The sequence below is a fragment of the Trachinotus anak genome, unplaced genomic scaffold (genome assembly GCF_046630095.1).
Source record: "Trachinotus anak isolate AG129_WGS33_773 ecotype Australia unplaced genomic scaffold, CSIRO_AGI_Tana_v1 ptg000004l, whole genome shotgun sequence".
NCBI classification, from domain to species: Eukaryota; Metazoa; Chordata; class Actinopteri; order Carangiformes; family Carangidae; genus Trachinotus; species Trachinotus anak.
Window position 1 is genome coordinate 17,532,568 of NW_027273855.1, and position 143,039 is coordinate 17,675,606.

Here is a 143,039-nt window from a genome sequence, read left to right on the forward strand (position 1 = left end):
GACTCAGAGACAGAAACACATCCAGAGACCATATGTAGTTAATATGCATGACAGGGCTACATGTGACAGACATGAAATAAATCGTCTTTTGAATCAAAGGGAAAGAATTTACCTGTCTTGAAAAAATAGCAATTAAACATCACTGATGTTACATTCTGAAATATATTTCTGTGCTTTTACTGTAATGACAGTGTTTAGGAAACAGAAAGAAAATGCGATACAGCGACTAAAACAGTGTTAATTGGACTGAAGTATATGATGCTTTCATAATATTATGTACTGTTTCTCTTTTATTGAAAATGTTCTATCCCTTTTTCAAAAAGACAAGAATTGATTGCAACTTGTTTTTTATCTCAGTTATAAAATTTAAATCAATTACAATGACCAAGGCTAAAAATGGCCTTTCAGGTGATCAGCGCTGCCACACGCGTCCTTTAAGCTAATGTCACATTGCCTGTATTAAAACAAACACGGTTTACTGTAGGCCGTCACTGTGATCAGTCGCTGTACAAGAGATGGTGACTTTACTTTATGTAGAGAATGATAAATGCACTTTTTGACATAATGTGTCTTCATGGTGTTGGACATTGTTGGCCATTGTTAAGCTTTGTGTATTTCCACTTTGTCCGTTACACTATCATATTTCTTATTTTTGGATTGTTTTTATGTGTGTGTTGAATTGCTTGTGTTTTTGTGTGTGCAAACCTGCTTACCACGCCTGAGTATTTTGATAGATAGAATAAACTCAACATAATAATATATATCTATATGTATATAACACAAAAAGAAGAATAGAAAAGGAAAAAAGAGAAAAAAGAAAAATGAAGCACTCTTTGAAATCCTCACACTTTTTCTCGCAATATTTTATTTTTATTGAACTCAACATTTGCCAAAGTTCAAATCTGACCAAACTACCAAACTGTATTATCCAAAATAATGTTTTATCTTCTTGCATCTTTGGTGTGATTTTCTGCTACCTCAGCAGATTGCTGTGCACCTTATTTAAATCTAAAGTGAAAAACAGACAAACTAAAATGTCTCATTGCAGCCCATAAATAATGAGCTAACTGAACTAGTTAGCATAATAATATTGCCTTCACTTGCATATCTATGTAATTTGATGGTATTGATTTTCTGCTGCTTTGATGGATGAGTGTGACGTTTTTCCTGCTTCTTGCCTGAATGTGCACGCGTGGCGTCGAGGGGAAGGTTTGTGTTTGGGTCGGGACTGAGGGGCTGGAAGGTCAGAGTTTTGCGCTGGCTTCAAGCTCTGCTGTGTTTTCTGTCTTTGTTGCGTAAATCAGTTGCCTTCTGCCAGGGTCAAGGTTTGGTTAAGGTCAGAGGTTGCCAACAACAGTGGGTGTCTTATGAGGCAAGGTGCTGCGTCTGTTACGTCTGCTGTGTCACACAGACACAAAGACGAATGCATTCGCGCAGACACACACAAAGCTTTGTGGGCCTTATCTGGCGGGTGCAAGCCAACATAACAGCCGGACGTCTCCCCCTGATGTAATGCTCATGTTTAAACTGCTGCTTATTCTGTCTGATCTCCATATCTAATTGACACCCCCCAGCACACACGCTCTGACCTCTACCCCCACTACACACGGGCACATATTACGCTCCTATTATCAGACTTTCTTCCCTACCTTTCCTCATCCTTCCCAAATTTGATCTTATCCTCCATATTTTTTGTTACAGTTGTCTTCTCCTGCTCCGTTTAAAAAAAAAAAAAAGGAAGCGATGAGAAAAAAAAAAAGGCAGCTTACTAAATTGTCTTCTCAGCACCTGCCCCCCCACCCCCACCCCCATCCATCCATCCATCCATCCATCCATCCATCCATTGCTCCATCTCTCTGTTCCCCCCTCCTCCCCCCTCAGCCACCAGCTGAGCCTGCTGACGGCGGCGGCTGTGTGGGGGTTGAGGTCTGTTTGTGGGTGAGGGGAAGGAGCAGGGGGATTTTGGGGTTGCTGGGGATGAATGAGGTCGTCTGAATGTGCGACACGTGCCGGGGCGGCTGCTGCTGCTGCTGCTGATTCACACAAACCCCCACCCCTTTTAAAAAAAACACAAGCTGGCACATGCACACTCTTGCACATATGCACAAATGTACACACAATCACAGCATTCACAGCATTCCCCTTTTTATCTGGCTTAATCCATCTATTAGTGCATATACGCTTGAGACAAACAGTCTTGACAAACATGGCGTCCTGCATGTAAAGACACACAACTATGCACAGCATATACACACATACGTGCACGGCTCATCCCTGATTGGCTGAGCGTTGCACAAGCAGACAGGGGGGAATTAAGGTCACATGGTGTGTGCTGCTGTAATCCTTTACTGCACCCAAGGACAGGTTGGCCTCCACCAGCAGAAGCAGTAGTAGCAGCATTAACCCCCCCTGACAGGAAAGAAAAAGGGGAAGGGTGGTGTGTCTGGGCGGCAGTTCATGATCATGTTTTAATAAGAAGATCACACATGTTTTACACACAAATGTCTAGTGTCGTAGCCCTGTCTGCCCCGAGCTACAGTACATGAGACAACATGGAGGATGGTGCATGTGTGGGCTTGTGTGTGTGTGTGTGTGTGTGTGTGTGTGTGTGTGTGTGTGGAGAGAGATAAATTGGTGTATTCCTGTAAATTGTAGTGATAGTTGCACAGAGAGAAAGAGAGAGGAGAGAGTACAGTAGTACAGTATTATGTGTTGTTTCTCTGGGGAGGCTGAGGTGACAGACCGGTACGCCTCTCACTCCAGTGATTTCGCCTGCCGCCTGCTGCCTCATATACCCACAGCTCTACGGTCAGTTGCCATGGAAACAAGAGGATAGGGTGTATATTTTTTGGTGAAATGTACATTGGCATGTTGAGGAGGATGGGCCTGGCGGGGGCGGGGTGGAGTGGCACTCATTTGTCTCATTTGACTTATTCATTTGTTTGTGTGTACATCCACGCAAATAAATATATACTCTGTGTGTGTGTGTGTGTTTGTGTGATGTCAGGCTTCCACTTGATGTCAAGTACTCCTTTTCCGTCTGTTCACCTGAGGGATGGAGGATTAGGTGATTAGTGTGAGATTATCGGGAGGTGAATCCCCTGGTTCTGTTAACGACTCAACAGAGGTTCACACTCACACACACACACACACACACACACCAACACACCAAAGGATCCTGCTCTCATTTCCCAGCTCCATCAACACCCCTTGTTCCATCCCACTCTTGAGTGAACTGAGGCCTGGTTGAGCTTCCCTTTAAAATGTCCCACAGTTGCCTGCTGTTGCAAAAGTGTGCGTGAGAAAATGTGTGCGTCTACTGTATCAGAGGCATGTTCACATTTGTACTGATGTGTACATGTACATCGTGCATGTGTGTTGCGTAGCTGAATTCCTGCATACACTGTTGGTGTGTCATTTCCCCTGAATCAGCAGAGTCTGGGTAAACAGAAGCACGACTAGTTTTAATTACAATGTTAATTGATAGGAAACAAAAGGGGCTTAATTAGGTGCAATGAGGCAATGGGCACAGTGGCACTGTGGACTTAATGATTCAATGCACTCAGCCTGCCGATACAGACACTCATCTGTACAAGCATACACACACACACACACACACACACACACACACACACGCACACCCATGCACAGAAAATAGAGGGCATACTGAGTGAGACAGAAAATGCAACGGGGGAAACCCTGAGCAGCGAGAGAACAAGGCAGCGAGGCAGAAATTTGAAGTTGTCGTCGTCAGTTATTCACTGTGCCTGTTCTTGTTAACAATTTACTGATGTGCCGTTGTTCCACATACTAATGTTGTGGAATCGCCAGAGAGCAGAGGAGGAGCGAAGAGAGAGAACAGAAAAAGAAATCAGTAGGGCTGCAGTGGAACATGTTGCACAATCCAATCAATATTTTCTAGTCACAGCCGGCATCAGTCTCAGAAATAAACCGAGCTTGATAAACCACATGGAAAATCACAGGCAAACTCTGACAGATAGCTCTGAAAATTCCTTCCAGTGAGCTGGGAAGTTTGTGTGGCATCAAGGTAATAGGGTGTCACTCTATTTGCTTATGTGAGCATGCATGTTTGATGACTTTGATAATTGAGCTTTTGTTTGGGACCTCCCTCCTCCTTCCTGCTGCCTCCTGCTCCTCCCCCACCTCCCCTTCCTTCCCTCCTCTCCTCCCTGATGCTGTTATTGCTGTGATATTTTTCTCTCCACCATCCCAGAAGTAATTTGGCTTGTGAAATTGCACCTTTTTCCTCGACCCCCCCCCCCCCCCCACTCACCCCCTGCCCCGCCTCACCCCCCCACACACACACGTACACCCACCCCTACACCCCTTGGAGTGCTCCTCTTCGATTTCCTGTCTGGGTGGCTGCAATCACTCTTGCCTTGTCCTTGGTCCACAACCTTGGCGGCCAACACCCCCTCCGATCCATCGTCATGGAGATGACCCCACATCTATCACCATGGAGACAACCTCTGCACGGTGGTGTGCCACACCCACCCTAAGGACTCTGCAGAGTAACCGGTGCCTCTAAACACATATTAAAACACACCAAGCTGCGCACGTGCATTGCAAACGTTTGGGAAGATATGGTGGCTTGTTTTCATTGTTTGGTATTCTTGTGAGCCGCTGTTCTCACTGTGAGAAGTCTGAAAGTCAGGCTGGAGCAAATTCATGGAATTCAAATAGAACTTTCTCACAAAGTGAACAGCACGCAAACAGATCTCTTAGATGTATCAGTCACATTGATATGCTATGATTAAAGAAGGGCGAGATAAGGCGAATGAAAGCGATGGAGATTGGAGAAATGTGGAGGGAGATAGGCACATAAAAGGACAGAGCAGTGGCCCTTCGGGCTGCTTGATTAACTTCTCTGAATGCAGCACTACTCGATCTATTTTCAGATATTAACATCAACAAAAAAGCCAAAACAGAAATAAGCATGATCATGACTATCCTCCTCTTCCTCACCTTCATCAGCAGCGCTGCCCTTGTTAAATGTATCATCGCCCTCATCGACACAATAGTTGTCATCGCCCTTCTTCAAATGTCACTTTATTAAACATCCTCCTCCTTTTCCTCATCACAGCCATCATCTTTAGCAAGGCCATTATTCTGAAATGATCCAGTGATTGCTGCTGGAATACTTTCAAAATAATCATACCAGTGATGTATGTAATTAAAAACAATTATTTCCTCCTACTCATGCATACACAGTGCTTCTACAGCTGCCTATGTGGCCATTCAGTATCAGTTCAACTACACAGGGAGGTGTATTTCACTTGTAACTGGCCTGACTCTTAGATGCCACCATTGTCTTGTATGTGTTTAATAGCTCTGCCAAATAGACTTCCTCCATCTCTATTGCTGAAAGCCCAGTCAGCCTCATGGCATGTGTGCATCTTTCATTACTTCCAATTCAACACTAAACCCCAGAGAAAAGAGGAGTTGGCAGTCAGAGAAGAGAACAGGAGAGAGGGAGAACAGGATGAAAGGAAGGAGAAAAGCGGGAGAACCAAAAATAACCCCCCCCACCCCCACCCCCCCTCCGCCCTCCCTCCCCATTTTAACCACTACCCTCAACCCCACCCTCTGTCAGAAAGGGAGGGAAAAATCTGCGGACCCCTGTTGGAATTGCCAGTACCACTCAAGCGTACTCTTATGCAAATTTTGCTGTGTCCGTGTCAACGGTTGCCGTGTTAACAGGGGGAGCTGTGGTACGCAGGCCCTCCTCACTGCCACATCATTTGTTTAAGTCATCCAAACAAAAGCCAGGGGAGAGAGCCACATGATTGGTGAAATATGCTTGTGTGGGACCACTGCAGTGGAATAATGATTGCGGCATTACTCCTGCGTGTGCCAGGGGCTGTGTGGCCATTTCATGCCAGCACTGAGTGAATGTAAGGGATGTTTATTCATGAGGGAGAGACAGAGAGAGAAAGAGAGAGTAAGAAAAAGAGGGGTAATAAAGGATGGCGGTGAGGTGGGAGACACTGATATTACTACTGTTTGAGCTGCTTGTGTTTGCATGTGGCGAGGAAGTGGGCCAGCAGCAGAGGGAAGTGCAGGATGAAGCACAGAAGAAGTCTGCAGGTGCATCTCTTTTTGTGTGTGTGGCACTCAAATGGAAAAACTTGTTTTCACATGGAGGTCAAGAGAATTATGGGTTAGTGAAAACATAAAATGTCTGCACTGAGTGCTCCTTTTTATTCAGAGCCTTCAGAGGCCTTGGGACTTCTTTTTAACCTGTGATCTTTATTTTGATATAGATAAACACCCAGACAAAACCTCTTTTAAACACCTTTAACTTGAAATCAACGTTTTCAACAACAGTTTCTTCATCCAAAGCAGTTCAGTGCTCGTCTGTTGCACAGCGAGTCAACACAGTGGTGGTTCTGTGATGTGCTTCACTTATTTTATAAACTTGAAGACATGAATCCACACAAAAATGGTTACTATAGTTACTTAGACTGAATTTTGCAGTCCGTTAACAGTCATGGGTCCTTTCTTTCCTCCTCTGGCTGGTTTGATTTTTTATGTTTCCACTTGAGATGAAAAACGGTACCAACATGTAAGATTTATTTTTCCAGAGGGTTACAAGGATATGCAACAAAAGCCTGAGAAGACAGAACATATCACCATGTCTCTTTGTTGTTGCAATGTAAGCCTTGATAGATGGTTAGTCCTGCAGACTGGTAATGATAGTTTAGGGTGATAGTCACATTCACAGTGTGAACTGATCATCTTATGGGTTTGCTGCTTGATCTCTGTTGTCTCTTGCATTTAACACCAAGCTAATTAGAACGTGGTGAGAACAGTCTCACTCAGATGATCAAAGACACAGAGTTCTCTCTCTCTCTCTCTCTCTCTCTCTCTCTCTCTCTCTGTGTGTATGTGTGTGTGTTAGATGTTTCAGCAGGGGAATGTAACACACACACACACACACACACACTATGAGCACATATGATTGGCAGCAGTGCTCAATTAGAAGCCTGCCTCGCACACGCGCATCAAGAGAAGCTTTCACAGAAAGCTATCAGTCATCCACATGATGACATGCATATTTTAGGCTTTCTGTCCTGCACTCCACCTCTCCTCACTTTTCTATTCCTCCTCTCCTCCTCTTCCATGTTTTCTTCCCTCACGTTTCCCCCACATTATCAGCGTGAGAAATGATCTGCCTGTTTGGTAAATAATCCTCAAGCCCGAACTCATTTGCAAAGCGGGTCACTGCCACCCGTGTTGAAGTGTCCTTTGAAATATAGATAGTACAACGCACAGGGGCAAAAATCTCCCATGCTCGACGCAAATATGCAATTACTGATGTGTGCGGCTGCATGCACGGGGACGTAAAACATTTTAAAGGCTCCCCCGTTTTGCTCCCTGCTGTCATTGCATCTAGCTGCAGTATATGTAGGGACTGTTGGCCCAATCACAACAGAAAGCAACGTAGCATCAAAGAGATATGACAGCAAGATAAACAAACCATTGTGACTGTGTGACAGGGAGACATTGCAGAAATTAGTCGCGACAGGGGGTAACATTTGTGTTGCCTGCTTTTACCACATGGTTTCCATAAAAGGAGAAAGGTATTTATTTATAGAAATGAGCTGGACTATTGGCTACTTATTTTCAAGATACAATTTGTCTTACACCGCATGGTACTATATTTTGCAACACGAGGACTTAGTCTGAAATGAACTTGAAAAAGCAAAGGTCAGCCTGGTAAGTGCATCCGTGTGTTTGAGTGTGCAAGCACCTGCGCTGCCTCATTGCTGTTCACCCCTCAGCAGACACCTCCAGGCCCAGTAGCACATTTAACCAGCCAGGTGTGAAACATGCAGAAGGCCAGATGAGGAGAGAGCTACATTCAAGTGGAGCAGAAATAACGCTGCGTTGCTTATTTGCATGGTTCTTCTGTGCAGCAACCCGGCAGCATCCCTCAGAACCACAGTTAGTGTTTTGCAGTTTGCTGTTTCTGTTGTTCTGTGTCTTTGATGTCGAAAAGGCTTTGTGTGGCTCTTCCCCACATGGAGAACAAAAGCCAATGCTGACGACGCAAAGCTTGAATGCATATTCAAGTTGCCGCTGCAGAGTAATCCGGTGCTCGCTATCTGTTCAACACAAGAGTTTGCAGGATGAGTGTGTGTGTGTGCCTGTGTGAATAATTGCACATAAGGGTGTGTCTTTAAATGTGTGTGCATGTATGTATTTTTATTGTGTGTGTGTTTGGACTTGAATGCATGCCTGTGCCTGCATGTGTGTGTCTATGTGTGTTGGTGTGAATATGTGTCAAGGCCTACACGGCATGCTAATTCAGATGAGAGGCCACACTAGTTATCGGTATTGAACACGCGCCACTGTCAGTGCGCGAGCCTTTGTTTGGGGGCTGTGCTGTTCAGTAATGAGAGGGACTCTGTCGCCTCCGTGTGAGCTGTGGAGGGAGAGGAGAAAGACGCAGGAGCAACACACACACACACACACGGACACACACACACACACCAACCCCCATCTCTTTCCAATCATGGACTCTGCTTCCTTAACCAACCTCAACAGTACATAAATTGTCAGGGACAGTTGTAGAGCAGCGCTCTTTTCAAGAGCTAACATCAATACATCTTCTCCTTCATACAGTTTTTTCTGTGTTTTTCCCTGTGTCATTTTACAGTGAAATAACAATCTTATTTTAAAGAAAGTGTATTATTTTTGTTTAACACTTTATGCCCTGTTTATTATTTATAAGCAGTACACAAAGATGTACTAATAAATAGTTTAAAACACACTACATAGTTGTATGCAGCTATATGGACATTTTGTATTACAAGATACAATATGTGTCAACAATTATAGCTTCCTCTGGATATATTCTATTTTATTATGACTGTGTTTTACTTATGATGGTCCACATGGAGGAGTTATAGTTGCTGACAAATACATTAATAAACACTTAAATCTGCTTACACATGCATTACAGTTATTGTTATCAAATGTATCAAATGTTTATGCGCTGCTTTTAAATGCTAAACAGGGAGACTTAAAGTAAAATGTTACCCATTTTTGATAATGTGAGAAATAGAAGGAGCCATTACAGCTCTGCTTGCAGATTAAACATTTGCCTTAAATTTTCTTCTGCTTGTAGAACATATTTCTACAGACGATGTGAAACTGTAACACTCCTCCCCTGCTCCCCTCAGAGTTCAGTTTTTAATTCTCTACTATGGGCAGTCTCTAAGTGGACAGGTTTATTGTCTTTCAGTATATCGAAGTTTACAGACACCATTATATACGCATGTCCCAGTGACGAATAGATTTGTGAAAATCACATTGGCGACAACACTGATACCTTGGGCTGTAGGGTTAGGGGGAGAGGAGAGGACTGGAGAGGAGAGGAGAGGGGGAGGTGGTGAGACCTGTTGTGACCAAGGGGGTAGGGGGTGGATGGAAATGGAGGGAAGGGACCGAGGGAAGAGCGAGCAGCACCCAACTTTGAGCCATGTATACTAGCCATTCAGAGCCGACCTTGTAATCAAAGAGAGTTGAAAAGCAATTAACTGGGACAATTATAGCAGCCAGAGGAGGCTGAATGGTTGGCTAAGTAAAGCAGTGTGTCATTGAATGGAGATTAATTGATGAGGGGAATATTTCAAGGTCTCTATTTGGCCTCTAGAAGTTTAAGTCGAACATGTTTTGTCACTGTCAAAGTACAGAAGCCCATTCAGGGATTTCCCCATCCTCATTATCTGGTTGAGGTATCAAAACATTGGAGGTCAAAAAATATTCTCATCCTTCTACTATGGTACCATACAGTAAAAATTCCATCATACAGTATGATTTTTTTTAATTATTAGCAATAATAGGGGACTTAAAAGCATGTCTAATATGCCACAATAAAGATCACCTATTATAATATAATTTGTACAACAAGGCTTTAGCTACATTCAGATTTTTAAAGAGGTGTTGCAGTTCGGTTATAAAGAAGACAGACCCCGCTGCTTCTGGTCACCCTGAGCCAGAGAGGGCAAATATCTTGACAAACAGAAAGCGCAGATGTCAGCCACTGTTGGAAAAAAGCCAATCTGATATATATATCTAAAAAAAAAGCTTTTCACTAAGAACAGATAATTCAGAATGCAGGGAAAAAATGAAGAGATGATTACAGTATATTTAGAGGGTTTATACGGGAGGTGGGGGCAAATACTGTGTGAAACTGGTTGAGCAAAGATGAAAAGGGTCAGAAAGGCAATGTGTAATGGTTAGTAAGGGATGAGCATTTACACAGTGATTGAATAATGACTGTCCTGTGACTAACTACCTCATCTACATCAGTTATTTTTCCTTTCTCTTTCTCTTTTCTTTTCTCTTCTTCTTTTTTTTTTGTTGGAGCATTGTGTACTTGGACAACAAGATACCAGCTGGCTTGTCTGGCACATACAGGTTCTCTACAGTCACCATGGAGAAACTCAGTACTCCTCCTCACTCTGTTACAAGAATCCACGCAGCATGCATCACACATGAATAATCAAATTTTATCACTACTTTCAAACACACTCCAGCCCAGTGCTCCTTCCCCATTTCATTTTCTAGCGCAGTTTGCGACGTCTATCAATAATTCAACAAGCGACAAGATGGAGGAGAATGATTGAGCTTGTTTTCTCTTTATGGTTGGACGACAGTCAGTCCAATTAAAAGTGGAGACAGTGGGGTTTTTTTCGATTTCCCTTCCATTTTTGGATTAATTAACGTGCGTGTGTGTGTGTGTGTGTGTGTGTGTGTGTGTGTGTGTGTGTGTGTGTGTGTGTGCATGCGTGCATGTGTGTTTTGAATAGAGGCACAGCGCACAGGACTCTGCCTGTGCCTAGTTATCAGTGAGGGCCAGCCATGCTGCCGTCTCACTCGGCCTCACACTCAGTCAACAGTGAACAAAATAGCGGGGAGAGCTCTGTCACTCACACACACACGCACATGTATGCACATACAGTGTGCACCAAAGCACATGTACACACAAATATACCTTAATAGGAACGGACATAAGAGGGATATGACTTCATAAATATCAAGGACGGCACAGTCACACTTTTGATTCCATTTACACAAAGTTAAAGTGACACTGCCTTAAAGGATAATTCCCATTTATTACTTCTTGGGTTCTGGTCATTACGTCTATGACAACATAGTAATTACTGCAATAATTGCTGAGCTCTGGGAGCATGACTGCATTGTACGACAAGGTCAGATGGTCTGATGATTAGCCAGATTATCTCAAACTGAAAATTATCATTGAAATTGAAACATAACACCTCATTGCAAACTCAAACACTGCTCTCCAATCTGGGCTCTTGTTTAAAGATGCATGCATAGGTTGTTTTTGGCCACTTTGGGGGCAACAGCACAGGCTTAAAATGCAACAATTACATAATATATGAGTTGTTGCTGTGAACAGGTCCGTAACTGCTTAATAGCACATTCAGCAGAACGAGCAACATGTATTTGTTTGCTCTATTGTTGATATAACAAGTTTAAATGTTAATGTCAGGATGCTAACATGCACATAATGGCAACATTAACGTGCTGATCTAGTTTAGTGCGTTAGCATGCTAATATTGGCTAATTAGCAGCAAACCTTAAGTACAGCTGTGGCTGATGGGACTGTGATAATCAAAAGTATTGGACAAAGTAAAGTTCTGACCTTATGATGGCGCTAAATGAGAAGTTAAGGGATCATCAAAGTTGTTACAATTCGTCCTGAAGGCACGATATTCCATTCAGTAGTTGTTGAGACACTTGACTCGAAATAAAAATGTTAAACGTGAAACGACAGGGAATTGCAGTCAGTAGGATTTGTTCTCTGGACACCATGAATTTCGGTATGAAAGTCTGTACCAAATGTCATGGCAATCCATCCAACAGTGGTTGAGATATTTCAGCCTGGACCAAAGTGACAGACAATGAAATCAACAATTGGTAAGTGCAGCTCTAAAACCTGTGTCATTGTCTAACTTGTATTTTTGCCCAGCTGGACTTTTGTTTGGTGACATTGTTGAATGCTCTGTTCTTAGCAAATACTGTGGTGAGTCGTAGAAGTTATTGTTACTGAAATAACAATTACAAAATAGTGACAGCAATGAAATTAAGAGCCATGCTGTAATAAAGCGCAATCATGCTTTGAGCTGTGGGATTTGACTTGAAGCTGTATTTCTTAGTTTACCTCTCCAGGAACACTTAAAGCAAAAAGGTTGAGTGAGTGAATCTGACATCTGTGTCACAGCCATGGGAGCTACATCTCCTTCATTCTTTTTCATTGCACAATATTTGCATGGAAAATGCCTCAGAAACCCACATATGCCTTGACATTGAGTCGTCGCCCCAATGATCTCTATTAGGCTAATTAAGCCAATTAACCTACTGAAACAATTCAGCAAGGCCGCTGCACCACCTCGCCAACACTGAACGAAACCCTGAAGGTACATCGCACAGAGGCGTGTGTGTGACTGATCCCTTCCCAGATACACCAAAAGGACAAGCACTGTTTCATATCATTAGCATAAACAAATTAGGGCATCGCTCCCTCGTTAGGCCAAATATGTCTCATTAGTGCCACAGCTGAACAAACCTCCTGATTAGGCCTCACTGTCTCCCTTTGAAGCCCGCAAAAGGAGAGTCTATTTTTTAATTAAGCTCATTTGCATTTACAAATGAGAAGCTAATTAATGAGACTCGTTTTCTGGGGCTTTTCTGGTTTAGCAGAAAGCATGTGGAACAGTTTCTACCTGCATGTAGAGAAGCACAGTGTCATAAGAGAGCAGGAACTGCGGCTGAGCGTAACACAGAGCTGTGGATACGTTCCTACTCCTCAAACTATGCATCAAATTGGTGTTGTTACATAATTTCAAATGACTTAATGCAGAGAGCAGGGAAAACATATAATTGAGCTGTTTTTCTTCCTTTGTGTGTGTTGTTGCTACATGAATTTACAACCAGCTCATTTCTTAATCATAATCTTAGCTAAGGCATCTATGTAACATTGTGAAGTCGCTCTGGTGGGAGAGACTGATTCAAGTTTGTTTTTGTGGGTTCACTCACACTACGGGCCTCGCAAATCCCCGGGGAGCCTAAGGTGGGCAGAACAGAGCAGGGAGAAACGTGGGCGGCGTGTCATTCAAGGATAAGAAGGTGACAGGGCAAATACGGTGTGCACGAGTCTTAGTGTCTGTGTGTGTGTGTTTGTGAACATGCATGTGTGTGTTGGAGGAAGAAAAGAGGGAGAACAAGAGGGAGAGAAAGAGGGAAAGAGAGGTGTGATATCATCAATTAAATAACCCTCCCACACAGCATCTGGTGCTCTCTCTCAGGCCGTCTGTCTCTTTCCCGACCGTCGCGCGCTGATTATCGGCTCCTCCGTTTCTTTTTTCCTCTTTCTGTCGTTTGGTGGCATCAGTCCCTTTTGTTTCTCAGCCTGAACATGCTAGTTAGCCCGGGTCACGGAGTGCATCTCCATCCCATCTGCCTCTCTGAGCGAAGCGTCTTGCATCCACCTCAGAAATATTCTCAGGTTAGCTGGAATGCAGCAGCTGATAAGGGCTGAGGGGAAACAGGAGGGAAAAGAGAAGAGGGTGGGAAAACGACTGACCCCACATGAACAAGGCAGATGTGCACACTTCCGTTGTGCTCCTAACCCGTGTTAACTGCTTTACCTTGGTTTGGCCTTACTCCATGATCCAGTAAGACACTTTTCCACGCTAATGAGGCGACTGTCCTCTCCGTCCTCCTCTGCCTCTCTGTCTCTTTTCCTCTGTACGTCTTATCGTAGAATGAGGCCGGTTCATGTGTGTCGCGGAAAGACTATAATATGAGATCGAATGATGAGGATGAAGAAAGCTTTTATATTAATAGGCCAGAATCCAATTATAAGTTTGTGTGAACTGAGCTAGCTGGAAAAATGAATTTGCATTTTAACATTTCAGTTTGATGTGAGATTCCAGGATGAGAGAGGAGGAGGGGAAGTTCTGAAATGAGAAAAAAAAAGGGGAGAATTACAGATATGCGATTTGGTGTGAATGGATCAAATCAAGGTAAGAAGTGATGAATGGAAAGGAGAGATCTTCTAACGCAGAGGTTAATGCATTTTTCTTTGGTCCGTGGAGTTTGTGCGCTGACATGGGGCAGCATCTCTCATTTTGTGTGCCTGATTTTGGAATCTAGGTCAGCGTGGTGAATTAGAAACAGTCTGCATCCCTCCACACGGCTTCAGTGAATCCTTCCAATGAAGACTCGTGCATTTTCACATGCGCCCAACACCCACACGCGCAAGCGTACACTCACACATGCACATCAGTCAAGCCCCTAACAAATATAATCCAATTTTAGATATGAGCATTAGACCTTCAAAATTCTAAAAGATTTGAAAGAGGAAAATATTAAAGGAATTTCTATTAGGCCTGCTGACAAAAAAAATGATATGTGCCTTTGACAAATGAGGGCATTTTTTTTCACACAGCAGTTCAGTGCAGGAGAATGATGAGTGTGACACCAGTGTGTGGGAATGAGTGGGATTTGATGGAGTCTGCGCTTTGTTGTAGAAACACTCTTGGTTAATGATATGCCTCTCTCATCCAGCCTGAGTCTCAGCTCCCCTCCCATTCTGCGAGCGAGGAGTGATAACGAGGGAGCAGACAAAACTTCACACAAAGAGGAGAGGAATCAGCGCAACGCACCATCTCAGCCTTCACTCGGAGAAACTTTCTCCTCTTCTCCATCTCCTTTCTCCTCCCTCGGTTTCCCGACAGTCCTAAGATTCTTGTTCAAACTTGTTCAAATACACCTACCGATCAAGTAAGGGACAGCTTGCACTTGTGTAACTCAGACGTTGAGGGGTTCACTGGAAGCAAGTCCAGTTTGAATGTGGAATCTAAACAAAACTGAATTTGAGCACAGCTCAAGGCGGGAACAGCAGTGGGGTGACGGAGACACTTGGGGTCCGTGACTCATAAATTTGAGGAGTGTTGGTTTGAGAATGTGTCTGCTGCTATACTGTGCATGTTCCTGCTTGTGCACTTGCCTTGCACATTTGTGTATGTGGGTGTGCGTGAGTTTGCGTGTGCTTACATGTATTCATGCATGTATGTGCGACTCAGTGGGACAGAGGCTCGTCCCTCTCTGGAGCACCATGCTCTGATGGATGTTAATGTGGACTGACGCAGGGGTGTCCCCCGAGGGAGGAAGCACAGCCAGCAAAGGGGAGCGGGAGGAAGGGTGTGTATGTGTGTGTGTGTGTGTGTGTGTGTGTGCTGGGGAGGGGGATTCATTCCTCTAATCCTCTTCCTTCTTCACAGAGCCGGAGCGGGGAAGAGGCACTGAACCGCCCAATGAATAAATAAAAGCCTCAGCCCCCGCCTCCTCACCTCCCCTCCAGCCTGAAGCCCTGCACAGGAGCACTTAAAAGCATTTTAACAAGAGAGTCACTTCATTAAATATGGACTTCCTGTCCGCAAAAACCCTAGAAGGAAAACTCTGTGTGACTTTTCACATTGCGAAATATGGGGAAGAATATGGGGGTGGAGGAGGGCATGTACGGGAGTTGGAGGCAGAAAAAAAAAAAAGATTGCATAGAGAGACAAAGAAGAGAAATATAGCAGAGTTGGGGGAAAAAAGGATAAGCAAAGCCAGATAACAGAAGCAGTGAGGTGGAAACTGGAGAGGATCTGTCAGATCTCTAAATTTGCAGAACACACATAGGGTCAGTTTTGCATTTATAGTGTGTCTTTGCTTGTTGTTATCTATATTCACAGCCAAGAAAGAAAACAAATGTCATAAAATCATTACAGAGCCGAAAAAACAAGATTGAAGAAGAAGAAGAAATAGAAGATAAAGATGCAGTGGGAAGAAGCAATGGGAAGAGAATGTGTTTTGCTTTGAGATCAGCTCAATAACATTCCAAATTCAAAGGCTTGAAATGTGTCTGGCTCCAAACAGTTTCTCAAAAATATGAAGTTATGTAAAACGTTCAAATCTCGCAGCTTCCTTTTTTATTTTTTGTAGCCTTTGCAAAAATCGCTCTGAGTGCCTAAGTTCACTGCGCACTGTTGCATTATGAATATCCCATTTGTTATGAGCAGTTGTGTATGTGTTCCAACAGAGCGGTGTTAAAAGAGAATATATCACCTCTGAGCTCCTTTCACCAAAAGATACTTCAATTGAAACAAAATACATTAAGTTTAAGGCTGGTGTCAAGACTTTTAGTCAGAGTCCATGTCATGTCTGAAGTCTCCGTATTGCTCAATCACTCATAACGATGTGTGTATTTCTTGAAATTTCACAGCCTATTAATTATACCCTGTTATAGAAGCCACATATGGCCTTAGAGCACAGAAGCAGATTAAGCAATAAAATCCCTTTAAAGAGGCTCTGTGTAAATTTTCTCTTCCACTTCACGTGGTTTCTTGTCCGGAGAACGTGGCGGCGGCGGTCACTTGCCAACAGCTTCAGCCATTGTTACGTTAACAAGACCAGCGGTTGTAATACACCACCTGGACAGTGCTACTTCTTCAGAACAGACTGGGTGCTACAGTGACTTGCTATCGGAAAGTGAAAGCATGCTAACTTCAACAGAGGAAAAGAAGTGATAGAAATAGACGCAAAACTAGAGTTATAATCTACGCTGCTTTCCACCACTGAAGCTCTTGGTGAGTAAAGAAATTAAGTATGATGCTGAACTTGCAACGTTTCTTCTAGGCTGGTAAGTAAACAGCTGTTAATGCTAAAGTTGACTATTTAGCAATAGCAAAACTTACATACAGCTCCTTTAATGTTATGTTAAAACTGTATTTTTCACAAATGTCTTTCTTTGTTTGTTTGTTTAATTATTTGAACCTGGAGATAAATAATAAATAAATATTAAAAATAATAATTTAAAAAAAAACACATTCAGATCCAAGTGAAGGTAAGGACAGAAAAATATTAAATGTAGTAATGATTCGAAGTAGAGAACTGAAACGTTTGAGAGGAATATTTTAACATTTGGGAAATACGCTTAATCACAGTTTTTTTTTTTTTTGCCTGGAGTTACAGTAGATGAGAATATTGATACCACTCTCATATCTGTGCATTAACTGTGTAGCTGTAACTGTTTCACCAAGAAACAGTTACAGCATGTGATTGTCATAACACCAGAACTGGGTGTTTTTACAGTTTGGTTTGTGTGCAGATTAAACTGGCACACAACATGTTAAATACTGAGCAGCAAAGGAGCTGGTACATGTACTTTGAACAATCTAGCTGTTTCCCCATTTCAAAGTCTTAAAAGTATTTATCAAATTCTTAGCAAAAAACCTAAACAAGTATCTCCTCTGTAGCTGAAAAAGAGTTCACACAATTATCAGTCCCAGAGGGACAAATGGACAATTGCTGAAGTCAGTTTCAGCAATGCTATCTTACAACTTGGCAAACTCTTCAGAGTCTTTAAGATGGAGATCTTTTAGATGGGCATATGTAGTCGTAATAGGCCTAATAGTAAAATCAAACATACACTATCAAATATATATGCAACAAATCTGACATTAACCTGTGATGGCATTATCTTATCAGCTAACACTGGATTTTCAACCCTGTCTTGTGCATTGATTACATTCCCTATGAAATGTATTTGCTGTTGTTTAGCTGTATATAAATGTCATTTCTTGGAGACAGGGTTTGATACGATTTTTTTTAAAAGCCTCACAAAGATGGATGTTGACGCAATGTCTTCTGTTTCGTCCACATTCTCTACACAACTCAATTATTTTCAGCTCAAAATCTTTGATGGTTTTGAATCCAAATCAACTTTATGGTACAGGTCTGTCACACTGCAGCTAGAACAGCTTGCAAGTGTGTTGTTTCAACAATGCGCTCATTCACTGTCACAGGATGGTTGTAAAAAAATAATCAAAGCAGCTTTGTGTCTATGGAAAATTTCATGGTGCCATAGCAATGCCTGAAAGACCTATTTCTCAAACGTCATTATCATACAACAGTTAGAGCAAATCTTTTTGCAGTTTGAGTGCAAGTCACCAACTTTTTCCAGTCAGGCAGCATATTTCTCTATTTTTCATTTTCTGTGAATATAAATGCTTTCACTCATGTTCCTTTGTGTTTGTACATGTTTGTATCTCTGTGGTCGGCAACAAATTCACACAACTATTCTAGAGTTCTTCAGTCCTCCAGAGACGAGTGTGGATAAAAGAGCCTCTCATCAGTTTTGGCTTGGTTGTGGACTGGGAGCCGACTTTCATGGTATTAAGGAAACTGCAACAGTGCAATGAGAATTAAATAAAAATAAACAACAAAGTTCTGCACAATCCTAACATTAAAGTGAATTTTATTTACTGGTTTAGTCAATAAATACATCTGTAGCTTTGCTATTCTTGTGGGCTTTTGTCTCCATCAAATCCATCTAAAATTATACTCGCTGCGCATCTCATGGACTATTCTTCCTTGATAATTCGATATGTATGGGTTTCTGCATGTTTGCTGTTAACATGTATAAAGCAGTATCATAACCAATGTCAGAAAGTCTCAAACAGAGAAACAGCCACATAAACACTGGCTACCTTCAAGATAAATCCATATGTCTGCACTTGCAAGAATCAGTGCAATTACTGCTATTTAGTGCATCTTAAGGCTATTGGGACTTCTTAGCAAATTCCTTTCACCTGCTGTCAATTTTACTGCTTTTAACTCAGTGAGCACTTTCAATTCTTTCCACTGTGATGAACATTACGAATCACTTTGCTGCTTCAAATCCTTTAACTCAGTTTACATTCATTCATCATCGATTTTCTAGTTTGTTCATTATTCTTTCTGAAGCAGTCAGTTGCAGTTTCTCCATTACATCACTGCTCATGACCGCTTTCATTTCAGTTTGTTACTTGTTCTAATTGTATTGTTCAATATACAAAACTAGACCTAAAGCACAGATTACCAGGATAATGGCTGAGTACCTGTCCACAACAGTTGCCACATCAGGACTGGCTGTGTGGCTTTTGCTCTTTTTGTAAGCTTTACACAGGAAGTAACTTGCTATATTACAGCTGAGCTGATGCCTTCAGTTTAGAGGTGGACACTGCAAATTACTTTGCTGACTCAAATTGTTCAAAGATATTATGTTATGTTCAAAGATTTGTGGTCACTGATGGTCTGTTAGAGACCCCCTGTGATCATCAAGTTTTTAATCTTGTTTACATGTCCATATTGTCTAAGTATTAAGTGCTGTGCATCTCTCAGACATAAGGGTGATTAAAAGGCATGCTGGCACTGAGTGGAAGTAAAGAAATTTAGAATTTATTTTTCTTCCAGAATATTAACTTATAGGCTACATAAAACTGAAATCAAGAAGAGTGGAGACAATAAACCGGAGACAATAAAGAATTTAAAACAACATGTCATTGTAATTATCAATTAACACTGGCAGGCACTTAAAGTAGTTTAACAATCAAACAAACTGCAGCAGTGAACTAACAAATCTGCACTTATATGTAATTTTGCCAGGAAATAGCTGCACACACAGTCTGATACTGACAGAAGCTCTCACCCTCTCCTGCCTACTTGGCTTTTTTATGTTACCAAACTAACTTACAGCCATATAAATGAAAGCATTACAACCTTAAGTACTGTTAAAAAAAACTCAGTCAGTACTGTGTGACAAAGTTTAATTTGCTTTAAGCAGTGTGGTAGGTAACAAAGTGATACGCGTTTTTCCCCCTGGGCTTACCATAGCTGCATTCACCCACTGCTGATACCATTCAGTACCACAAACTCATATCCTTGACTCAGCCTGACTTCACTTGGCTGCTGCTGATACCAGCTCTCCTACATTCTCTCATACATACACTTAATACTTCCCTATGGCAGCCTGTGTGAAGAGACCGCTTGGGGAGCGTCGGGGCTTTCATGATGTGTTCATGTTTTACAGTCAGACAGTAAATTTAGTGCCTGTTAGCCTGTGGATGCTGTTCCTGGCTGCCTGGCTTGCTCCTGCTGTTTTGTTGGTAGTTAAACAACTGTTATTGCCTAGTGTTAATAATTTTATTGCATATTGATTCAAACACTTTCATGGTCTCCAATTCATGTCTTATCTCTGCTACTGCCATGACACAACACACATGGATTTTTGTTTAGTCACTGCAAAAAAAACAATACGCACATACGCAGCATCAGCACAGTTGTCACGGTAAGTAAATCACTTCAGGATTTCATCATCCTCACGTAGCCAAGACAACATTACACTCAGCCCAAATACAGTATAGTCAGTTGAACTTGAGGAGTCAGTGTTAAAGAGTCTACCACTGTTTTTCAGAAATATTTTCACCGAGTCCAAAGTGTCTTTCAATAAAGCTGGTGCACTATAACAATATAGGTAAGTACACCCTGCTTACTCAGTCATAATAGTTAGGTTATGGAGCAGTTGTTCATTTGACAGCCGAGACCACACAACTCACCTGCGAACCGGTTTGTGCATCTGTGGCACCCGTTTAAACATCCTATTGACTTAAAACAGCGGCACCTTTAAGGGGGACGAAAGGGACTCCAAAGTGGGTCAGAGTAAAAATATCTTCAACAATTATTCATGGGACCCCGCCTATCTCTACCATACCTCCACCCTGTGAAAAATCTGCATTGCACTGCAGTGAGGGGAGACAAAATGGCGAGGAAGAGATAAGGAGTAAGGAGAGACTTGGAGGAGAAAGGTTTAGGGTGAAAAGAGCGAAGACAGAGCGAAGAGCGGGTACTTTGTTTACTTGTTTTGGCTTGGCTTGTGATGAAACGTGGGTGCAATGTGCAATGCACAAAGAACAATGTGCAATGTGTGCTGTGCAAACACTTCCTTTGATGCTTGATGCTAAACTTTTCTAACATTTGATCCGTCATCGTCAGCAAACCTCCCACCAAACACCAACACTGTACCCACCATAGCAAATGACTGCCAAGACTGCCTGAATTAAACATTTACCACACCGATCCACAGCTATCTCATGTACCTTTCTCTCTCTTCTGAGATGAAGCAAAGGGTTTAGATTGGGGTGGAAAGGCTTTGCAAAGCAGAGACTTTGTGAAATCTCTCTGATTGGGCAGGTACAGAGTATGGTGTTCTGTGATTTGTGACAGCGGTGGGATTTTGGAGACTTCGGTTGGGCGCTTAAGGTTGAATGTTGTTGTTGTTGTTTCGTTCTTTGAGAGTGCCTGTACCAAAAAAAAAAAAAAGCATCATGATTGGAGCAATTATTCAAATCAAGGATTGTGATTGGTTGCGAGGAAAACTAGATTCCAGTGCAGCAGAAGGGTGTCATGGCTGCCAGGTCCCTGTAGGTCTGCACTGTAAATCCACACATTAATCAGAGTCGGCAGGGAGAGATCAAAGGAGCCTGTTCCATCTTTACTCAGAGCAGCACTTTGATGTTTGTGTGTGTGTGTGTGTGTGTGTGTGTGTGTGTGTGTGTGTGTGTGAGAGAGAAAGGAGGAGAGAATCAGACAGAGAGAGTGGGGCTCAAAATTAGGATATGAGAGACAGCCTGGAGAGAGAACCCTCATGTGTGGAGCCTGCTGGGTCTTGACACACAACATATTAGCAATAATCAAGATCTGGTATAACTTTGAATATCAACACCCAGTGAATCCTGCGCACACTGTTCCTACAAAATGATATCATTCCACTGCATCCGCGGGAGTATACAGCAAAATTAGCACATATGAGGATGACAGCGTGAGGTTGATACAACACATGTACAGTGCGGATGCTTGCGACCACATGTCTGAATGCATGCATGTACCTTATACACACATTTGTGTATGTGTGCACATCCATTGTTCCTGTCAAATATGACAGTGCCACCAAATTCACACCAATAGAAGATACTTTCCTGCCCCATGGTGGTCCTCTACTGTCACTGCACCGTTAAGACTTCCTGTCGGCGCACACTCAGTCACAGCCAAGTGTGGTGTGCCACCATTGTATGGCAGCTAGGCCTGCAGTTGCCATGGCGACATAGAGCCGCAGCACAGGCTTTAAAAGCATCTTGTATTAGTAGTTGGTGTGTTGACACTTTTACATTTCTTCTATTCTCTGTGAATCAGAAGCTTTTAGTGCTCACTCGCCCCGGGGGAAGGTGACGACTGTGTGTAGTGCTGTCAGTCAAACACTAGGGGATATGGTCACAATTGACTGTGAAGTAAAATTGTGCCATTATTGCCTGCACTGGATACTTTTGTCACTCTAGATGGGTAGTGAAAAGTTAATATTTCAGCTTTATTTCATTTTCTCACAGTTTAGACATCAAAGCTTTTCTTTTGTCTGCATCTTATTTACAAAAAGTTTTTTTATTTATTCTTTAGATCATTATCCATTGGACATAATTAACAGAAATAAATCACTGAAATGAAACGAGGAAATACTAAATTGTTTTTGTTGACTGATGCACAAATACTGTGTTGTCCATTATATGGTTAAGGTATTTTGTCAACTCATGGGCTTTCCTGCCATCTGCTGGCCCGAGTATTCTACATTCATCCTTGGGTCTGAGAGAGAAAATCATCACATGATCCAGAGAACTGTTTTTTATGGTTTGAAACTTGTTGAAAGATGTTGTGTTTGTGGCCATACTCACATGCATGACACTGATGACATGGCCTGTGTTTTTCATCACCTGTCAACATTAAAACATCTGTTCTGTCAGATGCTGAAGATTTGACCCCATCGTAGCAGCAGTTTGTGATTCAGTGTTTCAGATGTAAAATTCTTCCCCCTCTCTTCAGATGTCTTGAGTTAAGATGATCTCACATATAAAAATGATCAGAATGGCACATGATCAATGAGTAAAATTTTGTCTGATGTCACATTTTGATGTCAAAAGCCAGAGGCTGTGTGTTGTAAAAAGCTTTATGTAGCATCCGTCTCCTGCTGTGAAAAAGGTTCATTGACGTTTTTATGGAGTGAAGTTTGTTCTTGTAATTACTTAAAGACCAAATTACATGTCAGTTTCAATATTAAATACATTTCACAGGTTTTTGTTGTATGTATTTTTAGAGCTTCTTTTTCAAACTGTGTTTAGTTACATTGTTGAAGGTGATTGTTCAGTATTTATTGATCACTGTTGGATAATTGTGTTTATCTTGTGTAGCTTTGTCTTGGATATTCACTCCCACAGTTTTATGTTATTGCTTTGTGTTTCTCTGCCATCTACTTCACTGCTAGACTGTATTCAGCGCTGGTGAACACACAAACAGATGTATCATGTTAAGTGCATCAAATGCATCACAATTAATCACCAGTGGAAAGGTTTGACCCCCATTACTGTTTAAATCTGAATTACAACCCAGTGCACTTTTCAGGTCAGGATGTCATGCGATGTGCAACTGGATGCAACTGTATTCACTGTATTACAGTGAAGATTTAGTAGTGCCTGTGACTGTTGAACAATTCAGGCAATAACTACTTTAAATCTCAATCACTGACAGCTAAACAATGACAGTAAGTCAGTCCAAGCTAATCTATTACCAATAAACAGCAGATGTCAGTTATCATTAAAATTTGGTGATTGTCATTTCATTAGTGGGGTTTCAAGGCAAAATGAGGAAACATGTTCAGATGCATGTAATGTGAAAAAGTCTTTAGAAAAGTCTAAAAAGTCAACCATTTATCGAATACATGATAATAATTAAATTATCAAATTAGTAGTCACAAATAAACCCTGACGAACACAGACTGAAAGACACTTATTGACATGTTAACTTAAAGATCCTCATTTGACATATGTTAAGACATCTAAAAAATACTCTGCTTTAAATAATAATTTGTGTCTGATATAGCTTTGACATGAAAAAGTTCAATTAACTAGTAAATAAGTCATGTATCCACATGTTCTGTAAGCTGCACATTAGATTGGCTTCCAGATTAGTTGTAATCTCACAAGATCCTGGTTGTAGGTTCACACACAGAGAAACTTCCCCCTTCAGCAGATGAATGTGAAACTACACTTAAATGTCAAACTCAAAGTATATAAATCATTCTGCAGATTAAAGGTCAAACATCCAAATGAATTTACCAGCACAAAAACATATTTAGTCAAGAATAACCACCAAATGAGATCTAAACCGCTAAAAAAAAAAACAAAAAAACAACTCACCAAGTTTGTACCTTTGTCCTCCACAAGGTGGCACCATCACCTCAACAACTTCTCCAAGAATATAAAGAACAAATCTAAAGGGGGGTCACAGGGAGTCATGTGGAAACCTCAGTTGAAGATTGTTGTAGTTTATCGCACATGAAACTTCATCACAGTGTAATGCTCCATACCAGACACAGAGTGGCAGCCTTACCTTCACTATGAAGTTTCAGTCTTGCTGTTAGCGGTTCTGACACCTGTTCCTTTGCCTCAGGAAACCTTTTACTCGCTCTTTGTCTTAAGTCTAATTGGAAATCTTATGCAAACATTTACTAATTCACTACACCCAGCCGTTTGTCGCAGCCACAGGGGTTTATTCAGCAGATAATTCACAGTGACGTCTCACTTTCACTTTCTATCATCTGTGCAATCACTATAATTTTCTTCTCTGAAGTTTTTGGAATTTCTGGAAAGTCTAAGCCTATATGCACTATAGGCACATAATAATAAATTACATTATATTCATGCTAGCCTACAGTTTTCATGAGAGTTAAACCGATTAAGCATTGAATAAACCAACTACATTGAGGCTATCTGTCTGGCTGTCAGCGTAAGATGCTACATCGCCTGCAAAGGTGACTGAGTGTGACCTGTCCTTGTGCATTTGGTGCCAATGCTGACTCTGAGTGTGAAAGGTGAATGGTGGTCAGGAGACACTTCCTCTATAAACTTGGCCTATTGTTTCTGGGATGTTGGACAGATGGAACAGAACAGGTGGCATGTTCAAATCTCCCAACATCCTTACATCCTGTCAGTGACTTTCTGCACCTGTTTTTTGGGGGTTTTTTTTCGATGCAGACAGAAAGTCTTCTTTTGACAGGTGAGTAGTCTACTTCTTATCCACCTTCCTGTCTGATGCTGCTGCACTAAGGTTTTTGCACTGAGCTCACGTTGCCTATAGGCCTCTGCTTGTGTGACCTGTAATATATTTGACCTATGCTATTTAAATGCTCTTTGTACAAACAGGTTCAAAGAGGAACGGGCACGGCTGGGGCTGTGTGTGTGTGTGTGTGTGTGTGTGGTGACAGTGTGCGTCGCAATTATCACTATTATGGTCGAGACTGGGCGCACCGAGTTAATGAACACGCCCTCTGATTGGACGGCCGGATCGTCCCCCGGCGGGCCTCGTGCTCCTACTAACTCGCGAGCAGGGCAGCGCGCGAGAGAGAGAAACTGTAGCCCACGAGACGTGGGAGGGGGGGGGGGGGAGACACACGAGCGCTCCGGTGTCACCGAGCACGGTTGAACTGAAGTGTTTTTGCGGGGACTTGGGCTCTGCGCGCAACAAGGGGGAGCGCAGTGTACAGAGGAGGTGAACGCGTGTAGAGGGGCTCGGCTTCAGATCCGCTGCCTCCTTCCGTGAAGAGCCACTGAGCTGACAGAGGAGAGGAGAGAGGGAGGACAGAGGGGAAAACTCCTAGAAAACAGCAACTCTCGGAGAGAACTGTAGGGAGCGAGTGAGGGAACAAAGCGATAGGACAGCGGGAGAAACGGAAGAGTAGAGACTTTTCCTGGTCAGAATCTGCTGTTGGGTGAGGAAAAATGAACGCCAGCGATGAGAACCTGCTCAAGTCCATCAGCAACGACGCGCTCCTCGACCTGACTCAGCGCTACGGCCAGTCAGCCTTCGGCTTCGGCGCTGGCCATGGTGCTGGAAGTCCCGGCCGGTTCCCGCTCACACCGGCCGCCGACTTCCTCTCCGGGCAGACCGCGAAGTCCAACGAGAGCGGCGGGGAGCACACCAGCGACGACGAGGACGGCTTCGACTCCCTGGAGTCCCGGAAGAGGGGCTCGTCTTTTGGGGACGACAAGCCCGGGGGGCCCCTCGCCAAGAAGTCCAAGGAGCAGCGGTCCCTGCGGCTCAGCATCAACGCCCGGGAGAGGAGGAGGATGCACGACCTGAACGACGCACTGGACGGCCTGCGCGCCGTTATCCCCTACGCCCACAGCCCCTCGGTGAGAAAACTCTCCAAAATAGCCACTCTCCTCCTGGCCAAGAACTATATCCTCATGCAGGCTCAGGCTCTGGAGGAGATGAGGCGGCTGGTGGCGTATCTGAACCAGGGACAGACCATAACTTCACCAATCCCCACCGCTCTGGCTCCCTTTGGACAGGCTGCCGTCTACCCTTTCTCGGGCTCCGCTATCGCCACCTGTGCCGAAAAGTGCACTACTTACTCCGGGACACCGTCGAGTCTCTTCAAACACTGTAACGACAAGCCTTGATTTGGTTTTATTTCTCTTTCTTGAACTTTTACCTGTTCTGCACCCATGTCGGTCTCTCTCCCACTCTAGTTATTTTAAAATCATTCTGTGGAAAAATAAAACGATTTTAGTCGAATGCATATACTAATCTTAAGATATGGTTAAGTAATTATGCTGCAATGTTTCATCCATATTTAACAAACGCTACGTGGAGAACGATCTGTTTAGGCCTTCGTATAGGATGAAGTCAAAAACCTTGTCACTTGTACCTTCCAGAGACTACAGGCCATGTCCAAATTATAAGTTTGGGTACATTTTTTTTTTTTTTGGAAATGTTTTGTCATCAGCTCTTATTTGTAATCTATGCAACATTTAATAACAACAATAAGAAAAGTAGAAACGCTAGGAAATGCGCCCTAATCTCGACATTTAGACTGAATAGGTACAGCGATTATGAGAGGATTTCCCTCGACTGACTCTCCTGATGCTGTGTAGGAGGGGGGGACAAAAAACAAATGTGATGTTGGCTGATACATTTTCTGAAAAGATGTGTTCACAAGTTTTTTTTTTTTATTTATTAATTCATTTTTTTTAAGTTATTGCACATCTCACATGATTGTATTGTACAACTGTGGAAAAATCACTTGCTCCAAGCCCGGCTATACTAATGGTTATATACAGCCTTCACACGGAAGAAGCGTCTTGGTTGTGTTGCAACATGGATTTCATATATTGTTTATATGTCTTTATAATTAAAACACATATCTATGCCTGGGCCCGGTTTGCTTCATTTCAACAACCATTTTACAGCTTTTAAAACTCACATTAATAACATCAGCTGCACACACTGTAATTTGACAAACACCAGCCACAATTGCACACGGCATATATAATTTACTTTTTTTTTTTTTTGATTGTTTCTTTTTAGACTATAATTAGGATGTGGACATTTAAGGTGACAGTTTAAAACCAGTTAATCTACCAACTAATCTACTTTTAACGCAGGGGGTTAAAAACAGGCAAGATCACTGTAAAATCACAAACAAATAATAAACAAAAATAAAAACCAAACTGTCGCCTCTCACGCTGCTAAAATGATTTCCAGCTCTCAACCTCTGAGTTGCCCTCCTAAAATGACTTGGCAACTTTCTTTTCTCGCATGAGAAGCCTCTGACATGAAGAGATAAGTCTAAACGAGCTCAATGGGGCTGGTGAGGCCCGTTTGGCACGCAGTGGGGTCGGTGGCGCTGAGGGGAAGGGCGCAAGAGCCGCCCGGGGCACCCAGGACCTGTCTCTGGGTATTTGGGTGATTGCAGGCTTCCTTGCCGGGCTCTTATAGGCTATCCTGGATGGCTATTAACATGATTTCAGCTCCTGTCTCCCTGCTCGACTTAATTCTGTGAACGTTACAGCGCCAGTTTTCCTTTGCAGGTTGAGGATGCATTTAGAAAAAAAAAAAAGTATCTTGAAATTGAAGTTTGACGTGGTCATAGTGAGGTGATATTTATATTCCTGAAAACATGTATGTACATGTGTGTTTTCTTTGTCTTTGATTGTCTGACTGCAGTCACATTTGCCTAGAAAAATGATGCTATATTAAGATACCTTTGTCCATACCCAGGTGCTATATAATGGCTCTTTTTGAGTTAATCATATTTCTATTTAGATTTGTTGGCATTTAAAAAAAAAACACCTGACTTGACAATAATGATAGACAAATGTAAGTGTTACCAAACATGCCAGTGAATATTCTTTTTGTCCAGTTGAATGATTTTGTGTTTAACAGCATCCACCTTTCATAACCAAAAGAAAACTTTACTTTTAATCCCACAGGTGTTCTTCCTTTACTAACATGTCTACATTCATTTGGTATATTTGTTTGCTCCACACAAACTAAGACACTGTTCAGGACACATTAGATCAGACATTTAGATCAGGTCAGTCTATTTATGCTAGTCAGAGAGTGACTAAGTGATCCACCCCAGTCTCTCTCTTACAATTTAGTTGCATGTCACAACAACAGGCCACCCATGGCATCTTAAATTGGCCTTCTGATGACAAGTCTTTTCTGAGGCCCCACGAGACAGTCAGGGCAGCGGGGATGAAATGTGACAAACGCTGTCGATGATGTGAGGACTCAGGCCCCGCACTCCCTCGGTCTCCGTACAGCCTAATTGCCACAAATGAGATGGTTGCCTTTTTTTGCACGGACGGTTGGGCAGTCACTTTCGCTCCCTATAGGCCTCCAATGTCAATCTGCTGAGATGTTTGCTTTATTGTGTCACTTTATTATCTTAATGGCCGTCAGTGTGCATGGTGGCAGGGTGTCATTTGGTATGTAGGCTGTATCTATACATCAAGACAGAGTTGAGATTTTGCTGGTAATGTTTTCTGGCCCTTTTGCCTATGAGCAATGGATGGTGTGTACATACAATTATCTTCATCTTTCCCGGTGCTGAGGACCATTGTGTGGTTTAGGGATGTGTAAGCTACATTTTGTTTGTGTGTTTTGCCTTTTCTTTGATGAATGCGGGAGGTGTATTAAAACAATATAATTTAAAAAAGTGGTAAAGCATGTATTTGCCTAGTATATGTGCCTGGTGTACAAAGTGTATGTTAGTGTGTGTGTTGAGTGCTCATTTGATAGAGACACATAGTTGGGAAATGATAATGTCATTTTAATTAATATACACCTGATTTAATTTAGATTTTAATGAACACACAGTGGATGCCGCTCACAGCATTTGCATTCTAGTGCAAAAGCATAGTGTTATAACTCAGTGTTGTGATAAAAGAAACAGATATAACATACAAAAAATATATAACACACAGTAAAATGTCGTCTCAAACAAAAACATTATAATAATTATATAGAGCATAGTTTTTAGCAATGCAACTACAATTTCACAAACGTACATTTTGTGTCATTTCTGGATGCAACACAGCAAACATCAATGCCTGAATATGCCCTGGGCATGCCCCTGCAGAAAGTTTACCATGTGAGTCAAGATGTAAAACCCTAAAACATAAAAAAAAAAAAAAAAAACACTTGACAAGGCTGCAATAACAGAAAAAATTCTTGGAAGTTGTCTTTAAAAACTACAAATGCAGAACAATTTACAGAGAAAGACAATTATTCCTGCTTAAAATATCCCAAAAAATCTCTCACTTGCATCTAATTGTTCTGTTGTAGCGTCACACAGCACACAGAACATAAAAATGAAAACGCATTTTAACCTGCATCTCCTCAGAAAAATAGATTTACAACTGGTTGGAGTAATGCAGACGAACATAATTTCTTCTATAATTATATTGTCAAGTTATAATCACATTGTTGCCGCCATTTATTGTGTTTTTAAAAAACACTGTCTAATCCACGTAGTTTAAACTGGTGCAAGATAATATTAATCTGAGACTCAAATAAGATGAATGAGATCGGATAAAATAAATCAAATATCAAAACAGCACAAAGAGCTGCTACAGACTGACAACTTACCACCTATTCTTACCTATTGTCTATTGTTGACGGTGCCTTTTTGCAGACAAACCTACAGCACTACAGTCAGTGCACTACCACTCTCAAGACAGCCCAGTGTGGTGCAGGGTGTGGACAGACTGTGTGATGTCTGTAAACATTTGTGTTTGCTCTCAGTGGGATAGAAAGGGAGTGATTTCATTAGCATGGCTCGGAGCTTTGAGGTATGTTTGTGTGCTTTTCTCCAACCCGATGGTATAGTACTAAAACCATATGCCCTTAAGTGCGTACCTCTGCCTAATGCATCTGACAGCGCTGTTTTCTCTAATTAAGTTCTTTCTATGTGCGAGCTCATGTGTCTGATGCACACTGTAGCGCTCCATCTCTCACACACACACAGCCCTGTACACAGACTGTATTTACAACTGGGGCCTTGAAGGAAAATGAACATACTTCAGCTCCGATTATGTTTCTAGTGGGGGGACCGTAAAACATTAGATGTTTTTCTTTGTGTTAAATTTTGCTCACAGAAGCATAGTTGCGGCTTTAGATGCCAAGTGACAAAGAAGGTTTGGTTGTTTTGGGCAGGTTCATGAGGGGGAGAAGGGGTGAGGAGGTGAGATAAACAACAGAGCTAGACTAGTGGGTGCGTGCATGTGTATGTATGTGTGTGTGGTGGTTCGTCAGTGTGCGTGGTGGTAGAAGGAGAACACAGGACATGGAGTAAGAGGTGCTGGTGCCTCAGTGTTTTTGTGCCAACGGTGGCACTGTAAGGATGGCCCCCACTCACCCACCCATCACCCACGGACCCCTAAACTTCTCTGCTTCCACTGTGACATCACACTCTGTCGTCCCTCCCAGCCCCGCCTTGTCGGAAGCGATGAGTGGGTGAGTCAGTTGGTTCCGAGGAGCCATGTGATTCGGGGCGACATTGCTGCAAGTGCAGCGGGATGGGCCGGGGCCCTTCATTCGTTAATCAGACGTCTAAAGGGGGGTGGAGAGGGGATGTCTGTTTGTATGTGTCTGTGTGTGTTTGTGCATTGTGTGTGTGTGTGTGTGTGTGTGTGTGTGTGTGTGTGTGTGCCTGTGTTTTGTGCTCATATGGCCGCAAACCCTCGAAACATGGCAGTCAGGCAAAGCGTTTTGCCTATCGCCACAAGGCACCTGACACCACGCATGGTAGACCCAGACAGTGTGGCAGGGGCCAAATTGGGCCTGGTGGGAGGGAGCGGAGAGGAGGCCGGATAGTGAGCAGCGGATGACAACAGTCTGAGCTACGGTCAAAAAATGACGTCCTATTCAGGACTGCAGTTATATCTCCTAGGTGCCCTTTGAAATAGATCTCGTGGGTCATGTCTCCTCTCTCAAGAGCACAGATATGTTGCTTCCTCTCCACTTTGTCGAAGCCTCTCTTTTCTCCTCCTCTTTTCCTTCGCTAACATGCCTCCATCTTTCTCCTCCACCCACAGTCCCTTCCCCCTTTTCTATCACTGTGCTCGTCACTCTCACCCTTTTTAGCTTGTTGTCTTGACAGAGGATCCAAGCTGACAAACGGGGGCATCCGTTACTGTTGCACTGCCTAATCTCTGTAATGGCCCCACAGATACAGGACTGGTGGTGCGCAAACACTCACACACACACACAAACACACACAGACAATCACACACACCTCAACTCGCTGGACAAATGTACATGCAAAGCCCTGGGGTCAATAATCATCACTGCATTCACCCTTTTGTACACACTATATCCTCCTTCACTCACATACACCACTCTGTATCTGTTCCTCTCTCGCTGTTTCTCCCTCTCACAGACACACACATACACACACACTCACACACACATGGCCCCTCTTCTTGTTCAGTACCAGCTGAGGAGCACCATGGTTTTGTGGGGAGCAGGGGGAGCTCGTTATCCTCATTAATTAATGACAAAAGCGATGTAATTGGCCATCCATAATCCTCCATGCGGAGACGGTGTGACAGGCAGGGCCAGGACCATCGTCTACGGCGAGTGCAACTCATAAACACACACACAGAAAATGAAGACACTTTTCATCCTGCTTGTGTGTGTGTGTGTGTGGCTAATGATGTACTTGAACAGCAAAACTGACTCATAATTACAAAGTGAAGCTAAAATTTGTAACACACGGGATGTGGAACACCATATATTTCTATTGCTGCCACACAAATGAAGAGCAATTCAAAGTATGTCACTTGATTTTCTAATTCTCATCCTGTTGTGGCATTTGAGGCTCCACTGGGTCCAGGCTGGAGCACCAGGCTGCAACATGCTGAACCCCCCCTCCCACCCACACCCCACCCCCCAAATGAAAAGACAAGATTAATGGCACTTCCTGTCGGCGACGATCTTGCGCTAGCCTAATTAAAACCATTGGAACATGCGCGTGGCCAAGGATCAGTGGCTTTTAATGAGGAGCTTGTAGGCTGATTTGGGCCTCATTTTCTGCTTAATAAGGCCGGTTTAAAAAGTAATTTTGGAGGGATGTGACTCCTTTAAACCTGCTCATTATCAATGATAGCGCTTCACTTAAGTACTTCAGGAAACGCTGTGTTTAATTAATATTGTGTCGCGCACGTGGATTAGCTGACAGGCTGGAATAGTGGAGTGCGAGCAAGTGAGCAAGGGAGCTAAAATTGATGAAGAACTTTCAAGGGCACTGATTTCATTAAGCAGCTTCATTACAGCCCAAATAACTCTTCATGTCATTTCAATGCTTCACTCTCACCACACACACACACACACACACACACACACACACACACACGCACACAAAAATATATTTTGAGTGAAAATAAGACAATGACATTTTTGCTTCAGGCGATCTTGATAACACCTATTCTCCACCTGACAACATTTTTTGTATTCTGTCCCTTTGTGTGATGTTGCCATACAGTATTAGCAGGATTGTGTTTTGCCATTTAATGTATTGTGTTGTGTTTTTTTCACATTGTTGTTTTTTTTTTTTTCATTCACTTCCCATTTCACAGCTTTTTCTTTGAGAGCTCGTAAACAGGGCTTTAAAGCTCAAGCAGTTTAAGGGCTTGCGAGTGCTGTAGTAACTTTCCCTATGCACTTCTAACCCTCCCACAACTGTGAGGCTACAAAGGCTCTTATGGACCCTTCATCCCATTGTGATAATCTTCTTAGGCCCCTGACTCCACTGTTCAATATGTATAGAACAGAAAGGAGCTGGACTTGAGGGGCTTTGAGTGTCCTGCAGCTCAGTCTCTGTCTTGGACCAATTACTGCACACAGACAGTGACATGAAGCTCCTTTGTTACACTGTGATGTCATTCAGTGTAAATTAGTCAATCAAGTTTACACTGGTATGTACTGAAATAGCTTATATTATTTACCCACACTCTAAATTCTAATATTGTCAAAAGCTTTCATCTTCAGCTTTTATAAGTTACCAAGCTAACTATTAGCCAATACGTAAGCAAAAGCATCATAGTCCTGAATAGTGTTAAAAACTCATAATGTGTGACAAAGTTTCTCTTGCTTAAAGTGTGGTATGTGACTGTCTGAGACTCACTGGGGACTAGGGACTTACTGTATACTAAACACACTCAGTATTACAAACCTCTCCAAGCCCATATACCAACGCTAATACCAGCTCCCATACACACTCGCTGCCCTCAGCACTTCCTGTAGATGCTGAACTGCAGCCCGTATGCTGAAGAATGTTGAAGAGACGACTTGGGAGCTTACCAGAGTCGTTCATGTACCAGTCACACAGTAGACTGCCTGTTAGCCTGTTAGCCCATTAACCTATAAATATTCCTGCTGCCTGCAGTCTTAGGTTACATAACTTTTAGTGCCTGTTAGTGTTAATAGGTTGAGTTAGATTCTTATTTAAATAGTTTACTCATTTCCACTTTATTTCTTATATCTGCAACGGCTACACATGTAGCATCGACTCAATTATCTTAAATAAAAACACTTATTGATTTCATTGTTGCATTCTTGGCCTGGAAGATGCGTAACATCAAACTCTAGAAACTTCAAAATATTCATAATACTCTTTTAGTATTTATAGTACTTTTAGTATTAATACTACATTTAGTGGTTAGCACCATTTATATGCCAAGAGAGAACCCCCAAAATTAAAATTTCATAAAAAAAAAAAAAAAAGAAACAATATGACATTGTCTGATGTGTGAAAAGTTGGGAAAATCCCAATGTACGATGTCATTGGTACAATGTTCCCTCTGAGAAGCTCCCTCAAATTATTCTGTTAATCTCTCTCTTTTTACTTCACTCTCTTCATTTACCACTGTCCTAAACATTTTATAACATAATATTTGTTGTATTAGCTTTGGGAGGTAAAAGAGGTAAAAGAAACAAATAGCTTCCAGTTGGTTGATAGTTCACTCTGGAAGGAGGAGAGGAAGAGTGGGTGAAATCCAGAGAAAACAAGGCGTTATATTTCAGGGGACAGATAAATTGAGAGAGAGACATACTAACTCTAATCTCTACAATGGGGACCTGCTTATCTTATTTCCGGCATGTCTTGTTGCTAGTATTCACACTGTAAAACATTCTATCAGGTAATGTTACAGTCTTTGAAGGATTAGCGGGAATAAGAGGGTTTTATTCTATTTTTTTGGAAGGGATAATTCTTCTGAAATATTCTAACATTTGCGTACTAATATGGAAATGGATTTTTTTTTTTTTTTTTTTATCCTGAGGTTTCTTCAGGACACAGCGATAGGCAAGTGGATGGTGTAAGTGATTGACAGAGAGAAACAGAAACAAGTGGGCTTTGCATTATGGTGAGAGGTGGGGTTTCACTGAAAATTTTATACAATAAATAAAAAGATTTCTCTCTTGTTCTTGTTCGGTAAGTCTCAGTGACTTAAAGGGTTTTTGATTTTTGTCACCCTCTCTCTATTTGACATTATGGGCTACATGAAGGAGTTAACCCAAGCTGCTAATGCTAATGCCACAGTGGTTAATACAGGAGCTCTAGATAAGCCACAGCTCTGCTACCTTGTTATTCCCTTTTCATAGAAAGCAAATAAGAGGATAATAATGTCAGATATGATCCCTGGAGACAGTTACTGTTCTGCAATTGTTTTTGGTTCTGTGTCAAACAACAGAAAAACACCTCTTGTTTGTTTTCCACGCCATCCCCTGCTGTTTTTGTTTCGCTAATATGAATATCTGGAAAGCGATGAAATCATATGTGAGACATACCAAACAGCGCAATGAGAACAGCACTTTGTTAAAAGACAATATTGCCCTCAATTAATGAATCAATTAACTTATCTAACTGCCAGACTACTGTATATTCATCATTCATTATCAATGCTCTGCTAACCTTCCAGTGTTATCGCAGTGGTCTAATAGTCGTCCCCCAGGCCTCCTGTCTCAAGGTTGATCTGCACAGAGGATGGACAAGAGACAGCTGCCCATCAGTCTACTGCTACAGCAGGCCATTAGAGCATGGCCTGTGTTTGTGTCTATGTGTTTGTCATTTACAGGTTTAATTAGACACCGCTGTTAATGGAGGAGATGACTTTGGGGCTGGGGATGAATGACACTCCATCATCTCAGGCAGCAGGGCGACAATATGTTTCACTAAGAGCTGAGGAGGGGACGGACGGAAAGAGAAACACGGCAGAGGAGCGAGGATAAAGCGGAGGGAAAGAGTGAAGGGTGAAAGGAGGGTCATATTGATATTATTTATGAATGGATGGCTCTGTGTGTGTGAGTAGGTGTATGCACAATATGTACATGTGTGTGTGTGTGTATATGTGTGTTTGTATTTGTGTTTGTGTTTGTGTTTGTGTTTGTGGGAGAGGGTGTGTGCTTGTTAATGGAGCCCCATACTGTATCTCCGCTGGTCCAGGTCACCTGCCGTTCCCTCTGTTGTGTTAAGGATTATCCCAGGAAGTGAATTGGAGCAACAGTAATGTGAAGCTTGCCTCTTACTGTAAGCCCGCCCAGGAGCCTCTAACACACACACACACACACACACACACACACACACACACACACACACGCACACACACACACACATATACACACACACACACACACTTTTCTGGAGAGGACAGACCCCCCACACTCATACACAAACTGATATAAACAAAACATATGCATAATTCATCAAAGGACCATGATGGTGACTTTGCATTTCATGAAACCACATGAGTTGTTAACAACCTGCAGCAGAAAAATCTATTTGCAGACACCTGAAACTTGTTTAAGATTGATATATTTTTAAAAATATGTATCACAATTAAACTTTTGTAGTGATTCATATTTTTTTTGAAGTTATTGTTATTCTCTGGGTGGTGGCCAAAAATAAAGTTGACAAAATGTGATAGCTTGTTTAAGCTTCAAGTGTCTGCAAGTTGCTTTCATAATGTGAAATGCTGCAACAATTATTTGATTAATCTATCGGTCAGTCGACAGAAAATGAATTGGTAATTACTTTGAAATCAAATAATTGTCTCTCTTTTGAAGCAAAAATGTGAAGCTTCTCAAATGTGAAGATGACAGTCAACTGAATGTGACTGTTTAAAAGACATTGTCTTGGGTTGTAACAGGTATTTTTCAGCATTTTGTGACTTTTTTTGACAAACTAATTGATCAAGAAAATAATTGGTAAATTTATCAATAATGAAATAATCAGTAGTTGCAGCCCTATTAAAAACTGTTATGATACGGAACTGAAATGTAAATGTAAGTGTACCTGGTTTTACAGCCTGATTTGATTTGATTTGATTTCAGAACAACCAGAATCAAAAATCCAGCAGAACCTCTGTGATGTTGTTTTGACATATACATGTTCATACAGGTGCTGCCGTGCCACACAATAAAAACATGTTTTCCTCAAAACACACTGCTCATAAACAAATTAATTTATTACTTTTTGAGAGTGGAAAGGCAAAATATTATTAATCCCATCCAAAGAATCGTAATCTTTCTTCTATTAATATTGCAAACAATAAAAACAGTGTTTTGTGATCCAAGCCAGGGAATTACACAGGGCACATTTATTTTATCCCCCATTTATGTACACACACACACACACACACACACACACACACACACAGTTTTCTGATCTTCCTTATAAGGTGAACATGGGATTTCTGATAATGTCCCGGCTCCATTTTCATTTTAATCACGCAATGGGATCAGACAAGCTGGTGGGCGGGTTTGGCTTGGCTCGGTTGATTGTTCTGATTGAGTTTTCTTTGTTTAGCAGATATGTAATACAGCCAGCTTAAGAGGATTTGATAAGGGGAGGGAGGTTATTGTTTGATTTAATCATGTTCACTGAGGTGAACTTGCACTTCACTTTGTCCATCCACTGTCCGACAGGCAGACAGAAAGCTTACTGCCTCGGCACAGAGGGGGATCAAACCCGTACTGCTGGTATGTCACAAAGTGGTGTGCATAGTTTATGATTGGACACGTTTGTGGCATTTTTCATATCATTCTTGAGTAATGGGTGATGTTTTTTTTTTTTATTTTAGGAAATGTTAATCAAACAGGAGTAAACTGTGTATTTGTGGGGGGCTATTTTCAGCAGATTTGGTGTGCTTGTGAGTATTTACGGCAGCAGACTGAAAATAAACTACACTGCCCATGTTCAGCGAAGTGTGGGAACATGTCACCTAGTGCAGTGATGTGACTCATTGGTATGTAGAGAAGCAATGGTTGTCATTCAGTCTTGGCTTTTGTATAAGATTTGTTGACATTTCCAAGAAAGGTTGAAGAGAAAGTGTAAGAGTATGTATTAGGGTGGGGGGTGGGGGTGGGGGCATTCTAACATTTAACATTTTCATGTGAAACTCGATGTAGATGGATTAGTTAGAGGACCATCCCTAGACAGATAATAGAGAGATTATGGATAAGCAAATGTCAGGAGGATAAAGTATGTCATGAACAATGCGCTAAAGGTGAAATCAACTCAGACAGTTGCTGACATAAACAAATGTAAGGGTTTTTTTTTAAGTGTATGTCTACAGAACATTTAACTGTACATTTATGTATACATAAAGTATAAGTTATTTCCATTTTAAAACTGGCATGAGAACGACCTATATTGCATACCAGCATAACATACAATATAAAAAACACTGACTCTGCTTTAGTTGCTCATCCTGTCTACCATATTCACATAAATGTCATATATATTGGCCATCAAGGTGTTCCTGTTAAAGCAGCACTCCACATATGTCCATAAGGGTCTCCTGATATCTAACTGGTCTTGCCGTCTGCCACTGGGAGGATTAAGCCGGCTGAGGTGGTGGGGTGACCCCCTTCCCCTGATGTTCACTCTCCCTCTTACATCCTCACTCTCTGCTCCTCATTAACATCAGTGACGAAGAATCATCTGAAGAATTAATCACCGCAAGAGATGGATTCACCAACAGTATTAGAGAAATGAAGCAAAGCAAAAATGATATAAAGCAGTGTGTGTGTGTGTGCTGCGACTGTGTGTGTGTGTGCATGTGTCTGAGAGAGCAAGAGAGAGAGAGAGAGAGAGAGAGAGAGAGAGAGAGAGATAAGCTCAGCATTAGCTTTGCTCAGTTTGTGGGTTTTCCTCCATCAGCAGCAGTATTATTTACACAAGTCCCAGAAGGGTGCCTGTTCCTGGTCCAACACTTCAGCTGGTTACTCGATGGTATTTTGACATGACAGTTTAATCTAGACAGAGAGAAATGAGACACCAACACGCAAATTCCTTCTTCTGCCAGTAAAATATATGGGAAATAACATAAGTGTATCTATTTTTACCATCTGACACGAACAGTTGCATGATTTTGAGGGAGATGGTACAGTGGGTTTGGATTTCCTGGATCTAAGCATTACCGTATTAATATACATTTTTTAACGGTGTACCCTTAATTACTTAATCCTCTTATGGCCCCTCCCATGCTCTAAAAAATAGGGTCATGTGTGGTCTTGTGTATGCTTGCAGGTGCTGAGTATCGTGACAATATACTGTATGTGTGTGTGTGTGTGTGTGTGTGACAAATGTTACCCCTCAGCCCCTCCCCTCCCTCCACCCCCTCCAGCCACTGCACAAACACTCAGCAAGGCCCAACCCATCATGACCAGATCAAGATTTATATCTATGCACATGTACATTATTTATTTTAGCAGCCACAACTTAAACTTCAATATTGTTTTTCATTTATTCACTTTAATCTCCTTTTTCTGCAAAGTTGTCATCATTGTAGCGTTTTTCTGTTTTGTTTTTCCTTTATTTGCTGTCATCTTATCTTAGTTGTTTCTACAGAAAATACACATAATTTATTGCTGTAGTGTGTAACTGCTGCATATCTGCAAAATTATTTGACAAAGATGCCTCTAAAATGTCTCAAACTTCTCCTATCTCGTGGTATTTTGGGCCTGCTGGCTGCACAGAGGCTTTGTTGCTGACTTGCTGGCTGGTTGACTGTGACTGGTTGGCTTAGTGTCAGCTGTTGGCCCAGCCAAGCTCAGCTCAGATTGCGCCAGATTAGGAGATGGGGCACTCTGAGAGCAACTATGATCCATATTAAAGCTGCATAAAATGAAAATTGCAAAGATTTAGAGACGGATCATAGGCCACAGAGAATTTAATCACAACCTGGCAGTGTGTGTGTGTTTGTGTGTGTGTTTGTGTGTGTGTATGCAACTCTGCATAATACATAGTGCACAGTGACATGAGGATTATCAATGTAGGCTGTATTTACTTATCAACCCAGTGTTCAGAGATGTATCACAAATGTTTTATCAGTGCTGCGGCTCCTCTCAGTCATGGCTACCCAAGAGCATGATGATGCATGAAAAGTGCGGGGTTTCTGTCTTTTGAACTTTGGAGACAAAATGTGATGTGTTCACAGACAAAAAAAAACCAAAAAACATAACAAACATGCATTTGTTCTGTGTTGGTGTGTGAGTGGGCGAGAGAGTGTGTATGTGTGTTTATGTGTGAGCACAGCCGGGGATGATACTGTTCCGGTGTCCTCAACACTTGTAATCCCCCTAAAGCTTTAAATACTGTTACTGTTTATTCAAATGGTAGTTTAGTAACAGATAGCTGTACAGAGGTCTTGAATTTGGAGTCACAATGTCTAAACTACATTTCCTGTTATGTCTTAAAAATTTGCCTGCCCATCACTTCAAGACTATTAATTGGATCTTACATAACTTTCTTTAATTTCACACAGAACTCTTTGCAATGACACAATTTATGTGAGACTACACTTAAGGCTTTGGAATATCTAAACTGATTTTAAATGGAAAAGAGTATTTCCATTATATGCTGCTTTATACTTCCGTTTCTCTACAGGTTAGAATTAAATAATGACATAACACAAATACACAACATTACAGTTCAGTAAATATGATAAATTGTTGTGGATGAAACTACCCAACAGTATAAAAAGTTGAACTGGCTCCCACATCTAAATATTAAAATGCTTCATAGATGTTAATGCATGAATAATGTGTCTCCTTTCTTTCACTTAAGTAAGTAAGATCTTTAGGGCTGCAACTAAAAATTATTTCCATTGTCAATTAATCTGTGGATGATTTTCTTGATTAACTGATTCATTGTTTCATCAATAAAACATCAGAAAACCGTAAAAAAAAACCAAAAAAAACATTCCCCTCACAACATTGAGCACAAGATGATGTAATCAAATGTCTTGTTTTCTTCGGACCAACAGTCCAAAAATCCTCAAATATTCAATTTACCAAAATTTAAGCAGCATTTGTTTAAAGAAATGACTTAATACATTTATGATGAAAGTAGTTGCTAATTCCTAATTGACTAATGGTTGGTGCTCCAAAATAATGTATTGCACTTTTACCTGTGTTACATTGTGGTGTTGCCATTTTACTCAAGCAGAGGATTTGAATATATTTTAGCATTAACATGTTCTTTAAGAGGTATCCATATTGTAGGAGGAGCTTTAGTTTTACCTTTACTATTACTTACTATTGTTTATCGGGATGATTTGCTCCATTTAATTAATTCTAACTACGTACTGTTGAACTGCGTGCATTTCATGTTCTGTTTCAAATTTTTATGGGAACTACAAAACACTGCACCCTCTGCTTAGTATTAGTAATAGTGCTCTGTGTTCTGTTGTCCTGCAGTGGAAGTGGTCATCAAACGTGGACTAAGCTGCACAGAAGAAGCTTCATGTCCCCATGCCTTTACTTTAGCCGCACCCTGATGAAACAGGTGTGTTGCAGATTCACCTCCTCTGCTCCAAAAAGTCTTTCAAATAATCAGCTTTGCAGTAGTTTGGTTGTCAATTTCTTCTTCAGTCCTGGTAATAAAAACGTTCTATTTCTTTACAGTTGCTCTTTACAGTGTTGATCTGTTGCTCATAATGCTTTTGGTGTAAACTATGCATGTGTGTTTGCAGCCATAGGCTACATGTGTATGCGAGACCTGACAGCATTCAAGACTTGTGGCCTATTTGTGCTCACCTGTATCTGCGTCTCTGCTACGTCTGAACACATATGATGTTGCCTCTATAAATATAATTTCCGTCACTGTCATTGTCTATCTCTGCAGCTTAGTGCAGGTTTTTGTTGCACGTCTCTCTTCTGTTAGCTGCTTTCTCCTCTCTTTCTTCCTCCCTCCCTTCTCTTCCATTCCATATTTCCAAATCCCTCTCCAAGAGCACATTGTGTGTGTGTGTGTGTGTGTGTGTGTGTGTGTGTGTGTGTGTGTGTGTGTGTGTGTGTCTGCATGGTTCTCATACACACAAACGTGTGCACAGAACACAGACTTAGATCGAGCAGATGGTGACCGTATTCATTTTTTCCCCGACTAACATTAACCATTCATTATAGACAGCAGACTAAGCCAATCCCACATCCGCCCCCATGCAACACATACACACACATGCACACTCGCGCACACATAATGTCCAATAATTTTGCCATTAGCCCAGTGACGGTCCCAAAATCTTGCGTGCCCCTCAGTCAGTGTTGATACTCTCTCCTTCCAGACGGTCCCAGCTCTGCTCTGACTCAATCTGTTGACATTTCTGATTCCGTCCCCATGACTCAAATTTCTCCTCCTTCACTTCAACAGCCCACAACAGGAATGAGGAGCATCTGACGATTCCCTCTGCCTCCCCTTCCATCCAATCATGCCTTTTTTTTTTTTTCTTTTTCTTTTTTCTTTGTTCCTTCCACTTTCACTGTCTGGCTTCTTCTGGCAACTTCCCCATAAGTAAGAGAAACAATCACTCCGCTTTCTTCCTTTGTTTCTCTTTCTGTCTCATTTACTTCCTCTCCTCATTTCTGTCTCTCTGTAATCAAATAGAAAAAAAAAAACCGAAAAACCTGTTAGGCAGTAAATCAGGTTTAATCTCTGGCTTGAAGAAAAGATGAACATTAATCCACATCTGTCCATACAAATGTTTACCGCTCATATTTCAGACCTCATTAGGCCCTGCTGTTAAGCTGCGTGCTCATGGTTATGTACATGAATGCTGCAAGAAAAAGAAAGGAAAAAAGAGGCAGAGAGACTAATGCGTGTGTGTGTACAATTGTAGTTCTGTGTAAGTGTGTGTGTGTGCGTGCTCGCAGATATGAACGTTTGCCTCCTTGCATGCCTCCCCTGTAGTGAGAGCCATCTGAGAGGGTTTTGGCCCTTTGCCGCTCTGTGAGGTCTGAAAGGTGCGGAAGCAGAGAACTCTCACACACTTAAACTAATGAGAGTTTTAGCTGCAGTCAGAGAGCAGTGTGAGTTAGTGTTCCTCAGCCACCCAGTGGACATCAATCGCCCCGTGGCCTGAAGGCTTTACTCAGCACCCTTTGCTAAACTGCACCCATCGCTACCCTTTACACACACACGCACACTTGCACAGATCCACATGCACAGACAAGGTCTAAACTGACTGTGGTCTATACCAGAGAGGAGTGTATCTCTGTTGTGCTGTATGCTGCAAGCTTTTCTAGAGAGTAGACTCCCTTACATCACAATATTGTGAGGTCACAGCGTACATTGAGTGGACGCAACAACCAGCTTAAGTAGGTCCTAAAACAATAGTCTGGTGCCAATATGAACATTGAAACAGCTCTTGCTCCATACTGGCCATTGAAGGAATTTCCTGGTGGAGAAGATAAAGGGACAAAATCTTTTTGTTTGTAAGTTCAGCCAAAGCTAATATGAGGATACAAAAGTCTTATTTAGAAACATCATCTGAGTATCTTTACAGTTTTGGCCTTTTCAATGCTAAATCCCTGTTTGCATTTACCTGTTACCTGTACCATGTTTCACTGAGCTGCAGTGTGTAGAGCTTATCACAGAGGGGGACTTTGGTACTAAAATGAATGTAACTTTGGTAGATATCCACCGCACTCTGGATTTTGTCCTCCATCACTTACATTGGAAGCCTGTAAGGACAGAGTCTCTTTATGGGTATCAAGAACAGCAACAATGATAAGCAGAAACAGTTTCAATGCCAATTTAGTCTACAACTATTCTTTGAAGACAGGCTTGAAAAAAATGTCAGCCTTTACTTTTTGACTACAAAGAGTGCCATGGAGCGATGTTATCACGAGTGGATTCCGTTCTGTTTGTATCTTGCACATGAGCGCGCAAGCTTTCGGGCGGGCAACGCAGTACACATTCTTGTCACCAGTTTCTGCCATTCTGCTGATTGACAGTTGGTGCCGGTAACACGCAAAGAAGCAAAGCAAAGGCAGTGAAGAAGAAGACTAGTAAACCAGCAATCAGTTAGAAAGGTTCAGCAGAACATGTTTGTTAGGCCTCAGGAATACACACAACACACTTCAGAGGGAAACATGGAAACTCCTCATGGCACCTTTAAGTTTTTTTTTTTTTTACCACTTAATTCACTGCGATACAGAGCTCATATTGGTATGTTATGTTGAGTCAGTGAGGTGCTGAGTGAGTTTTAAAGTCCATAGTGTGCAGTATTGAGTAGCATTATATTGTAAGGTGTTTGTAAAGTCTCTCATTTTGGACATAATGACAGACACACCATATCATTACCATCACAAACAGTAAAAAAAATAACATTGAGCTGATTTGACATCTCACCAGCAGTCTCAACAAAAGCATTTTCAGCTTCACAAAGGTGATATTTATTGTATTGTGCTGTGTTATATTATATTAAATTGCACATGATGTGGTCACGAAAACATGGATATATAATGTTTTTGTGTCTGTTTGTGTTCTTGGTGAGGTCATAATGTAAGATTTATTGCACATTCTTTTGACATTATCCACACAAAGTCCATTAACCTTTATTTTATGTGTTGCCTGATGACTGAAGTTCCTTTTCATTCATTTATTCATTAGCTGAAAGGTTTTGGTTCTCGGTGACATAACCTCAAAAAAAAGGAAGTTCACAGACTGCCACAAAAGAGAGATCAGATTCCCCGGGTTTGCCTGTGCTGCATATGTCTCAACGTGCATTTGACTGCGTCTGAATCTGTTCATCTCTTTCCTGGTGTGTCCACATTTTTTTTTTTTGTTTTTGTACAAGCGCAACCCCACCCCCAAAATACTGTAAAGACAAAACACATTAACACCATTCCTATACCTACTTTTGTCTCCTCTCCATCTAGCTCCTCTTCTGTCAGCCACCCCTGTGCCCTAAAACTGTCCTAAATGACTTAATCTACAGGGCGACAGAGCTCCAGAGAGGCTGGTGAGTGAGGACGGTCTCTGTGTGCTGTAAGGGGATTGCTGTAATTACTGGGATCTGTGCACCGTATTTATCTTTTCAAGGGAAGGGTGATCCAGCCATAAAAAGCCCAACATTTGGCAGTTAACTAATGCACACCATTAGATTGATTGTGCTGGATTTGTGTTTGTGTGTGTGTGTGTGTGTGTGTGTGCGGCTGTCATGCTCTGTGTGTGTGTTAAATAATGCTTGGTTGTTCTCTGTAATCCTGATTAAATGGGGGTTAATGTGTGTCTGTTATACTTTTTCACAGACTCTCCATCCGTGACCTTCTATGACTTAAGAGTTTGCATAAATGAACTGGCTTATGTGACATGATTAGACAGAGGGAGAAGCGGCGAGACAACACAGAGGTATGAGGTTAAGGTAACACTGGCGGGTTTGTCTGTATTGCTGTCTTGATGTTTTACTATGCAGCAACAAGAGACATCGTGAGTGACATTTTGTCCCAAAATAAATAAAAAAACATTGCCTGATATGCTCTTTTTCTTGAACATAAACCTCAGCAGCTTTCAAAATCTGACATCAGGAGTAAAATAAAAGGGAGAAAATAATGAAAGAAAATGAAATTATCACTCTTCTTGGATGTGGCAGAGAAACAAACAGATTGACCACGCTCTTCTTTCCAAAATCCTCCCCCGTGCAGGCAACATGTTCCTCACGTCCATCTTGGCTGTTTTTTCAGATATTTGGTGTCAGTGTGTGTGTCTGTGTGTGTGTGTGTGTGTGTGTGTGTGTGTGTGTGTGTGTGTGTGTGTGTGTGTGTGTGTACACGTGTAAATGTGCACATGGGTTTGTGTATGTGTGTGTGCTGGTTGTGAAGACGGAGGCTGCACCAGGCTGTCCAGCCTACACACAAACCGTCCCGTCGTTAAATCACCTTACTGTTCCATCCACCATCCACTGCCCTGAGCATGTTTTTCATTTGATGTGTGTTTTGGTTGAAATGGACGACACACGGGAAGAGGAGAGTGAAAATAAAAATGCAGGGGTATTGAAAGAGGATGCGTAAACATTGGATGTCAAAGTAACTTCAGACTGTGTTCTCTTTGCTTTAATAAAACTAACTTTTGCCATCTTTGTCCCTTCAGACTCTCTTGTGCACGCACACACACACACACACACACACACACACACACACACACACACACACACACACACACACACACACACACATGCACTGTCTTATTTAATCTCTCTTCTCCGTCCCTTTTCTCCCACTTGTTCCTTATTAATTTTTATGTTTCTGACCTCGGACACGGGCATGAGTACACAGATATATTACAGTAATTATCTAATTTTACAGTGCCATTAAATGTCACAGAAATCCAGAGTTATGGCATTAATACAATAAAGAGGTTTTGGGCCAGAGGGATGATAACTTAATACTGGTCCAGTCTGTTAAAAAACTGTCTACTATGGATTTTTGCCAGTTTTATTCTACCAACATCATCAGTGTCTTTTATAGCTAACTTAACACTGCATGCATTATACAGAGAATCTATTCATATCAGGTAAAAATGTCCAGTGTTGAGATAAATGCATTCCATGATACGGACCACGATGTGTTTTGAAAGTCAAATATAAAGTCGTTTGTTTAATTGCATCCGTTGCTCTTCAAACCTCTTTTATATTTAGCTGAATATTCTGAGCACATGATGGACAAAACATACATTTCACATCTTCATTTCTGTATTCAGACGGCTATGTTTTCTACCAAGATTCAGATTTACGACATATTATATTTAGAGTCTCCTCATTCTCCCGGATCCTGGCCGGCAATAGTGTTATTTACTGTGGCTCTGACTGAGGCACATTTGGGAGGAGTTCAAATTCAAAGCTGTGCCAATCTACTAGTTCCTTTTTTTTCTGTGTGTGTTTTTTCACCCCCACTCCATCTCCCTCTATTTCTCTCACTCACTCGCCACTTATTTCTACGTACCTCTGTCCCACTAGATGGAGATGTGAAATATTTAAACGCACTTTGTTGTTTGGGGACAATGCACTTCAGCAGATGGGCCATCGCCGCACAGACCCCAATGTATGCAAATCTCCATACAAAGCAGCCCAGGATGTTTTCAATATAACACAAGTGCCTCAGGCCCTGTTTTAATCCCTCTTTACCCGCAGCCAATGCACTGTTTCATCCAGTCAAACGCCTTAAGCGCTATGTCAACTTGGACATCTGGCCACATAACTGAACCAAAAAAAAAAAAAAAAGTGTGCATGTGTGTTAGGAAGGGAGCATCTTTATGGAGGGTTAGACGGAGAGATAAAGGTGTGCATGCTGTTGAGCTGAAATATCTAGAGTTAAAATAATCAGTGTCATCATTAGAGGCAGAGCACATCAAAGACCCAGGCGTCGTCGTCTCTGAGGTGGATTCTTCACCCTCCACACCGGGGGAAACAGGTGCCAGTGTGGCTTTCTTCATTGTCTCTTAACTTGTTTTGCTGTGTTCTCGCTTGTTTTTCTCACCCCCACCCTCTAGGAATAAGCAACCACAGGCACACATAGAAGTACACACATGCATACATGTGCACAGATGCACCAACACACGCACACTCAAGTACACAAACGTGGCAGGGTAGCACACGCGTGCTTGCCTGCAGACTTTCTGGTCAGAACACTGATTTCTGTCATTGTGACATCTGAAGGGTGCTACAGCACAGCCAGACACCTGGATACACATGGCATCTTTCACTACTGTGTGTGTGTTTGTTGTGGGTTTGTGTGTACACAAGGTGTGCGTTAGGTGTGGGGGAAGGTGCCATTGAAGGCAGCATCTCCTGAGGGTAACTCATCAGCTTTTCCTGGATGGACCACAAGTTCAGATGCTTGTGGCAATGTTGCATGTCCTCATTGACCTACATGATACAGGCTACATGTGTTCATGTATGTGCTACATACCTTCATGCAAACTACTGCAAGATTCATGGAGTCACATAGGAGAATGAAGTCATATTTGATGATGCAAATATGTCAATGTTAATCAGAATTTTTATTAGGTTAAATTTTTAATTAAAAGTTACCTGGATTCTTTAGTTTATAATGTAGTGGGATTACCAAGGTTACTTAAACTATGTCAAAATAAATATGGTGCAAGGTGTTTTTTCATTCAGTGGTCATTGTCTTTGTTTGATAAAATATGTTAGAGACAGACTTTTATGAACAGATGTTGGGCTGTATTTTCACCTATATGATCTTAAACTACTTTGATTATATTTAATTTCTTGAGTAAGAAGCAACTGAATTCTTATTTGTCTTCTAACTGATTTTGAAAGACATTAAATACCTGCAATTTGTTATTTATAACTTATCGAAACAACATACAAGAAAATTCAGCTTAGTCCAGTTCTTAAAATGTGAGGTATCTTGATGGAAAATAGTGTTTTTAAGCATATTTGTCTTGTTTTTCTTCAATATATCCGCTGATTTAAAAATGTGTTCAGGTTATGAGTAGCCTCTATATCAGAGTTCTGTAAGCATATTCCTTTTGCACAGTGTTTGTAGCTGGCATGAGAGAGACTGCCTGCAGCTTGTGTGATGGTCTGTGGATATGTGTGGAAGTGGTGGTGTTGGTGGTGGTGGTGAGGTGGGGGGGCTCGTATGTGCATGTGTACTTAAACCTCAGGCCATGAAAGTGTGAGGGTCTGTATGTGTGCTTCATTATGTGTATGTGTTTGCATGTGTATGTATCAGTGCGTGTGTGTGCGTGTGTGTGTGTGTGTGTGTGTGTGTGTGCGTGTGTGTGTGCAGAGGAAGAAAGAGTGTAGGTGAGTGCAGAAGACAAATCTGTCAGTTTCACAGCTGGTTCCTCTGGCTGCAGGGCTCAGGCCGGAGCAGGGTGACACTCAGCATCACAGCACCACAGCACAGGGCCTGGGGTAAACACACCATCGTATACTGTAGGGAGCCACACACACACACACACACACACACACACACAAACCTTGGTTCACTGCCCTCACCCGTAAGACCAAGAGACCAGTGAGACCGTAAGACCAGTGAAACACACCACCTGGGCAAGTCATCATATCTTGTCAAAGATTTTTTTTTTTCTTTTTGGCTCGATCGAGGTGTGAACAACATCACAGACCAGATTGCCTGGCAATGGACTGACCATCGTGTTGTAAGGAGGGGTGGGGGTGGGGGGGGTGGGGGGGTGGGGGGTGGGATTGGGGGGTTGAGAAGAACACAGAGTGAGAGAAATAACAAGAGAAAAGTATAATGTAAGATGAGAGTGGCTGTCTTTTTATTAGCTCTGCTGGAGGACGGAGTTGGCTTGTCTCCCTGCATCATGAGCCACAGTTGCTCGATTGCGACTATCATGGTCACTCTTGACGCATCATTGATGATAGAAGTTGACGTGGACGATTAACTGGATGGTCCTTTCCTTAGTCAAGAAGAGATGGTTGTTCCCATCCCTTTGGTCTCATTTCGGGATTCACTTCATAGTGAGCTCCCGAGCAGAGTGGACTCTGTGGGGAAAAGGGCCTCAGGCAACCAAAGCACCCCCCTACAACCTCCACCACCCCCACACATTTCCATCTCTGCGAAGATGGAAGTGATGGCAATTTCTGCAGGGTATTGGGAGGATCTTGGCCTTCTTAGGTGCTCTCATAACAAGCACAGTTTAAAAGCAAAAAGCACATCAAGGTAAAACAAAAAAAAAAAGGTTAGGAGACATCACAATGTGCAGTCTTAAAGTGGTAATTATGTTTCTGTAGAGAGCTGATGAGCAGCAGAACACAGGTATAGTCAGAAAAATAAACAGCCACACTGTGAATTCTGTTGACATTTGGGGAAGAAAGACCCAAAGTGGGCTCAATTATAAAAATAAAGTAAACATGTTGACAGGAGAAATGAAACAGTGTTTTGACTGCTGCTGTCAAGGGAGGTTCCCCTGTCTAAAGTTTACACAGTAAATGATTATGCCTCAGTAATTCTGCCCTGGATATGTGTGCGTGTGTGTGTGCGTGTCTCTGCATGTTTGAATGTGTGCACTCAGCGATCAACTTCTGCTAAATACTAATTACTGAATACTTAGTACGGATGCCCTTTCTATTGGGTCCCTTTAGTATAAACATTCATTATGGCTCTTTTTCTCCTTTGTAGCTCCATCATCATTATTCCACCGCATCCCCCGAGGAGCGAGACAGAGCCGAGGCCGGGGCCGGGGCCGGACCAGGCTGGGGGAGAAAACACTGTAGAACCACAGCGCCAGGACCTGGGAATGCACACAAGTGATATTTGTGCGCGGAGATCAAAAAGCGTTTACCTTTAGATGTTTCCCTGATATGAATATTCAACATCCTTATTGAAATCTAATTTGGGTCCCCTTGTCTCAGGGGTCTTTTCATCAGTGCCTGTTGCCTGAGGCCAGTACTGATTGACAGCCAAACTTTAGAAAAGAGCAAGCAGGAAAAAAGGGGAGATCTGGTGGTGTTGGAGATGTGAGCAGTGTGAAGCTGGGGAGAGCTGGAACAGATGAGTGGAGGGGTACTGAGGGGGGGGGGGGCTTGAACAGAATGCATGCACAAACACAATGCTGCAGATTATTAGGAACTATTTAACAACATTTCATCATTTCCTGTCGAAAACACCTCCATCTCCCTTTAACCATGAAGTGAACATACACTTATACACTTATTTTTTTGTTTGCAAAGGAGGATCAGTTAGTTAAATAATCAATTAACAGTTTAATAATTTTTCGTGCAGAAAGCTCTGATTTAAGCTTCACCAATCTGAGGATTTGCTGCTTTTCTCTTTTTTTACTTATTTATTTCTAATTTGAAGATGCTGCCTTGGACTCCAGGAAACTTCGGTGGACATTTTTGGACAGATTTCTGATATTTTGGAGACAATGAATCAATTAATTGAAAACAATCAACAGATTATAATGAAAATATTTATTAATTGCAACACTAGATATAGCAATGGAACTTGTTTGCTTTTAGGAACAAACAACTTAACTATTGATTCCTAAACTGTTCTCTTACCTGATTTGTCCTCATCACAAGTTCACACTTTATGCACAACTGAATGTCATTTTTAAAAAAGCAAGGGATGGGCTGTAAGTGTTGAATTCAGTTTTGCATATATCTGTGTGTCACATGATCTACTACGAATCTGAGCTGAGATTTTCAGTCCATTAATCAATTAGTTGATCAACAGAAAATGAATCTGCAACTGTTTTGATAATCGATAAAGCAAAGATGCTGAACATTTTGTGGCTCCAGCTGCTCAGTTTGGAGGACGTGCTGCTTTTCTTCATCTTATGTGAAGCTACAGAAGTAAACTGACTATCTTTGGGTTGTGTTGGACAAAGCGTTGCTACTTTCTGACATTTTAAAAACCAATCTATTAATCGAGCAAATGATGTGCTGATTGATCCATAACAATTTTCAGTTACAATCCCAGTAAAAATATTTCAGTGGAATAAAATAAATCTTAGAATGATATGTTACCAAGACTAAAGATAAAATAGAGCAGTTCACATACAACAAAAATACTTTCCAGTGTTACGGCTGAATTGGAATGATTTGTCACATTTGCACACTTAAGAGAGTACTTCATTTGTTCTCTTCTTATCTTAAAACAAAGCATCTGACGCACCCTGCCAAAGGCACAGCACCATATTGTTTTCTAAAATTATATTTCTAAACATTTGTTCAGTTATTTGTCTCCGTTTCTGACTAAGGACCTGTGAACTCCATAAACATCCATTTGGCAAAATAAGAAAGAAAAAAAAAAGAAATAATTGTACTCTCCCTCTGACTGCAGGGGAGAGTTGGTCTGCAGTGATGAAGTGCGTTTGTTTTTTTTTGTTGCCGGCTTATATAATAACCTCTGTTAGAGGCTAAAAACAGTATGAGCTGCCCGTCTCTTGGTGTGGCTCTGAAAACAGAAAACGTACACTGTAAGGAAGGATTCAGACCAAACACACCTATATGTTCAGCTAGCTGCAATGTTAGCTTCACTAAAAAACTGCCACTGTTGGATATGACTTTGTTCTGTAAAGACTTCCTTTTGCTGCTGGGGCTGAAATAAAATTAAAAAGAACAAATGGCATGTGTATGTACCCCCCCACCCCACACAAACACACACACACAATCACAGCACACACGAACCAACACAGTCCTCATCTGGCCAGTGGGTTGAGCATGGTTGAATGTTATTATTGCGCAGGTGTGGGTCTTGTCCCTCAGGGTTCCATTAAAATGATGCCCCTCTCAATGGCGGCTCCATTTGCTCTTTAGATTTAACACAGGCCATATGTCTAGCAGGAGGCAAACAGCTGATGGGGTTTAATTGACAGAAATCAACATATTTGGTTGTGTGTGTATGTGTGTGTTGGTGTGCTAATGGTGGATGTGCTTTAGCATCAGGGGATCCCTTTAAAGGGTCAATTATGTATCAGAACAGAGTTTGGAATGAAAGGAAAAGAAAAAAGAAGGAGGGCAGCAGAGAAGAGACACAGACAGGCAGAGAGTGGTGTTCATAACAAGAAAAGAAGAGGAAATAATAATGGAAGCACAGAAAACTGTGGCAGACTCAAAGCGTAGTTTAGCTTTGCAGGACATAGCCCCACACATCAATGTGTGAATACATTTCCTGTATTTTGGGGCTGACATTCTTGTCCATTCCAGGAAGACCGCTGTGTACAGAGTGTTAGCTTCATGTTTCATCTAGCTTCACAGAGATGCTGCGTCTGACTACAGTCAGATCATGTGAAATTACCTCTGTCACCAAGCTGATTTAGGCTCAGGAGGGGACCCAAAACATATGAGACTGCATCCACTGCCGGGCCCTCAAACTCAATCAAACCAGGCAAGGTGCTGAAATAATCAGACTTCACATAACAAACCATTCTATGCTCATCTCACAGAAAATGTTTCCGGAAACATTTGGAAAACTAGGAGAATGGTTAAAAGTGGTTCTAAGTCATAAGGGATAGCCCAACATTAGGCTAACAGGCGCAACGCAATTAGCACATAAAACCTGTCAATGGCCCTCAATATCGCAGCCCTCTAAGGAGTGGCAGACTTATAAAGCCTCCTGATCTATTACTACAAAGTGATTAATCCTCCCCACACAATGACCAGTCTTAAACTGGGCCTCTATATTATTAGGTAGCCCTATATGGCACTTTAGCTTTGTACTAATTAGCATTCAGATCAGGGACCGGAGAGACAGCCCCTCCACCACAGAGGAAGGACACAGGATGAGATGGCGACACAGTGAAATGTCATTAACTTGATGTTAATTACTAATTAATGGGGCTATTTCATTTACATGTATCTCTGGCTCTCTGATGGGGCCTGCCTTTACTAGGTTACTCTTACCAGCCGACAAGCTGGGGGAGGGTTTATCTCCCCTCTCCCTTACAGTGTTTCATCTCTGCTAATTAAATAGTGGGCCACTCATCATGATTATGTCTGCTTTTACAACACCGTTTCTTGTCAGTGAGAGCGCTCCAGTAAGCGACTGACCACTTCTTTAGGACCGTGGCTGTTTTTTGTATGAACTGTGCATTAAAAGCCAAACTCCCTGCCAACTCGCTCCACTCCACTCCACTGACTTCTATCTGACTTGTTACTTTCACTCACTTGTGACCCCTCCCTTTCTTTTCATTGCCACGCGGCAGCCACAAGCCACCCGTCTCCATGGCAACCTGAGCCGTTCAGTCCCATGAGGAGGAGTGGGTTGGGTTGACTAGCGTCTGGCCATTCACACGTGGGCAGTGCCAGCTAGCCAACATGGCACGCAGCATCCTGCCATATGGTGCCATCACATACGTCCTGCTGGCCCGGACTCGGGATCTGGGCCCGTAGTGAGCCGATAGTGTGAACAGGACAGACCTGCACTAGAACCTGTTCAGCAGCTGATCCACATACTGAACTGACTAAACTGATAAATGGTTCTGTTTCATGGTGGGGAAACCTCTTTTCATTCTTGACCAGTATGTAGTGCATGTAGGTGTATAAAAAAAAAAAATGCTTGTGGAATTATGGGTAATTTTTGCTGTAAGTTGGAAGTCCTCTCAATAAAAACTTGAAATGAGATCATAAGAAACAGACAGACAGAAAATGTTTGTGAAGTGTTTGGAGGCTCGATGGCACGATGTGCTCTCCTCATCACTGATACTGTGCTGCCTCTCTGTGGCACTACAGAGAAAATACATGCGGATGGCACAACAAACTGAAAGCACTCACACAATGCTGACAAAATATATTTTTATTCAAAGTTAATATATGCTTTCAAATACAACTTATCTTAAAAGCATTAGAATGCTGCAATTTCTTGCAATAATGTGTTTGTTTTTTTTATCATACATATCTTACACATTATTAAAAACTATTTGTCAGAAGGCTTTCAGGAACCTACAGTGAGATATGTTGGTGAGCAGAACTCCAGCGATTTCTCATGTAAATGTTTTCATTTTACATGACATCAGCACAGTAACACACACAAAAAAAGGATGACTGTAAATAACCCATATCTGCTAAGGCTAGTTAAACATCTCAGGAATGTGTGGCAATGGTTTCCCCCCCCAAAAAAATAAAAAATGTTGAGGGCTAATTATTTTGTACAGCAAACTTATGTAAACAGACTTAAGTGTGTATCTGAAAGCTCTAGGCATGTGCAATCACTATAAAACATAGTGTATGTACAAATTCAAAGCGACATGAACATAAAATATAAATTATGCTATATGGTATAGTTAATTTCTTATTCCCAATATTTGTAACCACTGTGTGTAACAATGTAAGAAACATAACAGACAGTTCAGAAATTAGATCTGTAAAGACAGAATGTCCAACCAAAAGACACACTTCCAAGTGCCTGTACAAACATCCAAGAAAACATGAGCCTATGTGCCTTTGTATGTAAATAACAATGACAAATAACACAAAAGCGACTCCTACACACAAGGCAAACATTAGCAATGCAATCACCAATGACACCGCATGACCACAATGAACGTATCTTGCAGTTCTCATTGCTTAAATTAGGCACAAAAATAATAAATGCATAGATTTAAGGTACACACGTCCAGTAAGCATCTCGATTGGATTTTGAACTCTTCTACATGTAAAACAGAAATTGCAAAACTGCTACAATCGTTTCAACATTCAGCCAGAACTATGCAGCTAACTTTATGTTGCTACAGACTTTGCACATTACACCAAACATTCTCCAGTTCCTCAACTGAACTGAACCCAAGATATTATTTTTAATCTTCTCACCTGTCCTGCAACAATCAGCATGTCAGTGTGTAACGTGGACTGGAACATGCAACATGATATTTAAAATTGCCTTAATAAGACAGAGTGTGAAGACACTTTGTCTGACATCGCCATGACAAGTGAATGGGATCCTTCCTCTGCTAACAAGCTCCTTCCCAAATACTGACATCACTTCCTGTCTAGAGGCTTAGTAACAATGATGTTAAGTGTGATAATAAGGGTGGGGGTGATTATCTGGACAAGTTTCTTTCCACAAGTGCTGTCTCCTTAGACAGGAAAGTGCAAGTCAGAAAAGAAGAAAAGGTGAGGAGTACTACTGGGAGTTTCCATACTGCATCAGACTTTTGATAACTTACTATCATTTTCCACCATCTTACCTGATATATTTCTTTTTCTATTATCTAACTCAATATATTTTTTCTTCTTTCAAAACATTTTGGAATGGACAAAGGAAATCAATAAGCCATATAAATATATAAGTACACAAAATAATTAAGTGAGGTATGTCTATTACATGCAATCACATAGAAATGAAATTAAAATAATTAATAACCTTTGGTCATCTGACTCCAAACATATTCTTCAGGACAACAATCAGGGAGAATGTGCTCATTGAAAGCCTTGTAGCAATAAAGCTTTTCATGACCCCGTCTGAACTGTAACGATAAGATGAGCTTGTAACCATGGAGATGGGGACCGGAGAAGGTAAATTGTACAGGACATTAGCGCGCCTGCCAAGTAATTAGTGGCTGGGTAATGAGGTGTCACTCAGACAGTTCTCTAAGAGATGGGTGAGTGGGGCATAGTAATAAAAGACTCTAAAGGACTCTCCCTGCGTCAAAAACACCGCCTCCCCCATTCCCGCAGGGTAGGAACACACCACCTTGGTCTGTCACAGCTGTCAGAGAGCTCCTGAGACTAACACATCCATCACTCTCACAGCTCCTTCGATACGCACACAAAAAAAAGTGAGCTACTGCTTTTTAGGATGACAGTCCCTGTGACTTCAGTAACACATTCTGTAACAAGCGTAAACAGTAGCCCAGCAACTGTGTGACCACCATCTGCTGGACGAGCTTGGACCTGGAGGTACTGCAGTCTTCCTCCCTGAACTCACACAGCATCCACTGACACAGCTGTGTTTTTGAAGGATTCAACTCTCTAAGATTTTTCAGTGACATTGGGCAGTCTCTGCTGTGTGCTTATCAGTAACTGTTACAGTACTTCCTCCACCCGACACGGAGTCAATCAAAGTTCCCTGGATGTTATATGCAGGCTTTATCCATGCACCGCTTGCTGTCCCTTGCCCAGTTCTCCAATGTGGATAATGTCCCAGCTGCTGGTTGCCCGAGGTCACCTCTTCCTTGGGAATAGCATTCTGGTGCGTCTGATGATTAATGATTTAGATGTGGATGTTGTGGTGGCGCACCTTACTGGAGTCAATGTCGACCCGTCGGGCTTCAGCGAAAGCCAGGAAGGTGCAGAGGCCCAGCAGGTTGACCGTGGTGATGAGGGCAAACACAGATGCCCACGAGCCTGTGGCCTCGATGAGATACCCCGAGAAATACACCATTAGGACCCCTGTACAGGAACACACACACACACACACACACACACACAGTCACCATTAAAAGCATATTATCACAAAGACAGCACACACTAGCTTGCATGTGGAAGTTCAGTTCAGTTTTCCACAGAGGAGGTGTCACAGTCCACGCCACGTCCCTCACAGGACCGCTAGCTGTCATCCTCTGTTCCCTGTATTATTCATCTGACACAAACTCAATCATTCTCCCTTGATGAAATATGCATCGCATACAGGAGCCATCATGACTGACAGCTGGAACGTCAGCTTTAAGTTTTAATTTTAGAGGGAGGTCAATGAATTATTTCACTTAATAGACTGTTAAAGGCAAAAACAATAATTTAGCAGTTGCTAGTGAAAGATTCATCACAGGTGTTTGTTCTCAATGTCTCACCTGAGAAAGCACCGCATGTATTCATAACACCTGTAAAAGAAATGCAGATATACACATGTAAAATTGAAAACTTCATTAAAATTTTAACTGTGGTTTAAAAAAAGATCTGTTAGGTCAGTGCTGAATGGTTTTATAATAATGAAAATTTAATAAAAAGTTTTCACAGATTTTGGAAACCTTTCTTTTTAAACTTACCAAATAATGCTCCAGCACAGGAAGGTGCAAGATCTTGAACATTTACAGACACCCCACTGTGGAAGACATGTCATAAACTGTTTCATCTTATAAGGTGATAAATTGACTATGTGCATCCTAAGTTGTCTCAAAGTAAAACCAGTAATCAGCCAGAAAAAAAAACACAGCCATAAAAAGATTAGAACCACAGCAGAGAAAATAAAGGTCTGTGGCCAGGGCAACGTATCATGAGAAAATTATATTCTGTCCAGCCTGCAATCATCGACTGTACCTACATTGTTCCTTGAATAAATTCTACATGTCTGGAACCTGAATTAAAAAATGATTTTCTTTCTGAGGAAGTAAGATCATCATTCTAACCAACAGTTGGATACATATTGAAAATACTGGAGGAACAGTACTATATCTTTAACATAAAATGTGTTTTTACACCACTTAACCAACTGACTAATAAATATTAATTACATAAAACTTTAAATAATATCATAACACTACAATTATATTGTAAAATGACATAAAAGCAGTGACCAAGAGACCAGCTACTGTTTATAAATAAATATTAAAAATGTGACATGTACTGCATTTCAATACAGAATTAAAAATCCATCCAAGGAAGAAAATTCAAATATAAAATTATAGATGATATTTAGAAGGAAAAAGCACCAGATAAGAGAAAACACAATAAACTGTAAGGTCATACAGTGTCAGCGCTCGTCACTTCTTCATATTTGTGGGCATGGTTTCACATTCTTTGGTTCTATCTAAGTTGCACCACACCCAAGTGTTTACCCACCCTTTGTTAGTATGCAATCGTGCTCTTATTTTGGAATAAAGTGAAGGACATACACTCACACTAGAAAGGATAGGTCTGGTGAGTGTTTTTGGAAATTGTTTAGTCATATTGAGATTTAAGTACACATTTATAACCCATTTTTAGTAGGCAAGATCCTTCCCAGGATAAATAAAGAATAATAAGGTCCTGCTTTTTGCAATTTCCTCTAAGTGGTTGAAACAAGGCGGCACAACACTAATAAATTTGATGAGGCTGCTATGTGGTGCTGTCCGCATAGAGATGGAAATTAATTGAATGGTTTCACGTGGCATCACCAAGGGGGAACATACAAAACAGCAATACAAAACAGAAAACTGACAAACTTACACTTGGGGAACACAACATTTAAATCTAAAAGAAAGGTGTTTTGTTTGAGGGCCAGAGATAGAGTGTGAGGACGTTGTGGGTGCCAGTACCTGTGACTGAAGGTGGTGAGGCCCATGGTGGCAGACACAAATGCTACAGCCCAGGGGAAGGTGGTGTTGCCACACAGAAGAAGGGTAAACACACTGGACACACCCATGGAGAAAAACTAACAGAGGGATGAACGCACACAAAAACACATAAATCAAAACCTTACAGAATGCATTATGTACAAGAGTCAAGAGGAAAGAGGACGTTCATACACTTTGTGCGAGTGGAAGGAAATCCACATAAAGAAACTAAACAGGTAACATATATACAGGATAGCATAGCAACTGTCAAATACTGTACCTGCATCAACTTCCTCACTGAGGCTGTATCAAAGCCTGAGGAGATCAAGACAGAAATTAGGACAGGCAGCTAGACAGTTATCAATATTAAACTACATTTACTAATCATCCTGATATCAGGCCCTCGGGTGCTGTACCTTGACTGATGAGGTGGTCAGACAGGCAGCCACTGAGGAGGGATGAGGGTATGGCCACAAACCAGGGAATGACATTGAACACCCAACCCTGGAGGGACGATACATTTTTTGTGTGTGAATGAGCTTGACCAGAAACAGCAGGGAACATCAAGCACTCTGTCATTTGGTGAGGTCGTTTTCATCATCACCTTTTATCTAGTGCCACCAGCAGGCCAAAGTTTTAAGATCAGCTTGGCACAATATTATCTACAGACATTCATGGTTAACAGAAGGTGTATCATAACGGCTTTTCTCCTAGCACCACCATTAAATCATGAATGTGTTTGTGTTTACCACTAATCAGCAAATGCTAGCATGCTAAACAAAGATGGTGAACCTGGTAAATGTTACAGCCGCTTAACATTGGCAAGTTAGCCTTCCGGCGCTAGCAGTCAGCTCAGAGCACCGTTATGACTGTGTGCAGCCTCGCAGAGAAACAGGAAATGCTGTAGACTTTCTATAGTTTAATAATAAAGGTGCAGTCTTTCTTTAGTTTAACCCTCATGGCCCCGGTAATCTTGATGTCAAATATGTGATCAAAAGGAGGATGAAAAGGTGTTTACCTTCGCATCAGGGAAGGTGTCTTTAAAGAACGTTGGCAGCCACGACAGAAGAGTGAAGAAGGTGCTCGCTGTGCAAAGGTGTGTAACAATCACAGCACTGGTCAGGAAATGACGAGAGACAAACAGTCAAAATAAGTGCACTGCAACCAAAATGTACACATACCAAAGGCTGTTTATTTACGAAGACAATGCCCTACTTGTTTGAGCACTGTCCCACTGTTTTGACAGACACTTGGCCCTGTGCAGCTTGTTTGACGCCTATTGTTTTCCTTTCTAAATCATATCTGCGTTAAGGCAAGTAGCATGTGGTTGAAAGCAAGAAGAGATTGGGAATATGTTAATCCCAAAGCCATCAAACTACCGTCTGATCTGTTACTCTCAAGGCGGATAAGACACATCAAATAAAACCACAGAGGTTCTTCCTGTCACTGAAAATTGAGCATATCCGTTGCATTACAGTATATAAATATCTAGGCCATAGGGAGAGACTGGAAGGACATGGAAGAGCTCAATAGCAGAGACATTAACAGACAGCTGAGGCAACCAGAGATCTGCTGCTTTCAAATCTGGTACATATAAAAGTTGGATCTGACTCCACAGAAACAGCTGTATTACAGAAACGCCCTTACTAAATTATGATCTGTCAAGACTCAGATATGCTTTTATACATTTCTACATTCTTCCTCCGAAATTATTCTTCTGAAAAACATGTGCATCAAACTGGAATTTCAGATTTATAGAGTAGCTCTAATATAGCCACAGGATTATAGTAGTACTGCCAGACTCAAGCTCTGTATATGAGAACAAACAAACAGCTGTGCATATGGACGAAGGAGCTACACAGAATACAAAATGCGCACATACACACAGGGGCTTGCACATGCACTCACACCCACACTCATGCACACATCCTTTCATGTTATCTCACCAGACGGCAGGTTGTTTGAAGAGCCGTAACCAATGTCTCTTGGACAGTTTGGACTGGGGCCCACCACTTCCCAGGGACTCGAGGGTGATGATAGGCCCTGCAAAAACAGATGAACGCAGGCACGTGGGCATACAAGAGGACACTGACTCCAATTATACAAATAAGCAGCTACAAGATAGGAGCATGCTGTGACACAGCGGATACTGTCAACACGGCTAAAGCCTCCCTTGCCTTCTCCTTTGAGTAGGTATTTCCACATGCAGTAGGCCCACAGGACCGAGAGGAGACCAGAGATATAGAAAACGCTCTCCCAGCCATACAGGTCCAACATAAGGGAGCCAGCCCCTCCAATCACCAGCGTGCTGGAAGAAAAAAGGTCACAACAAACACACAACCACACCCTTTCAACTAGATGTTTCAGTGCTTGATGAGTCACATACATGGCATGACATGAGCCTAAAAGATAAATAAGCCTGAGTGTAGTAAAACATCTTTACATCTGGATACAGATATGAAATGAATATGTCTAAACAGTAAAAAAGGTATTAGAAGTGACTATGGGGTCACAACAGTGATTTTCTAGAGAGAAACACTTGTCCCATTCCCACAATTCCCTATTTATTACATCATGCTTGACTCACCCCAGGTAGGAGCCACTACCCACGGTGCTCATGAGGAAGCCTCTCTCACTTTCCACCACCTTTTGAGAGCAGAGGCTCGCGAGAGAAGGGTAATGAACTCCTAAGATCAAGAGCGAAAACATAATCAGCCGCTGTCACAAAAAGAATTAAAGGGGCAGTAAGAGTGGGAGTTTTAACCACCCCATCTAAATCTGAGGGGAAAAGGCAGTACGAATAACATGGCAAATTATTAAGCAGGAGCTGAATTATTTGTAATCCCGAAATAGCAGCACCTGTGTTTTTGTAACAAGAGCTTGCTTCCAAAAATAAGGACAACAAAGACACCCCTAGATCACCCCGTCTTTGAAAAATACTCATCTGTGATCTCAAGCGAGACAAACAAGTGACGAAGTAAAAATGGCGAATGGTGACAATGCCGTTATTTATGCTGTCACCAACAGGTCTATAAATGTCATATGATTAGTCAATAAATGCAATGGTCATCAGTTTCCTCTTTAGATAAAATGCTGATTTAAAATGTTTTTCATTTTACAGTGCAAACAGTCTTAAGAAAAAAAAAAAAAAAAAAAAAGGCCAGTGGCAGTGCATAAAAACTAGGCTACAGATCAAAGTGAGCAGAATCTGGAATTCCCAGCTGAGATCAAACTTTAATTATGAAAACGTTTTCAATTTTAATTTGTTGTCTTTCCAGTGAATACATGCAAGTCATGTCAGTTTTAGTTCTCAAATGGCTTTAAAGAAAACGTTTCATGAGAGAATGCAGAACAAAGTATCAAATAAGAGACATTTGATCGTGAAAGATCAAGAAATACACTTAACTAATTGGGATTTTAACATGCGTCCGTGTGCTTTCATGTTGTCTGCCTGTAATCTAATTACCTGCCACAGATAGTAAGTTAAGACCAACCATTTTTTAAATCAAATCTTACATTCTTTGGGAGTGGGAAACTAAGAACTACTGAAACAGCAGACTTTTGAAGAAGCTGTGTCCTTCCAGACCTTGGAAAAAAAAGGCGTAGACCAATCTCCGGAAAGAGCAATCGTGTTTCATCAATGACCTAATCTCAAGTTGTGATTGAACTGGCACACCACCCATCTCACCTTGCAACAGGCCCATGAGGAAGCGGGCCAGTGTCATGGAAAAGATTGGCTGAGAGCAGAAGTGGGCCAGGATCGGGGTGAAGGCGGTCATCGACCCCCAGGCTGCTGCAGACAGCAGGAGGACCTTCTCGCCCCCCACCCTGCGGACACACAATACAGACGGTCTGCATTACATTCAGCTCCCGACTGTTCTGAGCGGAGACTCAATTTGGATACTGTGGATGACTTGTACATAAGCAGCCTCTCTCTTTATGGCACTGTGCACCTACAAGAGTTAACGCAGAGAAGACATTTATTCACTACATTATCTGTCCAGAGTGCACAAAAACGACTGGGCCATTTGCGTCACTGCCAGTAATGTTCCCATGCAAATGACACTTGATGAGCTGGGAGCTGAAACAGGTGTCACTGTCAACATTCGTGATCACGGGAGACATCTGTGCAGACAAAAGACTGAATTCAGTGCCCTCAAACCACAAATACCTCACAACCTGACAAACATTACGCACCGGTCGCTGACGTAGCCTCCGAACACCTGGGTGAAGCAGTAGCCCCAGAAGAAGCTGCCCAGCACCATGCCGGACTCACTCTTGGTCCAGCTGAACTGCTCTGCCATGCTGACGGCGCAGATGGGCATCGCCACACGGGCGCAGTAGAGGAGGCATGTCCCGAGCAGCAGCACCACCGTCCATACCCTCGCCACTGGCCTGCACAGGAGGAGAATGGATTGAAATGGTTTGAGTTTAGTTGAACAAAGTGGGGACAAACTTTGGACCTAAAAAGTTGATAGGGGATTGCTTATGTAACTGGGGGAGGGAATTACTTTGCCCAATTTGGTTGCCCACCACTTATCTCTAGCCAAAATGGCTTCTAATACACACAGTATGTAACAGTTGAATGTCCCCAAAAACTGACAGTATAATAACATTTTATGCTTAATCATTTTTCATAAAGGAAGTGTGACTTCCTTCCTTCCTTATAGAGCATGTAGCCAGTGTAGCATTTCAACTACACCTAAAGGGCACTGGAGCACGAAGCCATAGATGATACGTGTCATTTCACCGGCAGAAAAGCTACAGAGGCGCATCAGCCACAAACTGCCTGTGTGTGTCTCTCTCTTCCTGATGCAGGACCTCAAGGGCTATAGGGCGAAGAGTTACTTCAAAGTACCAATATTGATTTAGCTTCATGTTTGAAGCCTCCTGGCGAGATTTGTTTGACTGTAGAGTTGCTAAGACGCGTGTAAACACGACAAACTGTCCGCACTGTTGAATCTATGTCTCTCTCAGGAGTTAAAAAAAGAAAAAGAAAAAGAAGACATTACCTTGACCAGTTGGTGTTGTGTTCAGGCCACTTCTTGTGACATCCAGCGGCTCCGATCTTGTCAGACGGATGGTTTTCCTTGTGACAGACCAAATCTGGACCATAGCTCTTGCCATATTTTTGAATAACTGCCATTCAACGCGAGGTAACGGCAGACTCCTTCCAACCGCTTCTGCTATTTACTTCCAATCTCTCTCTCTCTCTCTCTCTCTCTCTCTCTCTCTCTCTCTCTCCCCCACACCTCCTCCTCCTCCTCCTCCCCCCCCCAGGTCGACCAGTCAGTGAGGAAGAAAGTGAGCGTACAGAAAAAGACGAGCCTTCTCATAAAGTATTTGCGCAATCACATCTGGGATTTTCTGGGTCATTTCAATCCATGTAACCCGAAGGGCCGGACCGACGGGAACAGCGGGCGACGGCAGGCGGAACTGAGCTACAGGGAGGGGAGACTGTTTTTCCTGATGCCCTAGGAGGAGTAATCCACGTGTCAGTTTTTTTTTTTTTTTTTTTTTCTCCCCAGCCTCCTCCAGCCGGCCACGCAGTTCTCCTCTCGATCGGTAGGGTTCACCAGGAAGTGATTTAGTCTTTTCTAAACCTGCCTTTCAGCCGCTACTGTATCACCCGACGCGCCGGAGAGACGCCTCTGGCTGCGGCGCGGCCCCCGCTCAGCAGCCATGACTGTGCAGTACGGAAGATGTGACCGTGACTCGGCTGCGGGAGCATCGTTGCAGCGGCAGGGTGCACTGTCCTCGCTGACCTGTCCTTGCCGGATGAAGACGTGACGGCGGCCGTGCTGAGATGTGCGCAGCGCCTGCAAGGGCTGCTTTCAGTGGTCCGTCTGCCCCTGGCTGTTTTGAGTTAGCAGGCAATCGTTATATAATGCGCTGCATTCAACACAACTTTTTAGCAGCCCCCTTACAGTGTGGTGGTGGTGGTGGTGGTGGTGGTGGAAGAGGTACCTACGTCCTTAAGTTAAAGTAACACCACACTGTTAAATAGGTAGCCTACTGCATTATACAGTGTCATGGCAAAGTAAGTGGAATTATATCCATTTTATTTGTCCTTGGTCAAATTTGCATCCAATTATGAACAAACACAATCCATTTCAAATAATAACACACAAATCATTGTACTGTTCTTATCCAAGCTGGAGTCAGGAGGAATCAAACCTGGAGTTCAATCAGTGAAACCAGGTTGGAGGTGTGGGTTAGAGCAACTTTGACTTGGAGAAAAAACATTTTCAGTTTGCTATTCGCAAGAAACAGCTGCTGAGGTGAACCATTCCTCCAAAAACAAGACTTCCCCAAAGACTTAGGATCAAGAATTGTTGATTTGCATGACGCTGAAAGGGTTCAGAGTCATCTCAGAGAGTTTAGATATCCATCAGTCCACAGTCAGACAAACTGTCTACAAATGGAGAGGGTTTAGTTCTGCAGCTCATCTCCCTAGAAGTGGGCATCCAGCTGAGATTACTCCAAAGGCACAACACAGAATGATTAGTGATGTGACAAAGAAGCTCAAAGCTAAAGGCTTTAAGGAAACAATGGAGGTGGTTAACATATCTGTTCATCAGTCTACCATATGCAAATCGCGGTGCATGGTTGCATGGAGCATGGTGTCCATAGTAGGACATTAAGGAGGATGCTGCTGCTCTCCAAAAGGCTTTGCTGCCTCTGAACCTCGACAGTTCGACATGATCCAGGGGAAAATGAATTGCCAAGTTGTAATTTTTTTCACTGACAAAAGTCCTAGAAAGAATTCTGTTGTGTAGAATCAATGAATTTAACTCCACTAGTAACCAGTTTACTTTTAAAGCTAAACATGGCATTGACTTGTGTATGTGTGGCTTAAATGAAAATTAAAAAAAAAAACAACTCCTCAGTTTTCATTTGTTTACATGTGTGCGATAATGTCTCAACCCTGTTTGGGGTTAGCAATGTTGTTTTGTCCCCAGTTCCTTTTATTTTTTATATTGATGACCTGTCCAAGCAATTGAAAGCCTGTAATACTGTGTGCATGATTAGTAATACTCTGGTAAACCATACTATGTGTACAGCTGATGTTAAGGTCCTTAGTCCATGTTGTGCTTACTATGTGTTCTGGGTATGGGGTGGAACATAATATCATATACAATACCAGTAAGAGTGTTGTCATTATCTGTAGAACCAAAGAGGACAAATGTCTGAAATGTATGCACAAGCAAACTTTCTCTTACACTAGTTTAGTGTGTTTACAGATGGAGTGAAGAAGTCCCTGTTTCAAGCATACTGTACACTTCTCTATACCGCACACTTGTGGTCAGACCACAGAAAAACAAGCTTCAAGCAGCTTGTGATGAGCCCATGAGAATATTATGGTGTAGTTGCAAGTGTAATGTTTGTGGCTACAGGAGTCAATACTTTACAAACCATTCTAAGAAATTTTATTTATTTTCCATCTTGATGACTCCAAAAATGAAATCACTCTGGGTTTATCATAAGGTTTAGCGCTACATACAACCAACCCCAGCTGTGGAGACACTAGGACAGTTGTCTCTTTGAAGGACATTGCTCTATGCTCTTTTTAAACCATGTTCTTTTATTGTAAGTAATGTATTCTATGTAATGCCTTTTATCTGGAATCCCGGGTCTGTAATGAAGTGTGAGTGATTGATTTAGTCACTAGCTTTTCAAGATTTTACATGAAAAACAATTGATAACCTGACAATCTTCTCAGTGACGTTGACCTTTGACCACCAAAATCTAATCAGCTCATCCTTGAGTCCAAGAGAATGTTTGTGCCACATTTGAAGGAATTCCCTCATGGTGTAACTGAGAATTAATGTTCACAAGAATGGGACTGAGGGACGTACAGAAGGATGGACAGATAGACAAGCTGAAAACATAATGACTCTTAGCTTGGCTGTCGCTAGGGGCGGAAGTATAACAATGCATCACATGATATATACTGATCACATTCTTTCTGTAAAATCTTAATCTGCAGTGACTTGTAACTGTATCTGTCAGACAAATGTAGTGGTCTTAAAAGTACAATATTTCTCACTTAAACATAGTGAAGCAGAAATAAATAGTACAGAAGGGTTACTTTCCACCTTTGCTGCTGCACACTTTGACATTTGGAGAATTAAAAACACACCACAAGTCCTTTGTGACTTGCCCAGTTTAAAAATTCACTTTTATTGCAAAATAATATACCAGCAAAAAAAAAAAGCACATCAAATTTTGCAAAAGAGCTACTTATTCCATACATGTAAATAATCCATCTGTAAAAGTATCTCCATGTCTGTGGACATAGATTTATCCATTCATATCTTTTAATATCATCTGTGATATCTTATAAGAATATGAAACTGTGGCTGCCTTTAAGCTTGCACAGTCACCGAACGCTGCAAAGTTTATAGCACTCCAGGGATCTTACTTTGTCCTACCTGTTCATTGCTACTGTGATGTATAGTTGAAAGTTTAGTCTCTTCTTTCTTATTGTTGAATCTTTTTGTAATGTTTTATGTAATAACGCGACATGATTCCAAAGTTAAATTTAACTTTCAAGGTCACAGTATTTTGAATTATCCCAAGTATATTGTTTTGGCTATTGCCGTTTCAAAGAGTACAAGCTAAGAGGCTACTAGCTGAAATGTGTATGTTTTGTAAGGAAAAAGTATGTTCATTTGAGGCAGTGCACACTCAGCCAACCATTCTCCCTGAACATCAAACCCCTTCAAAGTGGTCACACAGAAAGTGACAGCCTAATTTAGGCTTTATTCACATCCTCCTATGCCAACAACTTTCCCTGCCAACAGACAGAAAAACTAGTGTAACTGAAAATACTAATTTTACATAAACAAATATGTAAATAATAATACCAAGTAAAATAATGGTATGCATGTTATTTTAGTGTGAGGTCATTTTAAGATGCCATCAATCCAGTTTGCACATTCTACTTTACTGAAGTATCAAAAAGCAACCCTTACAAAAAGAAAAGGTTGTACTCTACATGAGTCAGTTTGTTGGGGTATAAATAGATAAAGGAAATGTGTCCATTTTATAATGCTGTGTTATGTTTTCACTGTGGGTCCTTATTTTGGGTCTTCGATGGTTCCTTTGCTGAGGTCTGTCATTTTGGGATACTTCACTTTCTTTTGGTCAAGTTCATTTTGAGCCCACAGCAGTAGTTTCAGGAGCTTGGCCAGCTTGGGTGTTGACTCTCTGTTTTCATAGTCTAGCACACACTGATTCACCTCACTCCACACCTGAAAGACAGGCACATGCATGTCATTGCTTTGAATACTTTCACTATTGAACAGTGGATCAGAGTTAATATGTTCACTTTCATTAGGTTGGGGGACTCACAAGAGATAGTTGGTTTTATGCAGGAATCACTGCCTTGCAGTTATATGCCTTCACAAGAACATGAGGTCACTGTGACCACGACCTTTGACCATCAAAATCTTATCATTTACACACATGAAATTAATCTTAAAATGTGGTTGTAAGACCATATTAAAAATTGCAGCACCGACAGCACCACTTTTAACTAATCTGTTCCATGTGACATATATGTGCAGCATATTAGTGAAAAAAGGGCCAAGTTCAAGATAAATGTAGTAGAAATTTTAATAAAATGCTTTGACTTTACCTTTTGTCTCTGCATCATATTTAGCAGGTCTCCAAAAGGTGACTCTTCAGGGTTGTCGAATGCCAGCAGGGCCAGAGTCCTCTCCATCTCGGTCAGACATTCACGGCTCTCCTCCCCCTGCTCTGCTAACTGAGACTGGGCAAATTCCAGGGCAGCTTCAGTCTCCCTCAAACGGATCAGCTCGATCAGATGCTGCTGCTGCAAACACACATGTACACACATACACACAAAAAAACCAAAATAAGTAGTAAAACATGCAGTACAAATAACATTTCCAAAAGTACAGAGGTGAGGTGTCTGCACTGTGTTTTACCTTACCTGTAGGTGAAAGTAGAGGTAACGGTTGGTGTCCAGCAGTTCTGGGTGCAGACTATTGATCAGTGCAATGGCATCCTGGATCTGTCCCTTAAGGATCATCTCTCTGATCTTAATTCTTTCATCTAGGGAATCCAAATCCACACTGGGCTCTATTCCAGACTCCATCCTGAACTTCTCAGCTGCCTCCTTGAAGCCCTCTAATGAAGAGAAACCTTGATTAAACCCTGCACATTCCACCTTCAAAACACCACGCACAACTGATCTTTATAAACAAAAAAATGGTCCTTCACCTGTCACCAAGTAGTTCATAATGAGCCTGTTCATATCAGCTCTCTGAATGTGGACATTGTTGAGTTTATCCATCCACTCTTCCCTTGTTATATCCTCCGGCTTCTCTGCATAACTCATTATGATAATATCCTAAAGGTGTAGAGAATGGTTATCTTGTCAGTTAACAGAAACACATTCTTAACTCATGGCAAGAACAATTGTATGTCGTTATAACTGTTTTGGTCATTTGTTATTCAGTTTGACAGCAACACGGCACCGGAAATCCTAAGTCACAACATTTGGGGCCTTCGATGACAAACACAACATTGAAGCCTGAATTTCGTCAACACGAATGAAAACAAAGACAACTTCCGCCTTTCTGTGCATTTACGTCGAATACACACATTCGGAATGAGCGCTGTTCTATTTTATTATCTTTTGTTGATATGCATCTACGACCCTATGCAAATATAACGGTTACTTTATTCACAATACCTGAAAATTGTGTCGCTACTTCCCAGCAGTAGCTAGCTAGCGGAGGGGAGCCTCTTTTGCTTCTTCTTCTCTTTCTTCCTCTGCTCATTTCCGGGACCGTGAACCACACGCTTCCCGCACACTGCTGCCCCCTACAGTAAATTAAAAGAATTGTGTGACCAGTTGAGATCTGACCTCTGTACAGTATATACCTTTTATATTATTTGTTATTTCACATTTCAACCCTGTTTGTTTTGTTTTTTTTCATTTTTAACAATAACTATTTTGTTATTACTTCCTATAAGTGATTGATCTTTAGTTGTACCCTGTGGATGAATTGAAAACATCCTTGGAGGTGTGCTTCTGTTTTGGACAGGAAACCTTACTTATATGTGTTTTAAATAAAGTTGCTTTGAAAATATACAATATTAATAATATCGTATTACAAAATATATAAAGTACAATCTTTTTATATACAGTCTATGAATACAATACAGACAATAAGCTCGCCGCGACAGTATTAACACGACAAGCCCCGCCTCCCTCCTATGGCTACCCTGTTTACTGTTTCTATGGTAACGATGTTAACTTCAGTCTCAGGAGTCATTTCAGAGGCGAAACCGAATAAACTGACAGACAATGTTAACTAACTTACCCAACCGAGCGGATATTGAATGAACGAACAGGTAAAACAATAGCTAGTCTGTTGTTATTCACTATTATTAACTTTTGAGATTATTACTGCGACATTATTTAGCTTGTTAGGGTCAAATGTTACCAACTGGAAATTAGCCTAGCGTTAACTTTGTTAACTTACAACAGATGTTATTTAGTGTCTGACCTTTTTTTTTTTTGCTTCTGGTTCTTTTCAGCGGCCTTTTGCCAGAGATGGCTACCTCCCATGGATTTTTCAAAACTATGTCACAGTTTCCAGTCCTCCCCCCCATTGAAGGCACTCAGCAGCAGCGGGGTGAGGTGGAGCAGATCACAGCAGCGAAGGAGGAGATAGCGGGGAGGCTACTGGCTCACAAAAAGCTGCTGGGACACAGAAGGAGTAAAGTGCAACAAGAGAAACTCCATATGATATTGTATGTTTTTTTTTTTGTCAGTATCTCACTGATAGCTAGAGTTATAGCAGGTTGACCCCACTAGTAAATTTAGACTCATTATGCTCATTATGTTGGCTATTGGATTTCCTGCAGTGTAACACTTGGTTGACTGAATTATTACAGGAGGTCTAGAGCAATGGAAACTTACAGACAGAGCAAAGAGAGGAGAGCACAGCGCAGCCAGTCACCAGAGCCAGAGCTCCCAGCCTGTGTATGACAGTTATCCAATTTCCTATGCACATATTTTAAATATCAATTTATATCCAAAAATATTGCACAGTATAATGTGGTATATCTCAATACTTGCTTTACAGATGCTAAGTGAGGAGCGGAAGCGTAGGGTGAGTTTTCTTTTTAGTTTAAAATTTGTCAAGAGACAAAATCATATTTATATGCATGTCACTTCTCTCTTACTTTATTTTGGCTCCATTTGCAGATGAACTATGTGTTCCTGAGGCAGTGTGTGGAGAGCCGCCCTTTCACTCCAATCCAGCAGCAGTGGTTGGACTCTATCGTTTCCAGAGTCCCAGTGAAACTTAAAGAGAGCCCTGAGACAAATAAACTGCTACAGGAGCTCTGCATGGAAGTCAGCAATGACTTCCGCAATGTTATTGTCAAGCACACAGGTACTGCCAATTATTTGTGTATGTATATGCCTGTTCATCTGGAGTACATGTAGACTACAGGTGAAGCATGTCTCATTATGTCATATTTACTCCCTTTAGTGGACACAATACTAAGGGATCCACAGATAGAGGGACCTATCTCAGAAAAACAGACAGCTAACCAAACAAAGTGAGTGTCTAAAGTACAGAAATGCTTAATCTATTTTTAATGCCCTTTTGTAAAATACATTTCCAATCTTTTGCAGAATTCTTGATTTCTCCCAGCCTTGGCATGATAGCTTTATCAGAAGCTGCAAGATGGTAAAAACTAATTTGCACATTCTTCATCCGGTGATGAAAACTGTCCTGGATATTAGCTACATGACATTTTCTGCACTGGTCCTGGTTGATCTTTCAGGATGCAGGTAAGAAAAGACAACATGAACGCAAAATGGTAAAATCTGAAATAAGTACACAACTAAGACATTTAATGTGAAGATTTTCTCAATTTTCTTTTTGATTTCATTTTGGCTTTTGTTGGCTCAGGGCTTCAGGACCTGTGGATTGTAAGAGCCTACAGAATAAAATGGCTGTGGAGTGTAAGAGGACAGAGGATCGTATCATGAATACCTGGTTTCCCAAAGTCATCCACTTACTAACTAGTAAAGAAACTCTGAATGGAGTTAAAGAGGAGAAATTGGTTTCCTTCTACGACTGTGCCTCCACACTCATCTCCAATCAGGTGAGCTGCTTATTTTAGACTTGAGAAGAGTCAGTTTTAAAATGATTCAAGGTAAAGTCACGTCAGTCATTACTGACAGCAAAAATAGTGCTTAGATAGAGTAATTATGTGATACTGATCTACACTGCATTTTTCACAAACCAGCTGTCATACATTTAAAGACAGCTAAAGACACATTGAATTGAAACATGCCAAGGTTTGTTTTTACTTCTGCCTATTGCAAATTGAATTGGTCAAGAAACCATTGCTTAATGCAAATACTGTAAATACATAGTCTGCTGTATTGAGGTCTGATGTAGAACCAGTGCTAACATCAGTACAAACTCTATGTCAACAACTAGCCATTATTATGATTTTCTGTATGTTTCTTTTTATTTTATCTATATGTACTGTAGCGCTCCTTATATGTATGTTCCTTGATTATATATGATGCTTCACAGACATTTTTCTTTTGTAAAATCCTAGTTGAAATCCCTGCTTCAGACAAGTGTTGAGGAGTTTGTCAGTTTGTTTGATCCAAGCAATCACCACCGCTTGCCCCTCTTCCGTATGGCCCTGACATTTGATGATGAAAAGATGGAAATTTACCCCACCTTACAAGATCTGGAAGCTGCTGTTTTTGAGATTCTTAATGCCATCACAAATACACTGCAGGTGAAGTTATGTGTATTCACCATTTGACCATTTTATGGCAATTGTTACATTTTTCATGTAAAATTGCATTTTTAGCTAGTATTGATATCCATGAAATTGCTCCACAGAAAGTACAGACGGTCCAGTCATGGTTGACACAAACCACATCTTCATTTGTGGATGCTAAGGTGGCTGATCACATCCTCACGTGGGCACAGGCCACTTTAAAGACCGCTGTGCGCAGGAATCTAGAGGAACCTGACAAATATTTCCAGAGATATGGTAAAGTTCCAGAATGCAGTCATTTCCTGTCATCACGCCATTGATCTTAATTCACTTCACTGCTGACATTTCTGTTTTGTTTTGCAGTCGACAACTACGACTGGCTAGTCAATGGAACTGCTCAGGCTCGAGTGGAGATGTTTATGAAAGAGGAGCACTCTTTTGATGAGTACGCTAAGGTAACAAATAATGAAGTTTAATTCATGCTTAATATGTTATATACCTATACCTGCCTTGTTACCAGTTTTCCTGATGACTGTCATTGTATAATCTAACTTTTTAAAGCAAGTGGAGGAGTTTCGTGTTCTGTCAAAGGAGATTATCAGCCTCCCAGCAAGAGCCCACTTCACAATGGTCCATCTGGACTGTGAAGAGCTGAAACAAGGGCTGGCCAACAAAGCCAAAACCTATGCGGAAATACTTCTGAAGAAAATGATCACCAGCCACCATGAGCAAAATCTACAGTAAGTGACTTCTTGTAAAATTCATGAACAAAACTGTTCCCCTGTGTTTTTAAATGTTCACATTTTGATGTACGTTGAATACCTTTTGTGTCTGTTTGAAGGATCTGCTCTGAATTTGAAACTATCAGAGAGAAAGCTCTGAAAGTTCCCGAAAATACAGAGGACATGACTCAGATGATTGACTACATAAAGTTCACTAAGACAACGGGTATTGATGAACTGAATGAAAAAATTAAGGTAAACAACCTTATGATAAGTTCAACACGTTGTATATCATAAAATATACATACTGTATATTACAAAAATTTGTTATTTTATACCAGTTATACTAATTACCATTCTCTACCACATTGTGTACTGACAGGAAGTCTTCTGCAGACTGATCTACCTCTTAGATGTCCATGTCATGGAGCCAGAAGATATGGAGCTTAATTCAACTGTCTTTCTTTGGCCAAAAAACATCCTCCATGTCTTTGAACTCAATGAAGAGGTAATGCTCCCATGTCAGCCAATAACAATATATCATGAATGTTTTTTAAGGATGACCTGATTCTGGGAAACTTTTTCTCATTTTGTAGGTGATGCAGACAGCCAAGCAGAAAGGGGAGAAGGAGCTTCTGGCTAAAAGAGAAAGATTAATGATACATTTGGAGAAGTTGGGACGCAGAATAGAGCAGTTCCCACATTGCTCTGAGCTGGATATGATGCAGCAGGTACGGTGTCATTAGTGCATTCAGATAACCTTAAAGGAATAGTTTAATATTTTGGGAAGCAAAAAAAGTGTATTTCCAAAATGTCAACCTATTACTATTAATGAACTAGACCTGAAATCACCAGGAGGCATTCATATTAAAATATTAGTGTTGGTACAATGTAAGTGATCAGAATTGTGTAAAAGCGTGATTAAATATTTTTTATCTCTTGAGCATGAATTCTGGCACATTAATTATAGCTGAATAACAAGGCAGCATTATCTATTTTTCTGTCAAATAGCCACTGATATGGGTCATTAGTATAACAAGTTTTAAAATTGTAAAATTAAAATTGTAATTGTAATAGAGGGCTGTGTTGCATAAATCAGATCCATTGTTGCAGTTAGGAGGTTTTCATTTTTGCCACATTTGTGTGTCTGGATCAGAACACCTTTTCAGTGGACCTCTGATTTACTTAGTTTGGGATGATGCAGATATAATTGTCTTGTCATCATTTTTGTGCAGTATGTTACAGACGTCAGAACAGTTCAGAAACTTCTCCAGGAGGCGAAGGAGACTATTGACTTCATTAACAAAGAAGAGGCCTTCTACAAGTGGGAACAAACATGTTATCCAGAAGTGGAAGTCATCAGAGAGAATATTGAACCGTACCAGAAGCTGTTTGGATTTGTACTGAAGTGGCAGCGCACTGAGAACAGGTCTAATTTCAGTTTGATGCATGTTGAGTATTGATTTAAAAAATCCTCTGATAACCTTTTATCCTCTTTGTGTCTAGATGGATGGATGGTTCCTTCCAAGACCTTGATGGCGAGAGCATGGAGGTAAAAGTGGATGAGTTCTTTAGGGAGATCTTCAAGATGCTGAAGTATTTCCAACAGAAACAAAATAAGGCCGAGCAAGAGATGGAGAAGATTGCTGGGAAGTCTAGGCGACCTAGTGAAGATGCTCCAAGGAAGCAAGAGAACCCCACAATACTTTTGTGCTCCACTGTAATGGAGCAGATCAAAGAATTCAAGGTATTGTATGTAACTGTTACTTCAAAGGGCCTCAGTAACAAAGTCTTGTAGTAAGTAGAGTCTCATGTACTGATGCTAAAGAATTATGTGGAATGTGCTTGTGTCAACAGGACCATATCCCTGTAGTATCCATCTTGTGTAATCCGGGCATCAGAGCCCGCCACTGGGGCCAGATGTCAAAGATAGTGGGGTATGACCTCACTCCTGACTCTGGTACTACACTACGCAAAGTTCTCAAACAAAACCTGAATCCTTATCTGGAGGAGTTTGAGTCTATCAGCGCTGCTGCTAGTAAAGTGAGAACTGAATTTTGTGTTTCTTTTTATAGCATTTGATAAAAACCTTAATACTGAATCTAAGTGTTTAATGTTATACTTCATATCCACATTATGTGTCTCTACAGGAGTTTTCCTTGGAGAAGGCAATGCAAACCATGGTACATATTTGGGATGCTATTTCCTTCCACCACCAACCTTACAGGGAGACAGGAGTGTCTATCCTGACTGCCCTGGATGAGATTCAGACAATGCTAGATGACCAGATTGTGAAGACTCAGACTATGAGAGGCTCACCATTCATCAAACCCTTTGAAAATGAGATCAAGGTTAGCTTCACGTTTTGGGGAATATACTTATCTTATTACAATAACTAAATGTGCAATTTGTATTACACCTATACTAGGTGGGTGTGTTTTTATACCCAGCTCTGCAGAACTTTGACTCTCTGTGGTTTGCCCTCAGCTATGGGAGGAGCGTCTGCTTCGTATTCAGGAAACCATAGATGAGTGGCTGAGGGTGCAGGCCCAGTGGCTTTATTTGGAGCCCATCTTCTCATCTCAGGACATAATGCAGCAGATTCCGGAAGAGGGACGACTTTTCCAAACTGTTGACAGAAACTGGAAAGAGGTCATGAGTCACTGCGTTAAGGACCCTAAGGTACTTGTCAAAATATTATTAGTGATCACCATGAGAAAAAAGCTGAAACATAAGATCCATTGTCTTAATTAACCAGTGATTTGCAATCATAGATTCTGCCAGCAACCTCACTGCCTGGTTTGCTTGAAAAACTTCAAGATTCCAACAATCTCCTGGATACCATCATGAAAGGACTGAATGCCTACCTGGAAAAGAAACGTCTCTTTTTTCCACGGTAAACAACAAGATTATGCAGTGTCTCTTTAGTTCAATGTTAATTTGTTTGTTAATATCACATATTTCAATCTTTGTTATTGATGCCTTTTCCAGGTTCTTCTTCTTGTCCAATGATGAAATGCTGGAGATTCTGTCTGAGACAAAAGACCCACTGCGAGTGCAACCCCATCTGAAAAAGTGCTTCGAGGGCATTTCTAAACTGGACTTCCTACCCAATCTGGATATCCAGGCAAGCCACATATTGTTATTGTTATATGATGCATTGGTTGATGAACTTTCATTAAATTGCATACTGTTCATGCCCAGGCCATGTATAGCAGTGAAGGGGAGCGTGTTAAGCTAATCCAGAATATCTCCACATCTGAAGCCAAAGGAGCTGTGGAGAAGTGGTTGGTGCAGGTGGAGGATTTGATGCTTCGCAGTGTCAGAGATGTGGTGGCCCGGTCCAGGGTGGTGAGATCATTTTTCTACATACCTTACATATACAGTATGTCAATATGAGTGAGTGACAGATGAGTGGTTGAGTATGGTTGTATTGACAGGCATATGCTGAGACTGCGCGAAGCCAGTGGGTCAAGGAGTGGCCTGGGCAGGTGGTGCTTTGCACCTCCCAGATTTTCTGGACCTTGGAGGTGCATGAAGCCATCAGAGCAGGGAGTGATGTGAGTTTTTACACTGCTTTTTCCGAAAGATTTACATTGTTTTTTTCTTTTTTTTAAGACCTACAATTATAGCTTACTTAATGGAAATTATGCATCATGTTTTCCTGAATACAAGATTTTGTTGTGATGATTTATAGTTAAAAAAAAACATATTAATTTACTAATTAAACTTTAATAGTGTAACTAGTAAAATTGGATCATGTAGAGCTACAAAGCAGTGATGTGTCTCACTCCTGACTGACTGACCTGAATTTTTTCTTTGGCATGGCACCCTAGCGGTACCACCTTGGGAAAAAATTAAAATAGTAATTGGGCTTTTGTTCTCTATAGGGCTTAAAGAACTACTATCAGCAACTCCAGAATCAGCTGAATGACATTGTGGAGCTGGTGAGAGGGAAACTGCCTAAACAAACGCGGATCACGCTGGGAGCGTTGGTCACAATTGACGTTCATGCCAGGGATGTGGTCTTGGAGCTTATTGAGAAAGGTACATCATGTGACAAAATACAGAGTAACAGAGCTTTGCTTCAGCACCCACAATGGCACCTAGAGAAAAATGTTTGCCAAATAAAATAATTGTAACCATTTTTAACAGGTGTATCACATGAAACAGACTTCCAGTGGCTAGCCCAGCTGCGTTATTACTGGAGCAATGATAACGTTCGCGTTCGCATAATCAACTGTGATGTTAAATATGCATATGAGTACTTGGGGAACTCACCACGTCTGGTCATCACTCCACTGACTGACAGGTGCTACCGAACCCTGGTAAAATATCTCACCAATAGCCGACTTAAAAATGTCACATGCCACTTCCTTTTATTTAAATACTGCTGAGTGATCAGGTATTTAAACATTAAACTTCAAAGCCCTGTCTTTGTTTTAGATCGGAGCTTTCTACCTGAATTTGGGTGGAGCCCCTGAGGGTCCCGCTGGAACAGGAAAGACTGAAACCACCAAAGATCTAGCCAAAGCTCTAGCTGTGCAGTGTGTGGTCTTCAACTGTTCTGACGGACTGGATTACATCGCTATGGGCAAAGTAAAACAAGCAGAAAATTTAGTAGTTATATTTATAACCCTAATGCCATAATTGCAAAAGCAAAAGCATGATGTTTTACCATGTATTTTGGTGCAATCTCTCACAGTTTTTTAAAGGTCTGGCTTCATCTGGTGCATGGGCATGCTTTGATGAGTTCAACCGTATTGAACTGGAGGTGCTGTCTGTAGTGGCCCAGCAGGTGCTCTGCATCCAGAGGGCCATCGAGCTGAAGCTGGAGTACTTTGACTTCGAAGGGACTATGCTGAAACTCAATCCCAACTGCTTTGTGTCCATAACAATGAACCCTGGCTACGCGGGACGCTCAGAACTCCCAGACAACCTCAAGGTCTTTTACCAGTGAAATATTTTATCAGACATTGTGGGTTTGCATTAGCTCTTACATACTCTTCATCATTTATGATATTAATCAACTTCTCAGATAATTTCAGTTGGCTTTTCAACATCACATTGTGCACTGTGATTAACTGATGATGCTTTTGCACACCCTCAACATAATATTAGAAAATGTACTACTGTCAACATTGGCAGTAACAGATTTATTGATTTTTTATGTCTCTTCTCTGTGCAGGTGCTGTTCCGAACAGTGGCAATGATGGTCCCCAACTACGCACTGATAGCTGAGATCTCTCTGTATTCCTATGGCTTCCTCAATGCTAAACCACTGTCCGTAAAGATTGTGATGACCTACAGACTCTGTTCTGAGCAGCTCTCGTCCCAGTTCCATTACGATTACGGCATGAGGGCTGTCAAAGCTGTACTTGTGGCTGCAGGAAACCTCAAGCTCAAGTTTCCTGATGAGAATGAAGACATACTGGTAATTCTACTGAATGGATGCATTTATTAACATTTTCCCATACATAATGTCCTAATTGGGAACTTTTTTAGTTCGTCAGTTGGTTTGCTGTTTCTGACCATTTCACTTTAACACTCAGCTCCTGAGGTCTATAAAGGATGTTAATGAGCCCAAGTTTCTCTCCCATGATATCCCACTGTTCAATGGGATCACCAGTGATTTGTTCCCAGGCATCTCCCTCCCTGAAGCTGACTATCAGGTTAGATATGTTGATGTCATTACTTATTCTTTTGTACTAAATCTGAGAGCACCTATGTGTTTTTTTTTTAAATATTGTGTTGTATATTATAATCAGTGTTTTTTCATATCTTTGGCAGCTGTTTCTGGAGGCTGCTACAGAGTGCTGTGAAAATCACAACGTACAGCCAACAGATGTCTTCTTAGAGAAGATGATTCAGACATACGAGATGATGATCGTCAGGCATGGGTATGTTATATTTCAATTTTCCACGCTACCATATTCTTATATCCTGCTTACTATGTTTCCAGTGATACAGTATTTCACATGATTGAGACATGGCTTGAAGATATTCTTTTTTTAACATCAGGTTCATGCTGGTGGGAGAGCCCTTCGCTGGAAAGACCAAAGTGCTACACGTGCTAGCTGATACTCTGACTCTCATGAATGAGAGAGGGTATGGCGAAGAGGAGAGGATCATTTTCAGGACATTGAATCCAAAGTCCATCACCATGGGACAGCTGTTTGGACAGTTTGATCTGGTTTCTCATGAGGTGGGCCTGTGCCTTGGATCCTCTTGTATTTTTCCCTGTATTGCAGATTCTCTGGTTTTCACAGTAATGATGTAGACCTGGGGCAGGATGTGTCCCTTTCTTTCTCTCAGTCTTTTCACCTTTTGTTTTTCCAAATTTTTAGTGGACAGATGGGATTGTGGCCAACACATTTCGTGAATTTGCATCGGCTGAAACACCAGACCGTAAATGGGTAGTGTTTGATGGTCCCATAGATACACTGTGGATTGAGAGCATGAACACTGTGCTGGATGACAACAAAAAGGTAAATAGTACACAGTAAAACCATTTGATATTGTTGTATTTCTGAGTTTTGTGCAATAGTTATTTGCTTTCATGTTATGAACACAATCTTTATCGCTTTACTCTTCTCTCACAGTTGTGCCTGATGAGTGGTGAGATCATCCAGATGTCCAATCAGATGAGTCTGATTTTTGAAGCAATGGATCTATCACAGGCCTCTGTAAGTTAGATGGTTGGAGTAAAGTATATTATTTTATGACTAATGTATCTTAGCTCTGATTTGATTACCCCATCTTGAGGTTTAGCAGTTACTGGTGCACCAACATGATTGATAGGATTGTGAAGAACATTTGATTCTAACTAGGTGTCACCATTACAGTTTGTCCAGCAGAGCGCAGTGACAAGCTGATTTATCAACTGTGACATGTGCAGCTCAGTGTGTACTGTATCTTGGTCACAATTTTAAACATGTCACCTTACATGTTATGTTTTTAAGTAAAAAAAATAATATTGACCAATATATTGTTATCAGATTTTTTTATAAACTGTTAAATTATTGATCAGTAGCTATAGTACCTAGACAGGATCTAATTGGATGTTATAAAAAGATTATATTTGGTTATTTTCTCACTGCAGCCTGCCACAGTCAGCCGCTGCGGTATGATCTACATGGAACCGTCTCAGTTGGGTTGGGAACCTTTAGTGATCTCCTGGATGAACTCTCTTCCTGATGCTCTGCAGAGCCCAAACAACCGCTCCCTGCTGCTGGAGCTCTTCCACTGGCTCCTGCCACCTGCCCTCAGGATGCTGCGTAAACACTGCAGAGTAAGTGACTCCAGGCTCCAGAACAACCCAGACGCAAATATTTATAGAAATTTATATTTATTTATATATAAAATATAGAAGTTTTGTCATGCCTGATTATGGTTTTGTTTGCAGGAGGTTGTTCCCACTGGCAACAGTAACACTGTGGTTTCCTTGTGTCGACTGTTTGAGATGCTGCTCACTGAACCTGTAAAGACATATCCTGGGGATAAAAATATTCGCAGCTGGATCATGGTAAAACATCTGAATCATTTATTATTTGAAATAATGTTATAACCTTATTTATTCAAAACTATTACTTTGGAACTGCCTCTCACAACATCCATGCAACGTTTCAGTGTTTTTGTATTTGCAGTTAAATTATATTTTTGTATGACATCTCAGCTTCTCATTCTTCACATTCGCAGGCAGCTTTTGCCTTCTCCCTGGTGTGGTCTGTGGGTGGCAGCTGTGATGCAGACAGCAGAGAGAAGTTTAGTGAGTTCTTCAGGGTGACTGTTTCAGGAAAAACAGAAGAATACCCAGTCCCTGCCACTGTGGGAAAATGGGAGTGTCCCATGGATGACAAAGGCCTGGTGTATGACTATTTTTATGAGGTATTGCATAATTACATCACTCACATCTGTTTCAATTGTGTTTAAATCAGTAAATAAGTCTCTAATCTCTTATACAGTTTAATGGAAAAGGCCGCTGGGTTCAATGGAATGATCTCATCAAGAATGTCAACCTGGGAGACAAAAACACCAAAGTGCAAGAGATCATTGTTCCCACCATAGACACTGTTCGTTACACCTACCTCTTGGACCTCTGTGTCAGCTACAGAGTGTTAGTATTTTCAGGGGTTACAATGGCAGTGATCAACACAAATGTCAAAACTGCTTTGTTATCTTAAATGACTGTGAATTCTACCTGTGCCACATATTCTGTTATTTTCTTATTGTTACTGATTTTATTTATTTACATTTAATCTGACAAAATTGACTTTTTGCATTTTGTATTACTCTGCTCAGGCCTCTCCTGTTTGTTGGTACTACTGGCACTGGAAAGTCAGTGTATGTGAAGGACAAACTGATGAACAATCTGGACAAAGACCTTTATTTACCCTTCTTCGTCAATTTTTCAGCCCGCACTAGTGCCAACCAAACCCAGGTAAGCACTTAGGAACCATGCATGAAAGAATGTGTTTGGAGGATTTTTTTGATTACTAGGAAAACATACAGATAGATAGAGAACTTTATTAGTCATAAATACTATGTGAGGTGATAATGTAGACAAACAAGAAAGGATACTTATTTGAATTTTCAACCCTTTATTCTGTGTCATTCTCCAGAATATTATCATGTCCAGGTTAGATAAAAGAAGGAAGGGAGTGTTTGGTCCCCCCATGGGAAAGAAGTGTGTCATCTTTGTGGATGATATGAATATGCCTGCACTGGAACAGTTTGGAGCACAGCCTCCTGTGGAGCTTCTTCGACAGTACATAGACCACGGAAACTGGTATAGACCATCCACTGTTAGAAACCAATTTCATATTAAAACAAGCACAAGATGTAATGGGAAAAGAGTAAATTTAGTGTTTATTTAACAGACCGACTTTACCTGTTATGCTCTGTTAGGTACGACCTGAAGGATACCTCCAAGATTACGCTTGTTGACCTCCAGCTTGTCTCAGCTATGGGCCCCCCTGGTGGTGGGAGGAATGCAGTGACATCTCGCTTCCTGCGGCACTTCAACATTTTTAGCATTAATCCCTTCAGTGATGATACCATGGTTCACATCTTCTCCAGTGTGGTGTCCTTCTACCTCAAAAACAACCAATTCCCACCAGAATGTTTCACTGTTGGCAACCAAATAGTGACAGCTACCATGGAAGTGAGTGCCCAAAAGATACACCTTGAGATAACATGAACTGTTGATATGTGATGGATAAATATGATTTTCATCTGATCATTTTTTCAATCACCAAAGGTGTATAAGAAAGCCATGAAGAACCTGCTTCCAACTCCAGCCAAGTCTCACTACACCTTCAACCTGCGGGACTTCTCACGCATTATCCAAGGCTGCCTTCTGCTGAAGAAAGAGTCTCTGGAGAACAAACGCACTATGATACGCTTGTTTGTCCATGAGGTCTTCCGTGTCTACTATGACCGTCTGGTGGATGACAAAGATCGAGCATGGCTCTACCAGCTGATGAACAGCATCCTCAAAGATCACTTCAAAGAGTCCTTTGATCAGGTGTTCGATCACCTCAAAAAAGGCAGAAAAGTAAGTTGCAATTGAGTTATATTTTCTCTAGTGTCATGTGCTTTACTGAAACTTCAGTGAGTCTGTTCATGCTCTACAAATACAAAATACATACTTATGAAACAAAAAGAAAAATCGAAATGCTTTGATTTGTAGCATCACATTTCTTCCTTTCTCAGCTGGAAGAGGAAGACATGCGGAATCTTCTGTTCGGCGACTACATGAACCCTGACCTGGAGGATGATGAGCGCCTGTACGCTGAGGTGCCCTCAATGGAAAGCTTTGCTCAGGTGGTGACGTCCTGTCTTGATGAATACAACCAGATGCACAAGAATCGCATGAACCTTGTCATCTTCCGGTAAACACCTTTGATGCTATAGATGAAGAATTGTTCTTGTTGTAAGAAAGTAATGATTTTTAGACTGAACATAACCAAATGACTTACCGAGTAAGTTAATGTAATAATTCTTTTTTGTTCAAGTCAGTCTTTGCATAGAAACATAAACTGAGAAAGAAATGTCTGCATTATGTAGCTACGTCCTGGAACACCTGTCCCGTATCAGCCGTGTGTTGAAGCAGCCAGGAGGCAATGCCCTGCTTGTGGGAGTGGGAGGCAGTGGACGCCAGTCCATCACCCGTCTGGCTACGTCCATGGCCCACATGACCATGTTCCAGCCTGAGATTTCTAAAAGCTATGGTATGGTAGAGTGGAGAGATGATCTCAAGGTAAGCTTTATGGTTGAGGAAATACTTCTGTGTCATGTTTTTCTGCATTACATGTTTTTTCACTCTTGTGATTTCTTTAACATTTTCAAACAACTGTGAATTTTTTTATGTCACAATACTCTCCTATTATTCCTTACACTACAGATGCTGCTGAAAAACACTGGGGTAAAAGGTCAGAAGACGGTGTTCTTGCTAACTGACGCTCAGATCAAAGATGAAGCTTTTCTGGAAGATGTGGACAGTGTCTTGAACACAGGAGAAGTGCCCAATCTGTTCGCCATAGATGAGAAGCAAGAGATTATGGAGGTAGGCTCTTACAAGCCCTTATAGAGCAAGTTATACCTGTTGTAAAAGTCCTATTCATTTATATTGAATAACTGTTACTTCATCTCTCTTTCTCCAGGCTGTACGTCCTATTGCCCAGGCTGGTAATAAGAATTTGGAGTTGAGCCCACTGACTCTGTTCGCATTCTTTGTGGCACGCTGCAGAGAGAACCTGCATATTATTGTGGCCTTCAGTCCCATTGGGGACGCCTTTCGAAATCGCCTGCGCCAGTTTCCATCCCTAATCAACTGCTGTACCATTGACTGGTTCCAGGTAGTATATAGGCAATAGGAGGCATTTGTTTATATTTTATTGTTAGTGAAATATACAGCATATACAGCACTAATGATACAACAAACTATGTACTGTATGTATCTGTGTTTCAAATAGTCAGTCAGAGAGTTACTCATCTGTACTCCCTTGGCCTGTTAAGAAAATATGACCATTCTTAACAGTGTCAGCAGTCTGCTTTTTCACGCTCTTTTCTTTGTTCCTGACCTCACTATCCTTCTCCTTTCTCTGCCCTGACAGCCATGGCCAGAGGAGGCACTTGAGCGAGTGGCCAACTCCTTCCTGGAATCACTGGAGATGAGTGAAAATGAGAGGCAGGAGGTCATACCCATCTGCAAAACATTCCATACCTCTGCCAAACAGCTGTCACAGAGGTATGGCATGTGGTTATTTATGACTTGTATATTCAAAGGTGAAGTACATTTCTATTAGGCTGCTGCTTTCATTGCAGATTCCTCTCTGAGCTTGGCCGCCATAATTATGTGACACCCACATCCTACCTGGAGCTAATAGCTGCTTTCCGTCTGCTACTCACTCAGAAAAGAGACACTGTTATGAAGGCTAAACAGAGGTATACCAACGGTCTGGATAAACTAGCCTTCGCTGAATCTCAGGTATATGCAACGCCATTCTTACCTGAGTTGTTTTGTTTTTTGTTTTATTAAAAATGTTGAGCTTACTTCAACCATAATTTATTTTTAATGATGTCTTTCTGTAGGTGAGCGAGATGAAGAAAGAACTAGTAGACCTACAGCCCAAGCTGGAGCAGGCAAAGATAGACAACACAAAAATGATGAAGGTGAATAAATCAAATCTTTATTCAGCCCCAACATTGACTTAGAGTATATACTGAATCTAATATGTAGTAACTATATTTTGCATATTATATAATGTGATGACTTTCAGGTGATTGAAGTGGAGTCTGTGGAGGTAGAAGCCAAAAGTAAAGTTGTGCGTGTTGATGAGGAGGCAGCAACTATAAAAGCCAACGAGGCTCAGGCTCTGAAGAACGAGTGTGAGAGCGACTTGGCTGAGGCTATCCCTGCCCTGGAAGCTGCTCTTTCCGCCTTGGACACTTTAAAGGTGAGCACCCTTCAACTGTACGACTTTGTTGTACCCAGTTTAGCCACTCAGACCATTGCAGTTTAGACAGCTAGTTGAGCTGCTTGTTTCATTTCAGCCCTCTGATGTCACAATTGTGAAGTCGATGAAAAATCCACCTTCAGGGGTGAAGCTGGTGATGTCAGCTGTGTGTGTGATGAAGGACATAAAGCCAGATAAGATAGCTGACCCAGCTGGGACTGGAAAAAAGGTTGGCTAAGGAAAAATATATCTTATTTTGAAAACTCATCATAATGAAAACATTTTAACATTCCATTCCTCCAAAATCCTGATGAGTAACATGTTTTTTTTATCTTCTAGGTTTTGGACTACTGGGGTCCAAGCAAGAAGCTACTGGGGGATATGAACTTCTTACGTGATCTTAAAGAATATGACAAGGACAATATTCCTGTGAGAGTCAGGAAAACTGCATTCCTTTTCCTATTAAATGTATTTTGTCATAACTAACTTTGCTATCTCTTATTTGCAGGTCCCTGTGATGCAAAAAATCCGTAGTGAGTACATGACTAATCCTGACTTTGACCCCAGCATAGTGGCAAAGGCCTCCTCTGCAGCAGAAGGCCTGTGCAAGTGGATAAAAGCAATGGAGGTGTATGACAGAGTGGCAAAGGTGTGGTGTTTCTGGATTTGCATAGGCTTCTTTCTCATGACCAGTCCTGATAACATTTGTATGTTTGCATAAACCCATTCTTTGTTTTTAACTGCTCTCTGTGTTTTTAGGTTGTGGCTCCTAAAAAGGCCAGTCTTGCAGAGGCCCAGGAGTCCCTGGCTGCTACCATGGCCCTGCTAGACCAGAAAAGAGCCGAGCTAAAGGAGGTTGAGGATCGTTTAGCTGCTCTTCAAAAAACATTTGAGGAAAAGACAGAGGAGAAGGCTCAGCTGGAGTTCCAAGTGGATTTGTGTGCCAGGAAGTTGGAGAGGGCTGAGAAACTCATTGGTGGTCTGGGTGGAGAGAAGACCAGGTGATGATGCACAAAAATATATATGGTTAATTATTTTTTCCAATTGAAAATTATAATAGCAGTATTCCACTGACTAAAAACATGCTTGTCTTTAGATGGTCTAAGGCAGCAGATGACCTGCAGAGCACATATGACAACTTGACAGGGGATGTTCTTATCTCTGCTGGTGTCATCGCCTACCTCGGGGCTTTCACTGCTGGCTTCAGACAGGACTGCACTAAGCATTGGACCAAACTCTGCCAAGTATGAGTCCTCCAGTATTGTATTTGGACTTTTAGTAACTCTCTTTGAATTCATACACATTTACACATGAAATGTATTATCTATTTTTCACCTATATCAAAATCTCCAGTCCAGGAACATTCCATCATCAGATGACTTTTCTCTCAGTACAACCCTGGGAGATCGCATTAAAATCAGGGCTTGGAACATTGCAGGCCTTCCCAGCGACTCTTTCTCTATTGACAATGGTGTCATTGTCAGTAATTCACGTAGATGGTGAGTCTGTATTGTTTGATTGTTGATGTAGCTTTAAATCTACTCAAAACTGAAACATTTGTCACAAACATTCAGTTTTTGCTTAAAAATGAGTAGTAAAGATGTACGGTTCAAGCTACAATTCATCTCATCCTTAATGTTTTATTGTAGGCCCTTGATGATTGACCCTCAGGGCCAGGCCAACAAGTGGGCGAAGAATTCAGAGAAAGACAACAACCTCAGTGTAATCAAACTGACAGATGCAGACTACATGAGAACTTTGGAAAACTGTATTCAATTTGGAACACCCTTGCTGCTGGAAAATGTGGGAGAGGAGCTAGATCCTTCACTAGAGCCACTGCTGCTCAAACAAACCTTCAAACAAGGTGCTGAGATTGAGACATTACTGAAAAAAGACCCATCTGCGAATTGAAACTGAAAATTTTAAGTGCAGTCATTTTTGTTTCACCCAGGCGGTGTGGATTGCATCAGGCTGGGGGAGAGTGTGATCGAGTACTCCTGCGATTTCCGTTTTTACATCACCACTAAGCTGAGGAATCCTCACTACCTACCAGAACTGGCCACCAAGGTGTCTCTGCTCAATTTCATGATCACCCCGGAGGGCTTGGAGGACCAGCTGCTGGGGATTGTGGTTGCCAAGGAGAGGTACTGCTCATATAATAATCACTTTGGTATTCCACTGAAATACTACTTGTCGTCTGGTCAGAGCATTATTTTTGCTTCATTTGCTCTACAGGCCAGAACTGGAGGAGGAGAGAAATGCATTAATCCTGCAGTCAGCTGCCAATAAGAAGCAGCTAAAGGAAATTGAGGATAAAATCCTAGAAACTCTGCAGTCTTCTGAGGGAAATATCCTGGAGGATGAGAGTGCCATTCAGATTCTAGACTCTGCTAAAATCATGTCCAATGAGATTACCAAGAAACAGCAGGTATGGACTCAAAAAAAATTGAGATTGTGAATGTGACAAGTCTGATATTTTGTATTCTAAGTTCCTACTGTTTACATATTTCTCAGATTGCAGAAAAGACAGAGATCAAGATAGCAGAGTCCAGAGAGGGTTACAGAGCCATTGCCAAGCACTCCTCCATCCTGTTTTTCAGCATTGCTGATCTGACCAACATAGACCCCATGTACCAGTACTCTCTGAGCTGGTTTGTCAACCTCTACATTAATTCAATACAAGACAGGTGAGTGTTGCACATCAGGTGTATTCTTCAATGTCCTGAAAGAGGTAATGCATTGAGACAAATCCACTGGGACTTTATTACTCTACCAGCAGTTTAGAGAAGATTGTTCTCCACCTGTTGAACATATTGTAGACATAAGCTTGACGATGACAGAGGAGTATTATGGCAATTTGCGTGTTTCTATTTGGATGTCAGGCTCAGTTCTTGTCTTGTCAGAACTGCAGTCAAATTTAGATATTTGTGTCAGTGCTCATGTTAAATGCTAATGTTTTTAACCATTTTCAGAAAAACCCTTTACTCAGTCAGCAAACATTAAGCTACATTTTGAACTTATGAACAAAAGACAAACTGCACACTGACATCTGATGTACACTTTAGCATAGGTTTATATTAACTTTCACTTGGTCTGTGTTCATCTAAAAATTCTTGTGTCCTGTCTTTTATTCATCAGTAACAAGTCCAAGATCCTGGAGAGAAGGCTTCGATACCTGATCGATCACTTCACCTATAACCTGTACTGCAACGTCTGTCGCTCGCTGTTTGAGAAGGACAAACTCCTCTTCTCCTTCCTCCTCTGCACTAATCTACTGCTGTAAGTGTTAAAGCTACTGTGGGACACAGGTTTAATTAATTAAGTTTGTAGGATTTGATTTCAGCTTTTAACCAAGTTCTAATATAAAAATATAAAATGGGAATTTTACATCGTGCTATCCTCTCCTGATATTTGCATTTAGAGCAAAAGAAGAGATCGAATACTCTGACTTCATGTTCCTGCTGACTGGAGGAGTGGGTCTGCAGAACACCATTGCAAACCCTGACCCCAGCTGGCTACAGGACAAGAGCTGGGATGAGATCTGTCGAGCTAGTGAGCTGCCTGGCTTACAAGGAATAAAGTAAAAAGCACCACTCATTCAACCAAAAATGTTCTTTTCCATTAGTGAAGTCAGTCCTGTTTGTCATTATGAATTACTTTTGACAAATGGAGTGAATCTGGGTGTCATCTATTCCACAGAGAGGCTTTCATCAAGAGTCCAGGAGACTTCAAGCCTATTTATGACAGCAAAGAGCCGTGTGACACTCCTCTGCCCTCGCCATGGTGTGAACAACTTAATGACCTGCAGAAAATGATCATTGTTCGCTGTCTCAGGCCTGATAAGATAGTGCCAGCTGTGACTAAATATGTGACTGGCAAACTGGGGAAGAAATTTGTACAGCCCCCTCCCTTTGACCTGAGTAAGAGCTACCTGGACTCTAACTCCACCATCCCTCTTGTGTTTGTGCTGTCTCCAGGAGCAGATCCCATGGCTAGTAGGTCCTACCTTACCAATGATTTACAGTCAATGTTTCAGATAATGCTACTCCTGAAAATCATTAGAAATAATATCTCTCCACAGGTTTACTAAAGTTTGCCAGTGACAAGAACATGAGTGGCACCAAGTTCCAGTCAATCTCTCTGGGCCAGGGCCAGGGCCCCATCGCTGCTAAAATGATATCCACAGCCATGCAGGATGGGACATGGGTGTGTTTACAGAATTGTCACCTGGCTGTTTCCTGGATGTCCACCCTAGAGAAAATCTGTGAGGACTTAAGTCCAGCAACATGCCACCCCGACTTCCGCCTTTGGCTCACAAGCTACCCTTCACCTAAGGTAAAGCACAGTGCATTTCATTCTGTGCCTGCATTAAAACCTTTAAGTAGCAGTACAGAGATTTCATCTGAGTTTCTTTCTGTTATCAGTTTCCAGTTACCATACTGCAGAATGGGGTGAAAATGACAAATGAGCCTCCTACAGGACTCAGACTCAACTTACTTCAGTCTTACTTGTCAGATCCTGTTTCTGACCCTGACTTCTTCAGTAACTGCCCCAATAAGGAGCTGGTGAGCTCATTTTCATTTTGTATACATCAGGGACTTTCATTTCTCTATTTGCTAGATATATCACACAAAGGACATTTTCTGACTCTTGGATTTCTCCACTAGATTTGGGAAAAGCTCCTGTATGGACTGTGCTTCTTCCACGCTCTTGTTCAGGAAAGAAAGAAGTTTGGTCCACTGGGCTGGAATATTCCCTATGGCTTCAATGAATCTGACCTCCGTATAAGCATCAGACAGCTACAGGTATTCATTCAGAGATTCAGCGGCCTGGCTTCTATCATCACAACAATCTAAAATGCATTTAATTTCTTTTCCTCTTTAGCTGTTTGTAAATGAATATGATGAGGTGCCCTTCGAGGCCGTAACGTATCTGACCGGGGAGTGTAACTATGGTGGCCGTGTGACAGACGACTGGGATAGGCGGCTCCTGATGACCATCTTGGCAGACTTCTACAACAAGGATGTCATTGAGAAACCTCGCTACCCTTTCTCACCTAGTGGCGAATACTTTGCCCCGCCTAAATCTATCTATGAGGACTATGTTGAATTTATCAAGGTAAACACACAGGATAACAACGTATTGGTTAAGTCTGTATATTATTACTTTCAATACAGTAACGATACCTTTGTTGTGTTCCAGCAACTTCCATTCAGCCAGCATCCAGAGGTGTTCGGGATGCATGAAAATGTAGACATTTCTAAAGATCTCCAGCAGACGAAGATGCTGTTTGATTCACTGCTACTTACCCAGGGTGGTGGCGCTAAGGGTGGTAGTAGCTCTGGGAGTGACAACACGCTGTACGACATAGCTAATGACATCCTTACCAAGGTATAAACTAGTAAAATCTCCTCTTTGTGTAGCAATTTCTTAGCCTTGCTGGTGGCCATGCTAGTGGCAATGTGTGTTGCCCTTCTCTTTGGTCCAGACTATATCTCATCTCTCAGCAACAATTGTGTGGATTGACATGGAACTGTGTGCAGACTTTTAATGTCCCTAGGGGATGAGCCACACTGACTTTGTTGAGCTCCTCACTTTTCCTCTAGTTTTACTAGCAGGTCTTGTTTCACTTATCCTATGAAATAGCTCAACATCTACTCGATGAATTGGCATAAACTTTTGTACGGAGATTTGTAGTTCACAGACAGTGACTCCTAATGACCTCGATGAGCCGCTGATTTTTCCTCTTGCACCACCATGAGATTGACATTTTATAGTTTGGCGTGAAATGTCTCAACAACTACAGACAGACATTCATGTCACCCTCAGGAGAAACTGTTTGGTGCAATCATCAGGTCAAACTTTTACTTTGTCAGATACTTTGTTTTCTGACTAAATACCTGAAAATCTAATGACACTCTGCTGTACCGTTATTTATTGTGCAGCCTCTCATGCTGTAGACCCTTGTTATTACAGATACAGAAATGCTTTTGTTTATCTTGTGTGAGATATCTTAAAAGCGTGTTATTATAGCTCTGACAAGATAAGGAACTTCTACATGTGATTCTCCCATCCTTTTAATCTTGAAGTTTTAGATTTAAGCAACATACAACAATTTTTTTAAAAGCTCCACGCTAAAAATAAAGTACACAGGGCACCAATGCAGCATCTGGTAAAGAATTTCAATTGGTGTTTCTTTATTAGTACCTTTATTATAATCTGTACATACTGCATTGAATACTTGTAACTAACAGGCGTGTTTTTTCCCATAGCTTCCAGCTAATTTTGACACAGAAGCAGCTCTCTTGAAGTTCCCTGTGCGCTATGAGGAGAGTATGAACACTGTGCTCGTCCAAGAGATGGAGCGCTACAACACGTATGGCCAAAACAGCTCATTGCAGAACTTAAAGAAGCACAGCACATCTCCCCTTACATTATATGACTTAACTGCTGTTTTTGCTCTCTCTCAGGTTGTGTAGTGTGATCCGTGTGAGTCTACAGAACCTGCTGAAGGCCATTAAGGGTTTTGTGGTGATGGATGCTGAGCTGGAGGCAATTGCAGGAAGTCTGGTAGTGGGAAAGTTCCCAGAGAAATGGGCCAAGTGCTCTTATCCCAGCCTCAAACCCTTGGGCAGCTATGTAAATGACTTCCTCTCAAGACTGAAGTTTTTGCAGGTGAGACTGCTTCACAAAGATCACATCATTCAGAGAGTGACCATTATTTTTGATTGAGGATTGGAAAATGCATTATATGCTTGAGTATGATTTAATGTGAGCTTGTTAAGTTAAAAAAAGCAAAAAGCAAAAAAAAAATCTTCTTATGTTTACATTTTTACTTTGTGTGTCTGTAGCAATGGTACGACACCAGCAAGCCCAATGTGTTCTGGCTGTCAGGCTTCTTCTTCACCCAGGCCTTCCTAACTGGGGCTATGCAGAACTACGCCAGGAAATACCATGTCCCCATTGACCTGCTAGGTTTTGATTTTGAGGTCAAATCTCACACACTTCATAATCCTTTGTCTTCACCTAAAATATCTGCTCATAGCCCTAAGAGTACACTGATAAGTGGTTTTGTTTTCATGATCTTACAGGTTCTTCCCGTCAGTGAGTCAGACACATCACCTGAGGATGGTGTTTATATTAATGGATTGTTTCTGGATGGAGCCCGATGGGACAAAGGGAGGTAGGTGTTGATACTACATATAGTTTCACATATTTTTTAGAATAATTGTTATTATAGTTGTGATATACAAAGAGACTGGATAAACCTTAACTATCATTTGTCTCTCTATCATCAGTGGAGTTCTGGCTGAGCAGCACCCCAAAGTCCTATTTGATACAATGCCCATCATCTGGATAAAGCCCAGTAAGTATTAAATTACTGTGATTACAGCCAATGTATGGCAAATGAAATGAATGCCATTCATGTTTGTCTATTTGAAACCCAATATTGTGAAGTTGGTGTTGTTCTTTTCTGTGATTATTTCCCCCCCATTTTCCTGTCTCTCTACTTTGTGTTTTCTTTGTTTCTTTGCTCGCTTCTCTCCCACACAGGTCAAAAGAAAAGCAACGACCAGCCTCAGAAACTGTATGTTTGCCCTCTCTACAAGACCACTGAGAGGAAGGGCACCCTCTCTACCACAGGCCACTCCACCAATTTTGTCATTTCCATGACGTTGACAACCAGCAGGCCCCCTCAACATTGGATCAAGCGTGGTGTGGCCATGCTCTGCCAGCTTGATGACTGAAATTAGATGAAGCACTTTCCTGTGGCACATAAAACACTGATGCCTTTTTAGATTCTCAGTTCCATAACTATGCAAAATTAAGCATAATTGCTGTTTCTGACCAACAAGTATGTGTTTCAAAACTATGGATAGAGCATAAATGTGGATAGCAATGGAGAGGTAATTAATTGAATAAATAATTTTTGCCAAAAAAAGTCAAAGAGACATTTAAATTCACACAGAAGTAACAAAATTTGCATCAGATGCACTGTGCATTGTATATATAATAGAGGAGGATGACAACATACACCTCTCAGTCCTCAGTAGGTCCTACGTCAGAGCAAAAAGTAATGAGAAAAAAAGCACTGCGCTGATTCTAATAAATTTAACAAACATATTTCATGCAGAGTCCCGCGTATTTATTTTCCACGTAGGCCTACAGAACATACTAATCCACCCAATGTACAGGAATTGTTCAGTTACTACAAGAATCCTTTCCTATAAGTCAGGTAACTGTGACATTTCTTTTGAACACACTCATGTACCATAACTAATGAAGCCACAAGCCAAATGTAAAACAAATGGCTGTCTAAAAATAAAAAAAACATATGGCTTGTAATGAGAATCAGGGCAACTGGTAACAAGAAACCTTGACGTTACCGAACTGGAGCTGCTATAAAAGCGTGATGGTCTTGCTTGTATATCTTGTCAGTGTAAATTTTCTGTACATACTGTACCTTTTCTACCTGTTGGTGCCTGTGTTCCTTTTCTGTGGTTTAAAAAAACACTTCTTATGGATGATCACTGAATAAACATTGCTTACCTGCAAAACTGAATAGGATATACACCATAAATTTATATTTATACTTATGGAAATGTAAATAAGGGCAATCTCAACAACAATTTGAGGCAGGAAATTGGTGAAAAAATAAAATAAGATAAATCTAAAAAGCTATCTTTTGTCTATTTCCATGATAGGAGTTACAGCAATAGTGATCCAGCTGTGTTTTATTTTTTAAATAATGGCCTTGCTTATGATATGAGAGAGTGTGCACATGAGCTGAATCATGGTGGTAGTTGTTGCAGTGTTCAGTGGGTCAAAGCAAAGACCCCGTGATCTGATATTTATAGTCACAGAGATATAAATAGCTCGAGTATGTGTGGACACTGAGAAGCCCACTGGCTATACTGTTGTTAAAACTACTGAGGGAGCACTACCATTGGACTGAAGGTAACCACCAGACAGAGAATAAATAGTGCATTTAGAGAAAAACTAGGTTGATTCGTGTGGAGCTTGAAGGCAACTGCTGCTGTAGTAGAGATTAACCCGTTGAACTTGATTTGTAGCTGTTGAATGTACGGGTGATGTTGAATTTCAAGGTGTTTCATAGGACTTGCAACACTGTGAAAGTGCTGTGTCTTTTTTCTTAATGACATTTCTTCTGTGCAGACCTGTGATACAATACTATCAGTCGTTTATAAGCTGAACAGCAGGAATCTCCATGCTTTTTTTTTTTGGCTACGCTGAAAGAGAAACACCACAAATCTCTGCAGATATTCGTTGGAATTTATATAGATGTATAGATTTAATAAAAAATAACCTCATTTTGACATCTAATTCAACAACAGGAATAAGATTGACTGCTACTGTTCCCTGCTTAGCTCTGCTGCAGTTCACTTTTCCCTGTCAGCATTTAGGGCTGAAAGTGGTGTCCGACTTCCCACGTACCCAGTTTTATAATCTTGTTTACTTTATGGCTATGTGTCCCCTGGAGCAACTCCTTGTGCATTTCAGATGAACACAGAGACAGAAGATGAATTTTATCAATCTGAGGATGACTTGGATGAAGATGAGGCAACGCAATATATAATTGAGCAAAGTCTGATTCAATATAGAAAACTCAAAGGATTGAATCCAAGGTAAATCTCTAACCACCCAGTATTAACTGTCTCTTTCTGCACTTATATTATGAATCTCTTGTCAATGTCTTTTCATAGTGGTCTGAACCCCAGTGAAGATCCGGATGAGATTTTCAAAGCAATCAAGGAGGGTAAGCTGTTGTAAAAGCAGATTCAGAAAGTCAATAGTCTTGCTAGACCTTATGATGTGTTACCTTGTTTTCATATACAGGTGATGAGGATGCACTGAACAGACTGGCAGTGCAACCAGAGACTCTGTCCAGAGTTGATGAGCGAGGATGGATGCCCCTGCACGAGGCTGTGGTGCATCCGGATAAAAGGATACTAGAGATTATATTCTCAGGTAAGTAAAGTTATTACATCTATGACTGTAAAATGTCATCATACAGACTGCTGTCTTTAAATTCCGCATGTTGACTAGTTGTTTGGTGTTTGGGTTCCAGCATCACCCCCGGGTGCAGCCCACTGTCGCACTCTTAAGGGTGAGACACCACTGTTTCTAGCTGTGGTCCATGGACTCAGAGAGAATGCTACATTCCTGTTACAGAACGGCTGTAGCCCGGATCTCCAGAATGATGAGCAGGATTCTCCATTGGTGGCAGGTATCTGACATTAAATCCATCTGAATGCAAAATGCGCCTCATTTTACAGAAACCTAAACATACAGTATTTGCTAATTTTTTTTTTTTTTTTTTCTATTTCCTACTCCATGTCTCTTAGCTATTCTAAATGACCAGTATGACGTGGCCACACTCCTGCTTCGCTACAATGCCAAAGTAGACCAAACAGGACCACTGAACAGGACAGCTTTACATGAGTGTGCCTTTTTAGGCTTGGAGAACTTTGTGTATCTGCTCCTAGAGTCTGGCGCCGACCCAAATGCATGTGATATCAAAAAGAAAACTCCACTGGCTCTGGCTGCACAGAATGGACATTTGAATGTGGTGGAGGTGCTATTACAGAAAGGTACATGGAATAAGGTGATTTAATCTCCACTATGGATTTCAGAAGTATCTGTTTTCCATTTGTTCACTTACTGAGTTGCTCTGAAAATGTATGGTGGAATATTAAAGGATAAAAGGGTCTTGAAATGAAATGTATGTTCTTATATTGCCTGTATTCATTTTGTAGGAGCCCATGTGTGGTGCGAATCAGAGTCAGGCACTATTTTGTTTGATGCAGCAGCATCAGGAAACCCTGATGTGATCTCCTTACTGCTGGACCATGGAGCAGATCCCAACTTGCCTCTTTACAGTGGGCACCTGCCAATTCACCGGGTGGCATACCATGGACACAGACTGTGAGGAGCATGTCTGTGCCAACATCTATTTTTCCCACTTTTCATACAGAGTTTTCACCACTGTCATGTTATTAAACGAGGACTCCTCTTTGACAGGGCACTGGAGCATCTCATCCCAGTGACTAGGATGGACGCGGTAAAGGAAAGTGGGATGAGTCCTCTCCATTCTGCAGCTGCTGGGGGACATGCCCATTGTGTGGAGATACTGCTCAAAGCTGGCTACGATCCAAACTTCATGCTTCACCCTAGGGTGCGCCGCAGCTATGACGATGAGCGCAGGTCTGCCCTCTTTTTCGCTGTGTCCAACAATGATCTTCAGTGCGCCCGCTTGCTATTGGAAGCTGGGGCAATGGTGAACCAGGATCCTGTCACCTGTTTGCAGGTGGCTCTTAGACAGGGCAACTATGAACTGATCAACACATTGTTGAAGTTCGGGGCAAATGTAAACTACTACTCCCGTGTCAACACCACTCACTTCCCATCAGCGCTGCAGTACGCCTTGAAAGATGAGGTCATGCTGAGAATGATCCTGAACCACGGATATGATGTTAAGCGTTGCTTTGACTGTCCATATGGTGACAGTGCCCATGGTCCTTGGACCACCTCAGTCATCAAAGACATGGTGGTGAGACAAAGCTTGTGTGGGGGAAATATGGTATCAAGAATGAAATAGAGGGGGGGCCAGTGGAGTAACACTTTCTTTCAAGGCTTCTCTTTGACTGCCTGTGTCTCTGCTTGTGTCTTTTAGTTCTGCGAGGTGATAACTGTGTCCTGGCTCAAGCACTTATCTGCTCAGGTGGTGCGCATCATGCTCGACTACACCGACCATGTCTCCTTCTGCACCAAACTTAAGGACACCTTGGAGGGGCAGAAACAGTGGCCAGAGATCTGTCACATTCAAAGTAACAACTGCCGTGATCCCTCGTCTGTTCATTTTTCACCTGTCAGCAAAAGTGTATTGATGAGTTAATGTGTATTCGCTGACCTTACCGACTGTCTTTACACTCAGGAAATGTGCGGAGTTTGAAGCACCTCTGTCGGTTGCAGATAAGGCAGCATCTCAGTCGCCTGCGCTTGAGATCCCCAGCCTTCATCAACTTCCTTCCTCTTCCTCCCAGGCTGAAAGATTACCTGCGCTACAAGGAGTTTGACATTTACAGCAGGGGCAGCATGGTTAACTCCGTGTGAAAAAAATATATTTACAGTTATCAGATACAGGAACAAAAAAATTGCTCATTTGCATTGTTATTGTGTGTTTATGCACATGTTTTGTTTACTTTAAGCCTTGAAATGTTATTTGTATAAAACTGTATATACTTTAGGGTTCTTTAAATAGCCACAGTGACATGTCAGTGTCTTGTGTAAAGATTTACCCTGATACAATCACTCCTCTGGTTAAATGGATCCTAAAGAAACATTTTGAAAAGAAATACAAATAGTGTATTATTGTTATTATTATTATTATTATACACTCAATCTTATTGTAATTATTCACTTTTAGAATGTGAAAATTGCTAAACAGATCATTGATTGATTGAGTGTTTGATTGATTACATGAAAAAAATACATGAACAACACTATTTAAAACTACATAATTCTTAAGTCTTTCTTGTGACACAGAAGAAGAAAAAAAAAAGCATCTCTGCTTCTCTGTCTTCATCTGGTGGTAGGATGTTGTATTGCAACTGTGGGATTTCCACCCGGTCTACAGTGTGTATAACTTGTCAGCAGCTGTTGGCCATCTCAGTGTGTGTGGTATAAACATGTGGAGAAATAGGCCTTAAATAGATGTTATAAACATAAAAGTGATGCATAGGGGTGAAAAAAAAAAAAAAGTTGTTAGGATGTAGAGTAATTCTGTCCAATCAGCCAGATTTGACATACCTGATTGCAGCCTTCACTTTTCTCCTCACCGTGTGCTCTGTTTTCGTTTGCACCCCCCCCCCCCCCCCCCCCACCTCACATCCTCTGCTGTGCGGTCACGTCCCATCGCTTCATCAGTTCATTACCTGTCCCCGCCGGCGGGTGGCGCGGATTCCCTCGTATGTAAACACAGTGACGGCAGCGTTTTGCAGTGGTGGAGAAGAACGCGTACGTCATTTTCACAATGGCGGAGGCTGGGTGAGGAGGAGAGTGTGTGAGCGAAGCGGCGCCGTAATCGTTACAGCTACATCGCCCGTAAGACGTGCACGGTGCCCGAAAATGGCCCTGAACCCCGGCGCGGTGGGGAAGAAGGACGCAGACTGTACCGAGACGGGCGAACTCCACCCCGACGGTGGCGAACCCCAGAAGAATTCAGCCGCCACCTCGGCCACAGCCAACCAAAATGGCGATCAGGCTGGATGTGGAGACAGTGTAATGCCCGAACAAGAAGCCCCTGAGCGGCGGAGGAGCTCGCAGACGGACGCCCGGAGCTTTAGCGGCTCTCCCTTGACGGGCCAGAGACCGAACGAAGAGCTGCCACGGAGAAATTTCCAAATCCCGAGGAAGATACGAGAACGGAAAGGTGGTGCCCATATCGCTGCTATTTTGAACAGAGCCCGCACTGTCTTTCATAATTCTGCTGCTGCATGTTGCTAGCCTGCTAACTAGCTGGCTGGTCCGGCTAGTTTGGTGGAGTTTAACAAATTGTTCGCCGGTGTTTTGAGCCTGAGTGGGACCGGCACCGCGGGGTGTAGCGGGCACGGATGGTCTCGGCGGATGTGGCGTGAGTAGTTTTAGCAGACGTAGCCTCGGTAGATGGGCTCAGGTGTCCGGTGGGCAGCAGGCAGCTACGTTGCCGTGAAGCAGCCTGAAAGCGGCACTTTGAGGACTGTCCGTTTGAAAGCACACCTTGTTCGCTTTCTCCACCTTTTCACGGGTCCGTGGTCCGGGTGAATCATGCTGCCGGAGTTACGAGTGCGCTGCAGCCATCACTTGACAACATGTGGGTGGGCTCATTGACCTCAGTGAAGGGCATGGATTTCTCCACCCCAACCCGTCTACATAAAACGTTTCCACTATACCATGACATTTTGAATGCCATCTGAGTAGGGCTGCCCACCCCATTGTCACAGCTCGATGCCACTGGTATTACAGAGCACCTCACTTCAGTGCCCCACAGAGCATAACCCCATGAACCCTCCCGCACTGGCCCCCTTCTTTCAGATAGGTGGAAGTGCCCTTAGCAAAGCGCCAGATGCACAGTGGTTGTCACAAACCTTGCTATGAAACATCAGTTGTGTGTGTATACATGCAAAGTTGAGGTGAAGTGGGTGGATATGTCACTTTGAGCTTCTTATAAGCAGCTGTGCTTGCAGTACGTGGCCAGCTTCACCACCAGCAGCTCGCAGATGTAATGTATAAAATGTCTCATTGTGCAAGTTGGAAACTTAACATCTGTGGGACAAACCTGGCTGTGAGTGCACGCCGTCGGCCTGTCTCCAGTCTTCATCCTTTTGCCTGACATGAGAGATGCTTACTGTGTGTTACCCCACAACTTGGCTCTTGTGATGCTCCATTCCTGTAGCCCGAAGTGGTGGTTTCACTTCTTTGCATGTGTTTTGAGTGACATGATAAACCTGATGTAAATAAAGGCAGATGCAAGGCTTGGTCACCTGTACAGCAGTTTGTTTATATAAGGGATTCCTGGTTGTTGTTGTTGCTGATCAGTGTTTTTCCAATCCTAATAACTCGCTCTCTCCCAAAGAACGTTTCCGTAACCTGTTGTGATGAGCTGTCTGTCGCAGATGGGGAAATAAGTTTGTACATTGCAACTCCACTGATTTGTAAACACAGTGATTTGTTGTTTGCAAGCACTCAGTTCACATCACTTTCTCCTGTACCTGATGTCTTTTATACAAGAACATGTGACTCAAATGTCGAGGTAAATTCCAAACACAGGTTATGTGTGTTGTCTTTCTGTGAGAGGAAAGACTGTATATTGTAGATTTGCTATATCCACGCCAGATTACCTTGTGAATTAGTTTGATAATCAGGCACACAGGTCTGTGCTGCAGATGCTGTATGCTAATCCACTGATTCACCTCTGTGTGTGCAGGCTTGTACCAGTTTCTGCCCCCCGACAGCCGGGAGTTTGAGGACCTTGTGAAGATTATCTCCTCGTTTTACCTGGACGCGTCATCACGAGGATCCTTCTCCTACTGCAAGGCCAGGCTCATTCACAATGAGCTGCTGGAGAAAGAGGTTGGTCACTGACTGCTCGTAGCCCACAGCGTCAGCATGAGCATTTCAGTTGCTCCCTTTTTATTCATGGAGCCTTTTTGTAGGTTGAAACAAAATATAGCAAGATCATAATTAGCTGCCTTCACAGCTGCCCTTGTAGCTCATGCGAAAGAAAAGACCACACGCCGAGGTTGGGCTGTAATAAAATGTTTTCAGCATGTGATCTTTCAAGTTACACATTCTATCGCCACCATGCATGAAAGTGCCAAGACTTTGTGAGGTTCACGCTGGTGTATCTCATTTACTGAATACTCACTTTGTGTGTCAGTTCATCGAGAAGCGGAGAGAGATGAAGCAGGAGGGGCGGACCGAACAAGAACTGGCGGAGTCGTACTGCTTCCTTTATCCAGACAAATCCAAGGTGAGCCTGTCTGCAAAGCCCATGAAAGATGATGGAGAAGTAACGAAGCATGATGGGTTTTTTTAAAAAAAAAAAAAACATGATTCTGAGCTCTGTTTGTTCTCTTGTGTGCGTAGCTCCAGTGGATATGTGAGAAAGGTCTGTCTGTCGGGCACTCCAGGATTACTACACTAGGAAATCCATCAGTGGGTAAGTTGCTGTTGACTTCAGAGTTGACTATGAGTAGAAGTAGATGGAAGGATTTTTTTTTTTTTTTTTTTTTTTTTTGATTGCTGCTCTCATGATGATGCTTTGAGTTCTGCCAGCCTGATCAGTTTCCTTTTTTTGATGGGATTCGTTTTGTAACTTAACATCTGTCTTATTTATCTGCATCTGTGGATGTGTGATTAGTATTTTTACCTGATGAAATTACAACTGAAGCCAGTGCAAACATGGCTCATCAACAGCCGGGAATGGCTCTCTTGACATATGCAACGATGTATGAGTTACATGTTTTTTTCACAACTGAGCACCTGCTCAAGGAATAAACACTTTATGTCTCATAAAAATCAACAATCACTAAGAAGTTATTGACAGAAACTTTCCTTATTTGAGTTTAAGAGTGTGAATATCACACCTAAATGCTTTTTGGTGAAGTATAATCATGGTGCTTTTCCTCTAAATCTGCTATTTTGTCATTGTAGGTGTTTATCTCTCCAAATATTCAGATTTGTTACAAATCAATCCTTTTGAAGTGGGCTCGTTTGGAGACATGATCGTTTTTAAAGTTATGAGGGTATGGCTATGATTCTATTCTCATTCTGTGATATTGACAGATTTCTTATTCTCGTGGGACTCGAAGCCAGCTTGTCTGTTTTGTCTTCCAGGGCCGAATAAAGCACATCCACGAGAACATGCCGAAGAATGCAATGGAGCCCACACCCAAGTTTGACTGTCACTTATCCAAAAGTGCCAATAGAGTTACGTCTTTGCTGTCTTACAGGGCTTTTGAGCTCACGCAGGTAAACTCTGGTTCTATTTCATTCACACATTGAATGACTTGTGTGTGTATTTTTATAAAAGTAATGTTTTTAAGTTCTTTAATTTCTTTGTTTTAAATTGTGTCTCTCTTGTTGCCTTTCAGCAATATTTTTTTGAGTTTGCATTTGATGAAATCAAGCCACGGCCCCGGCACATCTGCCCCTACGCTGTGGTTTCCTTTCAGTACAAAGGCAAGGAGGCTGCTGCAGCTCCTATGACTGCACACAGGTACACATTCCTGCAGGAAATGGTGAAACCCAGCAAGCGTTGTCAGGCGGTTGATGATGTTGGCAAGACGTATATCTCCACTGGGTTCTTTGTTTTCAAACAGGCTTTTTGTTTCTCTCCCTAACAGGTTTAACACAGTGTCCCCTGAAGGAAGTAGAGGTAAAACTTTTTTTTAATCTTACATATTTAATCGACATAAAAAGACATAAAAAAAAAAAAGTTGTCTTAAATTAGTGTCATGTCCGTCTAAACTGGGATATGTGTAAAGGCCATTTCACACCAGGAGCGGAAAACACCCTCCTGAGGGTCCTCAGTCATCAATAACTGCTCCTCTTTTAATGAGTACTGCAATGATACTTCTTTAACTTAACGCTTTGACAAACCCGCTCACAGCTAGTCAGTTAAAGAAGAGTTTATTTTAAGGGCTGCTGCTACCCCAGAATTATCCAAATTAGATTCAACAGCCAGTGCAAAAAAAAAATTTAAAAAAAGAGTATATGTCAAAAAGTGTTATAGCTGTGCTTTCTCTGACCTTTGACTTGTGCTGTTGTTGCAGGGAAGAACTGCTACACTGTGTGGAGTGGTCCACTAGTCAACAAGGGTCAGGAGTTATTCCCAATCTGTTTACGGTCCTCCTCGCGCCCCTACCTTCCTTTCAAACTGTGAGTAAACCTTGAGTTTTTCACATAATTCTGTGTATCTCTAGAAAACATCAGTAGTGCCACTAGAATTTTCTCTGTTAATCAGTAAAGATTATTATTATTTATTTATTTTTTGCCACAAAAGACTTTTCATGTGCTGAACTTTAACACCACACATATCACATAGTGGAAGAGAGGAGATTAGAATCCACTTGAGCAAAATATAGACAAGATTTTTTTTTTTTCCTGAATTTGTTGTGATTTGCTCTCTGCTAAATCTCCGTGTGCTCCCCTGCAGACCTGAGAAGCTGGAGGTGAATCGGGGCATGCAGCTAGAGCAGGTGAAGCGAAAGATTCCCTCTGTGCTCTTTTCTTGGGACACCTACAGAATATCACGGGAAGGTCAGTCCAGACCACACGTGTATATCTCATAATAAAATGGTATGAATATGCCCTGGGCATGTGGGCGGTAATGCATTACTTCAATTTCTAAAGCTGCTCTAAATGCATATGATGCATTATGCATTAAAAAAAAAAAAAAAAACAGCTAAGCTACCAAAACCACCGAAGTTATGAACAAATGCTCGTGTTATTTCAGATAAAACTGAGCACAGAGGAAATAAACATAGATGACTTATGGACCCACTTTTTATTCCAACTTGCTGTCCTCTGTCCGCAGTGATGAAGTGTGGGATGTTCTGCAGCCTGTTTGAGGTGGTGGATGGAAAAGGCAAGCCCACCAGCGGCAGCCTGGCAGCGCTGGTCAACAAACTGGAGAGAGACAGGATGGTGAGTCACCCTGAAGCTCTTACCTACCAGGTTATCATGCATGAAATTTCTAAAAAGATAATGAATCAGTGCAGTGAATCACAGTTTGTGTCCAGTATTCAAGCAAAAAGCTTTTCTTTGGATGCTTCTTGTTGCAAAATCCGAGAAAGCTCTCAGAGAAGGACAAGAATAAAGGTCAAGTGTGTTACAGTGTTGCATCATTTGGTGCCATTAGGGTAGATTTTGTCTCAAAAATCTAGATTTTTTATTTTATTTTGTTTATTTTTCCTCCTTAAGAAGGAACTAGTGCAGGGAAAACATGTCTCAAACTGTGGTTCTGTTTCTGATTCTATTTTTTAGCAGCTATAAACTGAGTGTGTACTGAAGGAGTAAATGTGCACCTGTGGAGCAATACACCGATAGTTTGATCACTCGCATGGTCTGATAATGATACACCCTGGTGTTTCTGACTGTAGTGTCTACTGTCCTTGTTCAGGTGCTGGTGAAGTCTCTGTTTGACAGAGGCTTTCTCTTCCTGTTGTCCTCTGCTCAGATGGTAGAGACCAAAGGTACCAAGATTATTTTTCCTTTACTTTTCTCTCATAAATCTCAGTTGTGCCAGTTGAACACCTACTTGTTGCCTTTGGTGAGGGTTCAGCTTTAAAAAAAAGTTGCTCTTTGTTTTGTAGAGCGACGGGGGCGGGCTGAAAAAAACCTGCAAGCATTATTCATCTTTCAGGAGTCAAGGATGGTTGTTAAGTATTGTAAGTATTATTCACTGTCTGTCCATTCTTTTTCTCACCGAGCTTTGTTTCCAGAATCTGCCTGAAACTTCCAACGAGAACATCAGGAGCAAAAAAATCAAAAGCAGAGTTGAGAAGCTTCCATGTCGTAACCATGACTCCTGTTAAGACTTTTTTTAAGCGCCTGTCTCTAAACATTTATTACTTCTTGTGCTGAGAGACATCTTAACACTGACTCTTGTCCTCCGTTTCAGCATCCAGACTGTTTGAGCCAGAGCCGCTGACGGTAGAGCCCCAGCCCGCTATCCTGTCCTCCATGGAGCCCTTCGTCCCTGCTCTGCACTATGCCCTGTTCAAGCTGCGTCCCAACCCAGGCAAGGACCTGAGCTCTGGGGTGGAGCGGCAGGCCACTGATTACCTAACGCGTATGGATTCAGGCACGGTGCGGCCGTTCATCCTGCCCGACTACAAATATAACGTGGATGATCGGACCAACCCTCTCCCAGTGCCCAGACCCAAATTTAACATGGATGCCGTGCTGCGTTCTTATGTTCACAACCCTGCCAACTATATGTTACCTCTGAACAAGGCAAAGGACATCATTGAAAGAATACGGAACCCCGCGCCCACGCCCACACCTGCTCCGGCCCCAGTGGAATACAGCCCCGTTTCTGACTGGGGCGGCTCGGACAGGGGCTCAGACAGGGCAGAGAGACCTCCAGAAAGATTACCCCAGGAGAGGCCACCTCCAGAGAGGCCGGCCCAGGAGAAACCACTGCCTGACAGCAGCAGACGGAGGCAAGGGCTTGCTCATTCAAATGGAGCCCAGTTACAGCACAAACCCCACAATGACTCCCAGCCTCAGCCCCAGAGGTTACGACTGTCCCAGAATGAGTATGATAAAGACAAGATGAAACAGCTGCTAAAGCTGATTCAGCTCCATAAAAAAGCACTAATAAAGGACCCTGGGAAGGAACGGGGAGAGGACGGGGCCTGGGACGCCAACAGTCTAAAGAGGAAGTTTGAGGGAGATGAGAGGGGAGGCATCAACAAACACCAACGCACAGATCCGCTGAGCAATGGGGAACCCAGTCGAGGTGAGGAGTGCTGCAGCTGTCTTTGTAGCATGATTTTATATGTTGTTGTTTGATTTTTGTTTTTCAAGGATTACCACCTACTGCCGTGAAAGTCAGCTCCTCTGAAAGAATGAATATTACATAAGTTTCAAAATGCAGTCTGATGAGTTCTCAGTAATTCAGTCGCTATGGAAAAAAAAACACATTAACAACCCTAGTGCATTGGTTTACACCAAAATTAAATTCCTATATTATTATTTATATTTTTAAACACTTACATGTCAAGATGCTGGCATTTTTATTGCTTATCCAGGAAGCTGTTCATATTCCTCTGTCAGTGCAGTACACTAGAACCTGAAAAAACCTATATCTGCAATCAAGCTGGTTTCTGTCTGAACTTGTAAACACTGACAAATTTGCAATAATGCGTCTTAGCTTTATAACAGAATCTTTGCTTTAGTTTTAAAGGGCTAAATGCATCAATTTGTGTGTGTGTGTCCTGCTAGGCACCCAAGCAGGTGAGATGGGAGATGAAGGTGTTCAGAGTGACAATCTTACAGCAGTAATGGAAAGCATGGGCATCTATGACACTGATCTGAGGGCGCGTGGCAACACCAACTCCTCAGCGGTCAACGAGACCCAGCGCCTCCTCAAGATCCTCCTGGCCACTCTCAACAAAGCTGTGGCTCAGGGTTCAATGTCTGTGCAGTCAAACCACGGTGAACCGTCGACAGGTTCCGGCAGGGGGGAGCCTTCTTTACCTGACCCAGATCTTAGGAAACAAAATGAGCCAGCATCACAAACAAACTACACAGAGGTGAGATTTAAACAGGGTGGTTATTTTTGAATATTTTACCATGCATTTGTAGACCTAAAAATAAGTGCTGGTGTTTTATCTGTTCAGGAGGACATGGACTGTAGCCCCGGCAGCCCATTCAGCGCAGGCTCTCCATCAGAGCAAGCTCACACCTCAGATAACCCGAACTGGGTTATCCCCGTCAATGAAGGTACCTCAAAGCAGTCAGTTCACCCCGACTCTCCCTTGCAGGCATATTTAGATCTGGTGCAGGCATCACTGTGACAAGCTTCTTGTCTGCTTTTCTCCAGACAAAGCGCAACCTTTTCCTGAGCCGAAGCCTGAGCCAGAGCCGGAGGCTGCGATAGTGGCAGAAAGTCACCCAGAGCCGAAGACGCCCGCAGTCGTGGAAGTCAAGAAGGCGGCCGCACCACCCACGTTACCAGTCGTAGAGGAGGTTCCCTTCAGGCCCTCCATCAGCCTGGACACCATACTCAACCAGGAAATTCATAGCCTCACTTCTGACATTAAAAACATCATGCAGACTCACCATATCTGCTATACCTCGCAGCTACCACCACGGTTGCCTCCACGCCACTGCTGGCTGCCCAACAGCTGCTTCTCAGACTTTGTTGTACCCTACGTCTCCCCTGTGCCCTTTCAGGGGCACGTCAAAGCACTGTGTGAGAAGATGGACAAGTTGATCCCAGCCCCACCTGCTCCCTCCAAGGCCACTTCCCCACCTCCCCCAGTGACAACGTCTAATCTTACAACACCAACCCCTGCCCCCATCCAGACTTCCAAAACTAAAACAGAGCCCTCCCTGTCAAAGAGTACTCCCTCCTCTCAGAGTGCTAAAGTGGGCTCCGCCAAAGACACTGCATCCACAAAGGCTAAAACAGAAGCTGCATCAACAGAGTTGGGGGGAGAGATGTATTCTCCCTCTCAAGTCACACCAGGTTCTCCAGAGGCAAACTCCCAGAACCCAGGCTCTGCTTCTGGCAGCGGGTCCGGCTTGCTTGCTGGCAGCCTCATTGGTCAGCTGAAGCCTGAGGTTTTCAGCAGTCTGGTAGAGATCTTTAAGGACGTCACCAAGAATACAGTGAAATTCTACATCTACTCTGGAGACGAGGGGGAGGAGAGCACTGTTTGCAAGGAGATAAAGGTACAATGCAAGGTTCCATTGTGGCTTTGAAAGTAGATCTTGTTGCAATTCATTATTTAGTTTATAATATGCCAGAAGTAGTGAAAAATATCCCTTGTAAGGTCCCTGAAATGAAAGTGATGTCTTTAACTTGCTTGCTTTATCCAATCAGAAGCCAAACCAAAAACCCAGAGATATTAGCATTTTTATAAGATAAAAAAGCCGCATTTTAGAAACAGAAACTGGTGATTTTATCTGATAAATGACATGATTACCGTCTAATTTTCTGTGGATCAAATTGTTTGAACACTAGTTCAAAGTGTTATTATTCCCATTTTACATATTTATACTTTCAGTTTATATCATATTCATCATCTGTCACGTTGTCTTCTCTCTTTTTAAATTTTTTTTTATTGGAGCCAAAGAGCCTTCACAGTTTTCTGCACAGACATACACAAGTGAACTCACAGTTCGACAGTGGGAAATGTGAAAGGCTACACTAGCTCCTCTTTGTCACTATGTTTTCCGTGTCTCAGTGCTCGGTGCTTTCCGTATGTGTCAGTCAGTCAGCACTTGTTTAAGAGAGGAGGACACATTCGTCTGCCTGTCTCTAACAATTACGTCTCTCCTGTCTGGCACAAAGGAGTACTTGAAAAGTCTTGGCAACAGTGAGTGCAGCCCGCAGACGTTTCTGGAAAACAGCGGTAGTTTAGATAAGCTCCTCATCATCATTCAGAACGAAGACATCGCTGCGCATGTGCACAAGGTAGGATCACCTCCTGGCACACTCTTCTTCACAGTCTCACCTCCAATCTGTAGCACAGGTGATCTGGCACCAGCTGAGCCGGGCAGTGATCAAACAAAAATGGCATCTTAATTGAATTTTTACATCTGCTGCGGGGCAATTTTTTTTTCATCTGGTTACAGAGTTTAATTATTTTAACTGACAACGTTATTTGTATGTTATGTCAGGATATATATATATATATAATATGACAAGAAAACACAATTATTTTGTGATCTGAACCAATTTTTAATACAAAAAGTAATAAAAGTTTGTAAAAATTGAATCTTTTGACCCTGCAGATCCCAGCTCTGGTGTCTTTGAAGAAGTTGCCTTCAGTGAGTTTCGCTGGAGTGGACACGCTCGACGATGTCAAGAACCACACTTATAATGAACTCTTTGTCTCTGGGGGCTTCATGGTGTCTGACGAGTTTGTCCTAAACCCTGACCTTATCACACAGGGTAAGTTCTACTTTTCTTTGTGCAAGTTGTGCGAGTTCATGGAAATATCAGCTGGACGATACTTCAGAGCTTGTGTTGCTCGTTTTGTGCAGAGCGTTTGCAGGGGCTGCTGAAGTTCTTGGAAGAGCAGAGCACCCCTGAACACCCCTGGCAGTGGAAGGTGCACTGTAAGTCCCAGAAGAAGCTAAAAGAGCTGGGGAGGTCAGTATCTCAGCCAGAGCTTTCCCAAAATGGGGATAATCACATCAAAATGATCTGTAGCCGTATTGTGGTGTGAAGAAATGACTCGGCACTGTATGCATCTACTTTTGCTGTTCTCTTTAAAGGTTAAACACCAACGCCATGGGGCTGCTGAACCTTCTGACAGCCTATCAGAAGAAGCACCTAGTGGAGTTCCTCCCTTACCATGAGTGTGACACGCAGTCTCGCCAGGCTCCGGATCTGGAATGCTTGATTAAACTCCAAGCTCAGCACACGCAGCAGCGGCACCTTATCTTCCTCACTGGTATCTTCATCCTCATCACTATTCACTTCATCTACTCACCAGTGATCTGGAAAAAAAAAAAAAAAAGTACATCTTTATGTGTCAGTGTTGAGATGCTTGTGTGAGATGTATTTTCCTCCATGAATTCTAGTTAAATAAATTATGTACATGATTAAAATGATATTAAAGTGTTTGTTGTTGTGATGTGTTTTTACAGAGAGGCCATTTGAGATGTTCCTACAGTACTCCAGAAATGGAATAGTCATAGCGAGCATTGATGATGTTATGAGCGGTTTCCACAGTCTGATTGGCTCCATTAATCAGAATGAGCTTCCAACGCCGCCCTCTACTGGTGGGTAGCATCAACAGCAGCACTACACAGTAAAACACTGGATTTCATGTCATGTTGCTGGAGTGTAATTGCTTTTGTTCTACACAGTTATCTTGCCAGTGAAAGACGTCTGTACTATCGGCACAATTTTTAAACACATTTGATGCTGTCAATGCATCTCTAACATTTCTGCTGATAATATCTTCCTCTCTGCTTTTCCATTTCTCTCTCTCTCTCTGCCCTCTCCTGCTCTCTCAGTAGTGAATGATGAGTGTGTAGAAGAGGAGGACATGTCATTAGACTCTGATGATGGCGAGCCACCCACTATAGCAGATCCCTCAGAGCAGAAGGCGGAAGTTGAGAAGGAGAAGCCTCCGCTTCCGCCCCCACCCGATATGGAGGAGTTTCGTCCTCCGCTCCCAGACCAGCAGGTCACCCCTGAGAGAACTCCAACGCTGTCTGAATACAGCGCTTTCAAAACAGCCATCTCTCAGTTCAAAGCCACCAACCAGATAGGCATAGGCTCTTCAGACATTGGCAGCTTGTCACCAGGAGGTTTTCCTGTCAATCCCCACCAGAGCTTCCTGTGTCCTTCAGCGTCGTGGTCATCCTACACTGGCTCCTCTAGCTATGCGGCCTCCCCAGCCTATCCAGCCTCACCCTGCAGCAGCACCCAGGAACAGGAGTATCGTCCCCCAGCTACAGCTTCTGCCACAGTCCCAACTCCCCCTGTCATGGCCACACCAGGACCTCTAGCCAACCTGGCTTCCCTTCCCTTGGAGGTCAAACCTCCCCCGCCACCTCACCTCATGATGCTGGGTCACACATATGGCTCGGACACTGGCGGAGCTGGAGCTACTGGGAACTCTCCGCTCACCACCTCCCTCCCTTACACAGACCATAGTGACGCAGCCCAGCCATGTTACATGGCTGGCATTCCTAAAAATGCTAGTGGGACTCCCACGCAACACAATAGGACACACAGTGGACCAGGGGAGGGTATGTGGAACGCTGCAGGGACCAGCACTTGTGAGACTGGCAGTGGCCAGGGTGTGGTCACATCTGGTCTACTGGACCCCAGTGGGCTTCCTAAGACTGGGGAAAACCTTGGAGGCAGCACCCCTGGTTGTCAAGGGGGCAGGACTCAGGTGAATTGCACTGATAACCTTGGACCATCTGTGGGCCTTTCCACAGTGGCCACCAGGGGGGGCTCAGTAGTTAGACCTAAGCTGCCTCCACATCCAGTGTGTGGTGTGGGCTATGGTAGTATAGGTGGCATCCCTGGACAGATAGACCATGGGCCTATGCGGGGTGCTATGGGACCTGGTTCTTTAGGGAGCTATCGAGGGAGAGGAATACCACCAGGACTTTGGCCTCGGCCAGGACGAGGACATGAACGAGGGGAAGGGACAGGAGGTGGACCCTGCTCTTGGGGCTACCCAGCAGGCAGGGGTGGAGTACAGGATTACTACTCGGACTACACATATTCTCACAATTATGCCCCTGAATAGACAATCATGATGATCAAAGGGGAACCACAGATGCCATACTCCAGAGACTGTAAGAGCTGGCTGAATGTATATATTTCCTTGTCATAAACACATTGATTTAAATCAGTAAATAAGGATCCTGGTTTTCTACATTAATAAAAATTGATACAGGCAGTGCCGAGTGTCCTACTGTCGTGTAAACTGTATGTACACTCTTTCCATGTGAGCTATTTGAGACCCTATTCAAACCACTATATTTATATTTGCCAACAAATGTTAATGGCCTTCCAGCTTCTCGGAATTTATCATCTTATTTCTGTTTGTCCCGGTTTTTGAAACGGTTTGTGAACAAGGGGAAAGGCTGATATTTTTTTAAGGAAAAAAAAAAAACTAGTGAATGAAATTTCACTTTTGCTGTTGGTTTTTTTTTATTTTACATATTTGGTTGTCCTAAATTCTATTACAATAAAACATTTCAAATCTTGTTTGTGTGACAGGTTTGATGACAGTGTCAAGCAAACCATTAAAAATATAAATCCCAGCAGTCTTACTGTCCTTTCAATCAAACTCCACTTTTCATTCAGCTACCTCAAATTTGTACGTCCGGTATGAAGATGGATAACTTAACCTCAAGTGACAGTTAGGTGGGAAATATATATAATAATATGGGAAACATCTAATATGCCTAAAATCAAATGATGAAATTAAATAATCAACAGGTCAGATATCTGTGGGAAACTCCAGGTGTCTCATAAAAACTGCATGTCTTAACAAGTGGGAAAAGGTTATTTCCTGACCATGACAGAAGGCGCAGAGCTCTGCGGTAGAAATCAGTTAAATCTATTTTCTCCAGCAGGGTAAGCTGTGTGCAGAGGAAATGCAGCAATCAAAACCCCCCGAGACCTCATGCTGATGCCACTGGCCGTCCAACTGTACCACCACTGAAAGAATCGTTTGGAGGGTTGATGTCCTCCTCTGTGTGGGTTTATTGTGTTTTTTCATTATCTGAGCAGAGCTTCCCAGGAGGGAGAGAAACACCAGAGGGCGCCGTTTCCTCTGGATTTAGAAAATAGGTTAACATTTTATCTCCAGGGGCCCCATTCCAGTTGTGCAATAGTTATGTCATGGTGACTTTGGAAAGTGTGAAAATATGTTTTTCCCATTAAATCAATTGTAGCTAAGATCCGTCACACAAACCCTTATTTTCTTCGGGAGAGGCTTACTGAGCAAGAATATTTTGTTCCACCAACACCCTGCTCCACACATTGATTTACTCCTGAAAGCTGCACACCACAGACACTGTCCTGGCAGCTCCAGAGGTGGAGTTTGGTTGGTTGTGAGCATCTTGTAAGGGACTGTCAGAGGTGTTAACATCACACGAATAATTATCCAGAGGATACATAATTGCGGTATTTTGAATTGTATCTGGAAAGAAAAAAAAAATCATAATGAAATGAGCTTCATAACGAAAAAAAAAAAAAAAAATACTGGCAGCCATATTTTATGAGATCAGCTCCACCTCAAGCAAGTGCAATATTAAAAAGAAGGAGTAATGACAGTCAGATGATATATAATAGCTTATCAGTCACAGAGGCCATTTTTCTGCCTTGAGTGCTTTTGCTTTTAACACTTGAAGAACATTTTCCTGATTGTATTTACATACTTTTATATAAGTAACAATTTTAATGCAATTCTTACATGCAATGAAGTATTTTTGCAGCGTGGTTTTAGTACTTTGGAATAAATAAATAAATAAGTAAGTAAATCAATATATATATATATATATATATATATATATATATATATATATAAAGAAAACGACCCAGTGCATGTTGATGTGTTGGTCAAGCTGTAAACACAACACGGACTCTTCACCGTGTGGGTCGATGAAGCTAACCTGTCAGCACACCGTTGTTGTGCACACATCCAGCAGACACGGAGCTACACTGATGAATGCAAGTCCAATATTCACTTCCTGTTTAGCTCTGTTTAGCTCCGCACAAAGCCCCGAGGGAAATATCTGGCTCTATGGTGTTTGCGGCTAAATGCTCCACTGTATTGCCCTCAGCCGCTAAATCTGTCAGCGGCCAGTAGCAGGCATGGATGGATTAGCAGGTTGTAGTTGTAACCTCCTTTTCTTGAGTATTTCCACCTTCACTTTTTAACCCTACCTCCCCAGGGCATGGAGTAAGTTGTAATAAAGGAACTTCATGAAAAATTCTTGCAGAGGTTTGAATAGGTGCATTTATTTTGTAGTTAACACATGTTGGTACTTTTTTTTTTTTTTTTTTTAATAAGAGTTTGAGAACTGTAGCTTAAAATTTCAGCGAGTTATAGATGCTGAAGCAAAAAGTGTTACAGCCGCACTGGGTCTCCCTCATCTGTCACAGGGGCCATTTTTCTGGAGAACCATTACTTTTGATGGGAATGCGTACATTTAATGGAGTATTTTCACATTGTCATATTGGTGATTGATGATGGAGGACATGTTCACATCTTTTACTTAAGTAAAAATAGAAATACCATATTTTAAAAATACTCCATTGTAAATTAAAGTCCTGCAATCATTATGTTACTGAAGGGAAAAAAACAAAAGCAAAAAAAAAAAGCAAAATTTGCAAAACAGGTTAGGTACTTTACACATTTAGGGTTAGTTTTTAATGTTATTGTATTGCATCACATTTTATACACTCCTCATATGTTTTTCATGTACAACAACAAAAACTGTAAAATAAGCAATATTCTCCCTGAAATGTGGTGAGAGGTATAAAGTGGCACGAAATGAAAATAGTCAAGTCAAGAGGTGCCTCAAAATTGTATTTAAATACTTAACTTGAATAAATGTAATTTGGTACATTCCAGGACTGTTGGCATCGTTACTTGAATAATGGATCTGAATACTTCATCCTCCATACATTACATGCAACCCCTCTCAACATACACATTGTCATTGGATTCGATCTTTAAAAAAAGACAGCAGATTTCATTGGCTAAGGACATAAGTAAGCGGAAATAATAAGTAGGTCAAGAAGACATGTTTACTTTGCACAGTTTGCACGGTTGGTCAAATTAGATCAGTGAGGCGTGGAGGTACCGGGGTTTGGGTGTTACCTGAAGAGGTTCCTATGTAGGGTTTTGTTATGTGCCTCAACACCTCAGATTATGTAAAATCTCCAGTCTCCACTGTGATTTTTCTTCTTTGTAGTTTGCAGGCTATGAGGTAACATTGCCTCTTAATGGGGCTTGACCAGGGAAAAGTAATGCATCTTATGTAAAGCTCCTACAGCCTGTAGACACCTGTAACACTGTGTTGTGTGGTTAGACACAAAAAACAATGGGAGTGGCTGTTTCCACAGAAAAAGGACCTAATCAAGTAATGTTTTAGAAGGCTATAGTTGCAGCATACTGTATATATGAATATCGAATATTAGAAATATTCAAAAACATAGTGACACTATAAAGAGAGTCTACAGCCCTCACAGGCTCTCTGAGGGTGTACTTAAACACAGCAGTGCTTTTAACTAAATGCTATTGCCAGCATACTAAAATTTTCTAATTAGTACTAAACACAAAGTACAGCTGAGACTGATGGGAATAACATTAGTTTCTAGGATAATTGCTCATAGATCAAATTAAAATTTTGACCTGATGATGGCGCTAGATGAAAAGTCAGGGGATCACCAAAGTTATTACAGTTCATCCTGAGGGGAACATGGATGCGTGTACCTCATTTCATGGCAATCCAATTTAACTCAAAACCCATGACAACCTCATAGTTGTACTACAGAAAAAGTCAGGTGATCACCAAACGTAGTAGCTTTCATCATTTAGGGAGCATGAATGTATGTACACATTTTTATACCAATCCATTCACGTTAATGGGGATATTTCAGTCTGGACCAAAGTGGTATCAAACAATGGGCTGACATTCCCATCCCTAGAGCCATGCTGCCAGTATACCTGAAAAATAGTACCATAAAGTACATTACTGAGTATCACTAACACTATAAGACATCGTAGATAGGGTTCCCATACTGTCTCTGACAGTAAAGGTCTTCTTAATAGAAATAATAAAGCCACATTCCATCAAAGTTAATTGTTGTGTTTTTAGTGGACAAATGTGACAGATAATAACAAGGGAACCACCATTACAACATAATACAATAAAGCCAGTGGATGAATTGACACAGGCTGAACACTAAGGAAGAATAAAATGACAAGCGGAAGTTGTAGAAATGGGCCTATGAACCACAGTATGAACCTTAAAAAACTTTGAATAATTGAACTTGTCAAATCTTATAATATCCAACTATATTCTACTTACACATAACGGCCCCAGAGAGATGCAGAGACAGCCAGGAGACTGCTCCCCGATCTAATGGCAGGTTGTATCACTGCATATGCTCATTTGTTTGTTTGCAATGAAGTGTGACAGATCTATACATTTGGTTAATGATGCATTCATGCACAATGTGCCCCACAGTGATCTGACTGAGACCAGAATGCTGTTGAACATCCAGCTGCTTTGAAATCACAGTCCTGCATTCATATTCAGTGGAGAGGTATGATAAACAGCCTGTTGTCTGCTGTGCAGCAGCCCACATTTATTATAATCTTTTTTGGGAAGCACCCAGCCTACCTCCTAAAAAGATCTACAGTATACAGTCTACAGTATATGTGTGTGTGTGTTTCTCAAGCACATATTCCAAGTTAAGTGTCCAGTTAGAATGAAATAAGGGTTTTAGTTGATTTGGTGACGCTGGACCCACTGAGCTTGTCTATGTGGGTATCACAGCATCTGTGTATGTGTCTGCCACAGCTGGATGCCTCCACTACTGCCTGATGACTGTTTTGACAGTTCAGTAATAGCCCCTGTTGACAGTCAAGGCAGCCCTCCACAAATGAAAGCAATTCAGCTTGTGCTATTCAGAGTAAAATTCCCCTTTCACAGTAATTAGATTCTTGAATAAGATGATTTTGAATCCCTGGGAGCCCAGCTGAACTAGGGGAAACAATTAATCTGGAAAGAGAAGTGCATGCTTTAATTGAAGCCTGATGGAGTGTTTTGCTTTTGAGAAGGGCATCTTTTCAAGCATCAAGGGGTCCTTGCTTTACATCTGGGTGTTTTGTTTGAGTGGTTTCAGGATGATTTGCAGACAGCAGAATGAGTGAGACATATAGGCTTGTGCCTTTCTCTGTAGACTGAAAATTGTGATGTTATTTTACAGTGCAATTAGTAGGATTATCTGTTCATTTGTGAATGTCGCACGTGACAAACTAATTTGAATGCAAACGCTATAGTGTATTGCTATATAGCTAGCTGCTAGCTGTCATGCATGCTCTGGCGTCATGATTACTTGATTAGCACAGCTTCGCTCACTAGTGCCCTTATCCGTTTTTTTATTTTATTTCATTAGCTTAGTTCATAGATAAAAAGGGAAAGCAAAAGGGGAAAGTTGATAGTGAAGCCTCTGCAGGACCACAGGGCAAACTACTTTGAAAGTTTTGATGCGCTCATAGACAAAATTTTTCATTCAAACAGGTCCTTCCAGTTCGAACACCCTATTTCACACAAAATGTTTTCACGCATTTAAACAAACGTTGAATTTCTAAGAAAAAAGTGACAGGCATAACATGTACATATGAAAACGGGGAATACTGTCATGCCTCTGACTTCAGCAAGCAAACTGCCTCCTGTTAACTGCCTCCCTTGACTTACCTCACATGAGCAGGAATGTGTGTAACAATTTGATGATGATTTATGGTGTGCTTTTTATACATCTATTATTTCAAAATGCACTGCTGAGGCCTCCCATTGTAGGTAAAGTACTTGCTGTCACAAGGTTAAAATAAAATGCCGGATACCAGGATACTAACTTCGCTCATTCTAACTGCCATGCTGCCTACACTGAGGGTGATTCCTAAATAAGCAGTGTGCTTACATAACCAGGGTCACCTGTGGACCCTCAGTGAAATAGAAAGCCCTTCATGAAAGGCTGAAATCATGTCCTCTGTGTTTTAACCCATCTGCTAATCATATCAGAAACAATGCATCCCAACCCAGCTGTGTGTGCTGTGTCAGGGAGCGCAACCAGATTAGAGGGATTTAAAAACACTGAACTCGACAAAGCACCTGTTTTTATATCCTTGCGGTAATCTCCTAAAACGTAACCCCCAACCCATCATCACCATGTAATGTCTCTGAAAAACAACAGATCATGACAGACACAGATAGAAGAAGATGTTACATCACATGGGCACATGGCGACATGTTGCGTAATCTTTGTTCGGCCATTTAAATTGTGTTGTTTACCGTTATGAAAACATTTCAAACTTTGCTAAATATAAAAAAAAGTCAGTAGTAGTATGATTAAACAGAGTGCATTACAATACAGTGGTCTCTTAGTCTAACGGATTTTGCTTAATCCCTGAGAGTTTAATAGTGATGAAAGTCAGTGCTGTCAAAGAGCTTTTCCCATTTTCATGTGCAGTTGCCCATTTGACTGTAGATTTCCACCTTTTTTGTCTGCAAAATTACATTCAAGTTGCACAACAACATTATTTTCCTTGGGGTTGAAAGGAGTCAAATTTTAATTAAGGATTTAGAAGTAATCAAAGGCCCTGCTCTAATGACATGCTTTCCTTTGTGAGATGTGTGGTTACTGACAACTTGTCTCTGACATTATATGAAGGATTACATCTAATCCTATGCAATCTCAATGCAATCCTTATTCCCACCCAGTGTGTGCATTCAGATTAAACTACAATCTCAAAACATAATAGATGCTTGGACTTTGAGAAATTGATTTTTTCTTTTCTTTTGAGGCTACTGTTTGTCTCAGCAGGTTTTGAGTATCTCTTCATCCCCGACCACCCATATGCTCTCTTTCGTCTTTAACATCGTCGACATGTTCTCAGCCCACACACTTATGTTCTTCTGTGGCAGTGCATGCAAGGCCTTCTTCGGCATCTTTCATCTCTGTTGTTGCAGTGTGTAATTCTGTCATTTAAAGCATGTTACATCGAATTAAAAAAAAAAAAAAACACAGTCCCAAAGCAATACAAAGGAAGGGCCCCCTCGGGGTTTGCATCAGAGCTGCTTGAAGTATTTGTCACTTCAGTTCAAATTTCGTGGTTGTGTTTGTTCCGCAGTGTTCAAAGTGCTCTGCTGTGTTTGATCAAAGAGATGGTGTCTTTTGAAGAGCAGTCCAATTGTTGGTTTTTGGTTTGTTGACACTCCTGATTTCTGTACTTCACTATTTGCCAGATAAGCACAGCGCTGATAGAGAGTCATTGTTTTCAGGTGCCAGATTAATGCAACAGGTTTGTGTGAGATATGTATATGTATGATGGATCACTGCAGGATGCACCTCTGTTTTCTGCTAGATAAGACTTTAAATGTTTGCTTAAAGCTATAGCGTCTGCGCAGAAACATTCAGTGCTTTTCTTACTGTATCTTAATTCCTCTTGATTTATATGATAGTGGCTATAATAATTTCCTTCAAAACCAAAACTATGTTAGAAGAGTGGGCAATTGATCTAAAGGGACTGAAGGCTTTATTAGGAAAACAGGGAACAGAAGTTTTCAGGAGGTTCTACATGTTGAAGGTGCCCATTATAAGATATATGTTTTATATATTTAAAGTTTTTTTCAGCATAATGCAGTGCAAGTGCCACACTAATTACGGAGTACCTCAACTGCACTAAGATGGGCTGAACTTACTTCCTCCAGTCCGTTTCCAGGACTTTTAATCCTCGTTAAACACTTTGTGTGAAAAGTGAGCCAGATTCATTCTCTGATCCCGGGAGAAATATTTCCCTCTATTGCTATACCTGAGCACACAGAGAAGTTATTAGCTGATTTTAGGGCTGATAATGGCTCTACTCTGATTTTGCAGTGTCAGTACACTGACTGTAATAAACCAAAGTTGAAGCTTTCATTTCGACTAGCGGCCCAGATGACAGAGAAGAGGAGAATTGGAACAGGAGATATTGCTTTTTTTTTTTTTTCTTTTCAGGAGGCCTTTTAACTGCAGCTGACAGTTAGGAAAGAGACATGATGTTCTTTTTTCCTTTACAGCGTTAACACTCACTTCTAATAACATCGCAACGCTAATGCCTGAGTAAGGAGTTTTGATTTGTCCCAAGGTGTTCTCTTTCTATTGTCGAGAAATAAAGGAAAAGAAACGCTACCCTGATCAGCATCAGCTTTCAGGTGTCCATTCTGTTCCTTCTTCACTTATCATGGGCTCCATGAAAGCTACATGCTTGTTAGTTTGGATTTTGGGCTGGTGTCTTGCGGAAGGCGAGAAAACAGAAGTTAGGGTGCTGGGGTCATAGGTCGCAATGGGGATAACTACAGGATTGGGCTGTTTGCAGCAGCTGCAGCGACATGGAGTCAGGTAGAGGTACATGAGGATGAAAACCATGGTCACCACACAGCCCAGTAATGTGGTGTAGCCAGTGTTGAATGACTCTCCTGCAGGCAGCAACACAGTCACAGTCACCTCGCGAGTTGCATTCAGTGCCTGTTTAATATCCACAGCTGTGCACACGTACAGACCTGAGTCATTGACCTTGGCTGCTTGGATCTCCAAGGTGCCATTAGGAAACAGGCTAATTAGCGTGTCATTCATGCTAGTCTGGGTGATGTACCCCTTGCTGGGGGAGAGCCACGTAAATGAGAGCTCTGTGCTGCTCAGGGATGTTTGGCAGTCCAGACGCACCCTGTCTCCCTCTGAAACCAACACGTTGGAGAGGAGCACGGTCACGGGCTGCGAGACGGCTTTTTCCACAGTGCAGTTGTGGAAGAAGCGGGTGTGTTGCAGGAACCGGATAGATGCTCGTGGGTCCCCATAAATGGAGCAGGTGTGCTCGTCCGTAAAGTCCTTCAGTGAGTCATAACCCCTCAGATCCCAGTGCCAGAACACACTGTACATGGAGCAGTCACAGATCAGAGAGTTGTTGTGAAGATACAGCCCCCGCTGCACCAACCCGGGCAAAGCTTTCACATCCTCCCAGGGCAGACGACTCATTCGGTTGGATGAGAGGTCCAGCATTGTCAGGAAAGGATGGCTGTGGTCTTGGATGGAGAAGAATGGGAAGTGTGTGATCTGGTTGAGGCTGAAGTAGGCCTTTTTCAAGCTGCTCAGACCACTCAGTGTGCTGGCCTCCACCTGAGTGATCTTATTATTGAAAAGAAGGAGCTCCTCCAGCCTCCACAGCCCCTGGAAGTAGTGCTGCTCCACCACGTGCAACTTGTTGGAGGATAGGTCAAGATGCCTGAGGCCAGAGGCGTTGTGAAACACCCCGTGGCCCAGAGCGCTAAGCTGATTTTGGGCCATCCGGAGGTTTTCTAGTCTGGACATCTTGTTGAAGCTACCCGGACCAAGCCAGGACACATGGTTGTGGCTGAGGTCGAGTGTGACGGTGAAGGAAGGAAGGGAGAGAGGTAACTTGGCCAGACCACTGGAGCTACAGCTCACTGTGTCAGATGTACAAAGGCACATGGATGGACAGGTCTCCTCAGAGACGTGGAGGAGACAGAGCAGCAGCAGCAGCAGCAGAGAGCCTGGATATAGTCCAGAGGTCATGTTTCTGGAAATCGGATCCTCCAAGGTTTCTAATCCGTGGAGCTCTCCCTGGTTGGATAACAATCAGATAAGAAACAGCATCTATTAAAAAGCTACTCTTTTTCAATCCACCTGCTACTTTGACCGTTAAATAGACGTGTAAGATGACTTCAAGGTTAATGCCGCACAGGAAGCCTCAGTATCTATGGCAGAAGATGAAAAATGCTTTAATGTAGGAGCAGAAAATCCCTTTTGCCTCAGAAAAATCTTCTAATTCAGTTTTGAATCACAAATACTCACCTCAGACTATTTAGGGATGTTTGTATGCACACTGAAATAGTACACATTTTTTGGTGCACTAATCTTTGTAGGGTTGCAGCATTTATTTTCACTCTCTGCTAATCTGTTGATTATTTTTCTTGGTTAATCAATGAACCATTTGGTCTCTACAATGTCAGAAAACATCTGTGAAAAATGCTTCAAATGTTCTCTCAAAGCCTTGAAATGTCTTGTTCTGCCAGACAAACAGTCTAAAACCTTAAGATTTTCACATCACTATCAGAGAAGACGACAAAAAACAGAAATAATTCACATGAGAAGCTGAAACGAGGGACTTTTGGCTTTTCTTTTTTAATGATTCACAAAATTTACATCAATTAACCAGAGATCATGAGATCATTGTCCACTAAATAGGAAAGTTTTAAACACATTCAGTGTTTAGAAGCCAGACCTGCAGAGGGAAATACTTCACCTGAAAAAGATGTTTCTTCTCAGTTGATACGGGCTGACTTCACATTGCACATTATCAGAGATCAGTTCAGGCAGATTTTCTGCTAGTGACTTGTGAAGTCTGTCAGAATATGAAAGCAGAAAGGGGAAAAGTTCATACCACTCTCAGACAAGTGAGCAGTTTGGCTCTCTTAGCTAATCCTGTTCTTCCCTGCAAAAAAAAAGATTTAAAAAAAAAGGAAAAAACTCTTCCAATCCACAAATCCAAAGCAAACTGCTTAGCAACGACATGAGACTCCTACTTTCCTGCGCATTTCCTCTTCCGAAGTTGCATCCCATCAATGACTACTCACAACATTGCTGCCCTAATCCTTATCTGCTTCTCAGATCCTCCTCCTGAGGCGCTCGAGGAACAATGCACTGCTCTCGCCTTCCTCCTCAGCCAAGTTCGAGGTCTCCCCACTGGCGTTCTCCTCGTCCCAAATGAGAGCGACGCTCAGCAAACATCCTGCAGTGCTTTGCAGTGTGTAACATACAGCACAGAGCTCACTTAATCTCCCACAATCCCCTCCTCCTCCTCTGTGTCATTTAGAGCCTTGTGTCTCCCTCTCTCATCATTAAGTGATGATACTGGTGGCTGCCCCCCCCCCCCATCAACAATATCAGTTTTCCCACAATATGCTATTAATATTCTACCCCATTAAACTTTAAGCATTTTGCTTACTAACAGATTATGAGAACCTAGGAGCTTTCCTCATGAATATTACATGTGTTATCCTGTAACCTTTCACCAATAATCCCAGTGGACTGAAATTTAGCTATGCCCACTGTACTTCTTTTCTTGTTTCATGTGTGTCTGTGTGTGTGTGTGACTCTGTCTGGATGTTGGTTTGCTTTTCATTGTAAATACATCTGTTTTTTTTCCTACTCCTGTGTTGAAAGTCCTTCTCACTCTGAAGGTCTCTTCTTACCTCTGTGCCTCCTTACACTGTCATGTCTACTTTAGTGGTTTTGTGGATAGGTTCCCCCCCCCCCCCCCACCACCACCATATGCACACACACACACACACACACACACACACACACACACACACAAATACACACACTCAGACACATTCATTCTCTCTAAGTGCCTTATGCAGTACATTCCCTCCTTTCTTTCTCAGCCCCCGACTTCCCTCCTTCCCCTCGGCTGTGGGTTTGACTGGATATATGCTGTCCATGCTGCTTGGTCGTGGTGGTCCTGACAGCTCTGATTTCTGTCACAGTGAATTAGCTTTGCCTCCCAGCAGCCACCTCCTCACTGCTACCCCCAACCCTCTGCCTCCCCCCTCCCTATAAGTGCTCGAGGCTTTGACTGACTCCCACTCCCTCACTCCCTCACTCACTCACTCACTCTGCAGAGGCACATAGCCGATTCCCCGTGGATTCGGGCTCGCTGGATGGGGTTCAGTTCTCAAAAGGTGGGCTGATGGGAGCAGATGTGTAGTCCACAGGAAGGTTGATGCAGGGAGCTGGGGCTGAATGTTAGGTACAAGGCTTCAGTCTAAAATCGGCTCAGAATATTCTTCCTCAGTGTTTATGAATAGGATTAAGGGTGAGAAAACACCATTTGGATGTATTTGTGTTAAAAGGAACAAGCCATCACATCACCATCTTTGTGCCATTACACACACACACACACACTCTTGTCCCAAGGCTAGTCATCAGCTTGGCTGGAACATGTAAGAAATATATACACCCACACATGTACATTTGAGATATGTTAGAAAAGGATTCTAAACAGGCCCTTCATGTAGGTGTTATGTTTATGTGGGCTTATATCATGGCTCAAATGGCCTCAAAAGTAATTTGTCTATTTTGTTGCAAATTGAACTTTGTCCTACTCTAAAGAAAGAGATCTCTATCCGGATAGCTTTTTAAATATTTATGTTTCATTGATTCACTGTTTCTAGGTATTACATAACACTCCTGTTTGTTGGATGGGCTGCTTCAATCATGTATGTGGTGTTTTTCTAAGTCCTTAATTGTAAACAGATGACATAAGCCCTATAAAAAACCAGTATGTTCATCTGCATAAGCTGGTCATGATTCATGGTTTGGTGCGCGCAGAAGAATGTGAGCACATGAGGCATTTAAATAAGCCCCATCTACCATCGTGCCAGCATGATGTCAGTTGCTGCAATTGTTTTTAGCTACAGTATAATTGTGCGGGGAAAATATGTTATCAAGCAGCCCTTGTTGCTGCTGTTGACATAACTCGCACATTTCAGTAGCTCATTATTTTCCGTATCGACTTCCATTCTGTAAAGGATCTGTCGTTTTCGAGCGCAATCAATTGTCATTGTCCTCGGAGATCAGCTCAATCAAAGCATGAACAGGTAAACAAGACTCACAGATAGTTAAGTTTCTGTGCAGACTCACTTAAACTGTAAGACAATGATTTTTGCTATTTTCTGCTGATTGCCTCTCATACACTGATTATCTATGTACAGTAGTTTCAACAGAATGAGGTCCTCGGGAGTGTCAATATTAACACCTTCATCTCCTCCACTCTTCTCCAACAAATCTTTCTGTTGGTCTCTATTTGTTTGTGCGTGCTCCTGCATGCGTCTGTTGTTGGACTGGACGGTGTGGTTCCAGCCTGCTGTTCTGTAAAATCCCTAATCTAATCAGTATCTTTGTATCAAGCTGCTTTGCAAATCCTGCCGCCTTCCTTCGCATATATTTGATTAGACTCAGCGTATGCAAAAGAGTCCTGCCCAATCAGCCAGGTTCAGAGTGGACCTCAAAGCTTAAACCCTGACCCCGGTGCATCCTGCCCCCAGCAGAAAGTGATTTTCTCTTTACCATCTGCTGCAGAGAAGGAAAGAAAGAAGACACACACAGCAGCACAGGGAGATGTCTGCTCTTATCTTGCCCTTGAGAAGCAGTGACGCTCACTGAGAGTCGAGAATACGAAGCTTCATATTCTCAGAAGCAAAGACTGCAACGTGCAGTATTTTTGCTGAACATTAAAGCACTGAAATGCAGGAATGCAGAAACGTATGTGAGACGTCGTTATTATTCATACTCTGCACTCAAAGGTAATGCTTGGCTCATAAAGAATAAGTGTTAAAATTTGGTTTTCAATATCCACAACAGCTTAATACCAAGTAGCAGCTTTACTCCTTCAACATGCTGTAATGTGATTTGAAAGATAAATACTAGAAACTGACAGGGAAATAAACAATGTCAAGCTGTATCTCTGTTATTGAATAAATATTTGACAGGGCGGGACAAGACACAAGAGCAGGCCTGTCTGCCACATTAGTGCACTAAAAATACAACAGGAACCGTGCAAACCCTGCAGCTGAAGGGTTTCCGTAGCCTCTGTCCGCCAGTTCTGAACCCTTGAACCTGAACATACGCACCCTTGTTCAGTATTTATTCTGCCTTTCAACAGCTTTTTGTTAGCATGGCTGGCAGCCAGTCTCTCAAATATGAGTGAGTCAGTGCCTGGATAAAGTTTCGGAAGATTGGGTTTTATTTCTCTTCTCTCCGTGGGTGAATTTGCAGTCTGGAGGAGGTCTTTGTTGAAAAGCCGTTCCAGACAGTGTTAAATTGTTTGCTTGTCAGGAGGGGCTGCTCAGCTGTTCCATATGCTCTATATTCATGCTTTGCAGTGCATTATTTGAGAATGTCTGACTCAAAAACACCCCAATCCTGGTGAGATAGTGGTTTTCTATGTTGCATAATGAGAGTTGCACACACAGTTTGCTGAAAGATAATATGACTCTATCTTCCCCAGTCAGAGCTTCTCTCCACTCAACCCATATGGTGGATGTGGTGTATTGTGAGCGTGAAGAGACAAGCACACCATCTAGTGGTTTAAGACTCAACTGATGATTGAAGCCAATGCGCTCCTCCTCTGACACTATTAATAGAGCTACATACAGGAGTAAGAATAAATGGAATACAGGTACATTTAAAGGAATATTATACCATATACAGTAGATAACAAGAATGAAAACTAATGGGTAAAAAAAAAAAATTAAATAAAACATACTAGTGGACACATTGCTACTTTAACTGCTAGCCTATAGCCCGACCAGTACTGGATTTTTCAAGCCAATAGTGATATCAGTATTTGTGAGAAACCCGATAACAATATATTGGCCCAGAGTAATTTCTTTTAAACATAAATGCATAACATGAACAAACAATCTTGATACAGATCTCTCTGATTTTTTTCTTTTCTTTTAAATTGTGACTAAAACACATGGTGAAATGGACATTTTACATTGGAATAATCAATGTCCCAGTGTTCTCAGGTAGGTGGACACACTATGTTCATGGAGACACTGTTTCTAAATCATCTCAAACTTACTCTGGCATTCTTGTTCTGCAACTTGTTGTTGCTCAGCTGTCTTATATACAGATACAGGTTTATCTGCCATACGTTAACAGCAGCTGTTTTATTGGCCTTGCTGATTTATCAGTCTGGCTCTAGTCCAAAGGTAAGCAACATGCCTACCCAGACCTATGAGGCTCACTAATTTAACGTTGTGTCTCAGTTGTTTAATCAGAACAAAAACGAAAGTGCAAAAATGACAAGTTGTAGTTTTATATGTGTGTGTTATGTGCATGTGTGCCAGTTTTCTTTACCTTCATCCAGAGCCACGCTAGCGGGTTCCCACTGCTTTTTATGCTAAGCTAATCAACCAGCTCCTGGTTGTCGCTTCATATTTAACAGATACGAGGGAGGTAGCCCACTGATCTTTTCGACTAACTCTCAGTAAGAAAGTGCATAAAAGTATTTCCCAGAATGTTATGCTATTCCTTTAAGATGCAGTTCACATTATTTTGTTAATTGATATTCATTCATGATACTATTGGCAGTCCTGGATCTTTTTCCATTTCAGATCCAGCTAATTTACACTGTGTACGGTGGGCAGAAATGCAATCCATGAGCACAGGAATCAAGCCTAACTCTTGATTATAATGCAAACCCACGTTTTCTCGCGTGTCAATACACAGAGAGCAGCGTGCAGCAAAGAGGGCCCGGGCTATGAACGGCCCCACGTCTCCGCAGCCTCTGTCATCTGTGCTGATTGTTAACTGATTTCAATTAGGATTCACAGGAGTTAATATGATTGCTTGCTGTTTACCCTTTCTTGCTTCCTTCCATGGAAGCCAATTATGCATGAGCATCAGTAGATGAGCACTGGACGCTGCTAATGGCTCTGCTTCTCCCTTTGTGTTCACATTACTGAAGGATATGGGTTGTGAAATGAGATCACTACTGACTACTGTGCTATCAGTGATTGTGCTATAAAACATTATGGGCCAGAACATAGTAAATTGTCTGCCGTGACTGTGGGTTGGCAGGCTGTCTGCTCTTCCCCTGATCTTTTATCTGTTATCCTCTCATCTCCTTCCTCCTCTCTTCCCTTTTTTGTCATCTCTTGTTTTCTGTCTTCTGCGCTCATTTCTTCTCTCCCTCCACCGTGCTCACCCACTGAACCGTCCTCCAGCTGCTTCCTGCCCCTTCTCCTCTCACCCTTTACTCCTCTCCTTTCGTTTATCCTCTCAGCTCTTATCTCCCCACATCACTTCTTTACACCTCTCCTCTCTGCCTTTCATCTCTTGCCCTGTGGTTATCAACAGAGACAGACAGGACATGAGCCAAGCCTCCAGCCTCTACCCCTTCCATATCACTTATGGTAGATTGACATATCTTAGGAAGTTCATTATATTCGAATCAATAAGGATTAACGTACATAATATAGAGGTTTCACATAAATCCCCGCCATAAAATGAATCATTATCTTATTACTCAGGAAATCTATTGCCCATATATCATCTGAAGTGTCTGATTGCATGTGTGCATGTCCTTGTGTGCGGCCATGAATGCAGACAATTGGTTTCTGTAAAGAATGAGTAAAGTTGAGAGAAGCAGCAAATATGTCAGGAAGTAGCTTGTTTTAGTTTATGATCTGTACAAAAAAAAAGTAGAGAAACACAATGTTGTTTCACAAAGGTGAAAGCCAGAAACAGCAATATCTTCAGCGGAGCAGGTTTGTCCGACTGCACACCACAGTTGAGACAGTGTGATGGATCCAGCAGGCAGCTGTCTGTGCCACCTGAGCCACGACGCTGTTGCAGTGTCACCACACTCTGCTCAGACAGACACTGGGGGACATGAGGGGTGATGAGCAGTTAGCAGTTCCATCAAGGATCTCCGGGGCCATCCATGGAAAATGAAACCATCTCTGAACAGGTAACTCAATTTAACTCGTGGCCGCTTTCTCTGGAGCTACAAGCACAAATACTTTCCCAGTTGATGAGATGAGGTAACAGAGCATGGCCAGAGTCACTGAGTGCAACAGCAGAGGCCCGCTCCACCCAAATTGCCTGGACATGGTCAAGGGAGGCTTTTCCACCACTTTTACAGATGGAAAAGTGGAGACTGAAGAGTAGAAAGGTTCTGGGTTTTCTCTCCTTCCTTTTCAATCAATAAAATAGACTGGCTTTAATCATGGAGCTATTGAGTGCTGAAGCTAGCAAAATGGAGAGTTGGTCTTCTGGAACCATTCCCAACTTTACGGCGGGGGGCCTCAAAGGCATTTGCCTGCACAGGAGGGAAAATACTGTATTTGGATTGAATTTGTAGCAAAGCCGATGAGGTGCCAAAACTTTCAAAATATATTTTTCAATCCCACTTTGTGCTCTAGACATGGAAATTAATGGCTTATTTTCTGAGAGGATGTCTAAAGAAGAGCACCTTATGTGAGTCTGTCGGTTTAATGTTTAGCTCCATTGGAGGAAGAAGTACTCATACCCTTTACTTAAATCAGTGTAGTAATACAGCGATGTAAGAATGCTCGATAACAAGTAAACGTCCTGCATATAAAATACCACTAAAGCAAAAGTATTATCAGCAGAATATACTTATAAAATCAAAAGTGAATCTTCTCAGTATGCAGAAAAATGACCCCTACAACTGATGTGTAATTATATATTACATTATTAGTTTGCTTATACCAATGCATCAATCTGAAAGTAGCATCTCACTGTTGAGGCCTGTCGAACTGGTGCTCTTTTTTAAAATTACTTTACTTACAGTTAGGTAGTTTAATCTAGTGGTCGCCTCTAAAGCGTCATAAGAAGGAGGTCTTGAGATGATTAATGGGCTATAGAGGAGGGAAAAAAATAAGGCTTTGCTGCACATATTTGCACTTACCAATGCTGGGAACCACTGGTTTAATCCTTAACAATGTATTGTATTTCAGGAGATTACCATATGTTCTTTAAATCTAAAACTAATAGTGGAGTATGTGTGCAACATTTCCCTCTGAAATATAGGGGAGTAGAAGCATCAAGGAGCTAAAAATGGAAACACTCAAATAAAGAACAAGTATGTGAAAATGTCCCTAAGTACAGAAACAACACTGCAGTTGGGATCTAGAAACAGGTTGGGTTACATTTGGATCGCATTAAAGCTCTGAAATGGATCTTCATTTTGACAATTAGATAGATTAGCTCCACAGAGAAGGAGGTGTCACTCTCACACCGCTCATTAGAAATCACTCTTATTAGACCATTTCATAATTGTTCTCCAGCTAAATTATATAATGATCACATTGACCTTTCCACAGTCCCGCTTAGTAGTCTGAGTTGGTGCATTCAGGAAAGTCAGTTTAATGAGTGCAATTTAATGTGTGGCTCAATAATGCTATCCTCTACTCCATTATTAATCACAATAAAAAAGTTAGCTCTGTTAATTATTGCAAATGTGTTACAATGAAAATGCCAATGTGGTTTGAAAGCCGCTGGGTATTTCAGAGGAAGTGATGTATTGTTAGCGCTTCTGGAAGAACTCCTAATAAAACGTCAGCCGCAGCAGCAGATAGATATAGCTTTAGATGTAGTCTTTCACTAAAATCTGTATGACTCCATTAGAACACATAAGATGAAACTTTAATGTTCCCTGTGGGCAAATTGGGTCATTATGCATTACATGTTAGAGAAAAGCTCTGAACATGTGCCATGTATTGGCATCCTACATTTACTATCAAGTAGCAGGGGGTGTAATGAGGAAGAAGACTTTCCTTTAATTATGAAGTGTAGATTCCAGCCCCTGTCACATTAGCATCTTTCCCTGCTGAAGTGTCCCTGAGCAGGACTCTGAATCCCTAATAATAATTCTACTGGAAAACAAAGGCAAAGGAAAAATGATGTGGTGCCGGGAGTTTTAAAACTGAGAGAAGCAGCCGTACATCATGCCTCTCTGTCAGCCGCACGCTGTGAAAGTGAGGCAGAAGATGAAAAAGAGAAGGGGGGGGGGGTGGTTCGAAAACAGGATTGAGTGAGACTGATTATAGCCTGCAGAGGGCAACCATTAAGCTCACCAAATATCATTATCAGATTTTCAATAAGGTTGCAGCCATCAGATAGTGAATGCAGACAGTGTTGCTGCATCTCCCTCTCATTCTTGCTGCGCCAGGTGCAACATGTTTTTGCAATTCAATTTGACTCTAAGGCCACAAGGAGGCTTTACTTATTGCTTAGATCCCAGAACAAATGCAGCAAATATGAGGGGATGGGCTGCAGAGGGAGTGGTGGGAGGCTCGGGGGCCTAGATATGCGTTGTTGTTTGAGTGATTACAGAATGATTACCACCCACTGTGTGTTGTTGTGCTGTGTGTATGCCATGGTACAAGGGCACTTGGGGGATTTACAGTGTTCCTCATTATCAGAATTTAAATAGCTTTGCTGATAAAGTCTATCCAAAATGAAACCATATTTCAATAGATTATTTCCCCCCCTGCAAACCCGCCGACACTCATCACAAGGCCAAAGCTAATGAGAGATAAGAAACTGGTGATAAGGGAGTTTGGGCTTGAGGGATTTTTCTTTTGCTTTATTGTATACTAAGCGCTAAAGTTTCATAAAGGTTATAAAGACTAAATTGTTTCCATAAGCCAGCACATATGAACAGAGACAGCAATGGTTAGTTTGGATAAAATAAGCAAGGAGGGATACCAAAGAATAAAAGTGGGAGCCCATCTGTCAGTGCATTCTGGCTGAAGTTAGCCCTCGCCTCTCTGTTCTGATTATTTCCTTATCTCTCTCTTACTGGCTGGTGTTGAGTAACAGCGACCCACTGGATTGCTTCCTAGACCATATTTCCCGGTCTGACTCTGGCATCGCAATACATTCCAAATGTCACTGGATGTATTCAGACGCTTGAAATCACACAAAGCTGCAGAGGAATGACTTGCCATTAAAGAAAACTTGATCAAATAAACTGCCATTCTAAACATGTGGATAACAGCCATGAGAGGGCCAGACGTGATTGTGTGTAATGTTTAATTGGTGCCGTGACTTGTCCTGTATTTAATTGCTTTTACAACACACAACACTTGACACCTTTGTAAAGACAGACGTTGACAACGGCTGGATAGACGTCTACATTGATTTGTTGCACATAGCTATTTAGTTAGACTAAAGCAGCAACCTCAACCTTTTCCAACCCCTGGCCCACTTGAAAATCTCAAAAATGTTGATGGCCCACATCCAACACCGTAACAATACGGAGGTCAAATAATTTGTTCTCAGAGCACTTTGAGCACAATTGGGTATTCAGAATTGAACTCTGAGCAAGTTAGACTTTATTTTTTCTTTGATGGGGGTGAGATCACTTGTTGATTCATCATCTGTGTCTTGACTTTCTGTCCTTTTGATTCTTCCTGTTGCAATACAGCTATCCATTTTGATACGCCAGTTTTTGCCATGGATGTAATCTTTTAGTGTGCAATCAGACTGAGATAGCAAACAAGTACAACCCAGTTTCCAAAAAAGTTGGGACACTGTGTAAAATGTAAATAAAAACAGAATATGATGTAAACCAATGTTTAATTGAAAATAGAACAAAGACAACATGTCATATGTTGAATTGCTGAAATGTTATTGTTTTATGAAAAAAATATATATCCTCACTTTGAATTGAACACGTTTTAAAAAAGTTGGGAACAGGGTCATGTTTACCACTGTGTTGCATCACCTCTTCTTTTAAACGTTTGGGAACTGAGGAGATCAGTTGCTGGAGTTGTGAAAGTGAAATGTTGTCCTATTCTTGCCTGATATAGGATTTCAACTGCTCAACAGTTCGGGGTCTCCTTTGTCGTATTTTTCATTTCATGATGCATCTAATGTTTTCGGTGGGTGACAGGCGTGGACTGCAGGCAGGCTGCACTGTTTAGCATCCGGACACTTCTACTATGGAGCCATGCTGTTGTAATACATGCAGAATGTGGTTTGGCATTGACTTGCTGAAATATGCAAGGCCTTCTCTGAAAAAGACGTCGTCTGGATGGCAGCATATGTTGCTCCAAAACCTGTATATACCGTTCAGCATTAATGGTGCCTTCCCAGATGTGCATGCTACCCAAGCCATGAGCACTAATACACCCCCACACTATCGCAGATGCTGGCTTTTCAACTGTGAGCTGATAACAAACTGGATGGTCTCTCTCCTCTGTGGATGTGGCGTCTATGATTTCCAAAAAGAATTTTAAATTTGGATTCGTCAGACCACAGGACAGTTTCCCGTTTTGCCTCAGACCGTCTTAAATGAGCTCAGGCCCAGAGAAGTCGGCAACATTTCTAGATCATGTTTATATATGGTTTCTTCTTTGCACGGTAGAGTTTCAACCTGCATTTGTGGATGCAACAACAAAAATGACGATAATGGTTTTCGGAAGTGTTCCCGAGCCCATGCAGTGATTTCCACTATAGAATTGTATCTGTTTTTAACGCAGTGCTGCCTGAGAACCTGATCACCACCATCTAGTATTGGTTTTCAGCCCTGTCTCTGCCTACAGAGATTTCTTCAGGCCACTGCAGTCTTTCACAGAACATGATCACCGCACAGAGACTCTGCCTCTCTGGGAGCCTCTTTTTTATACTCAATCATCTACTGACCTGTTGCCAATTAACCAAATTAGTTGTGAGACATTCAACCAGGTGTTTTTTTGTTTGTTTGTTTGTTTGTTTGTTTTGTTTGTTTTTTTTTTAGCATTACACAACTTTTCCAGTCTTTTATTGCCCCGTCCTAACTTTTTTTAAACATAATGCTGGCATTAAATTCAAATTGAACTTATATTTTTCATAAAACAATTAAGTTGCAGCATGTTTTTGTTCTATTCCAAATTAAATATAGGTTTACATGAATTGCAAATCATCACATTCTATTTTTATTTACATTTTACACAGTGTCCCAACTTTTTTGGAAACAGGTTTGTATACATGTGGTCCTGAGGCAAAGAGACACAGGTTAGGAAACACTGGTCTAAAGTAATAATTGTTGATTTTCAGGGTTTTCCTATCCTTGGGGGTTGGTTGGAGGCTTTTTAACTTTTATAGCTTTATTTTTTTATAGCTTTATATAAAAAACTGTCTAAATGAATATGACCAATCTAAGAGACAAAATAAGACTGTCCTAACTCTACCAGTCTTAAGATATCTTTGTGAAAGTGGCCACAGAAAAAAAACTACTGTGTTTAGAATTAGAAAATTTCTGACTCCCCCCCCACCCCCCCATCCAGTCAGCTTCATATGGAGAGTATCATTTTTCTACAAAATTATGCAATGAGAATAATTTGAAAGATGTTACAATTACAAACAAATCTTCAAAATAAAACCTTTAAAGGCCTTATGAAATAGTAAGTATATTTACTTTTGTAAGAGAACGTCTTTAATCTGACAGGCTTAAACAAATCCCCCTCTTATGAGATTTTGTAAGCCTATCAGTAAGAGCTGCAACTAACAATTATTTTCATTAAGGATGAACCTTCCTGATGAATTCATAAATTATCAGAAAAAAGTGAAAATTCCAGCTATAATTTCACAAGACCAGGGTGAGATATTCATTTGATTGTTCAACAGTCCAAAACCTAAAGATAATAAGTTTCTTATTGTATATGACAAAGGAACGCTTGAAAGACCGGAACCACAGAGATTTTGCCAGTTGTGCTTGAAGATTTACTGAAACAATTAATTCATTGTCACAATAGTTGCTGGCTGAACATAAAAAATTTAAATTTCATAACTTACTTTGTCTATTCCACAAGCAGTTTGTTTGGTTACTTGTGCAGAATGCTGCATTACTTTCAAAGAAAGAGAACACACACACACACACACACACACACACACACACACACACACACACACACACACACACACTCACTTTCACCATTTGCCAAACAATCCCTCTTTGCCTTGTTACTCTGCTGCTGTGATTTTTCTTCACCAGGAATCTGTCCTGTCCAAGTAAACAGTGTCTTTGAAGTATTCCCTCAATGTTGATAGCCATGGCACCTTTAATGATGAGGCAACAGACAAGGCCTGAGAGAAATATTAGCTCAGCAAGGTCATAGCAGACAAGGTCCCATCTGTCTCTGTGCAGCCTCAGTGGATCCCGGGCCCCAACATTACTGTGGCCCCGGGGCAGGGAAAATGGATCATCAATCTGATTTAGAGAGACTCTGGCCAGTGCTGTCATTTCCAAGCTGAATAACACTAGTTTCTTCTGTCGTCACCTTTTGCAGGTAAATTCATAATGGGTAGTGATGTTAAACTGTCTCACGTATGGCGTCGCTGAGCCCAGACCTTCAGAGAGCTTCACATCACATTACATCACACCAGCATTCCTCACCGTGGCTCTCTGCAGCCGATATGCTTATCTAGGTTCAGTGTAACACTGCAATCAGGGCCGTAAAAAGAAAAATTGAGCAGAAAAAGAAAGTAGTAATAGCCATTCATTTTTATATACTGGTGAATATAGTGCTGCTACGTATTGGAAGGTAATTCCCTGCCATGGTCATGAAATGTAAGTCTTTTGGTAAACTCAGTGGCCAATCACTTTGCTCCAACTTCAGAAATGAGACACCATAGAAAACTGGATCGGCCATGCCTTTAGTCTAGCCACTCTTCACACACACATAAATACACTCACAAACACACAAAACACACACCTCAAAACTCTCCTGCCATGGAATTTGGTGTTATGGCTGACACAGTAGAAATGTGGTGTTAAAGACAGGCCTCTATGGCCACATCGCACTGTTGATAATGAGTCTGTAATCCATTTGATAGGCTATAAACAGGGTGAGATTCTCCTGAGCCTCAGCCAGGAGAGACAGCCAAACAGCACCCTGGGGTAGACATTACCATAAAGAAATATGCATGAAGAGGAGCACCAGTCTAGTGCAGGTGGGTCACCCCTGTTCAAGCCTCACCCTCTTGGTGGATCTTTGCATAAGGGATGTTTGAAAATGAAAGGGTGTGCGAAATCCCACTCTTTGCTGTTTTATGTCATCTTCTTTTCACACTGGTTTTCCAGTCCCTCCAATCCCGGCTGTCGTCTTATCTACCTTGCCCACCTATGAAGCGTCCTCTTAAGCAGCTCCTGCACCAGGAAAATGTCACGTTTGTCTGCCAGTGTATATTTGCTTATCTTATTCAGAACGGAGCCTGTGAGAGGGAAGAGGTTGTCTCCACAATACAGTGCCTTAAGGGATCTTTTGAAACCCAGTTCTTTTCTGCTCAGCATCCCTCTAATGTGACATAAATCCCTCCAACAGAGGAATGGCTTCCCCATCCTCAGGTTTGCTTTGGGTACATTAGTTGCATTTTCCTGCCCTCTATGTTATGTGTTGCGTTCAAGTGCAGCAAAGGAACAGCAGGGGAACCCTGGCTGTTACCCCTGACTGAGTGTTTAAAACCTTGGCTGCAGCCCAGGAAGCAAGCGGGTGGCAAGGCAAAAGCTTGCTGTTCTCCCCTCAGACTTTGAACCTGATTCCTGCAAATCCACACATTGTTATTCACCTGGAACTTGCTGTTTGGTTGACTTCCAGACCCAAACAGCATTACAGCAGGTTTGCTATACGCTCACCCCAACATTTGGCTCAGGCTAGCCCAGGTCTTTATTCTCTGCATCACATCACACTTTCATACTGAGTCCAAACATCCCTGTAGGATTCCCTCCCACTGCACACACTGTGGTGGCATGCTTTGTTCTCTCTGGCAAGGTGAATATCGTCAAGGGATCATTTAATAAGAGAGGGATTGCTTGGAAAGGACAAGAAATTGCCTCAGGTGGAGAACCTCCCTCTGATGAGGATTAGTTTTATCCTGCATATGCAAATGACATTGATTAAGCCATAGACAGTTCTTCCTTTGCTTCAGTGTGGCATTCCTCTCCTGCAGGTAATCTCTTGAGAAACTACTGCAATACAGCCTTGGGAGACAATGCTAATAGCCAAAGATGAACTGCCGTCATCATGATCATCATTTGTGGCTCACAGACAGAGGGGTAGTGGCAAATTACAAAGACATGTCATTGAACAACTGCTGTTTGTTTTTCCTGAGCTGCAAGCTGATTAGCATGATAAGTAACATACTTCTCTATTCCTAAAATGCACTGGATGCTTCTCACAGTCCATGACTATACAGCCTTATCATCTCCCCATGCTGGGACTTTTAACGTCTTAATCCCTCAGCATATTGCAGAAGATTATCTTTCTAAAATTAACTAGCCCCTTGAGACTGCAGAGATAGCAGCTGCTTTTTTGCCACTTGGCGAGTTTTCAACAAACAAAGTGGCTTATTGCATATAGGAGAGCGTGCTCACATTAGCTTTTTAAAAGCTGTAAGATTATAGGACTATTATGCTGTTTCCACTCCCGCTTGGTGCATTCGAATAGAGGAAATGTTTGAATGCAAGTTGGAGGATTCGTAAGATTTTCTTGTTGTTGCAAAGGCTGCTTGGCAGCATATGTTCTCTGCATGTTGTCGCTGTTCTGGGAAATAAAAATGGAGGAATTCTAAAGGGCTGCCAGTTCTACTTCAGTCCTGGCGTGTCTGGCATTTATGAGAGGTAGTCAATCTGAATTACTCAGAGGTAAACTTTAGCTGACATATCCTGTGGGGAAAAAACTCACTGCGTGTCTTTGAAACAAAATATAGATAAATCATGCTTACGGCTGCAAGTAAACAAGATTTAATTAAGTCACATTGATTATAATTCTATTTTTTATTTTGCCAAAGAGCAACAGCTAATCCTTCATATAGCTGGGTTTCCAAGAAAAAGACACATCCCTGGACTCTCAGACTTTTTTTTTAAATCTCCTCTGACATTTTGTCACATAGAGCTATATTTCTGCAGACATGATGGTTGCTTGGAAATGGGGATAATTCACAAATACTGTTCATGGTCAGGACTCTCTCACTTTTTAAGCCATCAGATGTCTGCAGATAAATGTCCATATAATAATATATCAAACCCGGAGCTGTAAATGTTAATAAATTGGTCATAAATTAATTTTGGACTATGCAGCTCTTTTTCCAGAAGTGGAAATGGTCCATTGGACGGTCTTGCCAGTTAATTTAAATGCGAGTTAAAATGGTAATGCCAGTAGGATGTGCCCCAGTCAAAGGAACCTTCTTCACCCAGGTGTCATAGAAAGTGTTATTTATTCTGTTGTTAATGTTCTGATTAATAGATGTTTAATAAAGCTAAAAAAAATATAGGACCCCCCCAAAATATGGCTTAGTACCATTGTTTACTTCTGCTTGTAGTTTAGTTTGCCCAAAGTCATTTAAATATACAGGATCATTTTTGATGACATGTAGGTCTTGTTTCTTTTGAGTTTGAACACACGTATCTGCTGAATGAATGTTAACTAATGCAATGCAATTTAAAGGCTCAAAGATTTCATCCTTATTGTACTGAGCTTGGCAGTAACTCGTAATAATAGGGGTGCTGGTTTTTATTCTGCTGCTGCATTAAAAGGAAACTAAATGCACAGTCTTCTCATTCTTATTCAGGAGTCTGAGGAGGCTGTCACAGCATACATTTGGATAAAGGCAGGAAAACAACCTGGACAGACGGCTGGTTTATCACAGGGCGATCACTGATTCACTTAATAAGACACACTTACACCTATGGGTAATTTAGAGTCATTAATCCCCCTGATTTGCATGTGTTTAGACTGTGGGAGGAAAGCCTCATGAATACAGACAGAACAAATGTATAATTAAATCTGATCAACAGCAACAGGTGAGGCGAGGCCACGGATACACATTTGTGAAAGGACTTTTTTGAGATTATAAACTATTTACATGAAATTACCTGCTATTTCTAGTCTCATCTAACCAAATGATCGTTTTAGTCCCTTTACCTTATTTTGCTTCTTTGACTTTGAAATGCAGGGGTGGAATATGAAAAAGTACACTTACTCAAGAACTGTACTTAAGTATAAATTTGAGGCACTTACATTTACATGTGTATGTTTATATATTTATTTACCTACTACACGTTTACTCCACTAAAGTTTGGTGGAAAATATTGTACCTTTTACTCCACTGCATTTACTAGACAGCTTTAGTTTTACACTCAAAACATATGGTGAGTTTATAACTATTACGCAATGTTAATGATCAAACCGGCCCAACAGTAGAAAAATGCTGCTTATAGTTTGACACATCAATAATAATAATCCAATAATATAATATAAAGTAGCATAGAGGCAGTTATTATGACTACTTTTACTTTTGATACTTTGCGTACTTTTTGCTAAAAATACTTAATTACTTGTCCCGACTTTAAATGACATTTTCAAAGCAATGGAAAAAGGAGTCTTTCTACACTGCAGAATTGTACATTTACCCAAGTAAAGGATCTGAATAATTCCTCCTCCCCTGCTGAAATGCTATGGTAGTGTAACATAGCCATTTGCCACACAGAAAACATAACATCCATGTGGGTTCTGATTTCTGTAGGATCATTCAGGCCCATTATTAGATTTCCTTCATCTTCTAGACTCTGGTCGATTGTCTGCAGGACTGACACCTTACCTCACCTTAACTAACAGCCAGACAGGCCTGTGGTGACCGCTGTGGTCTGGAGAGGCCAAATGGAAGACAAGCAACTGAAACCTACGTAAAGTGGGGGCAGAGTGAGTAGAGTGGGGCCATCCAGTCTACGAGTGATGAGGGCTTGTATGGCTTTTTACCTGTATCAATGCTTGTGTGTGTGCTTTTTATAAAATTATGCTCATTATTCACTATTTGGTGCTGAACTGTGTTCCGCTCTTCAACTCACTCCCTGGTAATATAAGCTATTTTATGGAGTGCATCTATTATCTGTAATCTGATAAAGATTTCGCAGCAGTGTATGGTTGCTTTGCTTCAGCCTCCTTTGCGTGCAGTAAAGCTGAGAGTCAGACAAGTGAGTCATGTTGGAAGTGACAGCAGATATTTATCACTGCCACTGTTTATGGCGCAGGCTGCATGAACACTTTTTCTCTTTTCCCTGTCAATCTGGAGGTCTAAGCAGGAGAGTTAAGCACTAATAAGACAGCTTCAGTGTTCATCTCGCGCACTCCCCTCCTCTCCTCTGTCAGATGAAGGAAGAGATCTGAGCGCGTCCTGGGGAGCCTCCCCAGTGATCACCCGATGGAAATAAAGCCGATTGCTTAAATAAATAAGAACAACCACAACCAACTGACTGGCTAGATGTGCTGTTGTGGTATATTTTGCCCCAAGCAATGTTTTAATGTGTGAAAATCAAAAACAGTTACCGGTTTTGCATCATGTACTCAGAGTGCAGGCAATTGGGTTGCTGCTGTATGCTGGCAAGCAACCCGCTTTTCAAAATTAGGACTTGCTCCTGTATCAGCATATTCCCCCCAACTCACCCCACCCCCCAGAGAAAACATGATGAATAATTAAATAATAAATAGTGGAAGTAAGGAAAACGTCATTAAAGAGCCTCCACTTGATTTCTATTTTTTTTTTTTCCTGAAATGAAAAAAGGAGACAAATATTTCTTCAGAATTCAGTTTGCACAATTTGTTCTTTTCAAAGCTTAAATGTCCTTCACTAACCTTTTTCCTTTTATGTACATTTTCTCCTTTTGTGATTGTGAAATGGAGAGATAATGATGTTTACAGAAATTCTCAGCCTTCATGCCAATAGTGTCCTTAAGATGCTTTGCATTGTGTGTACTGCATACTGCGTGATCTTGAACAGTTTAATAAAAAGCTGAAAAACATCCACTGCAAAATGAACTGTGCAGGAAATTACTGACCCTGAAGGGACTGAATTTCTATTTGCTTTTGGTCTCAGCCTGTGATCGTGATATACCCACATCCCTGCAGCTACGTTGTGATTGCTGAGGTCGTCTCCTAATGGTTTACTGTTTGTTCTCAGTGCACTTCTGGTATCACCTTGTGATCTTCGACATGCACGTTTTCTGAAAGCATCCTGAGAGCGGACAGGGGACGTTGCTGCTTTGAGGCCTTCATCAATTATGTCCTCAAGGCTCAATCTGCGAGTGTATTTCCACTCTCAAATGAATGGAATTCTCTATTATTTAGCTGCTAATATGGCTCCTGATGGCCCCTAAAGTCTGGCAGGATGGGCTTTTGCTTGATGCTTTCCTGCACTCTAGGCCAGCTCAGACGTAAAAAGGGGCCGACTCTGGCCACACTGGTCATTTTATCTGTTCTCCTCATTTCCTGCTAGTTACATTAGCTTGCCCACTGGGGTTTCTTTTGGCACATTAAAACAGATTTGGGTTAATAATTGATGCTGCGATTTATGGACTCTAGTGCCTGAGGTTCAATTGTAAGCCTCCACTTAAAAGGAAAGCATGTCTCTCACTCCTGCCTTTGGCTCAGAGTGCCATGATTTATAAGCTCAGTTTGATGATGTGCAATTTATTGTATAGGAGTTTTTTTTTTTTTTTTTTTGAAGGAAAGAAGCAGACATATCATTTTTTATACAGCTGTCATTTTGATGTGATTATGTTTGGGCTTCAGATTTCCCATTCACACATCAAGTCAAAACAATGAAGAAAAAAAATATTGATCTATGCACCATGAGCAGTAGATCTATTTGTGTTTGCGCAGCACTGGGCTCCCTTCTTTGATTAAGAAATGTTGCCTGAAATTAATGTTCGATATCAACACCGGTTTTGACATTGCGTGAAAAGATCTATAGGATGTTAATCAATAGTATTACTTAGGTGATCACAGAGGGTGTGATGTATGCGTAGGCATTAGGCTTAGCTTTAATTAAAATTCTGCAAAGAGGCTGTGAAGAATTACATGACTCATAATGTTTGCCTGTGATAGCCTCTCATTTTCTACACAGATGTAGGAGTGACAGTCATGTATTTCATCTGAATTTGTCATTGTGAGCTTTCAACTAAGTGTCTCTGTGTATTCTGTTGAATGCCTTTCAGACAGGAAAAATATTATTTTCTTTGATTTGTCTACAAAGACTCAGTGGATTCAGATGCTTGGATAGGACTATAAAGTCTAAAGACAACATGACTTTAAAAAAAAAAAAAGTATTTTCTTTGATTGAGCTCCATGTTTGCTGATTATTCATGTGATTAAAGGGGTTTTCCCTTTTTAGTCACAGTAGCAGCAGCTGTAGGATTGGTAGTGTCTTGGCCCACGACTTTATTTCAACATCTTTTGGATGGATTGCCATGAAATTTTGTAGAAGTGCTCATGATCCCCAGAGGATTTAGCCTACTTACTGGTAATCCCCTGACTTTACCTCTAGCAACTCAACGAGGTTGACTTTTGTGGTTTTGTGCAGGATTTCTCAACAACCAATTGGATGGATTGCCATGAAATTCATGTTCCTCCTAGGATGAACTGTAATAACTTTGATCCCTTTCAACTTTTCATCGAGTGCAACGGTCAGAATTTGAATTTGTTCAATACTTTGGTTTTAAAATAATTTGGTAGAAAACTAACGGCATTCCCAGCAGCCTCAGCTGTACTTTGTGTTTAGTGCTCACTAGCTAGTGTTAGCATGCTAACACTCTAAACTGAGAATGTTGACATAAACTTAACATACGCAGGTTAGGATTGTTATTGTGAGCTTGTTAGCCGGGTGACCTGAGCCTTTAGCTCCCAGTCCGTCCCCTCAGAACCTCTAATGTGGCTGCAGACTCCTGTTACCACAGTTTTGTTCAGTCAGTGGTAAACTGTGGTCACTCACTCATTCATGAATGTGGTCAGTGCTTGTCAAGTGTGAACAAATGTGTTTTTCTCAGTGGTGGCTGCACCTTGTCTAATCATATGCTTTTATGCAAATTGAGTTCAATGTGTAGGTCAGCCAGCAACTTTGTTCGGCAGCCACATTTCTGTAAGACACGCAGCCAGGTGAGCAGACACAGTTGCAGGCTGTGTTCAGCTTGATGAAAGACAGGAGAACCTCTTTTGCTGACTCAGGAGACAAAAAAAATCTCAGAAAACAATTTAACAAAAAGAATCTGTCATGAAATTTTGGCATTTTTAGCATTTCTCAAAGTCTGTAATTCTTTTTTCTTTTTCAAGGAAATTAATAAGGGAGAGGAGGATCCCTTCCCGACAGAACAGAATATAAAGCAGGAGGAAGCATTAAGAAATGCACCTGGTTTCAATCCCCTGAAAAGAAGGATTGCTACCGTTTCTAGCTCCATTTTAATTTCCTGTTTATTTCGCTCTCTGAAGCTTTGGGAACTCTGAAAGGATTTAAATGTCCTTCAGTTCCCGTGTCTTTCCCCCATTGCCTTTGATTTATAGATTTGATTTTCAGCTTGAAAGCAAAAGTGGAGAAATTCCAAAAGGAAAAAAAACACCCTTCATGACATGGAGGAGCTTAAAGCGAGCTGAAAGGTGGAGGAAATAGAAGGATATAAAACGCCCATTGCCAGCACCACAGATGAAATATGAGGAATTGTCGGGAGCCATGTAACAAAACGTGATATGTAGCAAATGAACTGGGCTTTATTCAATCCCCGAGCAACCATAAGAACTCCCATTCTGCTGTGCCTGTATTGTGCTTGGCCCTGTGTGCCGACAGGACTCGCTTTCACTCGACACTGTCGGGCACCCATTAAATGCTACAATACACAATCATTCCTCCCTCCGAACTCTGTAAACACATTGTGCTTCCTGTTACTCTCTTTCATTTTGTGCCATGATTCCTTAGTGGGAGATGTCATTTGGGGATAGACACCCTGACTGGACCGCGACTCCTTTCGTCTCCACTGTGCATCCAAAGCAAGCCAAGGTTATTGTAACCCAGTAGACAGCTTTGTGTGAATATATGCATTTCCTCTGATTGAGAACCTCTCTCTCTCTACATAGCATATATATATATATATGTATATATATATGTGAGAGATCAGCTGGGATGACTCTGAAAGGCACCCAGTGTGCTGACAGTGGAGAGCCCTTGGGGAAAAGGTGGCTTTTGTGACCCTTAATTCCAGCCACAGTGCTCCTCTGGGACCACTGGGCCATGGGGAGTCTAAAGGGAGACAGACCGAAGCTGAGAGACGAGAGGGGATACTGGGGGACTGTGGAGGCACTGAGCTCACTGAACAGATAAACCCAGGGGATTATTGTCAGACTGCATGCTCCTCAGGCTTGCGCATGGTCAAAGTGGGGAGCGGTTTAACTTGAACCTCTTTTAATTGTGTACAGCGTTCAGCTAAAGGAGGTGGTGAACAGTGTAGGAGGCAGTAACCGTAAGTGTCGATTCAAGTGGATGGCTTTTATACATGAACACAGTGATTTATTGTTCCACCTTATGTGATTGCAATGTGCAGTAATTTGTAACAGCTTTCCACCTAATGAGTGAGAGAGATTAATTCATGTGCATGATGAATTGCACAGCAGTCAGGCTAAGCAAATTCTTGTTCAAAATGTGTGTGCGTGTGTGTTTGTACCTTTGTGTTTATGCTTTTCAAACTCTGGTAAAGACTGCAGGGGCACTTAGCAGAAATAAGTAGTCCTGCCCTCCACCACAGTCCTCGCCAGCAGCTCCATATGGTAATGAGCTGTGTAAGATGAAGAAAATATGTTATTTGCAACACAAACAGCACTGCAGTTAATGCAAGAAGCATAGGCATAATCCAGTCACACATTTTCAACGACAACAACATTTTTCCAAGTGAAAAGTTCAGCTGAAAAATGGAGGAATGAGCTCATTTGTGTTGCAGTAATACAACGAGGATTTTAGAAAAATGAAATGGTTTGAAGTGAGGCTTGTGCAATGCAAATACATCAGACGCTAACTAACTCAGTGTGGTGGTGGTATCTGACCAGCTGCCAAAACATAAATTGAAATGAATAACAAACTGGGAGGCTTGCCTTCCAAAGTGAAAGGGATGATGAGGTTATGATGTCCATCTGCAGTGCAGTATGTGCAGTGTCTCAGCATCAGCGTCTTCATTAACATGAAGATGGCGTTAATCTGCCCAAATTGGTCCATTTTAAACATGCTGACATTTGGCACTGGTGCCTCTGTTTGAGTTCGGAGGAGTCCCAGCAGATGGGGGGGGGGGGACTTGTCGTTTGTTGAGATTGGAAGTGTACACACAGCACCACAATACGTTTGGAACCACAGTC

At 41.8% G+C, this 143,039-nt stretch overlaps 7 protein-coding genes and 2 long non-coding RNA genes across 11 annotated transcripts; 6 read left to right on the forward strand and 3 right to left on the reverse strand.

Moving 5' to 3' along the window:
- Positions 1-10,236: 10,236 nt before the first annotated feature.
- Positions 10,237-18,914, forward strand: LOC139620700 (uncharacterized). The gene is made up of 3 exons (XR_011690861.1): positions 10,237-11,976; positions 14,629-14,844; positions 15,345-18,914. It is a non-coding gene; the product is annotated as an uncharacterized lncRNA (long non-coding RNA).
- Positions 18,915-25,414: 6,500 nt separating this feature from the next.
- bhlhe23 (basic helix-loop-helix family, member e23) lies at positions 25,415-27,184 on the forward strand. The gene has a single exon (XM_071476498.1). It carries the CDS (start codon positions 25,746-25,748, stop codon positions 26,427-26,429), a length of 684 nt encoding a protein of 227 aa, XP_071332599.1. The 5' UTR covers positions 25,415-25,745; the 3' UTR covers positions 26,430-27,184.
- A 26,636-nt stretch (positions 27,185-53,820) lies between these two features.
- On the reverse strand, positions 53,821-63,788 carry slc17a9b (solute carrier family 17 member 9b). The gene is made up of 13 exons (XM_071476502.1): positions 63,304-63,788; positions 62,489-62,686; positions 61,980-62,119; positions 60,879-60,978; positions 60,469-60,599; positions 60,238-60,334; positions 59,310-59,406; positions 58,708-58,795; positions 58,572-58,606; positions 58,274-58,389; positions 57,026-57,081; positions 56,831-56,860; positions 53,821-56,432 (listed from the first exon to the last, which is right to left on the reverse strand). The coding sequence occupies exons 1-13, from the start codon at positions 63,435-63,437 to the stop codon at positions 56,254-56,256; spliced, it is 1,401 nt and encodes a 466-aa protein (XP_071332603.1). The 5' UTR covers positions 63,438-63,788; the 3' UTR covers positions 53,821-56,253.
- Positions 63,789-64,195: 407 nt separating this feature from the next.
- On the forward strand, positions 64,196-65,176 carry LOC139620707 (uncharacterized). Its single transcript, XR_011690862.1, has 2 exons — positions 64,196-64,331; positions 64,447-65,176. It is a non-coding gene; the product is annotated as an uncharacterized lncRNA (long non-coding RNA).
- A 1,279-nt stretch (positions 65,177-66,455) lies between these two features.
- On the reverse strand, positions 66,456-69,148 carry LOC139620706 (glucose-induced degradation protein 8-B homolog). The gene is made up of 5 exons (XM_071476503.1): positions 69,018-69,148; positions 68,543-68,672; positions 68,253-68,449; positions 67,935-68,132; positions 66,456-67,548 (listed from the first exon to the last, which is right to left on the reverse strand). Exons 2-5 carry the CDS (start codon positions 68,658-68,660, stop codon positions 67,375-67,377), a joined length of 687 nt encoding a protein of 228 aa, XP_071332604.1. The 5' UTR covers positions 68,661-68,672; positions 69,018-69,148; the 3' UTR covers positions 66,456-67,374.
- Positions 69,149-69,536: 388 nt separating this feature from the next.
- dnah12 (dynein, axonemal, heavy chain 12) lies at positions 69,537-93,335 on the forward strand. Its single transcript, XM_071476499.1, has 74 exons — positions 69,537-69,682; positions 69,869-70,084; positions 70,229-70,316; positions 70,420-70,446; positions 70,542-70,731; positions 70,831-70,900; positions 70,977-71,135; positions 71,257-71,452; positions 71,918-72,106; positions 72,214-72,367; positions 72,455-72,546; positions 72,653-72,831; positions 72,933-73,068; positions 73,196-73,321; positions 73,410-73,544; positions 74,049-74,242; positions 74,320-74,560; positions 74,671-74,856; positions 74,964-75,164; positions 75,301-75,495; positions 75,588-75,709; positions 75,805-75,940; positions 76,018-76,164; positions 76,254-76,373; positions 76,704-76,860; positions 76,969-77,141; positions 77,260-77,412; positions 77,519-77,758; positions 78,002-78,247; positions 78,366-78,485; positions 78,604-78,713; positions 78,835-79,018; positions 79,161-79,301; positions 79,416-79,499; positions 79,916-80,104; positions 80,219-80,338; positions 80,512-80,700; positions 80,778-80,929; positions 81,115-81,253; positions 81,435-81,601; positions 81,721-81,976; positions 82,073-82,369; positions 82,528-82,706; positions 82,882-83,074; positions 83,219-83,380; positions 83,478-83,672; positions 83,931-84,064; positions 84,142-84,304; positions 84,409-84,489; positions 84,597-84,773; positions 84,871-85,002; positions 85,113-85,202; positions 85,282-85,422; positions 85,533-85,774; positions 85,870-86,017; positions 86,127-86,272; positions 86,423-86,637; positions 86,725-86,917; positions 87,009-87,201; positions 87,288-87,460; positions 87,912-88,052; positions 88,195-88,353; positions 88,473-88,768; positions 88,855-89,108; positions 89,198-89,338; positions 89,441-89,578; positions 89,658-89,891; positions 89,976-90,164; positions 91,046-91,149; positions 91,244-91,448; positions 91,625-91,762; positions 91,865-91,956; positions 92,072-92,139; positions 92,328-93,335. The coding sequence occupies exons 2-74, from the start codon at positions 69,885-69,887 to the stop codon at positions 92,519-92,521; spliced, it is 11,910 nt and encodes a 3,969-aa protein (XP_071332600.1). The 5' UTR covers positions 69,537-69,682; positions 69,869-69,884; the 3' UTR covers positions 92,522-93,335.
- Positions 93,336-93,527: 192 nt separating this feature from the next.
- Positions 93,528-97,359, forward strand: asb14b (ankyrin repeat and SOCS box containing 14b). The gene is made up of 9 exons (XM_071476500.1): positions 93,528-94,420; positions 94,499-94,551; positions 94,632-94,763; positions 94,864-95,022; positions 95,141-95,386; positions 95,552-95,720; positions 95,817-96,345; positions 96,469-96,622; positions 96,730-97,359. Exons 1-9 carry the CDS (start codon positions 94,296-94,298, stop codon positions 96,906-96,908), a joined length of 1,746 nt encoding a protein of 581 aa, XP_071332601.1. The 5' UTR covers positions 93,528-94,295; the 3' UTR covers positions 96,909-97,359.
- A 382-nt stretch (positions 97,360-97,741) lies between these two features.
- On the forward strand, positions 97,742-110,813 carry tasorb (transcription activation suppressor b). 3 transcript variants are annotated; one of them, XM_071476505.1, is made up of 23 exons: positions 97,742-98,226; positions 99,760-99,905; positions 100,213-100,305; positions 100,422-100,494; positions 100,989-101,080; positions 101,172-101,306; positions 101,429-101,553; positions 101,681-101,712; positions 102,110-102,215; positions 102,493-102,596; positions 102,874-102,983; positions 103,459-103,531; positions 103,652-103,726; positions 103,960-104,802; positions 105,288-105,598; positions 105,686-105,788; positions 105,889-106,742; positions 107,365-107,487; positions 107,808-107,967; positions 108,060-108,168; positions 108,294-108,472; positions 108,669-108,803; positions 109,044-110,813. In XM_071476505.1, the coding sequence occupies exons 1-23, from the start codon at positions 97,923-97,925 to the stop codon at positions 110,291-110,293; spliced, it is 5,535 nt and encodes a 1,844-aa protein (XP_071332606.1). In that variant the 5' UTR covers positions 97,742-97,922; the 3' UTR covers positions 110,294-110,813. The 3 variants fall into 3 exon arrangements, with proteins under 3 accessions (XP_071332606.1, XP_071332608.1, XP_071332607.1); XM_071476507.1 differs by having other exon boundaries at positions 97,743-98,226; positions 109,041-110,813; XM_071476506.1 differs by having other exon boundaries at positions 97,743-98,226; positions 101,013-101,080; positions 109,041-110,813.
- Positions 110,814-118,268: 7,455 nt separating this feature from the next.
- Positions 118,269-121,074, reverse strand: LOC139620708 (amphoterin-induced protein 3). Its single transcript, XM_071476504.1, has 2 exons — positions 120,596-121,074; positions 118,269-119,913 (listed from the first exon to the last, which is right to left on the reverse strand). The coding sequence occupies exon 2, from the start codon at positions 119,863-119,865 to the stop codon at positions 118,477-118,479; it is 1,389 nt and encodes a 462-aa protein (XP_071332605.1). The 5' UTR covers positions 119,866-119,913; positions 120,596-121,074; the 3' UTR covers positions 118,269-118,476.
- Between the last annotated feature and the right edge of the window lie 21,965 nt (positions 121,075-143,039).

What these genes read in the sequence shown, in the direction of transcription:
- asb14b (XM_071476500.1), top strand. Translation starts at nt 94,296, where the DNA reads ATGAACACAGAGACAGAAGATGAATTTTATCAATCTGAGGATGACTTG. An exon ending in CTCAAAGGATTGAATCCAAG is followed by an intron (nt 94,421 to 94,498) that starts GTAAATCTCTAA and finishes GTCTTTTCATAG; the next exon opens with TGGTCTGAACCCCAGTGAAG. An exon ending in GCATACCATGGACACAGACT is followed by an intron (nt 95,721 to 95,816) that starts GTGAGGAGCATG and finishes CCTCTTTGACAG; the next exon opens with GGCACTGGAGCATCTCATCC.
- slc17a9b (XM_071476502.1), bottom strand. Translation starts at nt 63,437, where the DNA reads ATGGCAGTTATTCAAAAATATGGCAAGAGCTATGGTCCAGATTTGGTC. An exon ending in GGTAGTGGCTCCTACCTGGG is followed by an intron (nt 60,600 to 60,878) that starts GTGAGTCAAGCA and finishes TTTTTCTTCCAG; the next exon opens with CACGCTGGTGATTGGAGGGG. An exon ending in TTCAAACAACCTGCCGTCTG is followed by an intron (nt 59,407 to 60,237) that starts GTGAGATAACAT and finishes TTTCCTGACCAG; the next exon opens with TGCTGTGATTGTTACACACC.
- LOC139620708 (XM_071476504.1), bottom strand. Translation starts at nt 119,865, where the DNA reads ATGACCTCTGGACTATATCCAGGCTCTCTGCTGCTGCTGCTGCTGCTC.
- LOC139620706 (XM_071476503.1), bottom strand. Translation starts at nt 68,660, where the DNA reads ATGAGTTATGCAGAGAAGCCGGAGGATATAACAAGGGAAGAGTGGATG. An exon ending in TATGAACTACTTGGTGACAG is followed by an intron (nt 68,450 to 68,542) that starts GTGAAGGACCAT and finishes TCTCTTCATTAG; the next exon opens with AGGGCTTCAAGGAGGCAGCT. An exon ending in ATATGATGCAGAGACAAAAG is followed by an intron (nt 67,549 to 67,934) that starts GTAAAGTCAAAG and finishes CCTGTCTTTCAG; the next exon opens with GTGTGGAGTGAGGTGAATCA.
- bhlhe23 (XM_071476498.1), top strand. Translation starts at nt 25,746, where the DNA reads ATGAACGCCAGCGATGAGAACCTGCTCAAGTCCATCAGCAACGACGCG.
- dnah12 (XM_071476499.1), top strand. Translation starts at nt 69,885, where the DNA reads ATGGCTACCTCCCATGGATTTTTCAAAACTATGTCACAGTTTCCAGTC. An exon ending in CCGCCTTGGACACTTTAAAG is followed by an intron (nt 84,774 to 84,870) that starts GTGAGCACCCTT and finishes GTTTCATTTCAG; the next exon opens with CCCTCTGATGTCACAATTGT. An exon ending in TGTATGACAGAGTGGCAAAG is followed by an intron (nt 85,423 to 85,532) that starts GTGTGGTGTTTC and finishes CTGTGTTTTTAG; the next exon opens with GTTGTGGCTCCTAAAAAGGC.
- tasorb (XM_071476507.1), top strand. Translation starts at nt 97,923, where the DNA reads ATGGCCCTGAACCCCGGCGCGGTGGGGAAGAAGGACGCAGACTGTACC. An exon ending in GCTCCTATGACTGCACACAG is followed by an intron (nt 101,554 to 101,680) that starts GTACACATTCCT and finishes TCTCCCTAACAG; the next exon opens with GTTTAACACAGTGTCCCCTG. An exon ending in CTGTTTGCAAGGAGATAAAG is followed by an intron (nt 106,743 to 107,364) that starts GTACAATGCAAG and finishes TCTGGCACAAAG; the next exon opens with GAGTACTTGAAAAGTCTTGG.